Source organism: Gossypium hirsutum, chromosome A07 (genome assembly GCF_007990345.1).
Source record: "Gossypium hirsutum isolate 1008001.06 chromosome A07, Gossypium_hirsutum_v2.1, whole genome shotgun sequence".
Lineage (NCBI taxonomy): Eukaryota > Viridiplantae > Streptophyta > Magnoliopsida > Malvales > Malvaceae > Gossypium > Gossypium hirsutum.
In genome coordinates, this window is record NC_053430.1 from 16,637,187 (window position 1) to 16,780,654 (window position 143,468).

Consider the following 143,468-nt stretch of genomic DNA (forward strand, 5'->3'; position numbering starts at 1 on the left):
AACAAGATACATAAAGCATAAAACTTAATATAAACATTGTATATAAAAAAATTAGTAATATAGGCAAGTGTTTGAAATAAACAAAGTATAATTTAAAATTAGGGAATAAATGGTATACATAAATAGATTTAAAGGGAAAAATATAAACATGTTTGCAAGGGAATTCAAATAAGTAATTCAATTAAATTATGTATATATATATAATATAATAAAGAAAATAAAATAAAATAACAAAAATGAAAAATGAACAAAGGGAATACAAGAAATTAAAATCAACCTTTTTTTTGCTTTGGATTTTTGATCTCTATGTGAAAATATAATGTTTTTTTTTATCTCTCCTTCCCCTTTACATTTGGTTTTATGATGGCTTTTATAGCCTTGTTACAACATTTTTTTTATTATTTACTATATTTTCTTTTTACAAGTGGTAGACAAAAGAGGAATAGGGCGGCGCTTAGGGCGGCACATAAGGGGAAGAGGTTAGGTTTTTTTCTTTTTCTTCATTTTTTCTTTTCTTTTTTTATTTTTTATTTTGAGTTGTATTTGGGCTTGGGGTATTTTGGGTTTTAGTTGAGTTTTGATATTTGGGCTGTGATTTTATTGGGCCCCGGGCAAAATTTGGGTCTTACAAATAGCAATTAAGAAATTGAAATAGTATGATATGAGAATTGAAAGTGTTATGAATGATGCATTTATGAAATTGATTATTTGTTGAATGATTTTGTTTATGTGTGATTATATAAATAAATATTATAAATTCTTGTTTAATAAATATTCGGATTATAGAAATACCACTGAGTTTATACTCAGTGTACGGTTTGTTTCCATGTGCAGGTTAGGTAAAATCAGATTATTGAATCAGCATCCAAAGCTAATCCCGAGCTCAAAGTGGTGAATTACATTTCCTTTTTGGTAAATGGCATGTACCTAGGTTGTTTGTGTATGTCATTTTGAGAAATGGTTTTAAATGATGTTATAATATGATAATATTTTAAAATATATGAACTAATGTGTTATGTATTATTGCTATCAAATGATATGTTTTGGTTCAAATAAGTACGAATATAGAATTAGTTATTGGTATACTATTAGATTAATTAATACAGGTAGAGTATCTATGAATGTACATTAGTTAGTTTATTAGGTTGATGATTGAGCATGATTTAGGTATATTTATATATGCTTTGGGACTTGAGGGCTCATTAAAGGGACGTTATAATTAAATTGCGATATATATGCTAAATAATTATGTGATTGCCCGTATTTGTTCTGAACTTTCTGGTAATGCCTCATAACCCTGTTCCGACGACGGATAAAGGTTAGGGGGTGTTACATTAGCATTACCGTAAAAAAGTATTATGGAAAGTTGAAATCTTTATTTTAACATGATGTAAGAAAATAAAAATAAGTTAATTTAAAATTATATTCAAATTTATTAATATTACAATAGATGAAATTTAAATTTTAAATGCTCAATAAGCAATTAATTAAGTAATTAATATAAATTATTTGTAAATTGGGTAAACTATACTATAGGTCACCCAATTATGGGCCATTTTCTTTTTTTACTCACTCAACTATAATTTTTTTTTAAATTGGTCATCCAACTAATTGAGATTGTTTTTTTTTTCTTATCCATTTCCCTGAATTGCACTAACAAGAGAGTGATATGACAATTGAAAAATTAGTATAATAATAAATTTAGTCATCAACTTTTACATATTATATCAATTTAGTCATAATTTTAAAAAATTAACCCTCAAAATTTATAAATAGTCTCAATTTGATCCTACTTCTAAAAAAAATATAAAAAATATAAAAGTAAATAAATATTTTTGAAAAATATATAAAAAATTCAAATTTTATTTTAATATTTATATTGATATTAAATAATAGAAAGAAAAAAACCCTCTCCTCCCCCACCGTCCCTTTCCCTCTCTCTCCCCCTCTCTATTGTTGCTGTTGCTGCGGCAATAGAGGTTTCAAAAAAAGGGTTCTATGAAAACTAAAATGGGAAAGGAATATTCTGGTTTTCATGCATCATCTAAAGAGTAAGCTTGAAAAGTATTCATGTATTTATTTAATATTTCAAAAAATGGGGTGGAGGGTTTTTATTTAATATTAATATTAACATTAATATAATATTTAAATTTATTATTATATTCTTTGAAATTATTTATGTATTTTTATATTATATATTTTTTCAATAATCATTTTTTATTTTTTTAAATTTATTATATATTTTTAAAAATATTTATGTATTTTTATATATTTCTTAAAAAATAATTTAGAATTAGGATGGGCAAACTTTTTTTATTATATTGACTTTTCAATTGCCATGTTACCTTCCCGTTGTGTAATTAATGGAAATAAATAAAAAAAATCTCAATTAATCGGGTGAAAAAAAATTCATAATTAAATAACCAAAAAAGAAAATAACTCATAAATTAATTAGATTACTCGTGGTGTAACTTACTATTGTAAACTTTTAATTTGAATACATAAATCATATTCTAGGTATTAAAACAATCCTTGCAAATTCAAATATATAAAATGTTATATAAGCTCTGAGTTGTTAGTTACGAGACAACTTAACACTGACTAAAAATTTAAAATTTAAACAATTAAAAAATATCATTATAGGGTGTTTTTATTTTTTCTTAAATTTATATACAATTTATAAAAAAATAAATTAAATAAAAAATAAATATAGAAATAACTTAATTTTACTATTTCAACCAAAATTTTATTATTTTTTTGCATAAAATTTATTTTTCGCACATACTATGCCATACTCTAATATTTATAATAAACCAAAAAATAAATAATTATATATTCAATATAAATATTACAAAAATACATATATATTTAATATTTAAAATTCAAAGTAAATTCTTTAAGCATTTAAAAAAAAAGGAAATTTAAAAACTCTACCACCAAATTAGCTTTTATTTTTGGTTTTTTAGTATACTCCTTATCTATTTATGGTTCGTGTTTAAGGTATGTTATTGTCCCTCCTAAAAATACTGTTTTCTAAATTCAAATGTGAATTACAATTTCATCTCACAGTTAGTTCAAACTAGTTTTAAAAACAATTTAAGTTTTTTATTTGTCCATAAAATTAATTTAAGTTGAAGATAGAATTTAATGATAAAAACTAATTATTTAATATTAATTAGGTCTAATGATTTATTTGATCTTTTTAACTTTTTAAATTTAATTTTTTTGTGTCTTTTAATTTTTGAATCCGTATTATTTATTGATTTTATTGACATAGCAATACACATATATATCACGTTTATAATTAATTAAATTTGAAAAACTGAGTTTTGTATAAAAATACTTTAATTGTCAAGCTTCATATCTACGTTCTTCCCAAGTCCTAAACAAAAACGTATGGTAAAGGTAGGACGGCATTGTTTGGCTTAGGCTTAGCTATTTGCACTTTTTAACTACGTAGATACAAATAAATAAGCAAACTGGGAATTTGACTCTCAATGCTCCATATTGCGACAACTGAAATCAATATCTCCCTTTATCTTTTTCCTTCCTAACTGTTGTCTGCTGCACCCTCATTTTCAACTCTTTTCTTCTCTTCTCCGTTTCACACTTTCTCTTCTCTTTCCTATAAAATCCAAATCTACCCCTTTCTTCTCCGCTAGCTTTTACTTCCTCAGGTAAACTCACTTTCTCTCTCCTCTCCCCTCTTCATTCTCTCATTCTCTCTGTGTTTCTTGTTTGGTTTTGCAGATAGAGAAAGTTGCTTGCAATGGCGGTCAGTTCTTCCAGAGGAACAACTACAGAGTTTGGGGTTGTTTCAAGGAAATGGAAAGAGAGAGATATAAGCCCTGAAAGGCACAAAATCTGGATTGAACCCAAGTCTCACCCCACCACCACCAACAGCTCTGAAAAGAAAGTTTCTGTTGTTTACTATTTGTCTAGAAATGGTCAGCTTGAACACCCACATTTCATGGAAGTTCCTCTCTCTTCTCATCATGGCCTTTATCTCAAAGGTAAATGCATTTGGTTTCCTTTCTGGGTTCAAAATTAGCACAACTTCCTTTCATTTCAAGCATTCTCTGTTTGGTTTGTAAGAAAGTTCAAAATTTTAAATTTACTTTCACGTCCCAAGAAATGCTTTCTGCCAAATGGTCGTGCCCAGCTCCATAGCTGACAAAAGACCCAACTTTCTGTTTTCTCGTAAAGAATAAATTTGTTAAAAGAAGTGATCTTTTTTTCTGGTTCCTTGTTTTTCTAATCAAAACCTTTTCTTCTCTTTGTTTGGATGCCGAGAAAAAGCACCCGATTTTATTCTAAATTTCGAGCAAATTGAATCTAAAATTATCTCGTTTTCCTTTCATCTTTCAGATGTAATCAACCGCCTAAACCTCCTTCGAGGCAAAGGCATGGCTAGCCTTTACTCCTGGTCCTGCAAACGGTAACACTCTCATTCATTCCTAACCGTCTGATCACATCCCCTCACCCTCCGATATTTAATATTATTCAGTGTTGGTTTTCCTAAACTCAGGAGTTACAAAAACGGCTTTGTTTGGCACGACTTAGCGGAGAACGATTTTATTTACCCATCTCACGGCCAAGAATACGTTCTCAAAGGATCGGAGGTTCTGGACCATCCGATAAACACTCAATCCTTGGAAGTAAAGTCGTCTTCTTTTCGGCTAACAAAACCGTTGGAGAGTCAAAAATCCGAGAACGGTCATGATTTTCCGTCAATCAGACGGCGGAGGAATCAGTCTTGGACTTCCATTGATCTCAACGAATACAGAGTTTATAAGGCCGAGTCTAGTTCCGATTCAGCACGGAGACTCGCTGCTGATGCGTCGACTCAGACTGATGATAAGAGGAGAAGGAGAAAGGCGATGGTTAAGCAAACGGAGATTGAGGAAGTGCAAAGTGAAAGTCAAGAGTTGGAGCAGAATCAAACTTCGGAGCTGAACAGGGAAGAGATTTCACCTCCGCCGTCGGATTCGAGTCCTGAGACGCTCGAAACCTTGATGAAAGCTGATGGACGGCTGAGATTGTGCAATGGGGGTAACGATGATAACTTGAATAAGACTTCTGAGGGTTGCCAAAGTGGTAGAATAAAGGCGCCGTCTGTTTTGATGCAGTTGATATCCTGCGGTTCCATCTCGTTCAAGGATTGTGGACCAAGTTCGGAGAGGGATCAAGGGTTCTCGTTGATAGGGCACTATAAATCAAGGTTACCTCGTGGAGCAGGTGGGGATTGTAACGAGGTGGGAAAAGATGCAGGGATTGAAAGGGATATTGGGAGCTTCTCAAGGGTAAGATTGGAAGATAAAGAGTACTTCAGTGGGAGCTTGATTGAGACCAAGAAAGTTGAAGTTCCTGCCTTCAAGAGATCTTCTTCATACAATGCTGATAGGTAACTTTGTTAAAGCATTTCATTTCAGATTAATGCTTAATAGCTTTGAATTCCCAGTTAGTATGATTCAAGCTTTTGTTATGTAGAAAGGAAATAGCAGGCATAAACCAAATTCTACATCTTGATATGACTCGAAGTGGGGGATGACTCAAGCTTTGAATTTTAAGTTGAAAATGAACTGTTGTTTACCTGCAAAACAAGTAAAGTTTGTTCTCACATTTCCTGGGAATTTATGTCTGAATGAGACCCTAGTTGGCCTTTTCTGTGTCTTGCTTGTAAGATTCGTACTTGTCTTTAGCAATAAGCCAGCTAGAGCTATTCATTTTTGTTGCAGAGGTACAATCTATTGTTCATCTACTGGAAACATTAGATGAATATCTCCGTTCATTTAATGATGGATCATATAAATTCTGGCCGTCCACATTCATAATACACATATTCAAGACCAATGGTCCTATAATTGGGGTAAAACAAACAAATTCTGTTAAGATTTTAAGCTTATAATCAATTGGTGTAAAACAAATAGACTAGCATTTATTCTAGTTAGATTGTTTTTTTTTTTGTTCTTTTTTTGATTGCTTGTTCATTTGATTAATTTGGGAACTTTGGAATCATCAGGAGTTCGCAGTTGCAGTTGGAAGAAAAGGAGATGGATGGCGTGCGTGCTAAGTGCATACCAAGGAAGTCGAAAACTGTGGCAACGAAGAAAGAGGGCAATATGAATGGAGATATATGTGGCGAAAATGGAAGCAAAAAGCATGAAGTGTAGGGTCGGCATTGTGCATTGGTGATTGGATTTGGTATGTGAATTGTAGTAGTTTGGCGACAAGAAAGAGAGAGAAAGAAGTGAATGAGAATAGAGAAATATTGCAAGACAAAGTAAGCTAAGCTTGCAATGTATTGCATGGCACGGCACGGTGAAAGCCCCCACAATGAGAGGGACAATAGGGTTGGGAATCTTGTAAAGGCTCCTTTTTGTTGAAAGGGTGTAAAAATTTTGTCCATTTCAGTTTGGAAAGTTTGAGCTAAGGTCAAATTTTGGTGCCTTGATTTTTGTGGGAGCTTTTAGCTGACTGGGTTAAGCTTGTGTTAATTTCAATGTATTGGCACTAACCTCTAGTAAATTTAGGGTCTTATGACTATAAGTTGGTTTGACTTTTGAAAACATGGGAAATGGAATTTCATCCTAGATATTATCACCTGCTTTGTTATTTGGATCCCATTGTAGGGAAGTTGTGTTTTTTAATGGAGATTGGAGCTTTGAGACTTGAAACATGTACACTAAGAAAGTTCCAACATTTTGTTACAATATGTAACACAAAGTCTACTTTTTCTTCAATACTTGTGAAAATGACTACAAATCGCCTGTTAAAATATAGTTCTAATTGGTCCTCAGCTTATTGCATTTTCATAAAACGCATCACCATAACCATTTGATTTTCAAGGCTTTTGTCAACAATATTGATAAGTGGAATTATAACGAGACTCAACGTTGGAATATAAAACAACCATGAAAATGACGAGCGATAACAAATAAAAGGAAGAAAAATGTTGCAGCACCCCCATATGCCTTGCATTGCATTATTCGAAGCAAGAGCGTTGAAGTGACCCATAGGCTGCCAGCAGTTCAAGCCCGACAATGTCTACTTTTAGAGGGTTTCCAGATTTTGATGATTCCTGTTTCCTGCCTTTGACAACGCTTTCATATGTAGGGTTATTTTAAGACTATTTCTTTAAGCACACTAAAACTGAAATTATTTTTCCATAAAAAAAAGAGCCCCTAGATTTTATTGGGAAAAACGGTCAACAATATTTCAGAAGGGTCGGTGAATTTGGAAGCTTAACTATATTAATTTTCTCTGATTTTCTTGTCAATTGTTTTGTATTTTCAATGACAAGCATGAACTATATTTACTTAAATATTTAAACATGAATTATTGTAATCTTTTATTTCATTTTTTAACAAGGTTTATTAATTATTAAACGAATCAAATTAATCTATTCAATCTGTCTTTTTAATTTTAAAAAATAAAAAATATTAAAAATATTTCCTTGTTAAAATTTAATCTTTCTTTTATTTTTTATGAGATTTATGACTACTCATTCATATTGTCTCTAAATATCCTCCTTAAAAATACAACGTGCCTTATTATTGCACTAATACTGGTTGGTTACATCCTTTTTCTTTATTGATTACTAAGACTATACCTACCAAAAATACACTCACAATTTCTATTAAGTTTCTAGCCATTTGTGTAATTTACCAATCCCCCCACTCTTTGTTTGATACCGACAATTGGGATTGCTATTTTTTTTTTTCTTTTTGGGGCTGGGGTAAATAATGTTTGGGCGGGTTTTAACATTGAGCTTTTGTTATTAGGCTATTTAATTTTTTTTCTCCATTTGTCCTAGGTTAATTTAGTCTAAATATCCGGTTTTTTTTCTGATTTTTTTAGTAGTCGGTTAGTAATTCAAACAAGTTTTTAGGGTTCTTTGAGAACTATTGTACCAGCTGATCCGGTTCGATTTCGACATTATTATTTTTTAATTTATTAAATATTTTGTTTAATTTAAACCGATTGAATTTTTTTAAATTAAATTGAAATAAGTGATTCTTAAAAAAGATAATATGAGATTAGATAGGAATTAAACAATATATGATCAAGATTAGAGTCTATTCGTAAATCATCTTTCTAATGTTAATTTCCATAAGTGTTTTGGGAGTGGAGTTGCAAGGATAGATTTATATGTTATTCAGAATTATGCATAAATTACATCAAAACTTTAGATGGACTTTTCCGCACATTGAAAGAAAAATAAAGGATTACTAGATTATTGCAAGATGTCAAATAAAATTATGATACTAGATTTTTATCATATAAAAAACATAAACATTGTCTCCTTTTTTTTTAAATATTAATTTCCAGTTTACCAATTAATGGATTTAGTTTAAAATTGTAGAATTAGTTTTCATTATTGGATAAAATTTAGTGTGCGAATTTAGTAAAATTTGGGTACTAATCCTCATGAGGACAATACTTCACTTATCACTTTGTTGCGAGTTTCGAGACATACTTGTACCTTCAGCATGGAATTGATAGTCTTTTTCATATAACCATAGCGTCACCTTTCATCAACTAAGCCCACCTTTCCAACAAGGATGCCATCCTGTCCTTTTCCCACCAAAAAGCTCATACATCTCTAGTCTTGCATGGAAGTAAGGTCTCATTAGTTCATACACTGCAATTAATAACGTACAAAAACATTTACAAAACTATATATAGTAAAAACAAAGTGGAATATGTTAATTACTTATCTATGTAAATCATTATTGTTGACCTTTCTCATAAAATTAACATAATTTACAGTGAAGGCGTGAGCTTCTGTTTTGCCTTTGGTAATTTTTTTGATTCAGATTCAGGATTAAGACCAATATCGTCGGATTTGCATGTACCAATGACATTAGCAGCTACATATTATGATGATCTTCTATTTTTGTCAAGTAATGCATGTATATAAGGATCACTATCTTTTAGGATTTCCTAAATCTATTTCTCTAAAATGATAACTTGATCCTCTAATTGCACCCTTCGCCAAACTTTACCCACTTGCCAACATATTTGGTCAGCATAAATATGTCTACTTTGTGTCGAAATCATTTTAAAAAAAATAAAATAAAAATAGAGTCGCCATCAATCCTTTTTGTTTAAGTGTGATCGGGTCATCTTGTGATCGATCATTTTAATAAAGCATTTTGATTTATTAAAACAATACTTTTGGTCTACGAAATTCTAGAAAACGAGTTCGGGGGTCAGTTACGCACGAGGAAGGATTAGCACCCTCGTAACGCCCAAAATTGGTACCTTGTTGATTAATTAATATCCTAATGTTGAAAATTTGAAAAGATTTTAAAATACAATTCCTTAAAAAAAAGTTTGGATAACTCGAATTGGATATTGAGGTTCTCTTGTTCCGAAGGAATAAAATATCATATCTAGCACTTTAGGATACAACATTTCAAACCCTCGATACCAAGATCATCTCATGATTTCTAAAACTCATGCATTGAAATTTTAAAAGGATATTTGGTTGTTTGGTCAACGGAAAATCGAAACCCATCACGTTAGGGCACGATTTCTCGAATTTCCAAACACGAAATATTGCCTTGTTTTGAGAAGCTTTCAAATAAGCGATTATAAAACCGACTCAAAATATATTTATTTGGTTTACTTAAGGATAAAAGACAATCGATATTGGGCAAAAATTGAAATTGTAATCACGATGCAATAACAAGAAATAAAAGCATAATTGTAAGCATGGAATAATAATATGTGAGTACACTATTATACAAATGAATGACAATGATATAAAAATACGAATATACAAATCAAAATACACACAATGACAATAATCTTACAACATACACTGTTTACTAACATTAATATTCAAAGACCAATGAATTTAAAAAAAATATAACAATTTTAAAAAAAAATTACATAGAAAATTAATATAAATAAAATATAAAACAAATTTTTAAACGATAATGGATGAATTTAAAAACAAATAATAATGAAAAAGAAATTTGAAATCAACAATATACGAAACAATTTAAAAATAAATGATATATATATAAATTTAAAGTAGGTAATATATGTGTAAGTTTGAAATAAATAATATATGAAAAAAATGAAAATGAAAATAAGTAATATATATAAAATAATAATATATAAATGAGTTTAAAAATAAATATTATATAAGAAGGAATTTAAAACAAGTTATACACAAAACATCTTAAAAATAAACGATATATAAAATAGATAATATATATATATATAATTTGAAATTGATAATATATGAGAAAAAAAATTAAAGCAAATGATAAAACAATTTAAAATGGATAATACATAAACAAGTTTTAAAAAAAAAACAATATATAAAACAATTTAAAATATATAATGTATGAAATAATTTAAAATAATATATCTAAACAATTTAAAATTGTTTAATACAAATATATATATAATTTAAAATAAATAACCCATAAAACTTTAAATATGAATCATAAAATAAAAATGACAAATTAAAAATAAACACAATTCAATAGATTAAGGATTGAAATTGAAAAGTAAACGAACTATAGAGGGAGAAAAATCGAATAAAAGCAAAATGAGAGACAACATTGTAATGTGCGAATTAAATGGGAGGACCAAAAAGTAAATATTCCAATCCTCCAAAACGTAGCGTTTTATGCAGGACTAAGATGAAATGGTGCTCAAATTTTAGGGAAACATTAAAAAACAAAGAAAATATAAATAAGGCCTAATCAAATGACAGCGCGAAAGGGAGGGACTAATCGTGCAAATATCCCTTTAAATAAAAACACGCGGATCCTCATGGGTATCGGTTCGGAATTCAGGTCATGGCCTAAACGGCATCGTTTTGGCCATTGGTATTAGAGCCTAAAACGGAGCCGTTTCAATCCTTTTTAAAAGCCAAAATTTTCTTAAAAATTTCATTCTATACCTGGTTTTAAAAAATAAAATTTTTTGAGAGAGTTCTCTTTACTCTCTCCCCTTTTGATATACGACGATTGGACCTCCGAGGCTCCACCGTAAACGGTGGCCGGAGTGCCAAAAGTCGCACTATTTCAGCGAAAACAAAAAAGGTAAGTCTTTTCCTTATTTTTAAAGCTCTTTTCAATATATGTGTATGTATAGAATAGTTTTAAAAGAAAAAAAATACAAGAGATATGTGGATCTAAACAGTTTCAAAGAGAAGAAAAATAAAAGAATAAAATGAGACCTTAGCCCGTTTTGAAAACTTATTGATTCTTTTTCGTATTTGATTTCTGTATAATTTTTTTTTGTGTGTTCCTCTTTTTATACAATTGAAAAAGAAGATGGCTTTATAGCCGAATGAGAAAATAAAACATTTTTGTCCCTTTTCTTCGTGTGCTATTGTACTTGTCCCCCTCTTTTTGCAGGTACGGAGGCGCTAGGTGGTGTGTACGGAGGTGGTACGAGCGTGCGGGCGTGGAGGCTGCTGGTGGTAGAGCGGTGCAAGCATTAGGCTAGGGTTTCTATTTTGTTTTTTTATGTTTTTGGGCTAGGGTTTGTTTTGTTTTAGGTTAGTGTTTGGATTTTGGGTTTAAGATTGGGCTTGGTGTATTAGACTTTATTTAATGGACTGTAAAACTAGACTTTTAATTATTTATTTGGTTTGGTTTATTGGGTCTGTTGGGCTCGGGCGAATTTGGCCCATTACAGCTGCCTCTCTTTGTTTATTGTCGTGTAACGAGAATGGAGTAAAGACTTTAAAATAGGTCAGATCTGTCTAGTCTTGCAGGTTCTCGATTTCTTTGATGCTCCTCTTCTTTAAGTAGCCTTGTTCTAATCCACTGCAACTTCAAGGAAATGAGACTTGGTAATTCCAACCTGTCCCACTGCAACTTCAGGGAGATAAGGTTTGTGTATTTTTATCTTGCTCTACTGCAACTTCAGAGAGATAAGGATTGTCGCTTCGATCTGCTCCAATGTAATTTCAGGGAGAAGACATTTATAGCTTCGATCTACTCCGCTAGAACTTCAAGGAGGTAAGAATTGGTAATTTCAACCTACTCCATTGCAACTTCAAGGAGATAAGGTTTGCTATGGTCTGCTCTACTGCAACTTCAGAGAGCTAAGATCTATTTATTTAGCTTCAATCTGTTCCACTGCAACTTCAGGGAAATAAGATTTGCTATCTTCAGTTTGCTCCACTACAACTTCAGGGAGATAAGACTTTAACTTCAACCTGTTCCACTGCAACTTCAGGGAGATAAGGTTTAGTGGCTTCAATCTGCTCCACTACAACTTCAGGGAGATAAGATTTGGTAATTTCAACCTACTTCATTGCAACTTCATGGTGATAAGGTTTGTTATGATCTGCTCTATTGCAACTTCAGAGAGATAAGATCTATTTATTTAGCTTCAATCTGTTCCACTGCAACTTTAGGGAAACAAGATTTACTATCTTCAGTCTGCTCCACTACAACTTCAGGGAGATAAGGTTTAGTGGATTCAATTTGCTCTACTGCAACTTTAGGGAGATAAGATTTTCCATAATTTGTAGCTTTAATCTGTTCCACTGCAACTTTAGGGAAATAAGATTTGCTATATTCAGTCTGCTCCGCTGGAACTTCAGGGAGATAAGGCTGGTGGCTTCAATCTTCTTCACTGCAACTTCAGGGAGATAAGATTTGCCATCTTTAGTCTGTTCTACTGTAACTTCAAGGATAAGGCTTGTAATGATCAATTTTTGGCCTAGAGAAATAAAACAATAACAAAACCCAAAACAATAAAAAAGAGCCCAAAAAACAGCCCACTAATCTTAAGAATTTTCAGCAACCAACCCTAGCCCCAAGCCTCCAGCCGCCGCTCCCCACATGCTCGGGCAGCACGTTCAACGCTCGGCCACCACACCCCGCGCATGCCCTCCTCCTCAATGCGCCTGACACTCCCATAACCTGAAAACATTTGGAAAAGAGGAAAAGATGGCAACAAGAAGCACAAGCAGTAGCAGAGAATAAGACAACCAATATTTTAATATGGGAATCGGCTATAAAGCCGAAATGAAACTGATTGTAAAGGGGGATTTCGATATACAAAAATTGTATTACGCATGTTAAGCAATCAAAAACAAAATACAAGCAAAAAGGTTGAGATTAATCTCCTATTTCGTTTTCTATTGTTTTCTAGTTTCTGTTATTTCATTTATATTTATTATTATTATTTCTTATTTTCTTTTACAAATCTATTAAACAAAACGAATAAAAAGAAAAAAAGAAGAGAAGAAAGCCTCACCGGAAACGCCCGTGGCTTCACCGTCGGAGATTTCTCCTCCGTCGTCGGGGTTGAAAAGGGGTGGGGATCCTTTCTTTCGTTTCTTTTCGATTAAAAGGGCTAGGCTCATGAACTTCTTTTGGAACGCGGCCTTTCGGGTTCACCTGGAATGGGGCTAAAGAGTCCTTTTCGTGCAACGCTGGCCATTGGTCCCGACGGCGGCGCGATGGACTGCTGAGAGTTCCTTTAGCCGAATAGAGAAAATGGGGGGAAGAAGGAGTTTGTGATTTTTTTTGTCAACTAAAAGATGAACCGACAGAATGAAAAGGAAAGAAATTTTTTTGTTTTAAAGCATTCCAAATGACGTGATTTGGGGGGAGTGGGGTCTGTGCACTTTCCCTAAAAGGGAAATTAATGCGTTTAGTCCTCCTCTCTCTCAACCTCGTTCAATTAACCCTCATTTTCTATCTTCTTTTGTTTTTTAAAAATTTGGCCCTCAGATCTTGTTTGGTTTTCGTTTTGATCCCTAATTAACTATCCAATATTTATACTTTTATACCCCGAATTTTAATTTATTTTTAGCCATGTCCTAAATCTATTTAATTCATTTATTAACCCTTTTTTAAATGTTTGATTTATATGTTATTTCAAATGTTTTATATGTTGTTTATTTACATCTATTCTAACTCATTTTAATGTACTATTTATTCAAATTCTTATTATTTATTTTAACTTACTTTATGTATATATGTCACTTTAATCTATTTTATATGTATTATTTATTTCTTTATTCCTTACCCATTATATATATGTATACATATAGTCTATTTCAAGCTTTTTATATCCTTATAATGCTTCAAAAATTGTTTCGTTATATATACATTTCAAATTATTTTATATTTTAAGTTATTGTATATTATATATTTCAAATGACTCTCTTTATATTACCCTTGAACGGTTATTATTATAAAATATAATTATATTGTCTATTTTTAGTTCTTTTACGTATCATATATTTTAAACTCCTTATTAATCATTTTTAAAATTAACTTATATATTATTTATTTTAAATTATTCGTGTATGTCATTCTTTGATTTGCTTTGTGTATTATAGATTTTAAAATGCTTTATACATTATTTATTTTAAACTTGTTTTATGTATTATTCATTTTAAATTGTTTTATTGTTTACTTTAATTTCTTTCCCATATGTATTATCAATTTCAAATTTTTATATGCATTATCTATTTTTTATATACCATTTATTTTTAAAATGTTTGTATATTACTTATTTTAAATTTCTCACTACATAATATTCATTTTAAACTTATTTTCATTATTCATCTTAAATCACCTTACATATCATTTATTTTAAACCCTCTTTTACATAAGTCATTTTGAATTATTATAATATGTTAATCACTTTACATTTGCTTTTTATTTATTTATTTCAAACCCTTTTTATATATTATTTTTGAATAGTTTATTATTTTAAGTTCATATAACGTTTGTTCTTAAACTTCTTTTTGTATGGATCACTTATTTTTGAATTTCCCTATGTTTTTATCTTAAACTCTTTATACATTATTTATTCTTTATATACATATATTTATGTTAAGTTGTTTTTTTATATTACTATGTATATATTTTTCATATACGTCATGTGCACACATTTTTCATATGTATATATGTATATATTATGTATATATTTTAACATTATTAGTTATATTCTTACTATCAAACATTATATATAGTTTACATACATACTCTTAATATCATGTATCTACATTCATTATTTCCATTTCATATTTAATTCTAGTATCATATATATCTTTACTGTTTATAATATTATTATCACATTTATATTCGCTTCAATGTACCTCTAGATTTGTCTTTTATTTATTTTTTATTTATTAATTTGCTTTGCATTACTTCGAAAACCATATTCTTGTTTTCTAATTAATTTCAATAATCAAGGCAACGTACCGGTTTAACATTAAGCCATCGATGTCATCGCTATGTTGGGTGAAAATTAATCGACTCGTGTTAAAACGATATGTCCTTCTCAAAAATCAAAAGAATTGAAATTTCTCATCTTTTCAATCGGATCACGATTTAATCTTATATTGAACTCGTATTTTTGAATATCAAGACAACACGTGTTTATAAGATACCAATTTTGGGCGTCGCGAGGGTGCTAATACCTTCCTCGCGCGTAACCGACTCCCGAACCCTACTTTTTCTCTGGACTTTGATGTAGACCTAAACTCGGCCTTCCTTTTGTTAAAAAAATAAATTTATTAGGTGTCCGATCACACCTATAAAAAAGGATCGGTGGCGACTCCCCTCTTTATTTTAAAATCAAACTTTAGTTTTAAGTTTTCAATAAAATCGCCACAATTAGCGACCGAAAGCGAAAATTTTTACATCGCTACAAGGCTTGTGGCTTCAATCTGCTCCACTGCAACTTCAGGGAGATAAGATTCGCCATGATGACTTAATCTAACCTATTGCAATTTTAGAGGTATAGGATTTGTGCTTTCACTAGTCTGTTACGCCGTTCTTTGCGGAACAAGACCTGTAAAATCTATTTGATGGGCCTATGCTTATGCCAAACGATTAGGATGCTATGATCAGAATGAATCGAATGCTCCTAACTAGATGTGTATGAATGATATTTGCAAAATGTCATGAGAATTATCCCTTTTTAATATTTGGATTGTCATTACTCATTGTTCATCAAAGTTCTGTCACTGATGTATTACGTTGCCTTATTACTCAGCTGGTATATTTGATAGAAAACCTGAAGAAACAATCACATTTGCTAAGCTAGTTTGCTCCACTGCAACTTCAGGGAGATAAAATTTGGTTTTTTCCATCCATCCCACTGTAACTCAAAGGTATGAGATTTATATCATCTTCAATCTATCCCACTGCAGCTCAGGGTATAGGATTTGTATCTTCTTCAATCCATCCCACTGCAGCTCAAGGGTATATAATTTGTATCTTCTTCAATCCATCCCTCTGTAATTCAGGGATATGGAACTTGTGGCTTCTTCAATCACTTGATCTGGGTAACATGACCAGATGTGTATGCAGGAATGTAGAATGTCATTTTTTCAAAAGTGATCCCATTTTAATGCTTAGGTTACTCGTTATTTGTCGAGGTTGTATCACCGACGTGATATCTTGTCTCATCATTCAACTGATATCTTTGACAGAAAATCTGAAGAGATAGTCACAATTTATACTCCTCTTTCTCAAACATTTCCAACCCTTAAGTTTGGTGAGTTCTAAACAACAGTCCTATTTCAGGTTCTTGTACTATTTAGAAATCTCCAGAGTAATACGCATAACTTCTTTTGTAAAAGTTTTATTAGTCCATTAATTATTATTTCAATGTAAAATGCTTGAAAAAGATCATAACAAGGAAGAAAATAATTAGGAGCATAGCTCGAAACAAATAAGTTAATCAAAGATAGCAAATGCAATAAGAAGGAAATTTATTGAAAGCGTATCTTGAAATGAATAAAGTAATCAAGGATAGTAAATTCAATATGGGTAAGATGAAGACTAGGTGCCCCAAATATCGCAGCCTGAGCTTCTCTGTACGAACTTCTTAATGACCATTTTGAGCTCGACATGTGTTTAGGAGATCTAGAGTACTTTATCGATGCCCTAAGATGTAGCATACCTCTTCCTTGTTAATTCGGGTATAACAAGACTACTGCATGCCCCACTTTGATCCAAATTTGAGTCGCCCTTTTCAGGTTTTCAACTCAAATCTCCTTTGGTCTCAAGGCGCCCTTTGCAGGTTTTCTCCTTAGCCTCTCATTTTTTTTTTCTTCTTCTTCTTCTCTTTTTTTGATTATTTTTTTGATTGATTTTTTATTATTTATTATTTTTGATTTTTTTAGTCTCAATGCACCATTTACGGGTTTTCACCTTGGCCTCTCCCCTTTTAGGTAGAATACTCATTGACTAGATTTGAATTCACCGGATTGGGCAAATCATTGCCATCCATCTCGATCAATATCAAAGCTCCTCCAGAATAGGCCTTCTTTACTATATAAGGTCCTTTCCAGTTTGGCATCACTCTGAAGTCCTTTTGTATGGGAAGGATCTTCTTCAATATCAAGTTCCCATCTTGGAATTCTCTAGGATGAACCTCTTTATCGTAAGCTCACATCATTCATTTCTGGTGCATGGGACCACGACAGATAGCTTTCAACCTCCTCTCTTCAAATTCAATTGATAATATCAAGATTGTATCCTTTCTGCTTTATCCATCTTTAGCTCTGACAATACTTGGAGAAAAGGAATCTCGTCTTCAAAACCGTTTCTATCCCATAAACCAATTAGCAATGTGTTTCCCCGGTGAAGGTCCTGGTTGACGTTCGATAGAGGATAAATGGTAACTTCTTTATGCCAATCTTTACAAGTCTCGGTCGTCTTTCACTATGACATTTGTTTTGTTGTTTTTATTCTTTTTTCTCTCTTTATTTTTTTATTTTTTTGTACTTTTGTTTTTCTTTTTGGCTGCCTTTGCTGCACTATAAACTTTTGACATTGTGCAGTTATGCATTATTAGATATGATTCTTTCTGGCATTCTTTGTCGGTACCTGATCTTTTTTTTAGGTTTGATGACTGTCGACCTTGTAATATTGGCATATGAAGCTACTTTCACCCTCTTAGTGAAGTAATTGATGACGAAAAAGATGAATCAATGTCGGCCAGAAGCTTTTGACGAGATCGGCCCAATAACATCCATGCCCCACAGAGAAAATTTGTGACGAAATGAATGAAGCATATGAATCTTCTCTCCCTAAATTCGGCATTTATGGGATAATCGATGCAATCCCCTTCCATGGTGGACTAGCAATACCCGAACCTCATGATTAACTTGGCCATTGAAAAACCATATCATGTGCTTTTCAAACACCCTATAGCATCCTCACGTCTTAATAGCCTAGGCATATTTTGATGCGATCATTCGAAAACATCTTTGAATTGTGAATAACTCAATGATGTCTCACTTTGTCTTTGTGGTGAACTAGGCTTCGATCTTCACCTCTTTCTTAGGCTTGCAATGTCAACTGACCCTTTGTAGAGTAGGATCTATTTTTCATCTCGTTCTACCATTTTTAACAAATCAGGAGATAAGTTACAATCTCTGTTATCTTCAAAGTCCTAAGATCCCCTCAAAACACATATCTCACCCAAAAGGAGACTCTGAGTCAGTGACAGCGTCGCTCACGTCATTAATATTTGGGGACCTGTTGTAGGTACGAAGGCAAATTCCAAAGAATAAATGATTCTAAGAATGATTATTTGTATGGTATGATCATGAATGAAGAATAAAAGCATATTTGAAAGAGATTCTAAAGAACCAAAGAATATATAAAGAATAAAAGAATATTTGCTAAAAAAGATGCATCTTATTGAAATAAAGATTTTGAACACAAGCCTATTTCACAAAAGGATTCTTATTTCCTATAGGCTTAAAGCAACAAGCGTGTTCTGAATATTACTCTAGATTAGCTCTAAAAATACAGAGATCTCTTCCACAGTTCCATTGTTCAAAACAACCCAAAGTACGTAAGGGCAGAAGATTAGAAAAGCCTATTCCCCGGTTCCCTCTTCGGATATGTCGTTAATGTTTTGATTCCTCAACATTTCCACCGGGCCTTCGATATCTCCATAAAATTTAATTTCTTTATTGTCCATCATATCTTGTACCAGAGCCCTGAACTCAATGCATTCTTGGATTTCATTCCCCTCTTCATTATGGAACTCCTGCTACATTAGGTATGGATGGGTCGTCAAACTTCAGAATCCCTATTTTAATAAATCTTTCAATTACTTTTTGAACGCGGTGCAATTTTCGATTGAATGCTTAATGATTCCAGCATAGTATTCGCACTGAGCATTTGCGTCGTACCATTTGGGAAAAGGAGGTTGCGTCAGTTCTAGATAGAAAGGGGACTCCATGTGTGCATCAAATAGCTCCTGATACAACTCTCCATACATCATGGGTATAGGTGTGACTGTAACTTTTCTACTTGTCTCGAAGAGACCGATGGTTGGTGGTTACTATATTTGGTTGGCCTACAGTAACTGATTTGTAATACCCTTTGCTCATATTATTCACTTCATTTTCATTTCTCTTTGGGGTTGACCTCTTGGTACTTTCTCTCGCATCTATCTTCCCGCTTCTTATTGTGTTTTCAATAATTTCTCTGGTCATCACTATATCTGACAAGCTTTTAGTGGTGCTCCCCAACTTATGAGTGATCAATGGAGCCTTTAAGATATTGATGAATAGCATGGTGGTTTCTTTTTCTAGGAGAGGTGGCTGGACTTGTATGACAACTTCCCTCCACCTTTGGGCGTATTGTTGGAAACTCTCATTTGGTTTCTTTTCCATGTTCTGCAAGTTGATTTTATCAGGAGTCATACCCGTCGCGTGACTATACTGCTTCACGAAACCTTGTGCTAGATCTTTTCATGAATTGATCTGGGTATGGCTCAATTGGTTGTACCATTTAGATACTACCCCAACCAGACTTTCTTGGAAACAGTGAATCAATAATTGGTCATTATTGACATAGCCTGCCATTCGTCTATAGAACATGGTGATGTGAGCTTCGAGACAGCTAGTCCGGTTGTATTTCTCAAACTCTGGAGTTTTAAACTTAAGAGGAAGTACTAAGTTCGAAACCAAGCTCAAATCTTTAGTATCGATTTCGCAGTAATAGCCAACACTTTCCATTGCTTTGAACTTTTCCTCTAACCACTTGCATAGGTATTCCAATTGTTTCGAGAGTTCCACCTTTATTTTTTTCTGTTTCTTCTACACCATTGAGATCGGGGACAACGGGATTAGTTGGGTTATTCCCCAGATTAGAGCCTGAACCGACTTGGTAATTCATCAGCGCCAAATCATCGACCTGAAACTGTTGGGGCCTGATTATAATAGATAGCCTTTGGGTGTACACCTCGGGTTGTGTCTGAATGTTTTTCGGGGTGAAACTAGGGGGTAGAGAGGATCTTCATTGTTATCCCCAATATTGACTATAGGACCCATTCTTTTGTCTGGCCTACTGGTCAGCAGTTGTTTTAACTGGTTCATCATATTCCTTTGTGATTCCAGTATTTGGTCCCTCATATCCCGTTGGATTTTAGCCAATTACTCCTGCATTTGTGTTTGCATCTGTTTTTGCATCTCCTTCTGTATTTGTTCCAACCTTTCCAGTCTTTTATCCATCGCTTTAGTTTTTCTTCGTGTACCATAACGATGTGTACTTGGTAGGTTTTTATCGGTTTCCAGATTAACTGAAATAGTTTTTAACTAATTAGGGCCCTTTTGTGACATTCAATGCATATGATGAAATGCAATGCAGATGCATAAAATGAATGCAAAAAAAGACGTTGATTCTGATTCAATTCTATTAGAACAACTTTTCTAGATAACAAATCTCTTTACATAAAGCGGAAACATATACGGCATTTCCCTCATATTCCAGGCGTAGACATCGATCCCTTTCTTCATATCCGGATGTTAAGATCAAATCTTGTGAACTTCTCAATGGATGGCTCTACTAGCTTCTTTTTGTTTGATTCGGGTTGCGACCTATTGCTCACTCCTCCCCGTGAAGCTCGTTAGCTTCTTTAAGAAAGTTGGTGGCTCCCGAATAATTCTTGTCGGCTTGACTCCTCGGGCAGCAAAGCATAGTCGTATATTCCTCCACGGACTATCAGACTTCTCTTATTGTGCTTACTCGGACCATATTCGGACGGCCGTATTATATTTCGCTTTACCAAGAAATCTATTTTCCATGACAAGCTCTCTATTTAGCAACTAAACGTGAATCAACAACTCTTTTCTATGATGATGCAATACAATGCAATCATAAACAAAACAAAACACGTCAGTACAGAAGAAATAAACAACAAATGTAGCACCTATTCGGGTGACCTCTAGGGGTTTGGTGGTTTTACCTAGGATGGGCTCCTAAAGCTCACTATATATGGTTTGGTTTTAAAGAAAAGGGTAATCGAACCAACAGATTCCTCAATCCTTACCCATTATAGGCTCATATAGATCGAGTTCAATTCAGGGGAATACATTTCTCTATGGCCATGCGGAGATGAAAATCTCAGGAAAACATAGGTACGGATGTATCCCAGAAGCAGTCCACTAGCCCATGCGAAGGTGAAAACCTCACGAAGGCATAGTTCCTCACTCCTACTTAAAAGGTGTAACCATAGCGGTCATGCAATACAATGCAAGAGTATTCTATGAGACTCAAACCACAGCAATCATAAGGATCACAAACAAATGCAACAAAAGAATCATGATTTTCAAATCAAATTTTCAATTTTCGACGAAAGGACAGAAAATAACCAATTTTACGGCTTGACTCTCTTATTTGTCCCCAGTAGAGTCGCCAAGCTGTCGAAACCATTTTTTTCTTTTTTGAAAAACGAGGATCGACTTTAAAAACGAGAATGGAGTCGCCACTAATCCTTTTTGTTTAGGTGTGATCGGGTCACCTTGTGATTGATCATTTTAATAAATCATTTTGATTTATTAAAACAATACTTTTGGTCTACGAAATTCTAGAAACTGAGTTCGGGAGTCGGTTACGCACGAGGAAGGATTAGCACCCTCGTAACGTCCAAAATTGGTACCTTGTTGATTAATTAATGCCCTAATGTTGAAAATTTGAAAAGATTTTAAAATACAATTCCTTAAAAAAAAGTTTGGATAACTCGAATTAGATATTGAGATTCTCTAGTTCCGAAGGAATAAAATATCATATCCAGCACGTTTGGATATAACATTTCAAACCCTCGATACCAAGATCATCCCATGATTTCTAAAACTCATGCATTGAAATTTTAAAAGGATATTTGGTTGTTTGGTCAACGGAAAATCGAAACCCAGCACGTTAGGGCACGATTTCTCGAATTTCCAAACACAAAATATTACCTTGTTTTGAGAAGATTTCAAATAAGCGATTATAAAACTGACTCAAAATATATTTGTTTGGTTTACTTAAGGATAAAAGACAATCGGTATTGGGCAAAAATTGAAATTGTAATCACGATGCAATAACAAGAAATAAAAGCATAATTGCAAGCATGGAATAATAATATGTGAGTACACTATTATACAAATGAATGACAATGATATAAAAATACGAATATACAAATCAAAATACACACAATGACAATAATCTTACAACATACACTATTTACTAACATTAATATTCAAAGACCAATGAATTTAAAAAATATATAACAATTTTAAAAAAATTTACATAGCAAATTAATATAAATAAAATGTAAAACAAATTTTTAAACGATAATGGATGAATTTAAAAACAAATAATAAGGAACAAGAAATTTGAAGTCAACAATATACGAAACAATTTAAAAATAAATGATATATATATAAATTTAAAGTAGGTAATATATGTGTAAGTTTGAAATAAATAATATATGAAAAAAATAAAAATGAAAATAAGTAATATATATAAAATAATAATATATAAATGAGTTTAAAAATAAATATTATATAAGAAGGAATTTAAAACAAGTTATACACAAAACATCTTAAAAATAAATGATATATAAAATAGATAATATATATATAAAATTTGAAATTGATAATATATGAGAAAAAAAAATTAAAGCAAATGATAAAACAATTTAAAATGGATAATACATGGAACAAGTTTTAAAAAAATAATATATAAAACAATTTAAAATAAATAATGTATGAAATAATTTAAAATAATATATCTAAACAATTTAAAATCGTTTAATACAAATAATATATATAATTTAAAATAAATAACCCATAAAACTTTAAAGATGAATCATAAAATAAAAATTAAAAATTAAAAAAAATTCAACAGATTAAGGATTGAAATTGAAAAGTAAACAAACTTTAGAGGGAGAAAAATTGAATAAAAGCAAAATGAGAGACAACATAGTAATGCACGAATTAAATGGGAGGACCAAAAAGGAAATATTCTGATCCTCCAAAACGCAGCATTTTATTCAGGACTAAGATGAAATGGTGTTCAAATTTTAGGGAAAAATTAAAAAACAAAGAAAATATAAATAGGGCCTAATCAAATGACAGTGCGAAAGGGAGGGACTAATCACGCAAATATCCCTTTAAATAAAAACACGCGGATCCTCATGGGTATCGGGTCGGAATTCGGGTCATAGCCTAAACGGCGTCGTTTTGGTCATTGGAATTAAAGCCTAAAACGTTGTCGTTTCAATCCTTTATAAAAGCCAAAATTTTCTTGAAAATTTCATTCTATACCTGGTATTAATAAAAAAATTGAGAGAGTTCTCTTTACTCTCTCCCCTTTTGATATCTGACGATTGGACCTTTGGGGCTCCATCGTAGCCCCGCCGTAGACAGTGGCCGAAGTGTCAAAAGTCACACTTTTTCAGCGAAAACAAAAAAGGTAATTTTTCCCTCTTTTTAAAGCTCTTTTCAATAAATGTGTATGTATAGAATAGTTTAAAAGAAAAAAAAAACAAGAGATATGTGGATCTAAACAGTTTCAAAGAGAAGAAAAATAAAAGAATAAAATGAGACCTTAGCCCATTTTGAACAACTTGTTGATTCTTTTTCGTATTTGATTTTTGTATGTTCCTCTTTTTATACAACTGAAAAAGAAGATGGCTTTATAGTCGAATGAGAAAATACAACATTTTTGTCCCTTTTCTTCGTGTGTTGTTGTGCTTGTCCCCCTTTTTTGCAGGTACGGAGGCGCTAGGTGGCGTGTACGGAGGTGGTACGGGCGTGCGAACGTGGAGGTTGCTGGTGGTGGAGTAGCGCAAGCATTAGGCTAGAGTTTCTGTTTTGTTTTTTTATGTTTTTGGGCTAGGGTTTGTTTTGTTATGGGTTAGTGTTCGGATTTTGGGTTTAAGATTGGACTTGGTGTACTGGATTTATTTAATGGACTGTAAAACTGGACTTTTAATTATTTATTTGGTTTGGTTTATTGGGTCTGTTGGGCTCAGGCGGATTTGGCCCATTACACTTTGCAATCTGTAACTCTGATAATAACATGGAAAATGCCTTTGTGAGGGGTGATTTCAAATTCAACTTACGCCATGTCGACAATGTACAAATTTGTCTCTATACTTTAGATAAAAATTAAAATTTGCCCCTATAATTTAGTTTTGCCATCATACTTTTAAATTAATGGTAAATTTACCACTCTACTTCAACGCTATATTGAATTTTGTTGCTTAACTTTTATTTGAATAAATTTTGAAACTAAAGTTTGAATCTAGATTAAATTAACTTAACTTAAATTAAATAAAAATAATTGAAATATTTTATTTAAATGATTAAAAATAACTAATTGATTAACTTAATATTAATTATTAATAAAAATTGTTATTTATAAATAAATAAAAAAACAAAGTATTCTTTTTTATACTTTTTAAAAATTCTAAGTCTTCCTTCCATTAAATAAAATTTAATTTTTAATAATTTTATAAAGTAACTTAAAATAAAAATATTGCCAAAATAAATTAGAATTCAAAGTTTAGTGAATAAATTCAAATCACATAAAATTTCAGTAAACTTATCCATGCATATTCTTGAAGTATAATAACTAACATCAATCAAAATAAAATATAATGATAAATTTTAGTACTCACTTATAATATAGTGACAAAAATTACACCATAACCCATATATTTTGATAAAATAATTTTATGCAAAGAATGATGTATATCATATATATATATATATATAAAAGCACCAACTCTAAAATTGCAAATAGTCAACAACATATTTGCCCTTGAAAATTTTTAAAATTAATTATTTAAATGGTAATTTCACTTTTTTTTTCCAATTTTCAACTAATAAATATTAAATAAATAGTTTTTTATATTGAACTTTTAATTAAAATTAATATAATATAAAATGTTGTAATGTGAAACGATATATTATATTAAATATCATAAAAGTGCTTCTCTTTCAACTTTTAAATATTAACTTCTGTTTTGTTTTCAGATTTGAACTAACGCTTTTTTTTTCAACTATTAAATATTTAAGTAAATATTTTAAAATTAAGCTCTAAGCTTCCGTTTCATGTTATCTTTTCAATTTTTTTAAATACTAAATTATTTCGTGTTTTTATCTTTTTACAAATTTACTATTATTTTTATCATGTTTTAAAGTTTATAGATTAATTTTATTTTATAGTTGTTAACTTTTTATTTTTTAAGATATTGTAGTTATGAAATCGAAAATAATTGATTCGTTTTTTAAAAAGAAAAGTATAGAAACAACACAATCACCTTCAAAAGCGTCACAAATTAATGTACCACCTTCATCGTTTACTCCTTTAAACTATGATGCTCATCCTTCTAATATTTCTAAAGTTGAAGATGAGGCACTTGATTTATCTAACTTAAAACATTAACTTGGGTTACGTAAGCAAATATATGAGTATCTAGTTAATATGTGTGATGAAATTCGAAGAGCTTATATCAAGTTTGGAACATGTTAACCTATTCTTTTAGAATATCCTGCTTCTAATTCAAAAAAACATCATTGTTATTTTCAACATCATGGTTTAAACAATTTTCCTAATTAGAATATTCACCTTCTAAAGATGCAACATTTTGTTTGCTTTGTTTTCTTTTTAAAAGCAATTCAAGTAATTGTTTTGGAACAACTGTATTTACTCATAGTGGCTTTAATAATTGGAAAAAAGTACATGATGGATGCAATTGTGCTTTTTTGACACATAGGAAAAGATCCAACAATGCACATTGAGCTTATATAGATTTAATGAATCAAGCTTGACATATTGAAGTATCACTTGATTGACAAATAACACAGCAAATTGCAACTAATCGTCTGCGTTTGAAAACTAGTAAAGATGTTCAATGGTTGATGTTTCAAAGGTGTGCTTTTAGAGGTCATGATGAAAGCTCGGGATCAAAAAACCGTGGGAAATTTTTTGAATTGTTATCACTATTAGCATTTTATGATGAGAAAATTGAAAAAAAAATTGAAAAGTCCTTCACAAAATGCTAGTTATACTTCTTCAACAATACAAAAAAGAGATACTGCAAATTTATGCCAGTAGAATTCGTAATGTAATTAGTGAAGAAATTGGTGACAGAAAGTTCAGTATCATTGTGGATGAAATGAGAGACAAGTAAAAAAAGAAAAGAGCAAATGAAAATTGTTTTAAGATTTGTTGATAAACAAGAATTGGTAAAAGAACTATTTTTTGATATAGTCCATGATAAAGATACTGCAACATTGACTTTGAAGAATGAGATTTTGAATGTTCTCTTGCAACATAGTTTTAACATACAAAATATATGAGGTCAAGGTTATGATGGAACAAGAAATATGCATGGGGAATTTAATGACTTGTAAGCTTCAATGTTGAATGATTGTCAATATGCTTATTATGTTCACTGTTTTGCCCATTGTCTTCAGTTAGCGTTGGTTGCAACAGCTAAAGAAGTGGTTGAAGCGCATTAATTCTTTAAAGACTTATCCAATATTGTTAGTATTGCTTTTGCTTCTTCCAAACAACACAATGAATTACAAAAAGCCCAAACAACTGAAATAATCAATGAGTTAGCAACTGGAATAGGAATGAATCAGATTGACACTTTACAACATCCTGGTGAGACTGGATAGAGTTCTCATTTAAATTTAGTTACTAGTTTACTGACGATGTACAATGCTACTAGTACAGTTTTTGAAAATCTAAAAAATACCACTCCTAACTATTCTCAACAAGGAGATGCTCATAACGCATATAATAGATTGAGATCTTTTGAGTTTATTTTTATTTTGCATATGATGAAGGAAGTTTTAGGAATTATTGATAATCTTTGTCAAGCTTTGCAACATCGTTCTCAAGATATATTAAATGCCATGAGTTTAATTTTGACAATAAAAGATTCAATTCAAAAGTTGAGAGATGTTGGATGAGATAAGTGGAGAGATGATGGATGAGAAGAATTGTTGAAAAATGTCACATCTTTTTGTAAAACTTGGGAGTTGGATTTTTCAGATATGAATGTTCAATGCATTTTGGGTCGTAGTCGTAACAAGAAGGAAGATGTTATAGTGAAACATCATTATCGAGTAGATATATTTTTGCTGCAATAGATACTCAGTTGCAAGAATTGAAAAGCATATTTAACAAAAATATTGTCGTGCTTCTCACTCTTACTACAATTTTAGGTCCCAAAGAGTTTTTTAAGTTATTTGATATTGATAAAATTTGCATTCTTATAAACAAGTTCTATCCAGAAGATTTTTCTCAACAAAAGAAAGAACGTCTCCCATATGAGTTGAAGCATTATGAACTTGATGTATGTAAGCATCCTGGTTTGAAAAAAATATTAACACTTTCTGAACTTTGTAGAAGCTTAATTAAGAGTGGAAAGTCAGTCATGTACCCACTTGTTGATAGATTGATTTGTTTTATGTTGACTCTTCCAAATTCAACTGCATCTATAGAACATGCTTTTTTTTGCTATGAAGATTGTGAAGACTCGACTTCGTAGCAAGATGAAAGATGATTTTTTTGAGAAATTATTTAGTTGTGTACATTAAGACAAAAAATTGCATAAAAATTTAATGTACACGAAATAATTGATGATATTAGTGAGATCAAGGACGAATAGTGCAATTCAAATAAATTTTAAATTTTTTAACTTATTTTTATTTATTTATCATTTTTAATTAATTTCTATTTTTTAAAATATTATTATTTTTCTGTAGACACTCAATTTTGCCCGGGCCCAGAAATAAGTCCAAAAACAAAAACAATAAACCCAAAAAAAAACGAAGTCCAAGTTCAGTCCAGAATTACAAATATAATTTGGCCCGATCAGAATGGCCCATTACTTGAAAAGATTTAAGGTCCATCTACAAGCTTGACTCATATGAAAATATAATCTTCAATGATATGCAATCTTAGATATGATATGCAATCTTAGACTAATACAATCTTAGATATGATTGCAATCTTAGATTTGATATGCAATCTTAGAAGATATGATTTTGTAATCTTAGAGATTTAATTTGTAGATACCTTTTAATCTTAACTGTTAATGTAATTGATCTGTACCGTTGGATTTGAGGAGGTTCAACTATAAATAGAGGCCTCTCCCTTCATTGTAAAGACTGAAGTTTTGGGAAACAATAAAAATTTTTGAGAGCTTTCACTCAAATTTCTCTCCCTCTTACGTTCTTATTTTCTACGATTTGTTCTTATTTTATTCTCTTTCATCTTCATTTTTCAACCCTTTTTATTTTGATCTAATCCATGTTTCCCTGATTTTTTTATATATTTTAATTTTTTAATAATTTTAGTATCATATCAAACTCTTTCATTTTTTAATAATTTTTTTAGTATTACTCTTAGTAAATTATTTTTTAAATTTTACTCAAATCATTATTTTAAAAAATATATATTTCATTTAATTATCATATTTTATCCAAAAGTTTTTCTAAAATGAGGCAATGTTTTTCGTATTTAGGAATTCGGGAAATAGTGCCCTAACATGCTGGGTTGCGATTTCCCGTTTGTCTAAATACCTAAAGTATCCTTTTAAATAGATTTTGTAAATCACGAGATGATTTCAGTTACGAGAGTTTAAGAATATCATGTCCTAACATGCTGGATATGATGTTTGTATTCTTTCGGAGCTAAGGAATCTCGATTTTTCAACTTAAATAATTTCGGTTTAAAAAAAAGGATCCTATTTTTAAATCCTTTCAAATTTTTGACATTAAGACTGAAAACTATTCAATTTGGTACCAATTTTGGGCGTTGCGAGGGTGCTAATCCTTCCTTGTATGAAACCGACTCCCGAACCTGTTTTCTTAATTTTCGTATACCAAAACGTTTTATAAGGTGATTCAATCAAACCTAAAAAGGTTGGCGGCGACTCCCGTTTTCGTTTTTCAAAAGTCGATCCCTATTTTTCAAACATCCCTTTAAAAAATAGTTTTGACAGCTTGGCGACTCCACTGGGGACTTAAGAGAGTTAAGCCAAGAAATTGAGTATTTTTTGTTTTAATGTCGGAAGTTTGGAAAATTTAAAATTGGATAATTTTTACATGTGTTTGCTGCATATGTTTGTTACCTTATTGCTGTATATTGCATTTGCATGACCGTTGTGGTCACACCCTTAAGTAGGAGTGAGAAGCTACGCTTTCGTAAGGTTTTCACCTTCGTATGAGCTAGTGGATTGCTTCCGGGATTGTAACACCCCCTAACCCCAAACCGTTACCGGAACGAGGTTATGAGGTATTACCAGACATATCAGACAACTTACGAATAATTTACAATTAATATAACTTTCATAGTATAATATAATAATTAAGTCCCTATCTTGAACTCTCGAGGTTCAAACACGTATTAAAAGTAGAACGGGACTTGTTCGAGTATTCCAAATTTTTATTTTTTTTAATAAAAATTTCGGCAGCATTTCTGCTTATTTTTACCTAAACCTCCTGCAAATTCAAACCAAAACAACTAACACCAATATTTCACATTCATATAACTAATATTTATATCATTAACAAAATTTTAACTTAATAACTATCATAGCATCATTCAAAATTGATTAAAAACTTCATTCATTTAACAACTTAATGTTCATGTATCAAAATATCATGTACTTTCCTTACCATTTCATTTAACCATCTAAATTTTATAATTCATCCTTCACTACCCAAAGTAATATACATATTCAAGTGACTAAACAACACCTATGTACATGCCACCTTTACCCAAAAGAAAAATATACATCACCAAATTTGTGTTGGAGTCGGGATTGTTCTGGATGCTGAGCCGGAACACTTGACTTCTACTAACCTGCGCACGGAAACAACCGTACGCTGAGTATGGATATACTCAGTGGTATTACTATAAATCAAGACTATTTAATATTAATAAATTACAAACATCAACCATAAATTTTATAATTATTTAAACTACTTTTATATATAATTATTTTACTTCATAAATCTTAAATTCATAATTCATTTTTCTCATACTAACTCAATTCATAATTTAGTTCATACATTCTTTCTTGTACTTTTTAATAGTGCTAAAACAAATAATCTCATTTTCAAAATTTCATTTCAATTATTTACCCTATTAACAAAGCTCGGACTATGACAAATACGCGGATTCCATCCAAACACACCAGAATATCCAATCCAAACACACCCGGAATATTGTAAATCCTCCATAACACACCGGTATAATATATCCTCCCAAACACACCAATAAGGCATTAAATGCCTATTCGGATAAACCGAAGTATATAATAACAGAAACATCTTCTCGGCCGAACTACAATCTCTTCATCACATCACAAATCCAATGGCATGCCATTTGTATCGAATCTAGTCCGACAAGTTAATAGGGTATTATTTTTCTTTTTCTAATTTCAATTTCATTTACACAAAAATTTTCAATACTCATTCAATTCAAATATCTATTATCTTAATTCATATACAAATTAATTTTCACACAAGTGTATACCATCAACACTATACATTTGTCACAATTTATTTATTTTCAATCAATACACTTTTCAAATAATCACATATTCCATAATTCACTTATTCAATTCAATTTGATTCAATTTGTATCACTTTCATTTTCACTCAATATTCATATCAATTTCACATACTTACCTCAAGTCTTATTTACCATACATAACAATTAAAATTTCAGAAATCAATAATAGTTAAAATTTAAATTATAGTAATACACACCGTAATTCTCCCGTTTTAGTCCTCGATGACTTTCTCCTTTCCTTTCGATGCTGATGCTTCAGATTCTTTGTTGGCTACGAAAATAATAGTAATTTACATTATTATTTACAGCATTAATTATAATAAATAATTAAATTTCTAAACAACTCCTACCTTATTCCCAATTTAATCCTAACTAAACTTAATTATTTTCTTAATCCAATTCACTCTCTTTTTCTATTCAAATTTTGTCTAAACTTATATTTAACTATAAAATTTCCAGCATATTTCCCTAATTTCGAAATTTCTTCAATTTAGTCCCTACAACATAAAACTTATCGCCTAGTTTACAATTTAATCCCTTAATCAATTCTAACTTAGAATTCATTCAATTAAATCCCTAATTCCATAAATTTTCCAACATGAACCTTACTTGGAAACATATGAACTCTTGAACTATCAACTTAATTTCATCAAAATCTTGTTTCAAAGCTCCTAAAACATCAAAATTAACTAAAACGGACTTAATTGACTTACCAAATTAACTCCAAGCTTCAAATCCTTAGTTTTCTCTTTTATTTTTCTTTCCCTTTTTCTTTCTCTTTTTCTCCCCTGCTTCCCGTTTTCAATTCTGTTTCTATTCCCTTTTGTTTCTTTATTTCTTTAATTCTTTTATGCTTTATTATTTTATTAACATAATATAATATTAATATAATATATTAAAATATCTTTTACTTTAATATTAAGTAAATTAATAATTATATAACAAGTGTACATATTTATATTATTACAAATGTCATTATCTAATTTGCTTATTAAATAAAAATCTCATGATTTAATTAATACAATTAATAATTATAAAATATCTTTATACTTAAATTATAAGTAATTAAATATTTAAATTACAAATGTACCAATACAATTCTTACACATGTATATTTTATTACCATACAATTGTCTTCTATTTAATTTATTTATAATATATTATCAATTAAATAATCATAACAATTTAATATAAAACCATAATAATAATCATTATAATATATAAAACCTAAAAAAAATCTTTGATTTTATTTCACCAATATGCCACCTCATTTGTAGTCAATGGCTTAATTGTCATTTTAATCCTTTTTATTTTCTATTGCTTTATAATTAAACTTTTACCCTTTATTCAATTTAATCCTTTTTATTACTTACTCTAAATTAAGCTAAATTCACTTAATTAGAACCTAATTAGACACACCACTAGGCTCATAAATATTTTTAATAATTATTTTTGAACTTATTTCACTAAGACTGAGGCCCTATAGCTCACTTTTCCGGTGCCCGTGAATTTCAGGTCATTACAGGGATACTGTACCTATGTCTTCGTGAGATTTTCATCTCCGTATTGCCATAGGGAGATGTGTCCCCCTGAACTGAACTTGGTTTATATGAGCTTATAATGGGTGAAGACCAAAGAATCTGCTGGTTCAGGTACCCTGGCTTTAGAGCTAAAACTCATATAGTGAACTTTAAAGAGTTTAGAAAAGATAGTGATAGCCTTTAGTAAGCTACCCTTGTAAGTACTTGTTTATCATTTTTTTTATGATACTGACCTATTTTTATTTTGCTGTCATTGCATGTCATTTGGCATTTAAAGGTGTCGATTCACGGCTCGATTTCTAGATTAGAAAGTTTTGTAATGAGGAATAAATACCTTGATAGAGTGGAGGACAATGCTTCTGTCTGTACCTGGTCAGAGAAAACCCAGTTAGAGAAAGGAGATAGTGTCACCGAGGGATATACGTCAGAGTTATGGGACTTCACCCGTATTAATTCGACGCAGAATGAGTTTCACGAGCTGAGAAACATTTGGGCCCAATGGGATGACGAGGCTAAGCAGCTTTTCTATCAGAATTATGGAGACCTTCCCTATTTGCTAGACGTCAAAGTAGATAGGCACTTGTTTCGAGCTATGGTACAGTTCTGGAACCCTGCTTATAGTTGCTTTACATTTGATGATGTTGATCTTGCACCTACTTTGGAGGAGTATACGACTTTACTGCGTTGCCCGAGGATTCAGGGTCACAAGGCTTATGTTAAGCCTGCTAGTCTTCCAACTTTTGCAAAGAAGTTGGTGATGACTACTGGGATGAGTGGGCAGTGGGCTGTAGCTCGTATACAGCAAAAGGGTGATAGTAAGTGCGTTCCATGGGCCGTTTTAAGGGATTTGATATCGACACATCCAGACGTAAAAAAAAGGGCCGACGTCCTGGCTTTGAGTATTTACGGCATGGCGATTTTCCCAAAGGCGTTGGGGCACATAGATGAGGCAGTTGTGGATTTGTTTGATCGCGTTGGTAAGTAGAATACACCGGTACCAGCAATCGTAGTTAAGACATTTAGATCTTCGAGTGCATGTCGGAGAGCCGGCGAAGGTAGATTCATTGGATGTGCACAGTTGTTGTTGGTTTGGTTCCACAGTCATTTTTGGAAGCTTGATAAGGTTACTTGCCGAGTATTCTTTGAGGGTTATTCTCCCTTAAAAAAAGTAGTAGACATGTCGAAGGAAGATGACATTTCAGAGGAGAGGTGGATAGACATTCTTCAGAATCTTCGAGAGGAAGATGTTATGTGGAAGGCTCCTTGGTTGGTTCCTAGTGAAGTCCTTTACCGTTGTGGCAGTTTTGATTGGGTCCCTTTGCCAAGAATTTGGGGAGTTGTTGGATATGCACCATTGCTTGTTCTAAGGCAATATAGAGCGAGGCAGTTCATACCGGTTACATAGGGTCTAGCTCAAAGTGATTTCTCTTATAAAGAAGATCACTATAAGAAGAAGATGCGAGAGATTTCTGAGGCTTGGAAGAAGCCTTTCTGTATGAAGATCTTAACCGAAGGTTCGACGTCAATCCTTGAGTATAAAGGGTGGTTTAGTAGGAGAGTCAACGATAATGTCCCTAGGCCAATTTTGGGAGTGGCTCTATCATTAGAGGAGAGCTTGCGAGTGATTCCATCAGAGTTGGAGGTTATGAAGCAAGAGTTCGAGAAAAAGAATTCGAAGATTGAAAAGAGAATTGAGAAACTCGAAGAGGAAAAAATGTGCTTAAGTCTCGACGTCGATGTTCAAAAGATGGAAGTCAAGAAGGTGAAAAAGGAAAAGAGAAAGATCGAGATGATTTAAAGACGCACTACAAAAAGGCCCAGGTAATGTTGAAAAGGGTCGGATTAGGGAGATCTCCAGAGCAGTGGCAGCAAGAGATTCAAGAAGAAAGAGCCAAAGTCGAGTATTGGGAGAAGAAGTTCCAAGAGATGCAATCGCGTAATCAGGCCCTAGAGAAGGAAAATCAAGGATTAAAAACTAAGGTGGCTGAACTTAGAAGATCTCTTCATCATCACCGAAGTCGTAACCTTGCAATCGAGTTAAAGGCAAGCTTGAATAAGATCGAGGAAATGAAGCACGATATTGGAAGGTTGGAAGCAGCACTACAGTGCTGTGGGCTACGAATTAAGCAGCTCGAGGCAAGAGAAGAACAGTGGAAGGGAGAACTTTACCATCTTCAGGATCAAGTTGGAAATAGGGATTATCTCATGGGGGAAGCCTTAGTTTAGATTCGATATGTTGCTGAACACTTGCAAGATTTGGCAGTACGAGCTAGAACGCTGAGTATAATGTATGAGTCATTGTCAGACAGAGGACGAGAGTTAACATTATTATTAGATAGGGTTAAGACTCTAGGCCTACGGGCGAAAGCGTATTTGTAATCCGTTTTATGAAAAGATTTTTGTTCCTTAAATAACGTTTTCTAAAATGAAATTGAATCAGAATCGACATCTTTTTGCATTCATGCATTTGCATTTCATAGCATCTCATTATATCATATGCATTCAAGTTTATAGAAGGACCCTAATTAGTTAAAATTAATAGGGAGAAAGAGAGTAATACACGACAAAAGATCGGAGCAATGAAACCTTGAGGGCATTCGCCCTTACGAACCGGGAAGCTCTCTGAACAATTGGACTATGGAGGAACTTCCTGTAGTCTTTAATAATTTTTCAGAGTAATTCTCGAAACATTTTTGTTACTCTAGAGCCTAGGAGTAATAGGATTTCATTTGTGAAATGGGCTTACAATCATCTATTATTTTTTAATAAAGCATAACTTTTATCAATTTGAACTAGTATTGTTTCATTTTTATCAACCAATATTCCTTTAAATTTTGGCAATTCTTATTCTTTCATTCATAGCACATAAATAATCATTCTTAAATTCATTCATTCTTTGTATATTCTTTATACTTCACAAATCCCTAGATATCAATGACATGAGCATTGATATTACAAATCCTGATTTCTCTCGTGAGCAAGACATGTGTTTAGAGGAATCACGGGATTTTGAAGATGTCCAGGATTGTGATGTGTCTCTAGATCTTTTGAGGATGGTGAAACAGGAGGAGAAACAAATCATGCCACATGAGAAAGAGGCAGTAGAGAATGTAGCCCTAGAGGAAGGGAAAGAGGTGAAAATTTGTACGCATATTGCTGATGATATAAGGCAAGGACTGATTGAGTTGTTACGTGAGTTCAAGGATATCTTCGCATGGTCCTATCAAGATATGCCAGGGTTAAATACTGATATTGTGGTGCATCGTCTTCCAATAAGACAGGATTGTAAACCAGTTCAACAAAAGTTGCGAAGAATGAGACCAGATATCGTATTAAAAATAAAGGATGAAGTCAAGAAACAGTTCGATGCAGGATTCTTACAAGAGGTGAAGTATTCTGAATGGGTAGCTAACATTGTACCAGTTCCTAAGAAGGATGGGAAGGTACAAATGTGTGTTGATTACAGGGATCTGAACAAAGCTAGCCCAAAAGATAATTTCCCTCTGCCTCACATAGACACTTTGGTAGACAACACAGCGGGATATTCGTTGCTCTCCTTCATGGATGGTTTTTCAGGGTACAATCAGATAAAGATGCATCCTGAAGACATGAACAAAACCACCTTTATAACCTTATGGGGGACTTTCTGTTACAAGGTAATGCCCTTTGGACTAAAAATGCAGGGGCAACATACCAAAGGGCTATGGTGACCTTATTTCATGATATGATGCGCAAGGAAATTGAGGTGTATATTGATGATATGATAGCCAAATCTCGAACAGAGGAGGAACATATTGAGGTTTTAAATCAAATATTCTTGACATTAAGGAAGTTTCAGTTAAAACTTAATCCGGTAAAATGCACTTTCAGAGCCAGGTCGGGGAAGTTACTAGGTTTTGTGGTCAGTGAAAAAGGAATAGAAGTTGATTCAGACAAAGTTAGAGCCATACAAGATTTGCCTTCACCGCGTACTCAGAAAGAAGTTCGGGGTTTTCTTGGAAGGTTGAATTATATTGCTCGGTTTATTTCACAATTAATTGAGAAATGTGACCCTATATTTCGCCTCCTTAGAAAACACAACCAAGGTACTTGGGATAAGGAATGTCAGAGTGCTTTCGATAAGGTTAAGCAATACTTGTTAAATGTTCCTGTGTTATCTCCACCTAATCCAGGTAGACCATTAATTCTGTACTTATCAGTGTTTAGTAATTCTATGGGATATGTGCTTGACCAACATGACGAGTCGGGAAGAAATGAGAAGGTGATATACTACCTCAGCAAGAAATTCACAGAGTGTGAGATGAGATATTCGCAAATTAAGAAATTGTGTTGTGCTTTAATCTGGACGACTCGAAGGTTGAGGTAATATATGTTGTATTATACTACTTGGCTTATTTCAAAACTTGATCCTCTGAAGTATATGATGGAGTCAACAGCTTTGAATGGAAGAATAGCGAAGTGACAAATTCTGCTTTCAGAGTTTGATATAGTTTATGTGAGCCAGAAGGCTATAAAAGGAAGTGCAATAGCGGAATTTTTGGCTAGTAGAGCTCTAGAAGACTATGAGCCGTTGAATTTTGATTTCCCAAATAAGGAGTTGATGTGTGTAGCAGCTACAGAGGATTATCCTTGGAACTTGAGCTTTGATGAGGCATCCAATGCAGTGGGAAATAGAATTGGGGCAGTCTTGGTATCCCCAAATGGTGATTATTATCCATTTACGTGCAAGTTGGATTTTGATTACACAAACAATATGGCCGAGTATGAAGCGTGCATCATGGGACTCCAAGCGGCTATAGAGCGAAGAATAAGAACCTTGGAAGTTTATGGAGACTCCGCGTTGGTAATTTACCAGCTTAAAGGTGAATGGGAGACAAGGGATCCTAAATTGATCAATTATTGAAAGGTAGTTTTGGGGTTACTTGAGGAGTTCGATGACATTACTTTCAATTATATCCCACGAGACGAAAACCAGATAGCAGATTCTCTAGCAACCTTGGCTTCAATGATTAAAGTGAATAAAGAGGAAGAGATGAGACCCATTCAAATGAGTATCTTCGAGGCTCCAGCTCACTGTTGTAACATTGAGGAAGAAGAGAAGGATGATAACCCTTGGTATCAGGATATATTGCGATATGTGAGAGATCGTAAATACCCAGAACAGGCAACTGAAAATCATAAGCGAACTTTAAGGAGATTAGCCTACGACTACGTTTTGGATGGGGACATCTTGTACAAAAGAAGAAAAGACCAAGTACTGTTGAGATGTGTTGACGCCGTGGAAGCTAAGTTAATCTTGGAAGAAGTTCACGATGGTGTTTGTGGGACGCACGCTAATGGTTTCACGATGGCTAGACAAATCATGAGGTTTGGATATTATTGGTCTACTTTGGAAGGGGATTGTATCAACTACGCCAAAAAATGCCATAAATGTCAGATTTATGAAGACAAGATTCATGTACCACCTTCACATCTACACGTTATGACTTCTCCATGGCTTTTTTCTATGTGGGGCATGGATGACATTGGGCCAATATCACCAAAAGCTTCAAATGGGCATCACTTTATTTTTGTGGTCATTGATTACTTCACGAAGTGGGTAGAGGCTGCTTCTTATGCGAATGTTACTAAGTTGGCTGTAAGTCGTTTCTTGAAGAAAGAGATTATTTGTCGGTATGGGATGCCTGAAAGGATCATATCAGACAATGCACTGAACTTGAACAACAAAACGATAGTAGAAGTTTACATTCAGTTTAGGATTAAGCATCATAACTCTTTGCCGTATCGCCCAAAGATGAATGGGGCAGTGGAAGCTGCTAACAAAAACATTAAGAAGATAGTGGGGAAAATGACTGAAACCTACAGAGACTGGCATAAGAAGTTACCATTTGCACTCTTAGCTTACCGAACGTCTGTCAAAACTTCTACTAGGGCAACTCCTTTCTCGTTGGTTTATGGGATGGAAGCAGTGTTACCCATTGAAGTGGAAATACCGTCTCTTCGAGTTTTGTCAAAGATAAAGTTGAATAAAGCTGAATGGATACAATCGCGATATGATCAGTTGAACTTAATTGAGGAAAAGAGGCTAAAGGCCATTTGTCATGGTCAGATGTATCAGAAGCGAATGATGCAAGCTTACGATAAGAAAGTACGACCAAGAGAATTCCACGAGGGGGATCTTGTGCTGAAAAAGATCCTCCCTATTCAGAAGGACTTTAGAGGAAAATGGATGCCAAATTGGGAAGGGTCGTATGTCGTGAAGAAGGTCTTCTCTGGGGGTGCATTGATCTTAACGGAAATGGATGGGAAGAGTTTGCCCAATCCAGTGAATTCAGACTCAGTCAAAGAATACTTTGTCTAAAGGAGAGAATAATTCAGGATGAAAACCCACAAAGGGCACCTTGAATTTTCGAAAAAAAATAGAGAGGTCAAATCAAACGATTCGATTCTAAGAGAAGATCATCTTACAGACATTTTTGGTGGGTCATAGCATTTGAAGGATGGTACAAACCCACAGGCTGAGTAGGAATGATACTTCGAGAGAAATAAGGATAAACTTCGACGAAAGAATGAATGGTGACGTCTGGAATAGGGGTCATATTCATAAACATTTTACATTATAACAGGTTTAATTAGGAGCATTTGACTCACTTCGATGATAGCATCCTAATCATTAGGCATAAACTCATACACATTATACAAGTTATGTCCTTCAAGGGACAATGAAGATTGATGCACCTTAACCCCCTAAGCAGTAGGGTAACAGGCTAAAGCATAGCAGATTTGACCTTCAGGTGTTTACACTGAAGCGGATCCAAGATGATTTAACATCTCTGTGTTGTCAGAGAACAAATCGAAGAAACAGATTTGGCATCTCCATATTCGATGGAGAGCAGATCGAAGACATAGCAGATCTAACCTTCGGATGTTTTCACATCGAAGTAGATCCAAGATGATTTGGCATCCTTGCGTTGACAAGGAGCAGATCGAAGACATAGCAGATTTGGCTTTCACGTGTTTACGCTGAAGCAGATCTAAGATGATTTAACATCTCTGTATTGTCAGAGAACAAATCGAAGAAACAATTTTGGCATCTCCATATTCGACAGAGAGCAGATCGAAGACATAGCAGATCTAACCTTTGAATGTCTTCACATTGAAGTAGATCCAAGATGATTTGGAATCCTTGCATTGACAAGGAGCAGATCGAAGATATAGTAGATTTGGCTTTCACGTGTTTACGCTGAAGCAGATCTAAGATGATTTGGCATCTCTGTACTGTCAGAGAACAAATCGAAGAAACAGATTTGGCATCTCCATATTCGACGGAGAGCAGATCAAAGACATAGCAAATCTGACCTTCATTGAAGCAGATCCAAGATGATTTGGCATCTCTGTATTATACGGGGAGCAGATCAAAGACACAGCAGATCTGACCTTCATTGAAGCAGATCCAAGATGATTTGGCATCTCTGTATTAGACAGGGAGCAGATCGAAGACATAACAGATTGGACCTTCATTGAAGCAGATCCAAGAAGGTTTGACACCTCTGTATTAGACGGGGAGCAGATTGAAGACATAGCAGATCTGACCTTCATGTGTTTACATCGAAGCAGATCCAAGATGACAGATTTGGCATCTCTGTATTAGACGGGGAGCAAATCGGAGATAACAGATTTGGCATCTTTGTATTAGACGGGGACCAGATTGAAGAAGCAAATTTGACGTCTCTGTATTAGACGGGGAGTAGATCGAAGATAACAGATTTGGCGTCTCTGTATTAGACGGGGAGCAGATCAAAGATAGCAGATATCGCCTTCCTGAGTTGTAGTGAAGCAGATTGAAGCCGTCAAAAGGCCATTTAACGAAGATCAAGGATCAAGAACTCAAGACTCGGCGAGCCCGAGCAAAATTGGTCCTTTTATAGTCTTTGCTCTATTCCTGTTACACAGCAATAAGCAAAGAGGGGCAGCTGTAGACACTCAATTTTGCCCGGGCCCAGAAATAAGTCCAAAAACAAAAATAATAAACCCAAAAAAAACGAAGTCCAAGTTCAATCCAGAATTACAAATATAATTTGGCCCGATCGGAATGGCCCATTACTTGAAAAGATTTAAGGTCCATCTACAAGCTTGACTCATATGGAAATATAATCTGCAATGATATGCAATCTTAGACTGATACAATCTTAGATATGATTGCAAACTTAGATATGATATACAATCTTAGAAGATATGATTTTGTAATCTTAGAGATTTAATTTGTAGATACCTTTTAATCTTAACCGTTGATGTAATTGATTTGTACCGTTGGATTTGAGGAGGTTCAACTATAAATAGAGGTCTCTCCCTTCATTGTAAAGACTGGAGTTTTGGGAAACAATAAAAATTTTTGAGAGCTTTCACTCAAATTTCTCTCCCTCTTACGTTCTTATTTTCTACGGTTTGTTCTTATTTTATTCTTTGTTCATTTTCGTTTTTCAACCCTTTTTATTTTGATTTAATCCATGTTTCCCTAATTTTTTTTATATATTTTAATTTTTTAATAATTTTAGTATCATATCAAACTCTTTCATTTTTTAATAATTTTTTTAGTATTACTCTTAGTAAATTATTTTTTAAATTTTACTCAAATCATTATTTAAAAAAATATATATTTCATTTAATTGACATATTTTATCCAAAAGTTTTTCTAAAATGAGGCAATGTTTTTTGTATTCAGGAATTCGGGAAATAGTGCCCTAACATGCTGGGTTGCGATTTATCGTTTGTCTAAATATCTAGAGTATCATTCTAAATAGATTTTGTAAATCACGAGATGATTTCAGTTACGAGAGTTTAAAAATATTGTGTCCTATCATGCTGGATGTGATGTTTGTATTCTTTCGGAGGTAAGGAATCTCGATTTTTCAACTTAAATAATTCTGGTTTTAAAAAAAGGGATCCTATTTTTAAATCCTTTCAAATTTTTGACATTAAGACAGAAAACTATTCAATTTGGTACCAATTTTGGGCGTTGCGAGGGTGCTAAATCTTCCTCGTACGTAACCGACTCCTGAACCTGTTTTCTTAATTTTCGTAGACCAAAACGTTTTATAAGGTGATCCAATCACACCTAAAAAGGTTGGTGGCGACTCCCGTTTTCATTTTTCAAAAGTCAACCCCCATTTTTCAAACATCCCTTTAAAAAATGGTTTTGACATGTTCATTATCTCGACCCTTTCTTGAAATTTTCTGGCTTCACCCTAAATGATACTTTAATTGTTTTTTTCAATTAATTTACAATTCAGTTGAAATTGCAATTAATTTAAATTAAAATATCAATTAGTTTTATTGGTTTTATTATTTCATTAATATTCCTATTAATGTTCAAATCATTCATATATATATATATATATTTAGTCATGCATTATTTCATAGTAATATATCTACTTAACGTTTCTTTTTTCTCAAGTTTTAATTAAAATTAACTTCACATTTTTTTTATTTCTATTTAATGTTTCCCAGCCTTCTTTGTTTGTTTTTCAAGATTAAATTAAAATTAATATAATCATTATTGTGATTACAAATTTTAAATATTAAATTATTTGAAATTAATATATAATTTTCACTGTTTTTCGCTTTTCAATTTTTAATTAAAACTAATTTTTTATTTCTATTTAATGTTTCACATTTTTTTTCAATTTTCAATTTTCAATTAATATAATCTTCAAGTAATTTTATTTTTGTTTTTCAAGTTTTATTTCTCAATTTTCCTATATACAAACCTTGAAGAAATTAGTTGATACAAACTTCTATATAACAAAAATATAATTTATAATATGTTATAAAATAAAGGGAGATGAAGAGAATAAAGAATAAAGAAAATATGAAAGCAATAGAGAACGTACTTTCTTGATCAAAATGGGTGATTTACAATGCTTCATCAGAGTCTCTATTTATAGGCATAAGAAGTATAAAAGAAGTAGAGATCTAATTCTAATAACTATTAGAATTTAAAGTATATTAAAACTTTATCTTGATCATGATGGACATCCACTTAATAAGATATTCATAACACAATCGACTTATTAACCCTCTTTATAATTATACTTAAATTTCAAATATAAATTTATATATTTTATTTTACTTTTTATATATAAGCATAATATTCAAATCTAGAGGAAGATCAACTCACATGAAGACATGATAAATAGTACAAACAATAAATAAAACGTTACAAATCGATATCAAAATATCATATCTGTAAAATAAACACAAAAAAGTTTATAATTTCAAATGAAAAATATAAAAAATTAAAATTTTAAATATATATATATATCGCATGCTTATAATAACACAAGAAGTTTACTTATTGTATAATATACAAAGAGTAACAAAATAAATTGAAAACATTTGATATAATATAATTGAATTATAATAAAAGGACAATAAATTATGGAATGGTGATTTGAGAGACAACTAACAAGTCCTACTATATTGCTCTTTATAAATAATTTGTCACCAAAGATCCATCAAAGATGACTCAAGAATGTTTTCCAAAGATATGGTAAAATTTTTAAATATTCATACAAAACAAGTTGATTATTAAAGGGCGCAAATTTGATAGTCAAATTCGTCAGCATTGAAGAGACAAGATCTATTGCAAACAAGTTCAAACAAGACATGAAACCAACTTGAACATGGTGATTTCAAAATCCAATGGACACTAAACCCCTATTTTTGTATGATAGAGAAAACATGACACACAAATCATTGTTAGAATCAAAGAAATTTATCGATGTTTTTGTTAATTGTAAAATTGTGCATTGACTGAAAAAAATAAAGTTTATTTGCCATTATAAGAATTTTTTTTAAAATTAGCATGTTAAGTAACAATTATAAAAAGGAAAAATTGGAATGCATCAAGAATCTCAAGAAAATAATTTCTTATTGAGTTTTGAGTGAATGGAATGAAAGAAAGGTTGCTTAAGAGAATATAAGATTAGATATTGAGCTAGCTTGAATAGGTGAAGTTAGGGACACATCTAGACTATACGAAATTCAAGTCTACCAAGGTAAAATTGACAAGACTCTTTCTTCACATTGGAATATGACAACTTTTCAAAGCATTGTTAATCCATCTTGAAAGGTGGTATTAGTTAAAGTATCACTCATGAAGTATTATATTTAGATTAAAATGACTACGAAGATTTTAACTAATCAATTAAGTGGTGTCGAGGAGGTTTTCATCCTCAATTGCCATGGTGTTTAATAGATTATTAGAATTTTAGACATCATTTGATTGTTTTTGTTTGAAAATTTATTCTAACCAATCCATATCTCTGATGCCATCAAAAACTAAATCAAGTGGTTCTATTTATTTGAGAAAAAAAGCTAAGAAAGGGAAAACAATGTTTTCATGTTAGTGGTGTAGACAAGAAAATATGGGACACATTTAATGAACTAGCTTTGGGGATTTAAATGGCGAACATAACAATGAATCAAATTAGTATAGTATTGAGTGTGACCAAATATGCATTGATTAAGAAGAAAATGCATAGGATTTACTTGATGACAGTTGTCAAGAAACGATGGAGATAAAGGAGAGCTTAATACACCAATATTCAACCATGAAAATTTATAGGCTTCTTAATTAACATCTACCCAAATTCTTTAAAGGGCAATGCAACGAATAAGGTCTTGACTGAACACTTGGAGAATGGGAATAAATATAATGGCCCTAGAATAAATGGAGCAAATAGTTATGGGACGACTTAAAATAGAATTAAAAAGGATAACGATTATTAAAAAAAAAAAAGAAAGTTCTTATATATCATATATTATGGAGCAAATATATATTTTATAACTAAATAATTTTAACACATTATTATTTATAGTTAATATTTTTGTTAGTTAATAAATTATGGATGAACCTAATATATTATAGACATTAATTAAATTATTATATTTGTATGTATCATTTTTTTTTGTATAATTGTAATTAAAACCCAAACTAATTTTAAGAAAATGAAAGCTCAATCATTTGTCTATAACTTGGGGTTCACATGTATGATTATTGTGTTCAAATTTTTATTTAAAATTTAGTCAATTAATTATTTAAAGATAAAATGTCTTTTGATTTTTTTTATTGATAGCATTTTTTTTTACTTTTTGAAATAAAGATATAATTATTTTAATGTGGAGTGATTCAAAAATTTATAAATTATTTTATTTTATTATCTTAATACCTTTGTTGTTGTATTTAGATCATAAATTCTTCACGTGCAACCCACGTGAGCTAAAGCTAGTATATTAAAAAACAGTGGAAAGAGGAGAAAGACATGAAGAAAAGAAAAAAGAAGTTGTAATGTTCAAAATTCAGCATAAAGGAAAGTCCATGACCGCAGAGGTGAATCCAAAAGGGCTTCGGCCCTTAGATAACGTGAGTTTATTGCAATTTTAGGCTCTCATGCTGTTTTGTATACAATTTAATCCTTTTAGCATCAAACTTTTAAATTTTACCCCCAATCAAAATTTCCTAACTTCATCTTGACCGGACAATCATCTTACGAAATGCCAACAACCGTCCAATTCTTGCTAGACATTGGTTTCAAAAGAGTAAAGAGCTCTTCAAATCCAATGCTAATCTACACCCCAAAATTTATAATGATTTTTACAACTTTTAAGGGTCAGTTTAGTATTATTTTTTAAAAGTACTTTTGAATTAAAAAACACTTTTACAAAGTATTTTTTTATCTTAAAAATACTTTTGAAAAATTCAAAAATATATTATTTAGTAATATTTTTTGGTCAAAAATAAATTTAAAAAACATGTTAAACTGAAGCAAAGTTATAGATATCATCACTTCATGTAATGTAGGGCCAAGGAGGAGTGTATATAAGCTAAAGGCTTACTATTTACACGATGAAAGGAAAGATAATGATAAAAAAGATGGCATCACTTTCCTTATTGCAAAGTTATGTTTTTATCTTCTTTCTTTTTCTCTTTTCCTTTTTTATAATAAATGTATTTATCAATCCAAAGTAGTATTGGAAATGTTTTTACTTTATTTTTTTTCAATTTTTTTTGTACTTCTTTATATAAAAGAAAATAAAATGCAATACCGTGGGTTGTGATTCTTAAGTAGCATGGTAAACATAGTTTTAAAAATTAGGATAAATTATATCATTAGTCGCTAAATTATGAGCAAGTTTTTATTTTGATTTTTTTATTAAAAAAACGTTACAATTTAGTCATTAAACTATTCGAAAGTTTTCATTTAAGCCACTGAACTGTTCAAAAGTTTTTATTTAAGTCGTTGGACTGTTAAGTTTTTTTATAGAAAAATCACTAATGAGCTCCAAGCAACGATTCAACAATCGGTACAATGAATCAATCCCCATCAATGAGTAGAAAAACATACCTTAGATCCAAGTCGATCAAACAGCCAGTATTGGAGATTGGAGAAAAAAACTATTTGAATTTTGATTCGCTGATTCTTGGTGTCCAAAGTTGTTTCATAAAAAAATTTTGAATTGTAGAAGAGAAGGGAAAAGAGCTTTTGATTGATGCAAGTCGTGTGAATAGAGAAAGCTATATAGCATCGATTTTAACAACTTAGTGACTTAAATGAAAACTTTTAAATAGTTCAATGACCAAATTGTAGTTTTTTTAGTGAAGTGACCAAAATGAAAACTTATTCATAGTTTAGTGACTAATGGTGTAGTTTACCCTAAAAGTAAATAACCCTAAGCACAAAAATATATGCTTAAACTATTACTTGATATATGCTAATTGAGTCTTAATTCAATGAATTCAAACACGTTAAAAGGCATTTATCTAAAAGTTATTAGTCGATTCATTAATTTAAAACTTTTTTTTAACCTCACAAACTCATTTATATCATTTATTTATATATTCAAATATGGGTAGTTTTTTTTTTTAAGGTAAAAATTTCACTATCAATGTCCATTATACTTATGTAAAGCATTTGGTATTTTCATTTAATTTGAACATGGAACTAAAATAACTAAAACAATTAAAGAACAACCTAATTTGTCATTCCTTTGCATTTATTTTTGGAAAATGATTCGTAGTAAAATAGTAAGCAAATACACTTCTTTCCATAGGTCCCTAAGTCCTTGTATTGCTAATCAAGTTCAACCAGATGACATTTAATTACAGATCCAACTCTCCCCATTCGTCTATATTTTATATATATGCTTTGTATTTATGTATAGAGTCAAGGCATGTAACATAATTTTCTCTCGATTTTGAGGGAACTTTTTACAAATACTTGCCACAAAAAACCTATCTTTTCTTCCTACGACAAATCTAGGCAATGTTTTAGCAGTTTATATATACATATACATATATATATATAGGCCAAAATTTGTATCCCACCGTGTTTCAAACAAACACTTCTAGAGTTCTTTACTTTCCTGTAGATTTCTCATCAGGTAAGCACTAAAAAACTAAATAAGCTTCTTCTTTTCTTTTCTTTTCCCTTCCTATTTCCTCAAACTTTCTCCTTTTCTGCATGCTAAACCTTAGAAAGCTAATGTATTCCTTTCATATATAGTTATTGCATGTTAATTGTCATTTATCCTTTGTCTTGTTGTTTATGATAAATATAATGGTTTATGACTAATGGGTTTTGGTCAGTTTGTTGAATTGTAAACTAATATAGTTATTACAATTTTTGTTTTGTTGGAGTTACTAAGAGGGTTTTGTTCTTGGATTCAATTGGGTGTCTATTTTTGGGGGGAGGTGATGGGTCCTGTAAGAGGATTAAAGAAAAGAAGGAAGATAGAGAAGAAACATGAAGAAAATGCTTCTGCTTCTTCAGAGAAGGAACGATCTATTGATTGGTGGGATGAACTTTCCAAGAAGATGAATGGTATATATAACTCTTGACTTTTGTTCTCTTTTTCTTTATTCTTCTTTATTTCGAACTCCTCTTTTTGCTATGGTGTATTGATATTTGCTTTAGCTGGATCATTCATGGCATTAGCTGTTTATGGGTTGAGTTCAATTTTACAAAATTTGTCCGGCTTCACCATTTACATCATATTCCAGTTATATATATGTTGAAACATAGAAAAGGCATTTGAGAATCTATAAGCAGGATCCCTAATCTGAATTACAAGGTGTGGGCACATATTAAAATCCATCCTTAGCTCTGCTGGAATATGAAAATCATTTCCATCTAATAATGCTTGAATGTTTTCAAATAGGTAATGCTGTCCAAAAACTTATTCTTATCTTACATTTGAAGGGTATAAGGGGAAAACTAATAGGGATTACGCCGCTGCGAGGGGGGGCAGTCATTGTAAATGGAGTAACTTCTTTTTTTTGGATGTATGTCATTGTAGATAACTCAAGTATATACTTTAAAATTGGTAGTATCAGCCAAGGTAGGTGGGACAAAAGATCGATTCGTGTTCGTTTCCTTCATCCTTTAGATTTATTTATCTATTTCCAGTTCATAGACATAGAAATAGAGTTGGTTCTTGTTTTTTGCTTCAGTTGGAACTTATAGGATTATTAGCATTGATTTTATTTCTGTTCACTCTGATATAATTAATGGAACTATGCAGGAGTGGAATGTGTGTAATCAATTTAAGAATGCTTTCTTCTTATTTGCTCTTTCTCTATGCAGGTCTTCAATCGCCATCTAAAGGTCTCGATAAGTTCAAATCTGTTTTCAAAATCTCTAGAAAAACCTTCAACTACATATGTTCACTTGTGAAGGAAGATATGATGGCTAAGCAAGCAAATTTTACATTTTCAAATGGTAAACCTGTGCCTTTTGAAGATCAAGTAGCAGTAGCTTTGAGAAGGCTAAGCTCCGGTCGATCACTAGTGACAGTTGGTGATTCGTTTGGGCTCCACCACTCAACTGTCTCTCAGTTGACCTGGCGCTTTGTGGAGGCTATGGAAGAAAGGGGTCTTCACCACCTGCAATGGCCTACCACTGAAGCTGAAATGACAGGAATAAAGTCGAAATTCGAAAGGATTCTAGGTCTTCCTAATTGCTGTGGTGTGATCGACGCTACTCATGTTATGATGTGTTTGCCTTCATCAGATCCTGCTAGTAAAGTGTGGCTTGACCACGAGAAGAATCACAGCATGGTTTTGCAGGCAATCGTGGACTCTGAAATGAGGTTCAGGGACATAGTAACCGGGTGGCCAGGTAAAATCGAAGACTGGTTGGTGTTTCAGAGTTCAAATTTCTACAAACTGTGTGATAAAGGAGACAGGTTGAAGGGGGAAAAGCTAGAGCTCCCGGAAGGATCGGATATAAGAGAATACATAATAGGGGATTTAGGCTATCCTTTATTACCCTATCTTGTTATACCTTACGAGGGGAAGGAACTACCGGAATTAAGAGTAGAGTTCAATAAAAGGCATTCCGCAACTCGGCTGGTGGCACACAGAGCATTGTCAAGGCTCAAAGAAATGTGGAAGATCATCCAAGGCGTGATGTGGAGACCCGACAAACATAAGTTGCCAAGGATCATCCTGGTTTGCTGTTTGCTTCATAACATTGTTATTGACTTGGAAGATGATGTGCAAGATGAATTGCCATTGTCTCATGATCACGATTCCGGCTACCACCAACAGACTTGCGGATCTGTTGACATCAATGGTGTTCACCTGAGAGATAAACTCTCTCTCTACTTATCTGGGAAATTGCCACCTTAATTGTATTCCATACACACACACATGCATTTTATTCAAGTTGGCTTACTTTAATTTAAATTAAAGTTGTAAAAGTTAACGTAATCATTGCATTTGTTTCAGTCTCGTCATCACAAGGGCTTATTTCCCAATCAAATGGAATCAAAGTCATTGTCTAAAATGGCCCTCTTGTATGAAGAGAGAAAGACCAGATAGTCCAAAACAGGATGACATGTCAGAATTCAATACAAAATTCCAAATGTCTGCTAATTGCTGGAATTTCCCCTCGTTATATAATTATAATAAAACTAGGTAAAGTTGAAAGGAAAAGGACCTATAAAGTTAATGCTTCAAAGCATATGCTTGGAAGATACTCTCCCCACAAACCACAGCATTTTCTTTTAAAGCACATTGCCCTTTCTTCCACTCCTTTTTCTCTTTGAGAAACCATCCATGGCCTCATTCTAGATTTCAAATGCTATTATCACATGATGGTATCGAGTACGTATGGCAGCTGCAGCGACAACGGTGATGACGATGAGGATGGTGATGAACATGCAAATGAACCATGATGGTTAAACTTGTAGCAGGTGTTTAATCACTTGGGCAACTAAAGACCCTTTGGCAGTTCATCTAGAATGGGGGAACATTATGCCTCAAGCATAGTAGTAAACAAGCTTAACCAGTTAAGTTATTTCTCTCTACATTCAAAGGGAACATTCATCTGTTTTCTTTCTACTTGTATGCTTGAGCTTATTGTTTTTCCCATTTTGTAGCTCTTTTTTAAAATATGTTTTGGCCTCAAAAAACATCAAAATGAGGCCGTTTCTACTGAGAGTTTTTCTATATGTTTGGCAATATGTTGTACTTCTTTTGTTCTCCATTCATTAAAATGGATTGAACCCTTAATTATATATTTATGGGTTGAAAGCATGAAAGAATGTGCAGAGTCACTTGATCATTAATTCATTGCTAGCAAAATGAGATGAGATAGTTTATGAGCTTCGAGTCTCATGATTTGGCTCTCTATGTTGCTATGTATTGCTTACCCCAATTTTCAAATATTTGGAATATTAAAATCTTACTTTAAGGAAGTTAGTTCCTCAAAAAAAAGTTTTTAAAGTGTTGTCCTCAAATATACTGATATGATCTCTCAACAATGAAAGATAAAAGTTTTACCCTCTCTCTCCTTATAGAGTCGTGTATGGTTCATAAAAGTAAATGTCTTGACTGTACATGGACAAACAGTTCCCACCAAGAGGCAACATGAATTGCCACATAAAGTGGTGTCATATACACCAATAGATGACCTATATACAATAGATCAGAGGTTCTAATCCCACAAAAAGTAAAATGCTACTATCATCTCTTGATAGGCAAATCATTTATGTTTCATATCCAACATGAATATGTCTAGTTTTATTTTAGATTTTTTTTTTCATACGTTTGGACCATTAAAACCCAACTCCATTCATGTCCATATACGAACAGATATAGATACCAAGCAATAATTTTTTATAAAAATAAATATTTATAGCATAGATTTAAACTTTCCTCCTCCTCAGAATAATTTGAAGCTTTCTAAATTTAGAGAAATTATGCATATTTTCTTTCATAAAGATATTCAGCCATGTAACCGGTAGAGTTATGATAAGGTTAAAATAGGCTCCAATCCTTGTACTTTTTATAAATTTCAAAGTTAATCCATCTTACATTTCAGATTTGTCAAGACTTTTTAACGATGCTAACAATTAAACTTACATTTTTTAAATCTGAAAACTGACTAAATTCCTTAAAAGTAGTATTCAAAAACTAGAATTTTAAAATTTAGATTTAGATTTCAAAATTGTATATATTGATGTAACATTCATAATACTTTCTTAAACCCTTGGAGACTTGGTTAGTAATGATTTTGAAATCCTGAAAAATAATTTTGGATTTGACAAATCCATGTTTTTATACATTTTTAACAAATATTAGAACTAATATATGCATTTCATTCTCACCATTTCCATATTAAAGAAAATCCAAATGCAAATTTTCAAGGAGATGTTAACCTTAATCATAAGAAGGATTTTGATTCTCAATAATTCTCCAGGATACCATTACGCCTTGAAATATAATAATCATCAACCAAATCATGAGAAAAAGAAAAAGGATAATATGCAAAGTTATATAATTTTGAAAAAAACAGGATACAGAAATTTTAATGAGCCAACTTCAAACTATCAGATAACAAAAGGCAAATGAACCAAAACCTCGTAATCCCCTAAATGTGAATTGAAATCGTACCAACAGAGGTTCTAGATGAAGAGAAACTTCAAACAAAAATGAAAAATCTAAGAAATTTGCTTCAATAGAAGAAACCAAGTACTTTTCCACCAACATTCTTTCTTCTAGCTTCTTCATGGTCCATGATGCCAGCAGATGTGGTAAGCACGATATATCCAAACTGCAATAAGAAGACACATAGATCCCATAATATTCTATCTCATTTGAACTGATTGAACCTTCCATTAATTTATGTCACCCATAAAATCTTATCTAGTGGACTATGAGAATAAATGCAAGACATGTCACTCGACCAAATCAAAGTGTGCTTCCACCCATATATGATAGCATAAATCAAAAGTGTCCAAGCTAACCTGTCTGGAAGGAAGTAGCCTAGCGGTCCAACCCTCGATCTCTTTGACACCGACATCAAAACGAGGACTAATCACCCCACACTTGTTGAGTCTCCCATTGAGTTCAACCACAATCTTGCCAGCTCTGTGATCATCAACATACTCAAACTCTCCAATGTAACCTAAAAAATGGGAATCAAAAGGTTAAATGTATCAGCATTTTCGTATCAATTATAGATTTTTTTTTTTTAAAAAAAGAAATGTCGGAGAGCAAACCATGCTTTTGCATGACCAAAAGGAATTTGATGATGACTTTTGAGGAAGGCCTGATCATAACCTGTCGTTTGCCCCTCTTTTCTGCATTATACATGCTCTTGAGTGCATCGTTCAAAACGCTGACTCTCACCATTCTTCCAAATCCAAGTTGCTGCAAAATCAGATTTAAAAAACCAAGCAGCTCATTATTGTAACTTGTAAACATTAATTTCTCACAACCACACCTCTTCCTATTCTCTTACATCATTCAAACCAAAACTCAATTTTGTTTTGCTGATATTAAAATTATTCTAACCATAAGAACATGTAGAAACAACTGATTCTTTCTCAGAAGACAACAAAAAAAAATCTTATCAGTTTGGTTTTTGGGTAGAGAAAATCAAATAAAAACCATAAAGAGATGTTGGATCTAAAGTTGGAAAGGAAAACAAAAGTTTACCTGGAACCAAAAATGGCGGCCGCGTCTCCGTGTAGTTTGAGAAGAGTGAAAAGAGTTGAAGAGAATGTATGTTTCTAGGGCTGGAAGTTGGCAGTTGAGTTTAAAGTGGAGCATGTAATCTAAACTCTATTTAGGCCCATTCAGATGTTTCAAAAACCCAAGTCCGATTATACTCCACCCCACCTACTATTTCATCTATGGATATAATCCAGCATTTCAAAAAAAAACAAAAAACAAAACAAAACTAATATATATTTTTAAAATAATATATAATAATATAATAATACTTTTATATAATAATAAAAAATCTCTCTCATTTTCGATATTTATTAGTAAACTCATCTCTCTCAGAAAAATCAAATTATCCTATGCGGTGAAGGAAAATTTATATTAATAATAAAATATCAATGTATTCGTAATTTAAATTTTAATAACTAATTTTCATGTAAGAAAATCTAAAACAAATTAGGATTTTACTATGCATTTAGGGTTCAATAAGAATGTGTCCCTTCATATTTTAAAAAAAATTAAAACACTAAATTATTTTTTCTTAATAATATCTTAACCCTAATTAAATAAATTTAACAAGTAATAATAGTAATGCAGTGGTTATGGGTTTGTTTTGTTTTCAACTAGATTTATGATTTACAATATGTTAGGGTAAAAATTTAGAATTTTAAAATTTATGATTTTATGAAAAGGGTGATGTTAGGATTTAGGGTTTAAAAGAATCAAAGATTTTAAGATCTAAGGTTTAGAGTTTTAAAATTTTATTTAAAAAATAGATTGATTTATTAGTTTTAGAGTTAAAAATAGTCATAAGAGTTAATTTAATGTTTCTTGATGTATTATATTATTCACGTACTCTAAAAAAATATGATGTTGCATGATATTATTGTATGCTTAAAAAATGATTTTTTTAGGATAATATTTATTCCATTTTCTTTCTTCTTATTCTTTTCTTTTATATCTAAAATTAATTTCAGGTTTAACCTTTCTCTCACCACCACCATAATAGGCAACTTCTCCATTCAATTTCCTTTTAAAACAATCTTTTTTTTTTCTTCCTTAATTTTCTCAACAATAAGTTAAGAACAAAAGGGGGGAAATATGGTATGGTATCAATGTGAGGATTGCGGTGACAACTTGAAGAAACCCAAGCCACCAAACTACTTTAAGAATTTGCTCTGCTTCAAAGGTTTTATTTACCGTTCTATTCCCTTTTTTTTCTATGATATATTAATTTTGACTAACCCATCTTCTAATTTTGAGCAAAAAACTATTTAGGGTCAAACATAATGTTTTGGGACTGTGTTTGAATGAAAAGAGATTCCTTTCATGGTGGTGAAACCAAAGTTAAAACTAAAAGTAATTTAAGATCTAAAAGAATAGAAGGAATAAGAAGAGAATAACTCATGTTTAGGAAAATTATTGTAACATCCCAATTTTGGGCCTAGTCAGAATAGTGGTTTCGAGACCACAAATTCGAAGTGCAAATATTTTTTTTATAATTATTTTGAAGTTTATGGCATGATTTCATGATTGTGTGAAAGTTTCATGAAGAAATTTTATGATTAAGTGCCCAATTTGAATTTTAGGACTAAATTGCAAAAGTTGCAAAATTAGAGATTCTAGAAGCTTTAAGTATGAAATGGATTTAGATTATTAATTAGAGGTCCTTAAATAGCAATTTTCCTAGTTTCTATTTTTATGGATAAAAATGGGCATGCATGGGTAAAATTTTAAAGAAAGACATTAAGAGCATTTTTGTCATTTGGTAAATAAAAGGATTAAAAGGGAAAATAAAGTGAAAATCTTGTCTATCTTCTTCAAGGGTGTGCTGAGATTTCTAAGGACCATAGCTAGGGTTTTTCTTCAACTTTTTAAGCTTGAAAGTAAGTACATCCTAGCCCCATTTTTTATATTCTTTATGTTTTTGAGATCATTGAAGCATGACCTAGCTATTTCTACCATTATTTTGAACCAGGGTTCATGTTCAGAAATTTACCCATGTGTGTCATGCATGTATTTTGGTGTTGAATGGAGGAATATGAAAGTTTGATGCATGATAAACATATTTTACTAAGTAATTTTTCATGAAAACCCCTAAAAGAACCTTGTTGTAAAAGTTGTAAAAATGAGTAGTAAAAATCTGAATTGAAGGAAAATGTGGGCTGTTTTGAGTATGTGTTAGGTTTAGTTAGGCTTAGGTAACAAAGAAAAAGAGTACATTTCATTTTATGCGCCTAGGGACTAATTTGTAAATATATAAAAGTTTAGGGGTAAAATGATAACTTTGCCAAAATATGATTTATAGGATGTTTTGAATAATGTGATAATTAAATAAGTGAAATTTGCTATCATAGATCAAGAAAAACGAAGTCTGGACCTAGACTGGGGAAAGAGCAAGATCTTGGACTAATTCGAATTAATTGTCCATATTTTGTACCGAGGTAAGTTTGTGTGTAAATAATTCAACATTATGTTATTATGTATTTAAATGCTTTAATATTGCATGAATTCTATGATTGTCTTTGTGGATTGATTAATGATGATTCGATGACGATTCGACGAATAATTGGTACCATGATATATCGGTTAAACCTTAAGAATGGTTGGGATACAAATGTCATAACATTAAGGATATGTGTGATCCCATGTAAGGCCATGTCTGGGACATGGCATTGGCATCAATATGAGATATCGTGTAAGACCATAGCTATGCTATCGGCTTCGATATGCATGATCCCATGTAAGGCCATGTCTGGGACATGGCATTGACATCGATATGTGATCCCATGTAAGACCATATCTAGGATATGGCATTGGCAGCCTATTATGTGAATATGATTTCCCGAGTATCCTTTAGTATTCTAAGTGGTTCAACGGGTAATCCCAATATTTAGTCAACAAGAGGACAATGTATGATCATGTTGAAAGGGTACAGATATGTACACCAATCTCACAAACATTGAGATTATAAAATGATGATATCCCGATAAGAAGTGGATGAATGGATTATGATAATGGGTTTTATTGTACACTACGTAAATGACATGTTCTAAAATGTACTATGATACTTAATGACATTGTGATAAGTTACATTATGTTTATGTGTATAATAATGCTTAGTTAATGTTGTTAATTATTTACATGCAACTTACTAAGCTTTATGCTTACTCCCATTTCTTTTCCATTTTTCTTATAGTATTGCCAAGCTAGCTCGGGGATTGAAAGTCGTCAGAGCTCGATTCACACTATCAAATTAATCTTTTGGGTATAGTGAATTTAAGTATTTTGAGTATGGCATGTACAGGGACTTGGTCTTTTTGTTATATGTCATATCGATTTAGCCAAATGTGTTGACTTATGTTGATATTTGATTTATTTTGTATAAAGTCATGAGATGTGGCTCATTATGAATATTGGGTTGTACGCAAATTCAATTATGCATGTATGTGCCAATGCCATTATGATATGGCCCATGGTTATTGATGGTTAAATGATGATGGTAGTTTGGTGTGTGAATAAGTTATTATGATAATGCATGCATGCAATCTAGGGAATATTGTTTATTTATATATGTATGTGTCGGTAAGATTGGTTTTCCATGATATGGAGTCTTAATCAAGTACAATGTGATGAGAAGTTGTCATGCATGAACTATGTTCATGAAGTTTTAAGTACATGAAATTTATGTCATGTGGAAGTGTTATTGGAGTCATGTTTGTGTATGTGCAATTAAGGGTGGCAATGGGCTTGGAAAATAGCCTCAATAATTGTTCACAGGGGTAGACACACAGGCATGTGTCTAGGCCGTGTGTGACACACGGTCTGCCCCATGTGCATGTGGTTTGGCTGTGTGTCCCCTGCACCCTAATTAATGCAAAACAGAATGCCCAGTAGTAAATGCACGGGCAGAGACACAACCGTCTGTTTCAGCCGTGGGCATGGGCATGTGCCTTGGCCTTGTGAAGTCTGCACTTAATTTTGAGAATTTAATTCACCACATGGCCTAAGCACACGGGCGTGTGTTGTGGCCGTGTGACCTCATTTTGCTAATGACGTCATAAACAGAGAGTTACATAGGCTGAGGACACGGGCGTGTCCCAAGCCACACAGGCATGTGTGATCACACAGCCTACCCACACGGGCGTGTGTGATCACACAGCCTATCCATACGGGCGTGTGACTCTCCAAAACATGAAAATTTTCTAAGTGTTGTAAAAGTTTCGAAGGTTCTCGGTTTAGTTCCGAATCACTTCTGATGTATGTTTTGGGCCACGTAGGCCCATAATAGGGACGATATGAATATAATGAAAAGTTTTAAATTTGGACAAAAATTCATGTCTTGGTTTTGTATGAATGCTTGTGTTTAAGTCTGGTAATGCCTTGTACCTTATTCCGGTGTCGAATACAAGTAAGGGGTGTTACAATTGTACTTTTTTTTATTTAATATATCATTTAGTACTCGAGTTTGATATTTTCAATGGGGTACTTGTGTTTCTTTGGTCCAATTTGGTATACCTAAAGGTAACTGTGTTAACTTTTGAGTGCTCAATTTCAAATTTTAAGGGAAGTTAATTGTAACACGCTTAACCCGTCTTTGTTGCCGAAATAGGGTCATGAGATATTACAACGATTTACAAATCCGATAGCAACTAAAAATAATTGAAAAATCAATTTTTTATACATAAATCAATATTCAATCATTAATCGTATCATTCGTATAAAACGAGCCTTAAATCGAGCTTACGGGACCTTAAAAATCAGTTGAAAACAAATAGGGACTAATTTGAAATAAAATAAAAAATATGAAAAAAATGAAAATAGAGGTCACACGGCCGTGTAAGCAAACTGTGTAACTCATTGTGCCCATGTGCACCAAATTCACTAAAATTTTTCAAACCACAAGAACGTGCCACTGGTCGATGTGTGACACACGACCATGTGTCAGGTGTGTGTACCTGGAAATAGGTCTTTCAAATCATGCTAATTATCTAAAAGCACATACACCATAAGCTACCATTGAACCAAATTTTAACCTCTTAAAAAATAACTCAAATCAACTCCAAAACATCAATTAAAACCATCATCCTAAGTGTCATACTTATATGCCACAAATAGGCTCCTTAATCAACAATTCAAGACTAGCTAATTTACCAAATTAATTTAGGCCAATATACCTTCATTGTTACCTCAAATTTTCACACCATACATGCACATATCTAATCCTTCAACACAACACATTTAAGTACCAACTTACCAAACATTTTCTAATATAATCTAAGCATATCCTTCACCAACCAAAACCAAGCATTAACCAAAAAAAAATGCCTAACATGCTATTTTCTTAACGAAGGAAATATTAAACACATAACCAAAGCAACTCATCAAATTATCAACCACATGACCATTTTCATCACAATTATACATATTTACACAAATCTCAAAAGACTGAGTAAATACAAAATGACCATTTTAAACCTTAAATATCCTAAGTACATGCCAAGTGTAATGGCCTAAATTCAAGGTTATCGGAACAGTGGTTTCGTAACCACAAATCCGATTTAAAGAGAAATTTATTTCAATATTTTTGCATGGAAATTGATATGATAGGAAAATCGTATGAAAATATTGATAGAAAAATTTTACCGATTTAGTGGTTAGTTAGAAAAAGAAATTATTGAAGAAATTGGGTAAAAACAAGATATCGGGACCTCTATCTTGTAAAACCGAGTCAAAAATAATTTTATAAATATTTATGAAATGTTATTAGTGTGGTATTAAAATTTCGTTAGGAAATTTTAATGTTTGGGTAGTCAATTAAATGAAAAGGACTAAATTGTAATAGGTGTAAAAGTTGCTAGAATGATTAAATAGCTTAAGAGTCTAATGAAAAAGGATTTAAAAGGCAATTAGACCCAAAAGTTATTTGGGCTGGAGGCAAGGGTATGAAATCAGCAGAAAAATTGATAAATTAAGGGTAAAATTGGAATATTGCAAAATTAACTAAATAAAGCTAGGACTAAATAGGAAATATCTAGATTTCTCTTCATTTCTCTTCAATTCCAGCAGCTAAAAACCCCATAGGAGGGTTCTCTAAGCTGTTATTTCATAATTTTTGCACCAAGTGAGTTAATCCTTGCCTTTTTCTTGTAATTTTTGCGTTTCTAAGACTTTTACAACTAGGTCCTACAATTAAATTCATTAGTTTTTGATTTCATGGATGAAATTGAAAGTCACCATGGTTGAGTGCTGTAATTTTATGATGAAATATAATGAAATTAAAGCTTTAATTTGTTTATGAGATGATTTTATTAGGTAATTTCAATAGAAATTGATTTTTAGGACCTAATTGTGAAAATGCTTGGAATTAAAGTCTATTGCTGAAATTCTTATTCCTAAAGGTTGTAAACTAGTTTAAGGTGATATAATAAAATATTAATTGAGAAAAATCAGTTCAATTGAGAGGCTAATTGAGTAGGGACGAAATTATCATTTATTAAAAGCTTAGGGGAAAAATGGTAATAAACAGCTTGCACAAAAACAGTTTAGACAGCAGCAGTAGACTAACTTTGAAAAATCACCATAAATTGTAGAAATCGAATTAGAAGATGAAAAAAATATGTAATTAAATCTTATTGAGTCTAGTTTATCATAGAAAAATAGTGTAAGCAATGGATTTGTAAATTTTGAGATATAATGAATTTTGTAAGACAATGTCAGAATGAATTCGGGTTCCCCTATTCTGACTTTGAAAAATCATAAAAAATTGAAGAAAAACAATTAGGGGCTTAAATTTATATTTATAGAATACTTAATGAGTATATTTTTAAGAGAAACAAACAAGAACATCATTTGAATTCTGTATGAAGAGATAATCAATTTTTAGTGAAGAAGGGTCAGAACTATCGACAGCAGAACAGGGGTGACTTTAAAGAATAAACTGTACTGATTGGCTAAACCAAAAATTATTAAAATTTTATAGTAAGAAGATATGTGAGTCTAGTTTCAGGGAAAATTATTGGATCCTAATTTTGAGTTCTGTATCTCAAGATAAAAATAATTTAGTGACTATGACTCAAGTAGACAGCTTTGAATGAACTATAAATAATAGTTGAATTATAGAGAATGTTGCATATGAACATGAAATGTATTAAATTGATAATTAAATTTATTTATTTAGATCCAGAAGATTCAAATACGAAGCTAGATCGAGGAAAGGAAAAAATTCGGGATTAGTAGATTTTTTTTGTTTACAAATAAGTATCAAGGTAAGTTCGTGTAACTTGAATTATATTCTTAAATGCTTGACATGCATGTTTTTGATATGAATATGATTTGAATGTTCATTATATGGAAATTTATGAAACATTGATATATTTGATAAAATGGAAAGAAATCCCGTTTGAATGAAAGGAAAATTCGATAGATCTCTGAAAAGGAATTGACGGTAAAAATGATCTACCCCGGACGGGTGATCCTATCCTGATATAGCCCTCCCGAAGAATATGTGTAAAATGGATTTAGCCCGGACGGGTAATCCGAATTAGGGTCTGAATTTAGCCTAGACTGGTAATTCAGATCCAAGCTCATTAGAGTAATTGTCGTTGCAGGGGATTTAGCCTGGACTGGTAATCCCGACAATACTCTATGAGTTTATATTGCAGGGGATTTACCCTGGACTGGTAATCCCGCTGCAAGGTTGAGGTTCGCGGGAGTGTGCTCTCTGAAATTGATATGTGCGCACATGAATATGAATTGACGGACTCGGAGTTGTACACTAAAAGTGTACCTCTGAAAAATCCATCAATCATGGTATTGATGAGCTCATGAATCATAGTATATATTATTGGTACATGAAAATTATTGTACTAACTTGAATGTTGAGTTTGTGCATATTAGGGTAATAATGAATTGAATGGATATAGGAATGTTTATTGTATTGTATTGAAAATATTAGGTAAGTATAATTCTTGTTACATGAGCTTACTAAGCACAAAGTGCTTACCCCGTTTCCTTTTTCCCTGTTTTGTAGTGTCAAGAGCTCGGAGGTCGGATTTGGTCGGAGACACATCACACTATCAACCTCAGGACTTCGGTATATAAAGAAACTTTATTTTGGAAATCAATGGCATGTATAAGCTAATAAAGTAAATGATTTTGTGAAATGAATGTAGAGTTAGCCATTGCTATGGTTAACAAACCTGGTTTTGGGTATGTGATGACGTTATTTTATAAATATGCATGAATTTATCTTGAAAATATGTTGAATTGGATTGGTTGATTTGGATTGGTCTCGATATAATATTGCAGGGAAGGTTAGATATCTGTAAAGGGATTATATTGAATTTTCCTAAAAAATAATAATAATAATAATAAATCCGTAAACTCTGGTAATACCTCGTACCCTATTCCGGCAATGAATACGGGTAGGGGGTATTACACTAAGACCAAAAAGAAACATTCACACAATTGAGTTCAGGATTGCTGATGTTGAATTGAAAATCGTATCGATAAGTACTTGACTTGCGCACAAGAAAAATAAATCGTACGCTAAGTAAAACTCAAGGGTGGTTCAATTATCCAAATAACTAACATAATTCAAAACATTCATTTACAAGATTAAAATGCAATAAGAGAAATGCAAAGAAACATATAGCTCTTCATTCTCCTTTTATAACTTCATTAATCCATTCAAACATGAGCATTTCATAATCCATCACACATTCATTTCATACATTCATTATATAAACATCCGAAGTTCACAACCATTTCTATTTCCATCATTTCACATACCATAATTCTGATTTCTATTTTTATTTTCAATTCCACCTTTTCTTTTTATTTTCCCCTATTAACACGACTCGGACTTGAATACGCGGATCCAACCAACATACCAATATTTGGCACCCAGTGCCTGATGGATAAATCCATAAAAATGAATTGTACCTTGCACTAGCTAGTAAAACCGAAAAATAGATGTGCCCAGCACTGGTTGGTATAACCGACAAATAGGGTGCTGAGCACTCCCCAACACGTAGTCGTAAAACTCTGAACTCTTCATGTCCTACGGCATACCAATTATACCTGACCCTACCCAAACAGTTAATAAGGTAACATATTTCTCGATTCAATTCATAAACTAATTATTCAATTTCATCACACAATTTCATCAATCCAATAATTAAATCACGCATATATATATGCACATAGCTACATATTTTATTTCCACATCAAAAACAATTTCGTATTTCAAATAATATTCAATTCGATACCTAGCACAAATATTCGATTCAACCACTGCAATATATCATACTAAATAAACTTGTAGCTTATCACGCAATGCAATGTACAAATACAACAATTGAAATAGTTTGGATTATAAAAACACAAATTGTATACTCCGAGCTACTCATCGAAAATCTTGTCTTTCCCTTTCTTTCTCACGGATTCTGAGTCAATGTTAGCAATTTGAGCTTGAAATCTAAAAACCTTGGTCATTCTTTTCTTCTTCTCCATGTTCTTTCTTGTTTTGAAAGAAGAAGAAAAATTGAAAAGAGAATAATCACATTCTCTTTCAATCCACTAACCCTTTTGTTTTTATTTTATTTTAATAATAACTTAAGTTTTAACATATATATAACATGTACTATAAATCTTAGTCTGCCACCATTATGACTACACATAATGGTTTATTCAGTTAATAAGTCTTGTAAATTCAACATTTTGACCCTTTTTTGATTTAGCCCCTATAATTTAATTAAAAACTATTTCATTGAAATTATTTATCCGAAATTTAATTCACTTCCAACGTAGTTTCCTAAATATTAAATAAAAATATTTACGAGTTCGATTTACGAAAATGGATCCCTGAAAATGCACTTTCTGACACCCGAGACATTACATTAATTACCAATATCATTAGGTTTGAATTTTTCATAGTCTTGTTAGTAGAATGAATTTAGTGTTAATTATGAAATTTTTTTAATCTCGTGTTTAATTTATCAAACACAATCCAATGAAGGTGATTTAATTTGGGTTTTAATGTTTATTTGATGAATGTTAATAGCTAATATTGTAACACCCTCGTCTGACCCGATCGTCGAATTTGGGCTACAAGATGCTACAATCTTTACTAGAGTAACTTCAGACAATTCGACACCATCTGACCAATCACATATGCAAACAAGTATCATTCACATTCTAAATATATATTACAATCATTTTTAAGTTTCACACAAGTTTATGAAAGCTCTTTTGTTAGACTGTAGATGAATTAGAACCAAATTGTAAAATTTTAAAAATTTAAGACCGGCGTCGCGACTTCATTATTTCTACATCGTGACGTCACCAACTCATTAAGTCACGTTGTGTCTTCATGCATTTCAACATTTCGACATCACTTACTGTCGGCCAACATTGCGACGAGGGATGTTGATCGTCGAGACATGACCCTGTTTTGGCCAAAAATACCATTTGGTTTCAATCCAAGATATGCAAAGCTGCCGTGATTGATTCTTAACATCTTATACCATTAAAACAAAGAAAAAATCATACCATTTCATGTCAAAAAGTCACCCAACCAATTCCAACTAAATCCAACTCAAACATGATCTCAATCTATTTAAAACCAATTCATAACATTACATGCATTCAAATACCAATTTTTACCTATGTCGTACCCCATTGAAACATGTCATTCCACTTCAAAAACATATAGTTATGCACATTATACTCATCAATGACTTATAGGTCTTCAACATGAACTTCAGAAACTAAGTATAAGTCACACATTTCAAAAATATTTCTAGGTATTAATTACAAATATACATCCAACTCAATCATTCATTATCCAAGCTACCCTTTTCTACCCAAATCTACATCATTCCACATACCAAACATATGTTTTTATTATATATCATCACTTATTCTAGCACAATATATATATCCAACACCATATATATGTATAAAATCACAAAGGCAACACATTATATAAAATGGTTATGTCATAATGGTCAAGTAGTAAACACTTTTATATACTAAGGCACACACCAAGACACTTATCTACATGCCACAACTCTAGATTCAAAATGATCGCATAACTATCAATTCAGTGATAGTGTAAGCTTCAAGACGATCCAACTTGACGAGTTCCATAAGATGATGATCTACAGGGGAAATGAAACAAAAAAGGTATGCATGTAGGATGCTTAGTAAATTAATAAGTATAATACAATACTTACCTAACTTTTTTACCTAATCATTATAAGCTACCTTAGCTTAGCATAACTTTAGCTAAACATGGAAATTAAAACACCAACAAGGTGAACATAAACTTACAATCAATATGATTTAATCCTACAATCACTTAAGATGCCAATTCATGTCACTTTTATGTAACTTGTCTCATAAACTCATTCAATCAAGAAATAATACAATTACATACATGTCAAAGGCATCACTTCAATCAATTTTTCATTATCAATTCATTCAATGACTTTCACGAGTTCATTTTATACCATTTCAAATTCTCAATTTCATCTAAACCATTTCGCCTGTGAACCCGAGTAAACAGACTTGGATACACATGTTATAATAGCCCATTTTTCAGTAGTGTAAAAAATGATGGTTTTAGAACCCCATTTTCGATGAGTAAGTCCGTAAGTATAATTATTTAATATTTACAAGGTTAGTACAAAGTTTAAATTAAGTTTTGTCATTTAATTTTATTAATTGGGTAGCTAATCAAAGTATAAAGATTAAATTATAAAAATGATAAAAGTTAATCACTGTAGATTTTCAATTGCTAAAGGAATAAAATAGTAATTAATTAGACAATATTGGACGGTTTGGTATGGTTTTAGTTAAAACAATGTTAAAACTATAATTAAATTATTATATGTATAATAGATAAAATAAAATAAAACAAAAAGCATCTTTTCAATTTTCCTTTATCTTCCTCACGAACTAAAATGAATAAAATATGGTTTATGCTTCAAAACATTTGGCCCTTGGATGGTAAGCTTAAATTAGTCCTTTTCGTGTAATTTTTATATTTTTGAGGTCTTGGGAGCTTGATTTAGCTAGCCCAAGTACTATTTGTAAAATTTTTAAAGTTTTAAAAGTTGCCATTGATGAATGCTTGATGAAATTTATATTAATTTGTTAGATTTTAAGCTTAGAAATGAAAAATAATTAGTTTGTAAAGTTCAATTGCTAGTTTTTTAACATAAAGACTAAAGTGTAAATATTTTGGAATTGATGTTAAAATTCTATAATTATGGATATTAGAGGGCTGTATAATGATGAAATTGAGATTGGTTTCAGAATCGAAATTCAAATTTGAAAGTTATAGCAATTTTGATTTTAGGGACTAAATTGAATAAAGTACAAAACTTTAGGGAACATTCAAAAAATGAAATTGAACTATCATATGCATAAAATAGAATGTTATGAATTATTGATAATTGATAATTAAAAGGAACTATTATTATATATCGAGATTTGAATTCCCCGAAGGTTAATCAAGGAAAATGAAGAATTGTAGATTAGTACCCGACATCTTGTTATTGCAGCTTCAGCAAAGTAAATTCATATGGTGTAATTATATGTAATAGCAATGTAAATATGTTTGAATTATGAATTTGTTTGTGTGTAATTAAAAATTTAAACTGGTTACGATTTGGTGCAAAAAGGTGAAACATGAACTAAATTGTAAAGAAATGGTAATATATGCTATATGTGTTGAGTGGATACAAAATGTTTTATGATGGGATGATACATATATGATGACATTACAATGATTTAAATGTTACAAATACAATATTAATGCCCTCATGAACTTAGTAAACGATTAAGATACGATTGGCATGTCAAAAGAGTTGTTTGCATGCTTGTATGGGTTTAGCACTTCGGTGCTCTTTGCTTAGCACTTAGATGCTATTTGTTTAGCATTCGATGCTCTTTGGTGCGGTGAAATTAATTGTGTATCCGAGTTTATTTACTAGATAGAGTTCATTAGGCCAAATGATTAATGCAAAAGAGAAATGACAAGGAAATGTTACAAGTTTGATGTTCAAAAAGGAGAGTTTATGTTTTGGTATCACAAATGGAATTGAATTGCGAATTCTATGTGAATCATGTTGAAAAATCGGGTTTGAAAAATACAACGGAAAATATGTTTTAGGGAAAATAAGAGTTTTAAAAATTCTCTAAAACAAGAACTTCGTTGTGTTATCTAAAGTAATAAACATTTAACCAAAATCATACCTTTTGATTTGTATAGGATGAATGCTTCAACCAAGTAGTTTTCTTCGCTATCTTCAAACTCATGTTTGTTGAGTACGGGCTCACTTTGAATCAGAAAATTTTCTACAAAATTACCAGTGGAGTAATTGAGTAATTTCATTAAGCTTTTGGGTCAAGTTGTAAATAAGAAAAAATATCTCTAGGAATTTTTTAAAATAATTTCTTTAGAGAATTTTCTCTCTGCAACTTTTTCTTGAATTCAAGTGCGTGAAAAATAATGACCCAAGACTCTTTTTATATAAAGAGAGTTTAGAGAGTTTAGAAAGTTTAGAGAGTTCAACTTTAATATTAAATTAATATAATATTTATTAAGATAAATATTTAATTTAATATTAAGTTAATCATTTTAATATTAAATTAAATTTAATATTAAGATAATCACTTTAATATTAAATTAATAAAATACATCAAGATATGTATTAAATTAAATTTAATATCGAATTATTAAAATAATATTAATTTCGAAATAATTAATTTGAAATCAAATTATCTGATAGAATCCCGTATGATTCCTCCTTTGTGAAATCAAATATATAGAAAAACCAAGATAATTATAATTACAATTTAATTTATAAGTATTGGTTAAATGATTTTGTGGTAAGAAAAGTTGTGCTATTTTTTAAAATTTATGCTAATTTTATTGATGAAGAGTAGAGTAATTACTTGAATAAAATTCTAAACATCTTAATTATCACTTAATTAATACTAAAAGTTATATACCAATTAAAATATAAGTTAGCTTTATAAATAACATTGAGTAGATAAGCATATTTAATCAAGTAGCTTCTAAGAAAAATTATTGGTAAAAAATAGAGAGTTTTATCATTCATAAGTTAAAATTGTATAAAAAAGAATGAATAATTAAAATAATGGTTCTTCAAAGAGGCAATATTGAGTCATATTTAAACAACAATAACACCACAAAATTTCATTGATGATGATGTAATCTAAAATTATGATATTGTTTTTTCTTTAATTTTTTCTAAAATTATGATATTGTAATCTAAAATTAGAACTAATTATCTTTTAATTATTATTAATAAATGTGTTTATTGATTTAGTTTAAATATATATACTATTTATCTTGAACTATTATTAAAATTGATACATTTATTTTGCCTATTTTTTTATTATTTTCAAATTAACATTATAATTTACTTTATTATATAGTTTCAAAATTTTATATTATTTAAAAATTAAGAAAAATTATCAATGATAAGTGATAATAATTAAAAATGCATTATTTAAAAGCTAATTAAAAATTAAACGCGTAAAATTATATCATGTAACATTAAAAATTAGTTTAAATAAATATATGAAAAAATAGTAAAATAATAATTAGATATTATTTCATTTTGAAATATAATATTAGCTTTTTTATTAAAATAATACGAAAAATTAATAATTACAAAAATAGGTTGTAAAAAATAATTATGAAAATGAGTCGTTCTCAACAGTAAAAAGTGGTGTCGCCAATATATTAAATGAGAACACCTATAAAAATAGTATTTCAATAAAATAATAAATAAATGATAGTTACAATCACCTTTTAATTTTTTATAATATTATATTTTATAGGTTTCATAATTTAATTTTATTTCAAAAAAAAAAACAGCTGAGTTGTTTTATTTTTATAGTTTTAATTTTTAAAATATTTTTAAAGTTATATTTTTTTGAATATTTAGAATAATGACCTAGTTGATAATGTGTAGTGCTGAGGGCGAAATGTATTGAATATTTTAGAAATGGAATTAACATGATAAAATATATAAAATATTAAAGGTTAAATTTGTTATTATACGAATCAAAAGAGTGCCACATCAACATTTTATTTGGTGACCAAATACATTTTAATGGTGAAAAAAATGACTTAGTCATATTATTTTCATAATTTTATAATATTTTATAATTATAAAATTTTGAATATTTAGAATAATGACCAACTTAATACATTTTTGGTAAAGTTAACATAAAAGCATAAGGGTAAACTATTTAAATAGTTACTCAAGTTTTTTAATGAGTTTTTATTTTAGTCACCAATTTTTTTTGTTAATTTTGTCACTCTCATTAAGTGAAATTTTAGTTCTAGTCACTTCACCATTAAAATGTATTTAGTCACAAAAAGAATTCTGATATAGTCTTCTTTTAATTAGTATAATAATAAATTTAGCTCATACTATTTTATATATTCTATTAAGTTAATTTTATTTTTAAAATATTCAATATATTTTACCCTCAACGTTTACCCATGATCAACTCGGCCATTATTCTAATTATTAAAGATTTAAAATTATAAAAATAAAACAACTCAATATTTTTATGAAATTAAATTAAATTATAAAACACAAAAAATTTAAAATTTTAAAAAAAAGTGAAAGGGTGATTTTAAAGGGGTTCCGCGACGTTTGGGGAGCTCCCTTTTAAATTAAATATGATTATTTATTTATTTTTATTAAAATATTATTTTTATAGATGGTGTCATCTAAAATGTTGTTGACATCGTTTTTTACTCTTTAATTTATGCTTTTAAATTTGAATTGATAGTCAAACCAATTAAATTATTAATTTATTGGTTTAATCAATTTGATTAAAATTAATAAAATTAATAAAATTAAGTTCAATTAATTCTTGAATTAATCGACTTAAAATTTTTTTGAGTTGATAGTTTAATTAATTATTGATCTAATCGATTTGATTGATTGATCCGATTCAAACATGGTTTTGCAATTATTTTTCTGTAACCCTTTTGGTAAATTCATTTCTTATTATTTTAATAAAAAACCCTACAATATTCACTCTTCTTCTTGGCTAAAATAAATAAATAAATAAATGGAGGGAATAATAATTTTCAGTTGCTTTGGGCGGTGCAACCAAAAAATTCTGAAAATAAATCTATCCCTGCTCAATCCTAGCTCATCAATCCATACCCCGTAATTATTTCCAATAAAATTTCGACACGTCTCTATGTTCTCGTAAAAACTCCTTACGGTTCTTTTGGGTCCGTGGATTGGAATTCCTAATCCAATCGTTTTTAAAACTCCACACCAGCAATCTGCGTGTCTATGAATTGTCCAATCAAACTCCTCGTTTTCATACTATAAATATCAAACCCCTATTTCCACTACCAATTAACTCCTAAGGCCATTCGCTCATCGAACTTCCGATTTGCTTTTTGAAACGCAAGAAAGAAGAGAAATCTCAATGGCGCCGAAAGCCGAGAAGAAGCCCGCTGAGAAGAAGCCTGCCGAGAAGCCAACGGAGGAGAAAAAGTCCACCGTCGGCGAGAAAGCCCCAGCGGAGAAGAAGCCAAAGGCCGGCAAGAAGCTTCCCAAGGAAGGTCCAGGGGCCGGAGATAAGAAGAAGAAGAAAGCCAAGAAGAGTGTTGAGACCTACAAGATCTACATCTTCAAGGTCCTGAAGCAAGTCCATCCAGATATCGGTATCTCAAGCAAAGCTATGGGAATCATGAACAGTTTCATCAACGACATCTTCGAGAAGCTGGCTCAAGAATCTTCAAGACTGGCAAGGTATAACAAGAAGCCCACCATCACTTCCAGGGAAATCCAGACGGCTGTTAGACTTGTTCTTCCTGGAGAACTTGCCAAACACGCCGTTTCTGAAGGCACCAAAGCCGTGACCAAATTTACTAGTTCTTGAATTTGATGGAATTTAGGGTTAGTGTTTTCCCCTCCATTTTGTCAGCGTAGTTTTGATGACTGTAAGTACTTGTGTCACTTATGGATTTGAAAAGGAAGACCCTTTTTCTTTTTGGATATATAAAATTGCTAATGTTTGCCTATATTACGACTGTCTTTATCAAGGATGTTGATAAATAACCACAGCACCATAAATATAATTAAATGAGTATGCAAAAGAATTAATGATTATTACAGTTGCTTAAAAGTGGGCTGCCTTGTATTTGGTTTTAAACCACGAATATGCCAGTCAGTGCTCGGTTATGATTAAAAACCAGACTTCAGTGGCACCACTCCTAATTTCTCGGCAATTTCTCACTGCTTTATTGTTCAAGTTGCATTTATTTATTTTTGTTATGGGGAGTTTGGCATCGTGTCTAAAACGGTGATCCCAAAGTCTGAGTCAGTCAGTCAGTCAGTCAGCGCCCTCCCCCCTTCAGGGCAAACCAAAGTCTTACGACGCCGTATTGACATTGGGTGACAACAAATTTGTTGATACATTGCTATGATGCCTCCCTTAATTTCGTCTTAGAAACTGCAACAGCAAAAAGAATTCCTCCATCATTGACCAAAAAAAAGGGGAGTTTTAACATCTCTTACATTCATAATAACATTTGTGTTGGAAAAAGTGATGAGCCGGTGGCCTCAATTACTCCGTGCTCTAACCTGGACGGTTGTGTTGACTTTAATGGTAAGCATAGCATCGTTCGTACCAGAGATGGCCTTCGTATCTGCAGTATCCCCATCATCATCCTTCTCGCGCTCCTGCAACAGTGAAGGATTTGTTAGGATTCCTTTGGACTTCCCCAGGGAGAAACTGTGTTTGCCTGCTCATACGGTGAAGAGGTCTAAGATCGATTTCTTTGTGCCCACCATCTTTGCTGCTCTTGTTGTTGCTGCTTCTGCTTGTGTTGTTCGATCTCTGGGCTTATGGGGGACTGAAACTGGTTAATTTATGTCTCTGTATGTATGTATTTGATGATTGTTTTACAGTCTTCTTTCTTTTTAAATCATGATTCCTGAAGAAATATCCAAATTCATATAGTTAATAAAAGATCAGTCCATGTTTTCTGTTCGCTGGCTGATGTTTGCTTTCATCTACTGCATCTTTGTCAAAGCTTACCCTCAACTTATTTCAACATCACCTTCATTATCAGTGAAGTTTTTCTATTATCTATATGTGCGTGCCCATCGGATTAGAATCACAAATCGGGGAGTAAACGAGATACCAGACCTCCTAAATTATAAAATTTGAACTCTTAGATTGGATAATTATCGAATTGAGTATGAGCAATATGAGTTATCCATCAAACCGAATTCAAATTTAATAATATTTTACTTAAAACGACTTTTTCATTTCCATTTTATATTATTGAATTAAGTTATTGCCTTATATATATATTATTATCTTAAATTTAATTATCAAGTTAAAGTTTGAACTTAAGACATATAAAATTAATCGACTCTAAATTCAAATAACTTAACTATATATCAAATTGAGTTCAAATTTAAAATTAAATATTTAATTTCCAAACTCGAATTTATCAATATTTAGATTCCACACTAATTGCCTACTCATACTATAAAGGTTATATATATCTCTGCAGTATCTCGCATCTTCCGCCAAAACATTGTTGTTACCCATGGTCTTTATGTTTTTTTCTTTAATAAAGCTGGATGCTGCTTGAACTTGATAATTTACCAATCAATTTATATTACTTGAACAAGTTATATTTTTCTCTAACACCATTAATAAGATTTGTTTGTTTAATTACAAGACTTTTTAAAAGCAAATCGATGTATCCGACAAGGAAAGAAATTGTCAAGTAAATATGCTAAAAAATATGGTGATTTAGTTTCAAGTGTTTGTATTTTCTTATAAAAATAAAAAAATATTAAAATAATATAATTTATTTTCTAAAATAATAACATTTTAATTATTATTTAATGAGATTGTGTTTGATTGATTCATAACATCATCTCAATTAGAGTCATAATATACATATGAGGAAGGATTCACTTACATCGGTATAAAACTACAACTTAGGTAGTTTTACACCATTACGTAACTTTTTCATGCGATCCAACCGTTGAATTTATTAATATATTTGTATTTTTCATGCATGTAAAATTTTAAATTGATATGATATCTTTATCATATCGATTTAAAATTTTGTATATATTTATATATTGTTGAGTAATACTTTTCTCGTGTCCCATTGAGGGGAATGTTAGAGGTATTTATACATGCTCCTACCGTTACTATTACAGCTCATAACTGGGCCCACTATTTTGTCTCGGCCTTAGGGCCTCCGGTACTGATATTCCCTACCTCTGGTGTTGACATTCTCTGCACGCCCCCTGGCTTGCTGGACGCGTGTCTACATAGCATGCGGTCCTTTCTAATCTTGGCAGACATCCTCATCGAGCTGCATACCTGTTGGTCACAAGTCTAGATTACTTGAGTTATCTTGGCTATGTAGACATTCTCACTTGTTGAGCTCATGCGAGATGCTTTAATCTCACTTGAATTATCTTCATAGCGTTGATTGCTTCTTGCACCAGCAACAACCCTATGACTAGTAGGAGCAGTTAACAAGTTAGCACTTCCCCTACCTCCATTCCATTGTATGAATTTAGGAAGAGCAAGAGGAAGGAGCTTCATCCCGCAATAATGGTAGAAGAAGCTCGCAGGCTCCTCCTTACGTCCCAACAATATCTGGCCTAACAGATCACATGAGTCATGAGGCCAAGTAGCCCCCGCAAGCAGCCTACCAACTGATTGAGCGGCTGCCTCATTATCGTTTGTGCTCTACCAATTAGAGCTAAATTCCTCTAGACAGAACTTGAAAACGTTCCTGACAGTGAGAATAGTCTCCAAGGCTAGAACGTGACCAATGCGAAGCCTCTGAAACTGCAACTGCATGACAGATTCATTCGTGGAGAAGCTTCTTTGAAATGCGTGCATGTCCTAGCTAGGCAAAGACCATTTGTGTTAAGGATATTAGTGTTAGTTAATTTGTTAGTTATGAGTGGCTAAGATTGTTAGCAAGTTTGTTAGCACCGTTTGTTAGCTAAGTCTGCTAAGTCTATAAATACTGTTCTCAAAATGTACAGAAACAAGATTGAAGTCTAAATTCATAAAATGAAATTCCTTCACCAATTCTATTCTGCAGTTTCTCTGTTTGAAGTTTATAGATCTAGGTTTTGGTCAAGTTACTAATATTTCTTCATGGTATCAGTCGCTTACTGATCCTTGGGGATGGCTATCACTCAACCCGCTAATCCCGATTCAGGTGAGTTTTCTGGTTCGGCGTTTCATGGTGATCATGTCGTGATATTGTTTCCTCAGCATGATGTGATCAAACTCGAAGAGGGAACGTTTCTTCAATGGCAGCAATAGGTTCAGCACATTGTTACTGGATATGATTTGGAAGGTTTTTTGGATGGCTCTTTTACTGCTCCGTAGAGATTTGTGCAAGCATTGAACGGTGTTTTTATTGCGAATCCTTCTGCCACAGTATTCAATCAACAAGATCACCTTCTTACCTCGTGGCTTCTTTCCACGATCAGCTCGTCGTATTTTTCCTCTTTCACGGATGTGCGATTGGCTTCTGACGTGTGGCTGACGGTGACAAGTTTGTTTGCGGCCAATACAGGTTCTAAACAATCCCGGATCCGTCATGAGTTACATTCTCTCAAGAAAGGAAGCCTCTCTATCCAAGGTTATGTTGCAAAAATCAAAGGTCTCTGCGCTCTCCTGGAAGACTCTTGTTCTCACATATTAGAGGCAGAAAAGATCGAAATCACGTTTGCAGGATTACCGGCTGAGTTTGATGATGTTGTATCATCCGCATCTCTCTCCTCTACTCTGTTTTCCTTTTAACGAGTAGTCGATACCCTCATTAAGTGTGAATCTCGTTAGACATTAGGGGTCCAAGAGGTGCTTTTTGCTCCCAATATGGTAGAGACTGTTTCATCGCCGGTAATGGAGGGTGCTGCTCGTGGTGGTCGACCTCTATCTCGTGGTGGTTGAGGAAGAAGTTTTCGACCATGACTACAATGTCAGATTTGTTCACGTTTTGGTCATATCGCACAAATGTGCTACTATCGGTACCACCGGGATAATTCTTTGCCTGTTGTGGCTCTGAAAACGCTTCCAGTAGCTCTGATGGCGGGGTTCTCTGGTGTGCGTGATGATTTTGGGGGAGACAACTGGTTCTCTCAACAGAACAGACGACCTAGGTTTACATCAAACCCTTGTCAAAATTATCTCGAAACTGGTCAACGGTATATCGTGGGTCAGAGAGAATTTTATGATGGTAATCGGCGTGTTAATAAGCAGGCTAATTTGGCAGCACGTGGGCCACCTCTGGGTTATGCGCCTAGGCCTCCTGTGCTTGGGCCACATGATTTTGGGCCTGGCTATGGTCTTACTAGGCTGACTGCTCCATTTTGTTCCTATTGAGCCTGTTACTAATAATGTTCAATTTGGTCCTTTTATTAATGTAGGGCCGAATGATGGTCACCCGAGTGGTGTTGCGGTTCCTTGGCGTATTAAACCTCGTGCGCGTGTTTACTCAGGGTCTGATCCTTATATTGGACTTCCTCGAGTCGGTAACGTTTACGCATCTGATTATTCTGATTCCTCTGGGTTTTATGTTAATACTGTGCAAGTTGGCTCTAATGGTGATGTCAAAGACTCGTATATTCCTATGCCAGTTGGCACCTCTTCATGGTATCCTGACTCTGGTGCTAGTAATCATGTTTGTCGAGATCGTTCAGCTTTATATGACACTAACCCGTATTCAGGTATGTTCTTCTCTCTTAATGGCTGATGGAACGCCTACTGTAATATTTTCTATTGGTCAGGGGGTGTTATCTTCGCATTCTAAAGTGCTTCGGTTATCTAATGTTTTATGTGTTCTGGCAGTATAGAAAAATTTATTGTCTGTATCTCAATTTGCCACTGAAAATGATGTGTTTTTTGAATTTCACTCCACATATTGTGTTATTAAGGACAGCGTGACCCAGGAAGTCCTACTGAAGGGTTATATCCGTGATGGTTTGTACGTTTTTTCTTTACCGGGTGCTTTTGATTCTAGTACTACAGCTCCTTTTGTTGCTCACGTTGGACTCCAGAGTCTGCCTAGTGACAGTAATATTTTTTTGTTGTGGCATAATCGCCTGGGCCATCCTTCTACGTCTGTTGTTAAGCTAAGTGTAATATCCATTTAAATAATATGTCACTTGATAGTGTTTGCATTGCTTGTAAAAAAGGCAAATTTCAAAAATTGCAATTTCTGATTCAACTACGGAATATACTGATCCTTTTGCATTGGTTGTTTCTGATATTTAGGGCCCTGCATCAGTTGTTTGTACTAATAATTGGTACTACGTGTGATATGTGTACTCGGTTTTGTTAGATTTATCTGGTTCTTCAGAAATCTCAGGCTGTGGATTATTTTCGTCAGTTTCAACATTTGGTCAAAACTCAGTTTGGTCGGATTATCAAACTGTTTCAGAGTGATTGATATGGTGAGTATAGAGCGTTTACTTTTATTCTGGCATCTCAAAGAATAGTTCATCGGTTGACCTGTCCACATACTTCAGAACAAAATGGAATGGCTGAACGCAAGCATTAGTATATTGTTGATATGGGTCTCACCCTTTTGGCCCAAGCAGGTCTCCCTATGGAGTTTTGGGCCTTTGCATTTTGTTGTGCAGTTCATCTAATAAATCGTCTTCCTACTCCGATTTTAAATGGAAAACTCCATATAAAGCTCTCTATGGACGAGATCCTACATATGATCACTTACGGGTGTTTGGGTGTTGATGCTTTCTGTACTTGCGTCCATTTCAGTGGCATAAGTTAGATTTTCAGTCACAACCCTGTGTATTTTTGGGCTACAATCCTCTGCACAAAGGATATCAGTGTCTCCTACCCGATGGTAAAATTGTTATCTCTCGTTATGTGGAGTTTGATGAACATCATTTTTTGTTTCCATCGTCTTTTCTGCAGCAGTCTAGTCCTTTGTCTGTTCCTATGTTTGTCCCATTGGTTCAGAAGGTCACGCCTCGATCTACCGTGTTTGACACTGGCTATAGTTCTTCACCTAATGTCTCTACTGTTCCATCGGTTGAGGTTCCGTTTGAACAAGCACCTTTGGTCTCTAGTCCGGTATCCATTGGTAGTGGTGATCAGTCTTCGTCTACAACCACTGTTGATGTTCCTTCTGTTCTTCTCAGACCAGAGCCCCCACCTGTGCCTATTTTGAATGCTCATTCCATGATTACTTGATCAAATACGGGTATTTTTAAACCAAAAGTCATGGCTGTTGAAGTTGTGAAGTTGTCTACGATTGAGGAAGCGCTCTCTACATCTAAGTGGCGTGCTATAGCTCAGGCTGAATATGATGCACTTATTTGCAATGCTACATGGGAGCTTGTTTCACTACCGCCGAATCGGAAGGTTATCGAGTGTAAATGGCTTTTTAAGGTCAAGAAAAATCCTAATGGCATTATTAATCGACGTAAGGCTCGGCTCGTCGCCAAAGGGTATTCTCAGGTTCCTGGGTGTAACTTCAAGGAAACATTCATTCCGGTGGTGAAACCTGCTACTATTCAGGTTATTCTGTCAATTGCTATCTCCAGAAGATGGCTCATTCATTAGTTCAATGTGAATAATGTGTTTTTAAATGGTGATCTGGACACTGAGGTGTTGATGCATCAACTTACGGGGTATGTTCAGTATGGTTCTGATGGTAAACCTCTAGTGTGTCGTCTCAAGAAAGCATTGTATGGTTTTCGTCAGGTTCATTGCGTCTGGTTTGAGAAGTTGAAGCAGTTTCTTATCTCGGTTGGCTTCGTTGGTTCGAGATCTGATGCGTCTTTGTTTATTAGGGTTCAGGATGATTCCACACTCTATGTGCTTGTGTATGTCGATGATTTTATTATCACTGGGAGCTTGTCTTCTTCCATAGATTGGTTTGTCAAGTTGTTAAATGATTAGTTCTCCTTTAAGGATATGGGTAATCTCCATTATGTTCTGGGAATTGAAGTTACACGCTCGTCCTCTAGCTATCTTCACCTGTGTCAGCAAAAATATATACGGGATCTTCTTGGCCGGGTCTCGATGACCAATGCAAAATGTGTTTACACTCTAATGGTTGGATTAATTGTTATGTCCAAAGATGATGGCGATCGTCTACTGGATCCATCTGAGTATAGGAGTCTTGCGGGAGTATTACAGTACGTTGTCCTTACTTGTCCCGACATTGCGCATGCGGTAAACAGGATTTGTCAGTTCATGCATAGTCCTACGAATGTTCATATGGTTGTTTTAAAAAGGATTTTACGTTACTTATACGGTACCCTTGATTTTGAAGTTGTTTTTTGTCCATGCGATCGTTTATCTTTAGTTGGGTATGCTGATGCCAACTGGGGGTTGGATTTTGATGATTGACGCTCCACCTCCGGATATTGCATATATTTTGGTCACACTCCTGTGTCTTGGTGCTCCAAAAAAACAAGTGGTTTCTCGTTCTACGGCTGAAGCTGAATATCGGAGTCTTGCTGCTGCCACTAGTGATGTTACTTGGGTGTTGTCCTTACTGACAGAGCTCCAAGTTATGTCTGATGAAACACCACATATTTGGTGCGATAGCTCTAGTGCAGTTGCCGTTGCGGCTAATCTGTTGTTACATTCAAAATTCAAACACGTTGAGCTCAATCTCTTTTTTGTTCGTGAAAAGGTTGCTGAGGGCTCAATTGTGGTTGGTGAGGTTCCTACGTGTGATCAGATTGTGGATGTTCTTACCAAGCCATTCTCGGGGTGTTGTTTAATCAGTTTCGGAAGTTTCTTCGGGTCTTACCTTTGGAGAAGATGGATGAATGTTAAGGATATTAGTGTTAGCTAATTTGTTAGTCAAATTATTATGAGTGGTTAAGTCTGTTAGCAAGTTTGTTAGCTCAGTTTGTTAGCTAAGTTTGCTAAGTCTATAAATACTGTTCTCAAAATGTACAAAAATAAGATTGAAGTCTAAATTCATAAAATGAAATTCTTTCACTAATTCTATTCTGTAGTTTCTCTGTTTGAAGTTTATAGATCTAGGTTTTGGTCAAGTTACCAATATTTATTCAATTTGGTGGGGAACTCGAAGTCCTCACCAAGAATACTGCGGACTAGAATATACTTCCCCCGTTTTAGGTGCAGGTTCTTGCAATAATTTCGAATGATTATTCGTACCTTCCTGCAATGAGAAAAATAATTAAACCTCACAGATTCTCCCATGTTGCTGCGCTTCAAATGGTATAGGTGTTGAAAAACGATGAGCATTGACATCTTACCATCCTGGCAACTGTTGAGAAAATAGGCTACAACTAGCCACCCGGAGAAGCCAGAAAGTTAGCCAGGAGCGAGGTGGTAGTCATTCAAGAGGCTATAGAAGAAAGGGTGCAAGGGCAGATGGAACCCAACCTCCAAAGCATGTTCCGTGTAACACCCTAACCCGTATCTGTCGACGAAACAGAGTGACAGAGCATTATCGGAACAAACAAATCAAATATAGACATTTTATAATATTTAACATTCATGCCAGCTATTATTCATAAAGTCCCTTATATGAGATTTCGAGGCCCAAAACATACATTAGAAACAAATCGGGACTAAATCGGGTACTCAGAGAATTTTTCGCGAAATTTTAAAAATTTTCCAAAGTGCAAGAGACACACGTCTGTGTGGTCAAGCAGTGTGGCTCATACGGCCAAGAGACACCCCCATGTCTCAAGCTGTATGGGCATTCAAAATGGGGCACACGACCGTGTTCTAGCCCTTGTTCGTACCCGTGTAACTCTCTAACTTGGGTCACACGGCCAAGTCACAAGCCCATGTATTAGGCCGTGCGTGGGTGCAAGGGTTACATGGCCAAGCCACACGTCTGTATGCTAGGCTATGTGATCAATTCTAAACATTCTGTTTTGAAATTTTAAAGATGCAAGGGATACATAGCCAAAACACACGCCCGTATGCTAGGCCGTGTATCACATACAGCTGAGACACACGCCTATGTCTCTATCCGCATTGACGAAATAAGCCATTTTCAAGCCTCATTTCTCACCCAAATTCTGTCATCACTCTAACTCAACCAATTTACATATCAACACTTCAAATCAATATATTCAATTCAAGCTAGGATCATATTTTAATCATGTAATATTTTTATTTTTATTCTTGTATCCAAACTTACTTATTTGATCAAATATTCATATGCAAAATCCATGCTCACCTTAACTTCAATCATTTTACCATTCGCATTAACTAGATAGAGACACAGAAATATATACATATCAAAATATATCCATCACAAGCCATTTCAAATGGCTAGTTACAACCAAACATTTATGTGCCAACATTGGCTAATTAAACTATACATGCCATTATAACCAAAATGAGTTTACTATTTATATCGAAATGAGTCGAGGGATAGTGTAATGATGCTTTGACCAACTTTCAACCTTTACGGGCTTTCAAATACTATAAAACAAAGAAAATAAACCAGAGTAAGCATATAATGCTTAGTAAGTTTGTATAACGGGTAATTAACTTACCATTCAATTATAATTAAGGCAAATATTCAAAGCATACTCAAACAATATACCTAAACACATATAACCTCAAGAAACACGTTAGTCATGTACTTTATATGAATATCAAGAAACAAAGATGAGCTCATCATGTAAAAATTTTCATATATATATGCTTTCCACATCAAATATTTATATAACATATACATTTCCATAATAATTCATCTCAAGTTCAGATTATCTCATATAAGAACTTTGCCTATTGAATTTACTTGAAATATCGATAGATACACAGGAAGTACACTTGAAGTGCACAAAACTGTAATCTATCAATTTATATTTAAGAATGCTTATACGAGCATATAAATGGGACGCTCTCTCTCGAGCCATATAACGGGAAGCTCATGTGAGCCATGTAATGGGAAGCTTATCCGGGCTGTATAACGGGAAGCTCATAAGAGCCATAATTAGGAAGCTTATGTGAGCCAATAACGAGTAGCTCCGAAGAGCCATTAATAGGAAAGCTCTAGATAGCCATATATCAGGAAGTTCAAGCGAGTCAATATCGGAAAGCTCCGGAGAGCCATATAACGAAATGCTCATAAGAACTGCAGTGTACCCATAACACATGCAAGATCACGAACGATCGGGATGCTCCGAAGAGCTATTAACAAGAAGCTCGCAAGAACCATATAACGAGAAACTCGAGAGGGCCAAATATCGGGATGCTCATGAGAGCTTATAATGGGACGATCTTTTGAGTTGTGGTGTGTCTGCAACATATGCAGGACCATAACCATTTCGGGAACCCTGTATCCATCGAATCTCATTTATCCAAACGGGACTTATTAATTATCGGGTATTATCGGATATGTGATCCATTCTTATACATGACAATTTTATACATTTCACATACATAACATTCAATTCAAACATAAAAATATACAATTTAATTACACGAACTTACCTCGATAATTGTTCGTGTACGTAAAATCTACTAATTCGACACTTTTTCTTTTCTACGATATAACTCTTTTTTTGATCTATCCAAATCTATACGAAAGAATTTAAAATCAATTCAATACAATTCACATTCAATTCAATCCAATTCACATCTTAGGTAAAATTACCATTTTGCCCCTATACTTTTTTTAATTACGATTTTGTCCCCAGGCTCGAAAAATGAAATTCATGCAATTTAATCCTTATTCCAAGCCTAACCGATTTTTAAATATTACAATAACAGTTTATATATGTCATAAAAAATTTTTTTTCCATAAATTTTACATCTTTTCAATTTAGTCCCTAAATCATAATTTCATCAAAATTTCCTTTACAAAAGTTGTTTATCTATCAACAACCTTTCATTTTCTACCATAAAACTTCATAATTCATGTATATTCATCCATGAAAAAACCCTAGTACGTTGATAACTTTGCAAATTAATCCTCGAGCTAAATTAACAATTACGATCTGGGAAACATAAAAATCATTAAAAACGAGACTTAAATCTCACCTAATTGAACCAAATAAGCTTGCTATCTTCAAACTCTTCTAACTAGGGTTTCCATATAATAATTTTTTGGGAAAGATGATAATATGATGATATTTTCATTATTTTACTTATCATTTTTAATTATTTTTACTTTCCAATTTAGTCATTGTCTTTATTTAATTTTCCATGGATGAATCATTCTACTTATCTACTAACTCCTCTTAATGGTCTATTTACCATATAAAGACCTTTAATTTTGAATTTCATAGCTATTTGATGCTTTTAGCTATTAGAACTCAACTTTTTCATTTTATGCAATTTGGTTATTTCCCTCTAATTAGACATGTAATCTATAAATTTTCTCTAAGAAATTTTCATATGATATTTCAATTATAATGCAGATCATAAAATAATATTAAAATAATTTTTTTTCCTCACTCAGATTTGTAGTCCCAAAACCACTGTTCCAATTTCACTAAAAACGGGCTATTACACAGCGATAGAAGGAAGCTATCATTCGTTGTCTCACATACTTGATGTGATCCCACAGGAATAAAGAACTCGTAGGCAAAGTGAGAGAGTTTTATTCCCTGCACGGCCAAAGCCCACTTCATTTCCTCTGGTGTGATGGTACAGACATAGAACTTTTTCGTCACGAGAATCGGAATCGGTCGAGATGGCAGGATCGAGATGATTTGATTGTGGGCTCTTCTCATCCTCGATATGGTTTGAATAAAAGGAAAACAGAAATGGAAACTAGAAAGTAGGAAGAATTCACAAAAATTACCTTGATTTTAACTTGCACAAAATGTCAAACAGTGAAGAACCTAAACCCCTAGAAACCTTTCATTTTAAAGAGGATTTCTTCAAACGGTTTGGATGGCCAAAGAGAACCAACGACCCAGATGCAAGTAGGCAGAAAACGATTCATCTCTCAACGGCCAGATGTGCGCACCCAATACTCGGCCTCACACATGACAAAGTAGCTATTATGCACTATAGCCCGCAACGTGCCCAACAAGCTGTATTCAAGTTTGACATGATAGACCTAAGGCCTGCCACTTTATAGCATCCCTTAGTCCCACTAAGAGGGGGGCTGAATTGTTATATATCTGTAACCTCCAACCTAAATGTCCTAAAAAGATTTGGGTCTCCACCCTTGACTTAGATGGACCTGACTTGGAAGAGTGGCGTTCTCCAAGATAGCTTGTAAGAAGAGTTCGCAGGCACACCTTGCTAAATGGGGTTGTGAACTGTGTTCGCAGAAAGGATTGCAAGCCATACAAGTAATCCAGACTCGTGGCCAACAGGCACGGAGCTCACTGAAGATGTCAACCCCAAGATAGAAAAGGACCACATGCTATGTTGACACACATCCAACAAGCCAAGGGGTGTGTAGAGAATGTCAACACCAGAGGCAGAGAATGTTAGTACTGGAGGCTCCAGGGCTGAGACAAAATAGTGGGCCCAGTTATGAGCTGTAATAGTAACGGTAGGAGTATGTATAAATACCCCCAACATTTCTCTCAATGGGACACGAGAAAAATATTACTCAACACATATATTTAATGATTGAAAACTTTTTATATAAAATAAATAGTTAAAAGTTTTCAATTTATACCAAACTTAACATGCATAAACTACATGAATAGAGCATGTAATATAACAATTAGATTGTTAAAATATTAATTGTGTAAAAAGTTATGAAAGAATGTAAAACCATTTAAGTTTTAAACTGGTGTAAGTGAATTATTCCCCATATATAAAAATAATAGTACGACATTTGCATTGAATGCATACTGAGTAATTGTTTTTGGTAAATTATACAAATAGTCACTTAATTATTAGTGTGCTTATGTTTTGGTCATTTAGGTTTAATTTTTTTTTATTTTAGTCTCTAACATTATTGAAATTTAATATTTTGGTCGCTCCTCCGATATTTTTTTATTGGCATAATAACAATTTTAGCACTTTAATGTTTATGATTCTATCAATTTTGTCCTAATTCTAAAAAAAATTGCCTTTAACTTTACACATTCTATCAAATTAGTCTTGATTATTAAAAATTAAAAATTAAAAAAAAACTAAAACCTAAAAAAAATTTAAAAGTTTATTTTTCGATAAAAATACATGCAAAAAATATAAAATTATATATAAATGAATGAATATCTATTTTTCTCATTTTCTAATATTACATTTATTTATCAAAATAATAATTTTATGCGTAAAGCAATTTAAGGGAAAAGAACCATAAAAAAGATTTAAGCTGATTCAACTTTTTTCGTTTTTAACATTAGCAATCACCATGTTCAGGTTGAGTCAAAAATTACAATATAAGGTCGAAAAAGGGTAAGAATCAATGTCTTTAGGTTGTTGCCCAAAACGAATTTGTTGCTTTTGAGGTTGTGCTTGAGTGTGGGTAGGTCAAAAACATATAAGTGAGTATGAGGTCTTGGAGATCTCGTAAATGGAAGGCTATGCGGTTAATTTTACAACCAAATCCTAATTCAATGGTATGACGATGGAGAATGTGAAAATTGAGGAGTTTGGAGTAAGGATTATTAATGTTAGTAATTGTGAATGAGGGCAATACTTATTACTCGAAAAATTTGGTAAGGATTAATGACAATGCTAAATGTATAATTAATAAATTATTATTTATAAAATAAAATAAAAAATGAAATATTTGAATGTAATTTAAATTTTATTTGCGGGGTTTTAAAAAAATATTTTATTTATAAAATTATTATTTTAACAAATAAAATTCTAAAGAGAAGGCACACAGAAGCCAACGAAATGGGTTACGATTGTTGTGTACAAATTTACTAGTCCTAAGTGCTATTCATTTACGTTTCATAATAGGAAATGCATCATTTTGCACTTTCACATATATAAGCTTATATAAAAATATCAAATTTAACTCAATTGAATTTTAGTTTGATAAGTATAAGCACTGTTATTAATACAAGAATATGTGAGTTTAAGTACGTCGAAACGTATTATCTTCTTATTTATGAATTAGGGAGTGATTATGAATAGTTTTAAACATTATGTAAAAAAAAATCCAAACTTATAATAAAATTATTAAAAAAATATCAAATTGAAAATTCTATATCAATGGACAGTCGAAAGATTATTCCTTCTTTGGCACTTGTCCTTTACAGACAGTTTTTTGTTTTTCTATTTTTATTTTTATCAATTTACATTTCAGGAAAAAATGGTTGAATTTTAGTTTTAGTTTTTCTATTATATTTAAATTTAATATATTAAGTTTTAATTTTTAATATAATTTGATGTCTATATTTTTTATAATGTTATCATTTAGTGTAAAAAGTTAATATTATTTATTTTTCTATTAAAATATTGTAGTGATTATATAAAAATTGAATGACGAAAGTGTCTATATTGACATGTAAGTAAATATTCATCTTTTTAGGTTTTCATTGCCTTTTTTTTTTTAACACTATAAGGCGATGGTCAAATTTTAAATTTGACTTTTAGACTATGCTTGAACTTAGATTTTTATCTAATTTAGTCTTTTTACTTTTATAATTTTATTAGTTAGTTTAAATAGTTAACATTTTTAACTATTTCAATAAAAATGATGATGTCACTTTTTCTTAAGAACACTATTCCATTAGATTTTTTTTTATCATGACAAGTTCGCTTAAGTGCTTTTTTTAAAAATCCTAATCAGTATTTTCAATGTTATTTTTATTGTTACATAACTATCAAGTAAATATATATTTTTTTTAAATTTCAAAATGTCACACCAAAGAATTTAATAGATAAATTTTAACAATGGTAATAATTGGACTTGAATTTTTAAATATGAAAAGTAGAGGGATTAAATTCCTGAAAATAAAAACATGAGACTAAATTCCAAAAGCACGAAATATATAAGGACTTAGAACATATTTTAACATCTAATTATTTATTTGTAATTTGACACAAACAAATAATTAACTTAATGCAAAGTATAAACGGAAAACTATACAAATAAATTTAATTTATGGGGCGAAAAGAAAAATAAATTTATTTTGGAACATAAAAAATTAACAAACTCATTTATGCTGTTATGTAGTTAAACTAAATGATTTTCAAGCAAAAAATGTAAAAACGCTCCAAGTATCAAAGTCTACTTTAGAGTTACAAAATAGTATGGCGTCGCCCGGACTCGAACCGGAGACCTTCAGTGTGTTAGACTGACGTGATAACCAACTACACCACGACACCCTGTCGTCTGTGGTTTAAAATTTATTTTATAAAAACGTAAACGTACGTTATAGCCTTTATATTTATCCAATGAAATTATTTATTTTATTTCTTCTCTTTGGCGAAAACCCTATCTATCCTCCTCTGAGCTTCCTTTTTCCTTTTCCCTCTTTCGAGTCCGTGCTTTTTTCTAGGGTTTGTTCTTTGATCTAACTAACGCAGATTATTAAGAAAATGTCAAGTGCTTTAGAGATGTCGCTAGACGATCTCATCAAGCGCAGCCGTAAGTCTGGATCCGGAAACTCCCGGGGTCGAGGCCGTGGATCCACGGCGGGACCCGCCCGCCGCATTCCTAACCGCCGAGCGAACCGCTCCGCACCCTATACCGCTGCTAAGGTAAATAGCTAGGGCCTCATTCCTGATTGTAACTTTTTTATAACTGTTTTCCCCCGTTTTATTCGATTTTTGTTTACTAAGTTTGTTCTCTTCGTTCAGGCGCCGGAGACGACGTGGCAGCACGATATGTATTCGGATAAGGGAGCAGCGTTGCAAGGACAAGCAGGTCGGGCCTCCGCAATAGAAACTGGGACGAAGCTTTATATCTCTAATTTAGATTATGGTGTTTCCAATGACGACATCAAGGTATTTTTTTTGAACATAAAACTTTCCGCTTTTATCTCATTTAATTTTTATATTATATTTCATGTTCTGTTATTAATACAACGGTGACATTTATTTGAATTTTCCCCTTAAGGTCTTATTTAAAATTTCTTATTAATATAATGGTGATCTGTTCTCTATAAAGTTTCTCGTGATTCTTCAGTCTTAACTCTTCAAGAATTGTTTACATATTCATTATATTTGAGATTAGTTGGGGCAAGAGAAGTCTAGCCATGCTTAGAAATACTTCTAAAATTTTCCCCTTGAGATGGTCTCCATAAACTTTGATTATTGATTCCTGAGTTTAGCTCTTTGGACTTCTTCTCTCTATTTTATTTTGTATTTTCCTGACGTTTTTGTGTTCATATATAGGAGTTATTTTCGGAGGTTGGTGACCTGAAAAGATATGGGATCCATTATGATAGAAGCGGGAGATCGAAGGTATCTAATCGAGTTTGGCATTAGCTGGTCCTTCCGATGAAATTCTTTGTATCCTGCTGTAGTTTAGAACCAAAAACTCTTTTTCTTAGGGAACGGCAGAAGTTGTCTTCTCGAGGCGAACAGATGCTATGGCTGCGGTCAAGAGATACAACAATGTTCAGCTTGATGGGAAGCCGATTAAAATCGAAATTGTGGGAACAAACATTGCCACTCCTACTGCACCTTCAGCAGCTAATGGCACCTTTGGAAGTTCAAATGGAGCCCCTAGAGGGTATGTTCTGTAATATATTGGGTTGATCCTTGTGCTTTTTCTGCTCAAAAGTTTAGATTCTATTATTTGTTACAATATCTTTTGAGATGTAATATTGCACCTAAAAGTTAGGCTGCTGAAATTATCAAACACTGCTTTAAGTCTCCATATGAAATTTCAATTGGATCAATTCATGGTAGAAACTTCCCTTTGTTTTAGCCAGAAACAGAAATTTCTCCTTAATTATCAATTTATTTGAAGTTCTTAGGTTTGGTTTTCAAAAGTATAACAGGAGTAAATGACCAAATTTTGTTGCTTTGAGGGTCTTTTTTAAGGATTCATATGCCACTCACTATGACTAATGTTCTGGTGAGCTTCTTGCCCGAAATATGTACACTGAGATATTAGCAGTCACATCAAATTACCTTGTATATCTCTGATGTGTGTTTAATGGTGATTGTTACTTCTAGTTTGCTCTTGCAATGGTACTGTTCTTTAAATAATGTAGATGTATCATATCACGTTGCCACTTGCACTGGGTGTTTCTTTGTATAATGAATGCTTCTAATTAAAGGGTTGTGCAATTATATTTATTTTTTAAGTGCCTCCTAACTTCCCTTACAGAAGAAATTGGTACCACACCAACCTTTTAATTAGTGACCTCTGAAATATTTGTGAAATATCATTTGTTTCTCTTATTAATAAATCACCCTACAAACTAATCCAATTATGTTATGGTTTGAAGTGGCCAAGGCAGGGGTGGAGGATTCGGTAGGCAACGTGGTGGTGCTGGAGGTCGTGGCTTTGGAAGAGGCCGTGGACAGGGAAAGGGCCGTGGAGAAAAGGTTTCTGCTGAAGATCTTGACGCTGATCTAGAGAAGTATCATTCTGAAGCAATGCAGACAAACTGAAGCATTTCCCATGTTCTATTGGTTGGTTTTAAGTATTTTCTACTATGGACATATTGTGCTTGGTCCTCGACTATTTTGTGTATCTCTACCAAAATCTTACTATTTAGAAGAACTAGTCTTGGAGAGAACTATTAGAGTCTTGATTTATGGAGTTTGGGCTTTTACTGGTGATTGTTCCTTTGACTTGGGTATAAAGAATGTGGGTTAGTGGAAAGCTATCATTCTGTAATATGCAATGCTTTTGGTTCCATTGAAAATGATTCATCGCTCAAAATTGGTACAAAAGCGGAAACTTTTTCTCTCGGTTTTCCATATGCAAAGGAAACTTTGGCTGCATGCTGTGGGAGGAATCTTGCTGTTGCCCAGAGCTGCATTGCCTTTTTAGTTGCTCCTGCATTGTGAAACCAGGGAGACTACTAGTGAGGTAGATTTCTTTTAAGTTCTTTCTCTTATGAATTCATTTTTTGCTGTTCTGAATTTTATCCTTTGTGTTATTGGTGATGCAAATGATTTTCCTACATAGTCTGTTATGGTGGTTAGGTTATTTCACTCTGTTATATTATTGCGAAGGGGATATTCTTTCCCCAATATCTGTCATGGCTGTTGATGTGTCTTATTGTAGTCAGTTATTGTAGAATCCCTCTGCTTCAGTTCATCCTATTGATTTCTTGGTGGAGAAAAACTGTTGGAAGGCTTAGTACAATTGGCGTATAGGAGCTTGTTGTGAAGCCTGTTTTCAATTTGAAACGGTTATAGGGATCGGTTGACGTACAGTAAGATTCTGAGGTTTGCACTTTCTTCAGATTTGGTAGAAAGTGATTTGAGGTCTCACCGTCTCAGCATATGCCTGCTTATCCTTTTGTGGCGTCAGCTGGTATTTGCATCACTGCTCTTATGCTCTTTGGTTGCTAAGGTGTTGGCTCAGGGCAATATGCTGCCCAACCTCCCAAAAGTGGTTTTTGAAGAAAATCTCTTGCTACTGGGTGTGGTTTGAACAAATCTTGAACAGTGTTATAATCCATTAGTGTTAGGGCCTGAATATATAGTTTGGTCAAGAGCTAAGATTGAAGTGGTGGTAACTTGCTTGGTGTTTTATGTCATTGTATGAGCTTCTATGCTATTGCTTGCAGCAAATGGTATATAAATTCAACAACAAAGCATCCACTACTTCCCCTGATTCAAGTTTGGGAAAATTAATATCAGGTAAGAGCAACCGCAGTATGCTATGATGTTTATTTTCTATAGTAGCGGACTATTGGTTCTGCTTATGGTTGCTGTCTCCATACGAGTAAATAGCCTTTGAAGTTAGCTCTGATACTTTGGATCATGAGGTCGGTAACACTGATGTTTCTCTTATTTCCTATTTGTCTAGTTTTTCACGTATTATTAGTGACTGCTAACCATTTCAGTCTATATGGATCATGAGTTCAGACATCAATTTGAAAAAGCAATTATTCCTATTTTATTTCTTTTTAAAGTTTTAGATTTCGGTTAATGAAAGTGGATGTTTGTTATCCATGCAAAGCAGCAGGTTCTTTCGATCTTGCTGGTCATCTGGCCCTAATAGTAGATTCATCCATGCCAACCTCCGCCACGACTAGTTTGACACAGAGGCCACACCAAGATATGCATACTTAATATGATTAAATTAGAAATAATGGGTGATAGCAATATATATTCATTGGTAAAAAACATCTAATGATCGTTTTATAGAACATAAAAGCAAGGTCAAGAGTTATGTTTGTTCATTTATGTGCTTCTGCAGCAGTGTTTATGGGTTGCTTCCTTGTGCACCTGAAGATCATATCATTAGTGGAAGTCATGGAAACCTTAATCCTGTTCATACACTCTTCCTCTTCCAGATAAACACTATTTCTGAATATCAAAACCGATGATTTCTTTTTCTTTTACAAAGTATTCATCGGAAATACCCTGGAGGACCCTAGTTTGAGAAAGACCTTTTTGAAGTTGACAAATGAAAATTTTCCCAAATGTGAGTATGCCAATTGCTGCAAAGGTATGGTAAGAAATGCGTACTAGCTGATCATGAACCAATAAATTTACCTGGTCAGCTAGTTCAATAAGAAGTATATCTGCTGGATCAACATTGCTTTAAGAAGCTTTCGAGTTTTTGAACTACATGGAATAACACATCATAAAAAGAATATGCATGTATATGGATTGTTTTCCAAAATCAAAGAACTAACCCGAGTCATACAAAAATATGAACCTAGAAAGTAATAGGTAAATATCTTGCTGTGCCTTAATATATTTAAGTTATACCGTGGGAGCAAGATTCGACTTGGTAGATAAAGTGCCCCCATGCAAACTCAATACAAGGTCAAAATGTCTGACCTGTATAAGGATTTTATTTAACCACGTCGGCTCCAATGCACCCTCATCAATGATTCTCCGAAAACGAATAATAATAATAATAATAATAATTACAAAGATGAATTAGGAAGGGTGATATTTTTCTCACAAGTTTTACTTGAAAACGAGACTGGAAGCGCCTTGTATTTGATTGGATATCAATCCTGCATTGCATATAAGTACAAAATTAACTGAACATATGCGACTTTATCACAGCATCAGTAATGCCACTTTCTACAACATGCATGACCAGCAACGGCAATACTCTCATTCAACTTTCAAAAGCAAATGGTATTTGGCATATAACATGGTTCCCACTCACGAACGCTACGCAGTATCCAGAGTTATCTACCGTGATTATAGATAATTCATACGAAAATTATATCAAATTTGAACTAAATGTTCTTATCTAGAGAAGAACACTATCATGATGATATTAGTGCTGTTCCAAGCCTAAAATACTTGAAAGTGGTAGCTTATCAACAGCAAACTTACCTTTCATGTAATAAAGGGGCAATAATATGAGATGCAGGCTCCACAGTTGGACAATCAAATCAAGGATAGGTTTTCCACTCTCATGCAGCCTAACATGACAAGCAGCATGAACATCATAAAAGCAGAATCGACAAGTAATATTATGCTCTAAAGGAGCTATTATATCTTCTTCTCTGATCAGAATTATATTTGTTTTCAGTTCCAATACAGAACAATATAATAATTACTTAAATTCTTACATAACTCGCAATTAAAAAGCAGCTGCGACTAAACTACAGTCAAATGGAAAAAAAGAAAATGAAGAAGCTTAATCATTAACTAGTTTAAAGTAATTTTAACTCGATAAATGAAGATCTCTTAGTGAGGGGAGCTCCTTTGACATCTTTTCTAACAAGGGGAGAAGAAGTGGTAGTAAATGTCTCAAACTGAGATGACTAATGTTGATGGCTGTTGCATTATGTTTTGCCAAAGGAGGAGACTTAGTGCAACAAATGGAAACATATGGTCGATGGTTTTGCTCTGATTTAACAGGAGTTTTTGTTGTTTTGATGATATTGATCTAATGGTTTATAATGGTTATAATGTTTGTTTTTTTCAGTTTGTTTATCAGGTTCTATATCTCCTTGAATGTATGTTTGAGATCTTGATTGAAAATGTGATGAACAAAGCATGAATGTCGATAGGGGAAGTGTGTGTTGGAACATGATTCAACTTCTTAGAGAGACATATTCTAATTCAGTTATTAGAAATGATTAGATTGAAAGCTAATAATTTGTTATAGGTTTTTTTTTTTGTGTCAAAATACCAAATAGAGGAATTATTGGAAACGCTGAGTACTTGTCCAATTTCCTGTTCGAACATTAATTAGACTAATAGGCTTAAAGCAGTCAAAGATTGTGATGACATATTTAACCTTTAAATATTGCGTGTTTTAATCTTGTTATGCATCAAATGAAGAAGCATCTCATGCATAATCATCTCTGCTTGTGGAACTTAGAAAAAGAAGTAGAGAGTTAAATAGTGTTGAAGATGTCATCCCTATCTTTTAAGTGTATTTGAAACTCAGAGAAAACTTAACTTATGAATAAATGTATAAGATTATCATTAAAAATAATTGAAGAGATAAATTTAGATATTATATGAATATTTCAAGCTTATCTAAATGTTGCTAAAGAGCTCTTGTTTCAATCTATAAATGTTACTTTATTGAGTTTTTTTTTTTTAAAAATTTTTTTTATTGTTTTTGTTCAACACTCCTACTCCTATATAAGTATTATTTGATTTAATTCACGATTTTTAGTAAACTTAAGGAAAAGTGATCCGGTACCTCTACAGTTTTGTTTCCCCCTTTTTAATTGTATGTTTAATGACATCGATGCCATTATGCTTAATAAGCAAAAGAGTAATAAATCCCCAAAAAGTACCTACTACCTTTACCTTAGGGTATTAAATTAAAGGCTAAATGTTAAATAAGTTGTAGTAAAATAATTAAAAAAAAATAAAGTTGTTCATAAAAACAACACCCATTTGAGTCATTTGAGTTATAATTTGCATTTGAATTCATTTCTCTGTCAATGCCTTTGATGGTGCTACCTTCCTTTCATCAACTTGTACCAATAAAAAACTGTAATATCAGCTTTTTTTATTGACTTAGAAGGAAAAATTGAAATAAAAATTCTATTAAGAAAGAAATAAAAATTACTCTTATAACAAAATCTCCCTTAGAGTATTTTATTAATAAAAGAAATCAAGTATTTATGATGGCCATTCGTAAAATTGAATAATTAAAACATTTAAATTCTTTTGACTTGAATTTTTTTTTTTAAGAATAACGAATTGTATATTTCGATATAAACAACCATGTTATTCATCACATCATAAGTATTAGAGTACAATTATGAATTTAAAAAATTTAATTGACAAGGAAAATATTTTAAGCTATTAAATATGAGCTCTATATGAATATAAAAAAAAATGAACTCTATATTTAACAAAACATGAATAGTTGTAATTAAAATAAAAACTACGCACATAACAAAGAATAAAAACAAATTAAATCTTTCAAATTTGAAGAATCAAAACATTGAAATTGTTTTAACTAGAAAAAAAGTATAACCTATTTAGAAGTTTATGTATTACAAAAGGCAGTTCCAAATATATGTTAAAGTATCTTATTTATACGTGTTTAAGTGACCTAGTTAAGGTTTCAACTCGTGCTTGGACGTCAAGAATGGAAAGGGATCAAAACGACATAAATTGGGGCTTGGTGTGCATTCCATGTAGGGCGAGGAGCCGCGGCCTCTCCTTTCGTTTTGCTCATGTTTTGCTTCTTCCTCACACTCTCATTTGCTCTCGATCTCACCCCTCAAGCTCAAATTAATTTAATTAAAACCATAAAACACTAATTAATTACTAATTACTAAAATTATATAAAATCTAAGTTAAAACAACATGTAAACTAGCTTAATATAATACATTTTACTTAAAGAATTAATCAAAATTTAAGCAAGTAACATAAATCTCTTTAGACCTAATCAAACTCTTATTATTTCTAAAATAGTAAAAGAAATTGGAATAAATAAATCCAAAAAAAAAATTACTTGATAAATATATTATTAGGTCCATACATAATCAAAATTAAATCTTAAAATTAAACTCAATACAATTTAAAAACTAAGCCAAAGTCTAAAACTTGTCATTCACATTGAAATATCATGTCCATGTAGTCTTTATTAAAATAATCATATCTTAAAATTTTGAAAATAAAATAAGGTAACTCAAAGTGTATTTCAAAGTTTAAAAAAACAACTCTTTAATTTGTCTGAAGATATTAGTGTTTTGCATAATGATATCCATTTTTATCTAATGCACACGCAATTGCTTAAAGGGTAGTTGCGGAGATGGTGCCAACTCTGGTGAAGAAGTTGGTTAAATGATTTAGGCTGGAGAAAAAACCAATAGAGGTCAAATAGATAAAAATATAAAAATTAAGGGTTAATTTTGTAATTATACTTAATTTTTAAATAGAGTTAACAGAAAAGGTTAATTTTTTTTAAAAAAAAACGAATTTTAAGTAAATAAAAATAAAATTTATTCTGCCCAAATCAATTAGTTGATGAACTCATCCTCAAAATTTAACTTAATATTTTTTAAGGTAAATTACTAAAATAGTTTTTTATTTATTTTTTAAGTTACATTTTAGTCATTATATTTGAAATGTTACGTTTTAATCACTCATATTAACGTGTTGTAATATTTTAATCACTGAGCCGTTAATTGTTGTTAACGGTGTAACATAAGTTGACGTAGCTCGTTAAATCATCATTTCAAACAAAAAATTTAGTTAAATTATACAATTAGTCCTATATTTTTTCGTTTTGAGCAATTTAATTTTTTTTCTTTTATGTTCTTTTAACTTTCTTTCTTTTCCTTTCTCTTCTGCTTCCTCCTCTATTTTCCTCCCTTCTCCATCTCTTGTAATGCAGTTTTTCTATTTTTCCATTTGTTAAAATTTTTTTTATGTTTATGAAAAAAGAAAAGGCAAAAGTTGAAACCAAAATAAAACTTCCTTTTCATATTCTCACCCCAAAATTACAAGCCTTCATCGTCCATCATTGCTTTAACGAATCAATTTGGATTTCTCAATGACCTAGCCTACAAGCTCGCCTCACTCGAAGACCTTGCCAGTCGTGACTTATGGCAATCTACCCTCAACAAAGTTTCCTAAGCTTGTTCTCTTAACCTCCTAACCAACCCCCACGACAACCTTATCTATCTTACCTACAATATTTTTGCTCTCTCAAAACTACATTGTTTCATGGATTTTTCAAATGAGCTCTACATTCTCAATTTTAGCCAAATCAGTTTGGTTCCATGCTCCCTTTCTCTCTTCGGTTCATCCATGCTCGGCTTCCAATCAAGCTTGTTTGGGAATAACCAAGAATGTTTAGATCAATTTTATTGTTTGGTTAATTTTATTCGTCAAGAAATAAAAGAAAAAGAAAGGAATGATCTACACGATTCTGTAAAAGTTTGGAAACAAAAAAGAATTGTTTTGAATATAAAGAATTCAATTTATGTTTAGATTTGATTAATGATATGGTTTTTTATATTGATTAGTTAGATCCAATTTTTGTAACGTCCCCTAACCCTATACCATCGCTGGAACAGGGTTACAAGACATTACCAGTCAGTACAGCCCAATTCCGGTTATTAATTAAAATAAATATTCACACTCACCCTAGTTTTAAGATGTCGTCCCATTAATGGGCCCTCGCGATCCAATATGAACAGTAAATTCAATTTGGAACTAATTTAGAATCATTACGATTTTTTTAATAAATTTCAAAATTCATACTATATACCGTTACCAACCATAATTTACCTATTTCATCAATACTTTTACAACCTAAATGACTCTCATTAAACATCCTAGGTACATGCCATTATCAATACTCAACATACTTTACCTCATTGAATTTGGGATCGGCCTGGGATGCTGATTCAACAGTCTAGCCTTAACTTAACTTGCGCACGGAAACAAACCGTACGCTGAGTATACACTCAATGGTATTTTTATAATCCGAACACTTAAACAATTATAAAACTTATTAATTTATATATATTGAACTATTCAAACTCAATGAGTATTCAAACATTTACTTTCCAACCATTGTTTTGGTTTACTTTAAATTTCAAATCATTTATTAATTTCAATAGCAATTAATCAATCAGTAATGTTTATTAACAATTAGAACAATTATTTATTCAGTAACAGTCAGTTATTCGGTAACAATCAATTATTCAATAATAACCAGTTATTCAGTATCGATCAATTGATCGGTTATCCAGTAACAGTCAATTATTCAGTAAAATTAGATATTCAGTAACAATTAAGTTATTCCGTAACAGTCATTCATTCAGTGACAATCAAGTTATTCAGTAATGATCAATTATTCAGTAATATTCAGTTATTCAGTAACAGTCTAATATCCAGTAACAGTCAAGTATCCGGTAACAGTCAATTATTCAGTAATAATCAGTTATTTTATACCTTTATTTACCCCTATTAACATGACTCGGACCTAAACGGATACACGGATCCAACCAACACACCAGTATGGCACATAGTGCCTCATCGGCCGAAGCCGAAACAGTAACAGTAACAGTAACAGTAGCAGTACGGTACACAGAGTACCTCATCGGAACAAATTCGAAACAGTAACAGTAACAGTACGGTACACAGAGTGCCTCATCAGAACAAATCCGAAACAGTAACAGTAATATTACGGTACACAGAGTACTTCATCGGAACAAATCCGAAACAGTAACAGTAACAGTAACAGTAACAATATCCGACACACAAAGTGACGAATCGGTAACAGTAACTGTAACAGTAATAGTAGTCGGCACATAAGTGCCTGATCAGTAAGTCGACAAAACCCGTACTCTTTCATATCCTATGGCATGCCAACTATATCCGACTAGTCCGACTAGTTAATAGGGTATTTAATTCATTTTTCAGTTTTCAATTTATTCATATTTTAATTAATTAACTATATATTTTTTTCAATTCAATATAAATCCATTCACTTTTCACTAATAAATATTCAATTTCACAATAATCACAATTTTCTATCAATTTCATCACACTTCCAACTACATATATTTTCCAATATAACAAATATTTATTATTCAATTTCCACATCAATATTCATTTCAATTCAAACATTCACATATATTCATAAATTAATTCAATATAATCAATATTCAATCCAATTCAAATAATAATCTCAAAACACCTACTACATATATATATATTAAATAATAAATCCAACAATTTAAGTATTAAGTTCAGATTATAGAAATACAAACCGTAGTTTTTAAGCTAACTTCCGTTGCCTTTGTCTTGTCCTTTCTTAGCCGAGATTTTCGGTACCACATTGACTATGAAATTAATACAATTCATAATCATTAATACATTACTAATTTATATCTTGAGTTACAGAATTCTAAATTAAGATTCGCTAATTTTTCCTGAAACTAGATTCACAAATCTTCTTACCAAAAAATTTTCAGAATTTTTCGTTTAGCCATTAATTACAGTTTATTATTTAAATTCACCCCTATTCTGCTGTCTGACTGTTTCGACCCTTCTTCACTAAAAATTAATTATCTCACAGTATAGAACTCGGATAATATTCCCGTTGATTTCTCCTGAAAATAGACTCATTAGGGATTCTAAACATATAACTTTAAGCCTCTAATTATTTTTCTCCAATTTTTTTATGATTTTCCAAAGTCAGAATAGGGGAACCTGGATTCATTCTGACCTTATCTCACAAAATTCATTATATCTCTTAATTTACAATTCAATTGCTTACACCGTTTCTTCTATAAGAAACTAGACTAATAGGCTTTAATTCCATATTTTATTCATCCTCTAATTCAATTTCTACAATTTTTGGTGATTTTTCAAACTTAGACTACTCCTGCTGTCTAAAATAGTCTTAGTGCAAAATGTTGATTTTCTACTTTTAATTTCAATTTAATCCTAACTAAATTCACTTACTTTTCTATTTTAATTCATACTTTATTTCTACTCAATTTTTAACCAAACTCATACTTAACTATTAAATTTCCAGCATATTTTCCTAATTTTTAAATTTCATCAATTTAGTCCCTACAACATAAAACTTATGAATTACTTTACAATTCAATCCTTATTTCATTTCTAACTTGAATTCCTATCAATCTAACCCCTAATTCATCTTTTTATTCAACATGAACAATATTTAGAAATCTAATAACTTTCAAAATATTCACTTAATTTCATCAAAACCTTGTCCCAAAGCTTTCAAAACATCAAAATTAAGTAAAAATGGCTAAATTGACTTACCTATTTAACTTTCAAGCCTTGAAATCCCAATTTTCCCCTTTTTCCTTCTTTCTTTTTTTCCTTCCTTCTTTCTTTCCCCTGCTCTCTGTTTCGTTTCATCCTTTCTTTCTTTTTCTATTCTTTTTCTTTTTATTCCTTTTAATATATATATTATAATAACTTAATAATAGCTATAATAAAATATCTATTTAATATCCAATATCTATTTTACATTTGTATACACATATATTATTACATTTGTCATTCTTTAATCTATTTATTATATAAATATCTTTTACTTAATAATAATATATAATTTAATAATATACTTATATAATAAGTAAATATACATGTATTTTACAAATGTATGTATATTAGTATCACACATGTCACTATACATACCATACATTCGTCAACTTTTTATTTATTTATCATATAATATTAATTTAATAATAATAAATACATTAATATTTACTTAAATAATAAGCAAATAAATATATGTATTACAAATGTGTGTATTATATTTAAAATACTTGTATTTTATTTTTGCCATACACTTGGCACTCTTTTTGGTTTATTTACTTATTTAGTCCTTTTAATTTTCTTTATTCTATAATTAAACTTTCACACTTCATTCAATTTAATCCTTTTATCCAATTATTCTTAATTAAATTAAATTCACTTAATTAAACTCTAATTAACCCCTCATTTTACTTCGTAAATATTTTTAAATAAATATTTACGAATCCACTTTTCAGAAATAAAGACCCAAAAATACACTTTTCCGGTAACAGTAAAATTTAGGTCGTTACAATTTTAGTTTCAAAATTAGGTATTCAAATCAAGATTTGATTAAGAAGGATTGATATTTGGTTTTTAATGAAATTCAATTTAGGAATTATATGAAAGAAACAAAGACTTGGTTTATTTGGTGGCAAAGATTATGTTTCTGCAATGAAGAATTCGAGAAGAGAGAAAAATAAAGGGGAAGAAGAAAAGGAAAATAAAGAAATAAAAAGAAAAAAAATTAAATTGTTAAAAAAATAAAAGTATAAGGACTAATTTTAACAAATGAAAAACATTAAAAAAAACCCATGTTAAAAGAAATGAAGAAGAAGAAGAGAATGAAAAAAAAAGAAAAAAAAGGAAAGTTCAAATAACATAAAAAAATGCTCAAAACGAAAAAAATATAGGGATCAATTGTATAATTTAACCTAAAATTTTTATTTAAAATAATGATTTAATGTGTCACGTCAACTTAATGTTATACCATTAACGATAATTAACGCTCAATAAGTAAAACGCAACGTTTTAAACATAAATGATTAAAATGTAACATGAGACAAACAAAAATGATAATTTTAATAGCTTATCCTATTTTCTATCTTTTAATACTCGAAAATTTGAAATCACAATTTAGGTTGAAACTTCAAAGTTGATAGGCTGGCCTTTTAAACATAGGCAGGCAAAGCATGCGGATATCAATATAGCTTCAACCTTTACAGTTTGCTTTTTGCCTGCAAAAACCATGGTGGAATGAATGCTTTAATAAATGTGTAAAACCAAACAAACATTCGGCAATGACTAATTTATTCGAGCATTGCAAAAAGAAAAAGAGTTAAAAAAATATTAATAAAAACAGTCGTCAATTGGCTAACTAAATATAAAAATATCGAGAGAAACTTAATCAATATTGAGTTTAGTGGTAAGAATTCCAGAGTCACGAAATTTTCCCTAGAGCCATATTACAATGGGTTTAGGGGTTTTGACCCACTGGGGAAGGCTGGTCAATCTTGCAATATTTTTATTGGGTGCAAGTACATATTCGAAGAGAAAGCTTTTTCTTAGTGTTTTGGATTATGCCCATTGTTCACTGCATCATTATTTCACCCACCTCATTTTCCACTACCATCATCAACAATGAGATCCTTCAATCTTCCAAAAGCTGTTAAAATGATTTCTTTATATTTGTGTACTTCATTCTAATATGTTTATTTAGAGTTTAGCCTATGTGACCCTTTAATCACTCCCCGGCCATTTTACTTTATGTTACATAAGACCTATTTAAACTAAACTTTGAAAATTTTGATTTATTAAAGAGAAATTTTCTTATTCGTTATGAATGGAAAGTGCCTTTAGTCTTTCTATATACATTTAGTATAAAATAAATCTCGTGACTTTCTTTTATTTCATTCGTGAAATCAGGGTATCAGTGACAAATCCTTTTATCTTTACTAGGATGCATCTACCTTTTATTTTTAACTACTTTATTCTATAAACTATTGATAATGCTTGTCACACAAATATTCACTTTATAATTCACATTACATCTAACCTTCAAACCTTAAATATCTTTTCTTGCAAAAAAAAAATGTTGATAACGATGGGAAAATATTAAAAAATTGTATTAATTTCAAAGATGTTAAATCAACATACAATAAATCAAGGTTAAAAACAGTTAAACATGATGCCTAGCTATGAATCATGGGTTAAATTAATAAAATGCGAGCTATGTTTCAATGTAGTGAAATAATGTTTCGAGACTTGATCCTTATGTCTCGAGATAATATACTATATCTCAAGATTTGGTATCTTATCTCTTGAGACATGTATCTAGAATGCATGAATTACATGAAAATGTATTCTTAAGGTCTCAAGACATGTTCTTTTTATCTCGGGACACATGCTTATAAATGTAGAAAATAATCATTACTAGTCATGCAGTGGAGTCTCTAAATGTCCCTAAGCAAAGGCAAAATTGTTGAGATCTAATGCTTTTAGTGTAAAGATATTGTCAAATGTACTTGTAATTTTTTGAACAACTTGGTTTAATAAAATTCCTTTACTTTCATTAATATCTTTTGTAAAATGTCCTTAACAATATGTAAGCTAATATTAACTTATTGATTATCTAATGTTTAACTAATATTAGATTGTATTCTATAGTTGGAACATAATGTGAGAAGACAACTTATATTAGTAAATAATCTAAATGATCCATAGTCTAATCGAGATTGATGAGCAAGTTGATTAAAAGATATTATGCCGTCTATCAAGTCCAATTAGGGGAATACCTTATCTCAGGTATCAAAACATTTAACTCCCGGATGATAGAGACATAGATGTCATTGTTTGGATTGACAACACATCGGACATGGCCTAAGTAGAATGAATTTTAGATCTGTTTATGGATTTATTCACTCGTGATATTCATAGTGTGGCTTACCTCAATCCTAAGTAAGTGACAGACTATATGTGCGTGGCTTGTATACTTTAATGTATTAAAAGTTTGAGTTCAATCGGTAATAGAGCCGAAAGCTGGTATGTTGGGTATATGGCTTCTATATGACATAGCTTCACTTACAATAGTAGAATTCATAACCTAATAAAGGGTAAACGATATCCTCTCATCAACATTACATGATAGATGGAAAACTAACGAGGCTACAAGTCATTAGTTGTTATAGCTGGTATGTGTGCGGGTTGTTTTATGATCTCTGTTTTGAATTCTCTTCCATGTTTATTGTTCCAGTGGACTTTCACTTCTTCTCTCTCCATACCGTCATAGCCGAGCTATTGTCTTTGCAAGTATCCCATGTTTAATGTCCTGACGAACTCTATTAGTTGCTATAGCCAAACTATAGTCTTACCTCCTGACCGTCTCCAGACGTACTAACTTCTAGAGTTTAAATCCTGCAACCAAACATAATCATTAGGCGGTTTCGCAAGTATACGAGTCAGATTGTAATACAAATTTATACAACGAAAGTGACGAAAAATCATATTCTATTAACGGGTTGTAATTCTAACTTCTACGTTAATAGGTCTAATTAGTAATTTAATTAAACTATATTATGATGAATCCTAAGGTGATGAAAAGTCATATTTTATAAAAATAATTAACATGCATAAAAAAATATGGGAAAATAATTTGCAGATTTTATTAATTCAAGGACAGAAGACTAACTCGCTCTGGTGGTCATAACTAAATCCTATTTCGAGTTCTATCCAATCAACTAGTCATTAACCTAACAGGATCTCTCGATTTTCCACTAACCTAATGAGTCGGCAAGAACTACTTTTCTCTCGACCTCACAGTCAAGACCGAATTGGGTAAGGTGTTCACGAACAGACAATATCAATTTTGGGTTCATTCCCATATATATGACTTCTTAGGGTCGCCAAGCCTAGGGTTTTAAGTTCTTCTTGTTTCAACCAACTGATTCTCTAAGAAACCCTACATAGAAGTTAATCACTCTCACGTCCACTCATTAATCTCTCGTTAATGGATTAGTTCCCTATGAATCTAATATACATCACAAAATTAATTAAAACGATAAACATAAAAAATATATCAAGAAAAGAGTTTAAGAAGAATCCTGATATATTGATAATAACACGAACAATAATTCACGAAGAACTGATTGTTCTACAAATTGAGTTTCGTAAAGAACGAAATAAAAACTAATATAAAATTACAATATGAAAAGAAACCTAAGTAAAAAATAAACTAAAAAGAACTAAAAATAAAACTAACTGAAAGCCATAAACTAAAACTTGAAAAAAAACCGTCTATCAAGTGTTTAATGCTATCAATTTATAGGCCTAGGGTTGGCCGTCTTCTATTCACCTAATTCGATTGACGTTTTTGCATTAAAGTTTGTTGTACAAACCAAAATTCCCTTGGTTCATTAATTCACCTCGTCACGCCGGTGTCACGACACCTTCTGATCACGACACTAATGGCAGTTTGCAAGCAAATGCTTGATTACAGGGTTGTGTCACGACATCCTCTGGCTATGTCACGACATTGAAGGCAATTTGCTCCTTTTGAGTGCTTTGTTTACTATGTTGTAACATTGTGGCCAGTCTTGTGTTCCTATGCCTCCAAATGATGTCTTGTGCATTCACCGAATAATGTAAAAATGATATCTTGTACACTCACAGTCTTGTGTTCCTATGCCACCCACATTTCGGGCGGGCCTTCGAACCAGGCCGGGTAGCCTGGCCCATGAACACCTCTAGAATCCACCCATTCATAATCATTTTGTCCCCTACTAAGGAATCAGTTGGTTCTAATCTAAACTAATCGAACCAAATTTGGTTTTCAACCATGTCCCATTTTGTTCGTAATTTTCTTGATTTTTTAGTAGAGACCGCCAGTTTGCAGTATCTCTCAATTTAACCTTTAAATGTTCTAAAATTTTGGGTTTAAAGAAATCTAGGTGTGACATGAGGAGTCAAAGCATACGATTTTGGCAGCTCCAATCTTATCGATTGTAAATACTTGGGTAGTTTTGATTATTTGGGTTGTAATGACACCAAGACTCCTTTAAATAGGCAGGGAAGGGGATTTGATGGGATATATGTTATAAAAATAAACAAGTATCTCTTTTCTTTCTTTTATTCTCTGTTTCTTCTCTTGCTTGCTTCTATCTCCTGCTTCTTTTTATTCATTCTTTTCTTTTTTTACTATTTATGTGTTGAACTACTCAAGAAAATTCGAACTAGACCTTCTCCCATCAATAGAGAATAAGTTAGAAGCTTTACATATTGAAAGGCCTGATTGGTGTTTCGATAATGATACCTTACGAAGACATGCAGGTGATTATTTCTTTACTTTATATACAGTGGATGATTAATTGATGGGGAATTTCCCTGAGCAAGGGTGTTTTCCAAAGCTAGAGGCCTATGTGTTTAGTGAATTCCTAGCCAAAGTTAGTATGAAGGAGGTTCGCCACTTTGTTTTCAGTACGAGCCTTCTTAAGGCACCTCGGTAGATGGTTTCCATGCTAAATTTTACCAAGCTAATTGAGAGTTAGTGGGGGATAATGTTTTTAAATTAGTCAACCACATATTCTCAGAAGGGTGTTTGGATCTTATAATTAACATGACCCCTCTAGTTCTCATCCCCAATATTACTAATGCAGAGACTATCAGTCAGTTTAGACTCATTAGTCTATGCAATGTCTTGTACAAAATTATTACTAAAACTATTGTCATTTGACTTCAGTAAGTTTTGCGAAATATTTTGAATAACATAATCATTGTCCAGGAAGCAATTCACACCATGAAGAATAAAAAAGGTAGAAAATGGTGGATGGTTATCAAGGTATACCTTGAAAATGCATATGATCAGATTCATTGGGATTTCCCCATAATACTTTGAAAGATGTTGGTTTGCTTGGAATACTTGTGAGTACTATCATGAAGTGTGTCTCCTCATATTTAATGCAACTGTTTTGGAACGGCTCTTTCTCGGAAGGTTTCATCTCATTAAGAGGAGTGAGGCGAGGAAATCCTTTTTCTCCCTATCTATTCGTTCTTGGAATGGAAAAAATAAGACATATAATAGAGGCAACAATTGAATAAGGGTCTTGGGAACCAATTAAGCTCTCACATCGAAGTCCGGGTATTTCCCACCTCTTTTTTACAGATGATCTTTTGTTATTTGGTACGACGACTGAGCAAGGTGTGGAATACCTTAAGCAGGTTTTGGACAGGTTTTGTTTTTTCTCTAGCCACAAAGTTAACAGACAGAAAACCTAACTGTTTTTCCCTAACAATGTGACAGAAGAGGTAGCTGCATTCCTTTATGCCAATTTGGGTTTCTCTAGACTCAATGACTTCGGGAAATATCTTGGTATGCCTTTCTTTCATCGTAAGGTTGTTATTAACACCTTCCAAATTATTCTGGATAAGGTGTGGAACCGTCTAAATGGATGGTAGGCTCGTTAAGTTATCATTTGCTAGAAGGCTCACCTTAGTGAAGTATGTTTTACTTTCAATTCCCAATTACTTCATGGCTACAACCCAAATTCCAATTACGATATGCAAGGAAATCGAGAAGATTGCTCAAGGCTTTCTAGGAGGTTCCTCTAATAAAGGTAAAAAAGTTTCTATAATAAGTTGGGAAGATTACTGTAAACCAATAATTAAGGGAGGTTTAGGAATTCGACAGTTACAAGACTAGAATAAGTTATTTCTTTTAAAACTGGGCTTCAATCTGATGACCACTACGGATGCATTGTGGGTAAAGGTACTTAGGAACAAATACAATATCCATGGGATTATTTTAGATACTTTACACCATAACAATTGTTCTTATGTATGACGATCTATTGATAATTTTTGGAGTGAGGTGAAGTAGGGTCTCATCTGGACCATTCAGGATGAAAGGATGATTAATTTCTGGAATGATGTCTGGTTGAGTGATTCAGGTCCATTAAAACTCCAGTACATTGAAAGTGGTCCTCTCGATGAAACCATCAATGTTTGAGGCTTAGTGGATGCGAAAGGAGAATGAAATTCCAATTGGCTTCTAATAGTTCTCCCTAGTAATGTAGTGGATCGAATAAAAGCTTGCATGTAACACCCCTAACCCCTATCCGCCGCTGGAACAGGGTTTCAGAGCGTTACTGGAACATTCGAAACATTTTACAATTAATTCATACAAGTCACTATTCATTAACCAAGATTATTCATAACATCCCTTAATTGGACCCTCGAGGTCCAATACGAGCATTAGAGTCGAGTCACAGGACCTCTAAGAATTTTTCGCGAATTTTGGAATTTTTTTCTGAGCTGCAGGGCTCATACGCCCATGTGGTCTAAGGGACACGCCCGTGTGACCCTGGGACACGCCTATGCTAGAGGCTATGTTCGACCTTGTGTAACTCTCTGACTTGTATACATGGTCATGCCACACGCCTGTATGCTAGGCCGTGTAGTACACACGGCTGAGATACACGCTGGTGTCTCTACCCGTGTGCTCAATTCTAAAAGCATTCTGTTTCCCAAAATTAAGGTGCAGGGGATACACGACCTAACCACATGCCCGTGTTACCAGGCCGTATGTCATGTGTCTACCCATGTGGACAAAATAAAGTCCTCCTAGCTTCATTTCTCACCCCAAACTTTTCCATAATCCTACACCACATCTTGCATTCATAACCCAACAAATCTAAGCATTTTATTCAAGTTAATTCTATCATTTAACGTGATATATCATCATATACAATTACTAATCATTTCAAGCATTCTATCAAGCATATTCTATCCATCATCATGGCATATCATTTCATGCATACATGTTTACAATCTTACCCTGGTTATGTCCTCATTTTAGACATAATTTGATCAACTATTTAACATATATGTGGCTAACATAATATGACATTACAAGTATATCAAAACAATCATTAATAGTCATTCCAATGGCTAAATTACAAGCATCACTTACGTTTACATGCCAATATGGCCAACATCTCTTATACATGCCATTACAACCTCAATTGAATTACCATACTATACCGACATGGGTCGATGGATAGTGTGAGTGATCTCTGTCAAGCTTCCAATCCAACGAGCTTTCGATTACTCTAAAACAGGGGAAAATAAAACAGAGTAAGCATAAAATGCTCAGTAAGTTTGTATAAAACGGTACTTAACTTACCATTCATCCTATTTGAGGTAATTAAGTAAGGTATAATCAACCACTTTTATCTTAAGCCCTATATATATCCTCATTGCCCTTGTTAGTCATATATTTCATAGTAATATCAAGACATGTATGGGCGTAATAATAATCAAGTTACCAAGCACATATGCTTTCTACATCATGTATTTATTCAACATACATAATTCATCTTATTATTTAGAGTATAATTTCACAATAGTTCATTTCGAGTTCAGATCTTTTCGCATCAGAACTTTACACATATTACTCAAAATATCAAAGTCACGATTTGTACACTCTAGGTTTACAAGTCTATAATCAATAATGAACATTCTCATCAAATAATTTCCATGTACAAATATCATCATCTCATATTTCGTATATTACTTGTCATGTATCATCATTTTTTTGCATTTCATGTAATATTCTTTTATGTCATATTTCCATATCATATAAACCATTCCATGTCAATTTTGTCTTAAATTTATATTTGCCTCTGTTAGAACCTTACCCATTAAATTTATTTGAATTATCGATGGATACATAAGTAGTACACTCAAAGCGTACGAATCAGGATCCGTCAATTCATTTTCATTGGTACCTATAAGGTATTATTTCAGAGAGTACACTCTCGAGCCACATATATATACTACAGGATTACCAGTCCAGGCTAAATCCTTTTTGTGACATATGCTCTAAAGAACTTGATTTGGATTACTCGTTTGGGCTAAATCCAATCCATAATATATGCTCGAGAGGACTTATATTAGGATTTCCCGTTCGGGCTAAATCCTATCTGAATTGAGGTTGAAAGATTACTCATCCAAGCTAAATCCTATCCGCAACAAATGTAGGACCTCTTTCGTTTTTGGAAATCACATATCCATCGATTTTCCATTTAATCAACCGAGATTTAAACACTTTTCAAGCATTATCATACATTTTATTATTTCATACCTCCGTGACATTTATGTAATTCGAGGAAAACAAATTTCACATTCATGTCAAGTATACAAGTAACATTTTATTCATTTACTATTTTATTGGGCATTTTCATTTATCGGACTATATCGAGTAGGTGATCATTTCATATATTTATGACATTGATAAAATTCACAAACACAACATTTAAATCAAGCAAAAAACAAGTTACATGAACTTACCCCGACAAAGGTTTGTGTATGTAAAATTTACCAATCTGACATTTTCCTTATTCCTCGTTCTAACTCCAAATTTAGTCTATCCGGATCTATACGAGTAATTTAACATCAAGTTATCATTTTTTGCATTCATGTGGACTAAATTTTCATCCAAGTAAAAATTACCATTTTGCCCTTAACTTTTTCATAAATTACCATTTTGCCCCTAGGCTCGGAAAATGAAATTCATGAAATCTGACCATCTACCCAAGCCTAGCCGAATTATACACACAACTTTTACAACACATACATTTCCAAAATTTTGGCATTTTCCATGGATTTTCACCAATTTTCATTTTAGTCCCTAAATCAATTTTTCATGAAAAATCACTGTAAAAGTTGTTTATCTATCATTAATCTTTCACTTTCTACCATAAATTTTAAATTTCCAGCATATACATCCTTGAACCAATTTTTATATATACCTTGATAACTTTTCAAATTGATCCCCCAAATAGATAGTTTAGGCTATCCTGGTTTCAAAAATATCAAAATTACTAAAAACGGGATAAGGAAACTTACCCAATTTGGCCATGAAAGTTTCTTCTCTCTCTCCTAGGGTTTTTATGTTTATTTTGAGGAAGAAGATGAGAAAATATGATTTTTATTTTCTTTTCATATTTTTAATTAATTAATATTTTCACTTCCAATTTAGTCCCTAGCCTTTTTCTCATTTTCCGTGGATAAATCATCCAAAAATATCTACATACTTTTTATTAATGGTCTAATTACCATATAAGGACCTTAATTTTTGAATTCCATAGCTATTTGATCCTTCTAGCTATTACAATTCAACTTTTGCATTTTATGCGATTTGGTCCTTCTTGTAATTAAGCACATAATCGGTAAAATTTTATTTTCAAAATTTTCACACGACATTTCTAGTATAATATGGATCATATAATAAAATAAAAATAAATTTATTTTTTGGCTCGGATTTATGGTCCCGAGACCACTGTTCCGATTCCACTGAAATTTGGCTGTTACATTGCAATCCTTTATCAAGTGGTTCAGGGAAAAATCATATTTCTTGGAAATGGATGGTTACTAGAAAGTTCTCCATCGAAGAGACTTATAAGCATCTTTGTTGTACCACCAGTCCGAATTAGTTCAGGAATAATAAAGTTATTTGGAAGATGAAGACTCCCCAAAGACTATGAACCTTTTTGTGGTTGCTTGTTTGGAATAAACTGTTGACAAATGAGGAGCGTACAATGAGAGGTCTGACTTTTTTCCTTTTTTGTGAACAATGTGGAAAGATAGTGGAATCATCAATTCATGCTATGAGAGATTGTGATTTCACTCAGTCTGTGTGGAAGTCTTTATAATACCTATGGCCAGTTGGAATGGTTTCTTTAATTTACATGTTGGGTGTTGGGTACATTAGAATATCATGAATAAAGGGAACCTAAGTATTGATAAGGGCGAATGGCCAACTTTTTTCTCAATTGTGACTTGGTTTCTTTGGAAAAGTTATAATGGATTCATTTTCAATAATGCTAGTAGAATTAGTCATGAACTCATTGCCTCGACTCTAGCTTGGGCAAAGTCTTTTGGTTTTAGTGGAAATATGGAATAGTTGGCTTATTTTTCTAAAACGAAACAAGGGTGGCAGTGTACTGATTCAGGCTAGATCAAGATTAATGTTGATGGATCGGTATCAATGAGAAATACCAAAGCAGCTATAGGAGGAGCCGTGAGAGATTCAAATGGAAATTGGTTAGCGGGTTTTGATATGGTAACAGGGGTGTTCGATGTTTTCAGATTGAGGCATGAACGGTTGTGGAAGCTTGAAGTTGGCTTGGTCAAAGGGTTTCACTCAGGTAGAGGTTAATTGTGATAATGCAATGTTAATAGATACTATTCGAAATGGATTCACATCAATTAGTAACATTGCAGAAGTCTGATTAATACATGAATGGTGCACTAAGGATTAGAAAGTGATGTTTATACTTGTTTTGAGAGAAAGTAACAAGGTAGTTGAGGCCAGTGCAGCAGTAGGGAAGTTAAATCAATTACTTGTTCTCACAAATCCACCATAGTATGTTACAAGACTGCTAGAGGAAGATGTTCATAATTCACTATATAAGGATGCCTTTATCCCCATACATTCCTAGTTTTTTAGGCATGTATTTTCTATTTATCCCTAAAACCTTAATATATTTTAATTAGGTTAGAATGATATTACTTTACATATAATTAATGAATTTAAAAATAAACACATAAAATCACATGTAACACATGTGACATTGGTAAGTAGTTCCACGTAAAAGATTTTATAGATATATAATAATTTGAATAAAAAGCACTTAGGGTGGGTTTGGATTGGCAGTGCGTTTACTTGTGATTAGTGTAAAAACAGCGGTGGCGGTGAGATTAGATATTATAGCGATACTGTAGCGTAAGACAAAAAAATAAGCTAAATGCACCGCACCACCCATCTAAACCCACACTTACAAGATGATATATATATGTAAGGATAAAAGAAAGAAGGAGGAATCCACTTATATTGATGTAAAACTAACATGGATTTATATATTTTTATAACTTATTCTACTATTGATATTCTAACAATTCAACCGTTAAATTTCATAATGTTCCATTAATGTAGATTAAGCATGTTAAGTTTGAAGCAAAGCAATTTTTACTATTTATTTTACATTAAAAAAACTTCCATTTATTAAATATATATTAATAGAGACAGTATTTTAGATCGATATAATATAGACATTAGAATAAAAGTATAATTATATTGATAAATTCAATGGTAAAAAATTATGAAAAAATTATAAAATAGTATTAATTTAGTATATAGAAAGAAAATAACTAAAATACAAAAAGTGTCTAGTTAATAATCATTAATTTTAAGAATCCATATATTTTGTGTTCACACTAACTTCAAATAGAAAACTAAAGATTTGGTTGCCTTTAAAATAGCATGCTTCAATTACAAATTCTGCAATCCCATGAATTGGATATAATCTTTTTTTATAAGGGTATAGATGTATTAGTAATTAGCATATCTTCTAAGAATAAATTATTTACTTGTTCATGGTACAATTACAATTAACTGTATTGAGCACGTATTTTGCATGAGAGTTCATGCAAGTTGACAGGGGTCGAAGGATTCTCCCACTGAACAAGTTCCCTTATTCCTTCTTCAATCATTCGGGTTTCTGCTATCAAAACTTTGATGCAATACCCCATGCAACTCAAACTTAACACCATTTGGCTCTTAATCTCCTTCTCACCTTCAATGCCAAGGATCATATCCACTGCTTCTTTCGAATGTTGAAGAAATGAACTCAAAGCCTTGTTCAGCTCATCTTCGTCCTCTTCTGAATCGGAAACCCTGAAAAAAATCGGGCATGGGGGTTTTCCCATCTCGATATCATAAGAGATGCCATCCTTTTGAAGTCCCTTGTCAAGCATAGGGATCGATGTGATATTTCCGAGGCATTTTATTAAAGACCCAACTGACCCTTTGAAGAGTTTAAGGTCACCGTCTAGTTTATTTACAGTTTCCTTCCAAGAAGTTTCGAGTTTTTGTGACTCTTGTTGGAGGAACCTTATTGCATGAGTGCCAAAAAGCAGGAGATCCGACATCTTTGACAAAGACCCAAAAAGCTTACCATGGCAAGCACTATGAAATGGCAAAAACCAAAAATCAGGTTCCACCTCAGCTTCTCCAATGAATTTCCCTAGCTGATTCACATGGAATTTCAACTTTTTGTGACTCTCTACATGATTGGCTTGGAGAGAGAGGTTGCCGATGCATTCATGCAATGTCCCCAAACTTTTAGAGAGCTCGATTTTGGCCAAAGTTGAAGCTCTTTTGGGTTGGAAAAGAAGCTCTACCCCAATCGAACAAGACAATCCAATAAATGTTTCAATGATTCTTGCAATGGCGAACTCACTTGGTGGACCAAAGTTTTTCCTTCCCAATATCAGTAGGGCTCCAATGACAGCAGATATTCCACCTGCCTGACCATACATCTTGCTTTGCCTTAGGAAACTTGTGAAGATGAACCAAGGAAGAAGAGACAAAAACCTGATTGGCAAGAACCTTTCGAAAAGAAAGCACCCTATAACTCCATACACTGTCCCCAGAACTGTCCCTTGTGCTTTAATATTTGCAACCTTAAATGTCGCCTCTCTTGCGGCAGCAAAGCTGATTGCAACCGGGAGTCCCGACCAGAATCCATTGGGCTTACTGTATTTCAGCCCAAATAGAACTGCACATCCTAAAGAAAGTGAGAACTTCAAGGCCGGCTTCACCCTTCGGCTATTAAGACCACAGCTGCTCCAAACCTCCTTGAAGGAGAACCCATTTTGTTTCGACTTCCCATTTTCCAGAACCGGTTTTTTGGTCCTTGGCTCCGGCAACGACTTACTATGCAGAAGTTTCATGCAGAATAAGAAGAAAAAAGTGGGTAAATCTTGGTGGGATTGTGGCATTGTTTGGAGAGATTGGAAGAACTTGGTAACATCTTCAGCATTTGATTCCGGAACAGTACTGGAATCACCCGGGACCAAACACTTGGACTGTCTTATGGTACAGCTAATGTGATCTTCTAGCCTGAGCAAGCCGTCTTTGAGTTCTCCATCATCCACCATTAAACTCCCTGGAAATGAAGGAATACTCTCCAAAGCAATTTCCATTCCTCTTAAAGCCATCTCCATTTCTTGCGGGTTCTCCCCTGAGTTCATGTAATAGGGTCTCAGAAACTTGAACGGGAGTTTCTCCCATTTCATGCTCCCCTATTATCCACAAGACCAACGAAAAAATAAATAAATCAACTTGGTTTAAACTATTATCAACGTATCGTACGTAGCGTCAAAACTAGATCTTACTTGGAAGCGTTTAATGCTTTGAACAAGTTTATGTGCGGCGGCGTTTAATAGCTTTGCTTGAGAAATAAAACCAGATGCCGCTGCTTTATCTTGTGCGCAAAGTGCCTTAACGAAAAGTTTCAGCCTCTCCGAGCTGTTCTCCGCCAGTTGTTTGCAGCTTTTCTTGGCCTATACAAATATTATTTCTCTCTCAAAAATCAATGTTGCATTTTACTTTTTTGTAATTATAATAAAAAAGATAAGTTTTAGTATGTAAACTAGTGGAGTTCAAACGTCATAATTTCAACACTCCGTTATGATTTTAGGATTTTCTTTGGGTACGGCATTAATGTACTAAATCCCTACTAGATTTATCTTCAATTCTCTTCGTTCTTCCAAATTTTATATTAAAATGAGGATTTACATTTGACAGAAATACTTTATATTTTTTAATTTTACCAAGTGTCATTATTTTTTTTATTTTTAAATTTTACTGTATTGAATAATTTTCTTCTTAAAATAAATCTGCCCTTTGTAATGTTAATTAAGATTCTTTTATGACATAATAATAAATCCTCATCAATTTTTTTGGTAACAAAATCCCGATAGATTTAAATTTATGTTTTAAGAATAAATCCTGATAATACTTTGTTCACTAACCTCGCAACAAGCCAATCTTGGGTAAGGAAACATTAAGGCTAAAACGCAGGCCAACACCCCGACCGCAGTGCTAGCCGCCACATGCACCGGATGCATGATTGGTTCCGTTTGGCCACCATTAATGAAACCAATAACATAGACTATAACAATTTGGCCCAACGCTATTCGCTTGGCTACCATGTGAGTTGCTTCCGGCAACACCACTATCATCCCCCCTAAAGCCACCGCAAGGGCCGTGGTTCCACTCGTTAGCTTGGTTGGTCGTATCAACCACAGGCTCAACATGGCTGGTCCAAGGCTCTGGACGGAGGCGTAAAGAGCCAGCCAGCAGCCGTGCAAAGTGTCACCCAACGTGGCGTCCGTGACCACTAGGATGACTGTCACGTAGGAAAATGCAGGGAATGCCACTTGACTTTGGACGGAAGCTGGACCGTACAAGGTGATGATGCCTACTATGGTGCAGGCTAAGGCGGTGCGGAAGGAGGAGGCTAGGCAGGTGAGCCATAACGCCCTGGCTCGGTTCGATTGCTGTTGTGCGGTTGGCATTGTGGATATGGAAAGGCAATTAAATTATGAAGAAACAAGACAAGGTTTAGCAATGTGTGTGTGTGTCTGTCCTTCGTGGCTTGTTCTACCGAATGATGATTTGGTACGGTGGGGGAAGATTGAGAGCAGGTGTTTGGGTTTTTAACGAAGGGAGAACACAACATGTGGAACTTTGAGCCACGTGGAACATCAGTTGGTCCACTTGTTTAATGCTTGGTTGAGTCATTGACACTGTTGAATGTCTAGATTATGTAATTAATAATGTTGGCTCTGCTTTTAGCCGAAATTAAATCCAAGATAATCTTATTATAAATATACAATACAATACATAATCTTATTATGCATGTAATCAATAATGTTGGCCCACACCATAATGTAAATCTTTTAATTGTTTCAAATTTTCCCTTAAAATTTTTTTTATTCATTTCTTATTTTTCAAAACATTCAATAAATATGTATGATATGGAAAAGATTCACCTTGATAGAAATGCTTTTATTCGTCAAATTTTCTATTTACATTGATTGCTAGTTAAGTTAAAACTCTGCCACTTATCTGTTACTAACAACCTATTAATTATCTTTATCAAAATTTACCCAACTTTTAGCATTGTGCATGTGATTTATATTGGTTAATATTCTCCCTACTTCTTGAATTTCATTACTTCTCACCTATCTACCATTTACATTTTGTACTTAAAAACTTATTTATTCTACAATTTTAAACTTAAAATAATAAAGATAAGTAAAAATTGTTGTAAAAAATAATATATTTTTAAAATAAATCATGGAACGAATTAATTTATTGATAACTTATACATAAAAAATAATATTTTAATAATTCAATTCATGCAAATCATGAATTATTAAATTTAGAGTAGATTAATATAATTATATGTAGAATATGTTAAATAATTAAATGTTTGATTGTGATATGGTTATTAGGATGGGGATGATTTTGAAGCTTAAGCAATTTGAAAATAAAGATGAAGGAGGACTTTAATTAACTTGATGGTGTGTGTTAAAATAAATGATTTTCAAGGCTGCCGCCGACAAGAGAGGAAAACATTAGAGTTTTTTTATTGGTTTGAATTAGAGGGTTGCACACTGATCTATACTTATCTTTTGCCAAATAGGTTTGTCGAGGGAATCATGTGTTTAATGGCAGAATCAAAGGAATGTTAGCACTTAGCAGTCAGCAGCACGGCCTTTAAGAATAAAATTCCTTTGCTTTTTTACTTAATTTAACTTATCATGAAAATATATCCATTTTTCTTTTTCACACATTCACTATAGCATTACCATTAATTATATATTTGTGTACACAAGATTTTCCTTCTGACAATATTATTCATAAAATTCCATATCCATTTTCTTTACAAGGTGATGTTTGATAGGTCGAAATTCTAAGAACTATTTGGTATATTTGTTAAAATTAATTACATGACAAATTTATGTTTTTTGATAACAGTAAATTTTTATTTTTTAAAATTATTTTAATTTTAATTTAATTTAATTATTATTTTTGATAATTTTAGATAAATATAAATGACATAATGATTCACTTGGTCCTTTAATTTTACAAAAAAGAGTTTTAATCCTCTATTAAATTTTTCGTCTTTTTAGTTCTTAAACTTGTATTTTTTGTCAAATTACTTCAAAATGGATAGAAAAGTTAGTGTTTTTTTTAATTTACTGATGTGACATATACGTGAATTTTCACATGGATGACACATCAACATTTAATTAATATTTTAAAATTAAAAAAATATAATTTTTAAAAAAATTAAAAATAATTGAAATTATTAAAAAAGTATAAAAATTATTTTTAAATTTTTAAAAAAATAATTAAATGCTGACATAAGATACATGTGGATTGATATCAAAGCCACATGGATGACATGGCAACAAAGTTACCAAATGTTAAGTTTCCTGTACAATTTCGAATAATTTGATAAAAAATACAAGTTCAAGGGCTAAAGAAGGTGAATAATTAAATTGAGGGTCAAAAAATTTATTATGCCTTAATAAAATATAATAATGTGAATATATAATTTTTAAACAAAAATAAAGAGATCAATTATTTCAAATATTATATTTTTTTAAAAAAAATAGAAGCAATTTAACATTTCTAAAATTTTAAATTAAATTAAAAATATTAATAAAATTATCAAACACAAATTAAAATTTCTTCCATTAAATTAAAAAGAGTTTTAATACTTTTTCAAACACACCCTAATTTTTAAAATTATCTTTGCTAATCAAATCCTACCTTTATCTTAGTAATATTTTCAAATCTAGAACAAAAATGTCAGAATTCATAATAAATATATTTTGCCCCTTTTTCACGTTTTGTTTATCATTAATCACATTTTACCGCATGATATTTACAATAAAATTAAAAAGAAAAAAGAGAAGAAAAAGAAAGAATACATAATAAGAAGTGATTGATGAGACACAAGAAAAACACTAAAAGGGAAAATGATTTGTATTCTAACATTATTTATAATTTATACTTTTATATTATATTTAATGCTATAAACCTATTATATGATGTTACCGATTAAAATTTTAATTAGCTATATTTATTTTTAAAATTTTTAAATAAAATATCTGTATATAATTATTTTCATCAATTAAAAGTTAATTTATTTCTAAATTATTCATACTCAGTGTTTAACAAACATACAAAATTATCGATTGAGTATTAATTCGATTGATATTAGTATTGTTGTTAAAGTAGGAGGATGTGGATTCGAGTGTGCTGAAGCACATTATATTAAGGGTTTGGGAAAGACTATTAGTTATTTTTAGGCATTATATTAAAAAAAATAGATATAATAAGAACGTATAATAAAATTAATATTTGAAAAAAAAACAAACATACAAAATTAATATGCATCTAGATACGGATCAAAATTTTGGATTATGGTTTTGTATATTTCCTTGGAAGCACGAGTAAATTGCGATTATATAACTGATCTTGATAACTAAATAAAACAAATTTGTTGATCCTTTGGTTTGAGCAAATCTTAATTGGGCTATATTATATATTATTATGTATATCCACATGGGATAAGGAGAATTAAACAAAAAAGGAAAATTAAGGATTAACCTAAATTCCCAATATGCCGAACCACTTTCGTCAGCAATATGCATATCATGACTGTTAACTTAAAAAGGGAAAGCTTTTCTTCTCTTGGAAAACCCTTCTTCTTCACGTTTGATTGTTATATTTTATATTTTTCATGTCTAAGAAACAAATAAATACGAATAGAATGTGTCACGTTAATCATATCAAACATATAGATTGTATTTATTTCATTATTTTTTAAAAAATATTAATGAGGATATCTTCATTAAATTCTATGGTCAATTAGCTAGATGGTAAACCTGATACGCTTACTATTATAGCTTGAGCCAAAGCTGACAAATCTAAATTCTAGGATGTTAAAAAGGAGATAAACTAGATATAGATTAGTTAATTATAAAATAATAAAGTTAAAGTGGGGTTTCTCTAGATTTCCACTGACCTTATTTGACTTGCTGAAGTTTACCATTATGGTGTTCTTTGAAGAGAAGGAAGGGTCAAGTGGGTCATTGCTAGCTGAATCCTCTTATCAAATTGACATTAGTGCTTTAAGTTAGTTAAAGCAAAGCAGAGCTGCTCTTCGTACACTACTATATAATTCCCTCACTAAATTTTCTTTCTTTCTTTTTATTATTATTATAATAATAAGAACGAAAACTAGAATAGATTTGGTTTTTAAATATTAAATTATAAAAGAATAGATCATACTTTTTTCTTGGCAGCTCTGATTTTATTTGCCCTAATAAGCTTACGTAGTAGAGCTCACGAGCTTTGGCTTTCATGGTTTTATATTGGAAGACATTCAATAGTAAACGCATGCCCCCCCCCCCCCCTCAAATGCACTGAGCCACTAACCCTTTTTTTTCTTCCCTCCTTTTGGTGTGGGCTGATGCCATTAAAGTTTCAAAAGGTTTTAATTTCATGGGGATCAGTAGCTGCCACCGTGTATGGTGGGATCCAATGTCAGACTGTTATATTCAATTCTTTCATCTCTTTTTATACCAGAAATATTAGTTCCCAAGGATAGTATAGTATACAGTATCGTATATAAAATGTTTTACTTAACGCACTTACGTTTTATTCATAATTTTATACTGTATTTTCTTATATTGCATTACACAAAATCTGCATATTTTCCTGCAGAAGAAGACCAATGGAAAGTCATTGTTGTCTTAACTTTCATTGGGTGTGATGATGTGATTATTCAAATGGCAATAGCTTGGTTCTAAGGTCTTGTTATATGAATTATTTTATTGTGTTTAAAGTACCATCTCTTGTGGACATAAAAACAATAGTTAATGTACCAAATGGAATCTGGGTTTGGTATGAAAATTCAATGTGGTACCAATATATATATTTTTTGTTACAATTAGGTACTTAATTTTGTTTCTGGTACCTAAGTGGAAGTTTTAAAATTTTATCCAATCAATAGTTGACAAGTGTTTTTGTTTGAACATTTTTTAAATAAGTTAAAATCTTAATATATTTTTCGTTACTTTTATTATACATAATATAATATCGATGTTAAGCTTAGGTACTACTTTATTTAATAGAAACAAAAAATTAAGTACCTAATTGGAAAAGTACCACATTGAACTTTCATACCAAACTCAGGTGCCTTGTACTAAATTAACCCTAAAAACAATGATGATCAAAATATATAAGAAAGTAACATTGAAGATATAGGGGTAAAAAAGAAAAGAAGAAGAGGGTAGCAACAAACTAGGGACTAAAATGGAAGTGCCCATCTCACATGTATCTTTATCTTGTCTTCCAGGTGATTCAGTTACGAGGAGAAGGTTATATGAAATAATAGTTTGACGTAAGACAAAGGCAAAATGAATATCCAAAAGGGAAAGAATATGAGGAAGACACATGGGAAGGTTTTGTGGTAGAGTCGAGATTGATATGTCTTTATCAAGGCCCCAAAGTCCAAACACCATTTCCATCGAACAGGCAGCACCATAAGTGGTGGGATAATTGCTTAGAAACTGTGAAATTCGATTGGTTACATTGTCCCTCACACCATCCACTAAACCCCAGTATTTTCAAGATAATAAATTACTGACAACGAGAAGACCATTACTGCAACAGAAATTTTATTACTAGGAAAATTTCAAGCTTACCCGTCATCCACATTTATCTAACATATAGGGTTTACTTTGACAGTCACCAACTCCCCACTACCTTCAACATTTACTGTTCGGATATATTTGTTTAAATGCAAAAGATCTTAGGGTTTTGTTAATGAATTTAAAAATTTGTCTATTTATAAATAGTTAAATTAAATTGGTTTAGGTTTCCCTATAACTTAACATATTATATTTTTAATGTTCATGTATTATTTATAGATTTAATCTTAAATGTTGTGTAAAATGAACCCATATTATAAAGGAATTCAATTTTTGTTTTTTGAGAAAAACTCATTTTTTGAATCTTAATCTTAAGCTCCAAAAAGAGGATGAATTTGCATGAGTACGTTAGTATATATGTTAAATGATTCCAATGCATATAATAAATCGATGAGATTCAATGGATTAATATATGTAAAGTTAAACTGTTGGAATGTCAAGGAAAGTCCGGTGTGATGAAGCAGGTGAAAAAGAAAGCAGAAAGGCAAGGAAAATGGGAAAGGTTTGGTGAGCATTTTCATTTTATATGTATATGACGAAAGGAGCAAGGCGATGCGACATTCTTTTTATAAAATAATGATAACCTATCCAATTCCAAAACCCTTCTTTTCTGTCTGCGCACGTCACTTGGTATTAGGAATCCCCAAAGGTCAAAAACACAGTCCGAGGCGTCGCGTGCCCAAAATCACAAAAGTGGGAAAATGCTGTTACTGTCCACAGAAAGTAACGTCTTGGAGTTTGGAATAAAAAATAAAAAATAAAAAATAAGAAGTTAATTTTGAAATTTAATGAGGTAGACGAGGGCGAAGTTGGTAAAATAAATTGTTTTTTAAATAATATTAAGAAATTATTGATCGATAATTATGGTTTTTAATATCATTAAAATTGAGATGGTGTTTTAAAAACAAAGTACGGTAGATGGGGTTTTCTAGGTTGTTGTATTCTTTTTTTTTAATATCATTAAATTAAGATTTTGATCGTGTTTTAAAAACAAACAAGTATATTCTAATATTAATATAAGCTGATTTAATATTGTTGTAACATCTCAAACTCAACCTAAACGTTATGATTGAATTTGAAAATGTCACATAGAATGGGTTTAGTAAATAGAGTTGTTACGTAAAGTCATCTCAGTTTATTAACTCATATACTTTATAACTATTTTCAAAAACGTTAATTAACTAGTTTATTTGGCAAAACTTATTTTACAGCGAAAGTTTAACAAGCCCGTTTCATTTTAGAAATTCAATTCGTATTTTTAGAAAACTTCTTTTTACTTAAAAACCTTCAATTTCATAAAATATTTTATCAAAGCATACAAATTATAAAAAAAAACCCAAGAATCAACCGTTAAAAACTATAAAGTCCAGAGAGTCCCAGAAATTATAAACTCTCAAATGAAAATCAAAATCATAAGTAAAGCCATTAATTGCCAGGTTTAAACTGTTTACGGTCGAGTGGTCATCGTTGAGTCTCTGCTGCACCGATCTGCTTAAGTTTGAGGATTACTTGAACAGAACAAACAAATAGATGTGAGTTTTCATAAACTCAGTGTGTAACCCAACAGAATTAGACATGCAAAACATACAGAATCATACACACAATCAGATACAATCTCAAATTCAGATAGCAAAAACAAATATGCAAAATCCTACCCCCATCCTCTACACACTAATTCCGACCATCCCATCACACCATGTGGGGTTAAAAGCCATTGCTACATACCATATCGTGCCATTACTACATACCATATCGTGCCATTACGGCACATATTAGATAATATGCAGCTAACCTGCCAGAATATAGATGATAACGCCATATAGAACACTTCATCCATATATACCAATCACACCCCAAAATAGTTACATAAATCAGATACAGAATTTATAGATTAGACATGCTCAACATGCTAATATACATATATCAAATATACATATAACTGATCAGACAAACATACTTAATAGAGTCCTACTCAGAGCATATTATCAGATTACCAATTCACTTAAACTAGGGTTTGGTTAGCCCTTACCGACCCTACGATAGGCCTATAATCGATTGAAATTACCCGTGCAACCCTAGGGAAAATTTCAGAAAAATGAGCCCCCATGCTTGTGTGGTGGGCCCACACTCCCAGATTAGCCTTGCCTATGTGGCCCATACGACTTGGCCCAAAAACCCACACACCCGTGTGGGCCTACACGCCTAACTTGGCCTAGCCTGTGTGGCTCACACAGCCACACTCAAGCCACCACACGGCCGTGTCCTGCGCACTGTCATGCCTTTGTTAATCACACGGTCGTGTCTTACGCACGGCCAACCACACGGGTGACCACATGTTCGTGTGGAGTCGACAGAACAGTTTTTCGGCTTTTGTCAAAATTCGATTTCCTGTGTTTCGGGTACATACCTGGTACGGTTTCGATGCAAAAATACTCCTGAGTCACTCAGCACTTAAAATTGTCCAACATAACACTAGATTAGTCGTTTAAAACAAGACTAAGCCAAACTACATCGAGATAAACAACCTTTTAAACTACCAAAACCTTTACCTTCGAATGAACAACGATGATTTTGCACAACTAGAGTGCCGATTAGCACTAACCAGCCCTTGAACTTTTCTTAAACCACAAAACGTGTAACACCCCATACCCGTATCCGACACTGGAACAGGGTCCGAGGCGTTACCAGACTCAAACATAAACATTCATACAAAACCGAGCCAAAAAATTTCATTCAACTTAAAACCATTCATAAACATGCATCTTGTCCCTTATACGGGCCGACGAGGCTCAAAACGTACCTCGGGTGTGGTTCGAGACTAAAACGAGAACTTTCAGAATTTTGTGACACTTAGAAAATTTTCTTATTTTGGAGGGTCACACACCCGTGTGGATAGGTCGTGTGGTCACACACGCCCGTGTGACTTGGGACACGCCCGTGTCCTCAGCCCGTGTAACTCTCTATTTATGACGTCATCAACTAAATAGGGTCACACGGCCAAGTCACATGCCTGTGTGCTTAGGCAGTGTGGCGAATTAAATTCCAAAAATCAGGTGCAGACTTTACACGGCCCAGGGCACACGCCTCTGTCTGAGGTCGTGTCCTTCACACGACTGAGAACACAGCCGTGTTTCTGCCCGAGTGTTTACTACTGGGCATTTTGTTTTACCTAATTAGGGTGCAGGGGACACACGGCCGGATCACACGTCTATAGGGCAGACTGTGTGTTACACACGGTCTAGACACATGCCCGTGTGCCTACCTGTGTGGACAACTTTGAGGCTATTTTACAAGCCTTTTTTTCACCCTTACACTTACACATCTCAATGACATCCTACATAGCATAAATGAGCACTTACACATTCACAAACATAGCTCATGCATATCGACTTCTTATCAATTTATACCTGCTTAAGACTTCATATTTTATTTAGACCAAGCTTACCAAATCACATGCAATATGAAACATCAATTTACTTCCATTTCATACATTCATGCCTTAGTTGTTATTATGCCATTTACTCACATTTCCATCATCAAACATCCATGATCATATCTACAATTCATCCATGCCAAATGAATTTAACCACAACATAAGTGACCATAGCACATGTATACATGTATGAATAAGATTACATCCCTATAATTAATATGGGTCATATCTCATGGTCATATAAAAAATGAATCATTAAATCATTATAAGCCAACACATTTGGCTACACAAATATGACATATAACAAAAAGACTAAGTCCCTATACATGCCCTATACATGCCATACTTAAAATACTTGAATTTTACTATACCCAAAAGATTAGTTTGATAGTGTGAATCGAGCTCCGATGTCCTTCGATCCCTGAGCTAGCTTGGTAATACTATAATAAAATGGAAAAGAAAGGGGAATAAGCATAAAGCTTAGTAAGTTTGCATGTAAATAATTAACAATATTAACCTTGCATTATTATACACATAACACAATAATATTTATCACAATGTCATCAAGCATCATAGGTACATTTTAAGTCATGCCATTTATATAATGTACAATAAAACTTATGATCATAATTCATTCATTCACTTCTTCCGAGGTCTCATTGATTTATAATCTCAATGTTTATGAGCTTTGTGTACGCACCTGTACCCTTTTACATGATCATACCTTGTCATCTCTTTGACATAATCGTTGGATTACTCGTTGAACCACTTGGAATACTAAAGGATACTCGGGAACTCTCATACACATGGTAGGATGTCTGTAACGCCCCAATTTTTGGGATTTTCGGGATTCCTGTAATTTCTAATGACTTTTAGAAATACTGTGTTTTGACTGTTTGTTGTGGGTCTGAGTATGTTGGCGGGCCTTTAAAAGGCCCAAGAGTAAATTTAATTCAAGGCAATTCCTGAATTTTTAATTTTAGAGAGAGTGGGTTCTGGCGATATGGGCCTTTAAAATTGAGGTGGTAAAATAAGACACAAAAAGATCTGTGGTAAAGTGGCATGTGGCGTCACCTAGGTGTTTGGGGAGTGACGTGTGGATGTTCAGGGGGAGCCAGAGTTCAAATCACAAGGTAAGCGTGTTGTTACTTTTATTTTTTTGTGTGCATGTGCCGGGCATGTAATAGAGCTTAAGTGGAAATTCGACTAGGGCTTTAGGAAGGTTGGGCCGTGGGTCTGAATGGCCATTAGGGTAAGCTTTATTTTTTTTGTTTTGCCGAATTAGGGTTAGCCACCTAGAGCCTTCCCTTTCATTCTATTTTCTTCTCAGTATTGCAAAAAGCCGAAAACACAAAGTTAGATCTCCTTAGTGCTGAATCCTTCCTTCTCTTCTCCTCTCTTCTTATATTTTCTTTTCTCCTTCTTTTCTTCTCTAGCCGAAACATTCCTACCATTATACTCATCTCCTCTTTCATTCCCATTCTTTTTTAAACCTCTATAACCGATTGCCATAAAAGCCGAAATCCCGAAAGTTGTTTCTTGTACCGATTTCTTCTAGCCAAAATCCTCCTATTTTTTTCATCTCTTTTGGCCAATTTTCACATCCTCTAAACCTCAACCCCTGACGGCAATACCACTGCAAAACCACAATACCAAATCATCTTCCTCTTCACAGTTCTAAAAGCCGAAAACACCATAGTTTTTAGGGACATATAGCCGAATCTTTAGATCTCTAAGATTCGATTTCTGCTAGTGTTTAAGGGCTGGATCTGCATCAGATCTAAGTAGAAACTAAAGTGGAACCATTTTGGTTGAAAGAACCTGTGGTAGGTACTCAGATTTATTCTTTATTTCGGGTTTTAGAAAAGCCAAAACCCCTATACGCATAGGGTGGCTATCGACTAAGGCTAAAGGGTTATTAGTTTTGTTTATTGTTCTGTTATGTATTTAGTGTGGATTTAAGGTCAAGCAATTAAGAAGCATAGAGGGTTGAAACTGTTGGAGCATCTAGATCTGGTAGTTGGAGATCAATAAAGGTAAGGGTTAAAGATATGGACTATGGCCGAATATGGTGAGGGTTTGATGTGTTAAGTTGTTATCGAGTTTTAATCTAATGTTATAGTAACTGATTGTAGGCTGCTCGTGTGTGGAACTCGTCAACGTTTCGTCGTAAAACAGGTGTGTAAACGACACCCACTAGTAGACTAGATCGGTAAAAGCCGAAATGCCGAAAAGCTGACATTTCGAGAACTTGCGAGCGTGCGAACGCTCGTGGGATTATTTGTATCGATAATTTTGGTAACTTCAACGGTAAGATTGCAAAGTGCGCAATTTCGTGCACCTCGGTGAATTTGGGCTTCGATGGGCCAAAATTGGGTAATGGGCTAACGGGCATATTTCGGTAAAAACGTCCGGTAAGTATTCTGAAGACACGTTAATAACTGTAATGAGGATGAAACCCTAAAAAGACTGATAAAATTACTGAAATACCTCTGTAAGGTAGAATTACTGTAATACCCTTAAAGGGGTAAGTTTACAATTACGCCCCTCGAGGGTAAATAACTGTTCTTAAGCTATAATCTGATTGTCTTTCTGAAGCATGCCTTGTTAATTATATATATTCTGCATACATGTCATACTGCATGGGGTTGGGTTTTGTTATGGAGGAAGAACCCGTTCTGGTGGCTGTGCCACATACTCCGATATAAGCAGCTTTGCTGCGGATTATAGTTAGTGCTGCAACCGGTGCTAACACTGTAAGTGTAGGGATGGCGTGGGTGATTTATTCCCCACAGGAAGTGTAGGGATGGATGGATGCAAGTGCAGGGTTGGATGAGGTTATCATGCATTAATCATATGAGACTGTTTTGTTATGGGCCAACTGTATTGAAATGGGCCCAACTGTGTTAATATGGGCAAGGCCCAATATATCTCGACTTGTAATAGGGCTACGGCCCAGATTGATACTGACATGGGCTAGGCCCAGTATACTCTGATACTGTAAGGGGTTATGGCCCAGATTAATATTGATATGGGCTAAGGCCCAGTTAACTCTGATATCTGAATAGGGCTTAGGCCCAGTAAAGCTTGAACTGATTTGTGCTATGGTTGGGATACTTTACACACTGAGTTTTCCAAACTCACCCTCTTTTTCCCATCTTTGCAGGTGAGCCTTAGATCGGTGGACTTGGAGCTGAAGGGATTCAGAGTGGCCATATGGACTGTTTAAAATAAGTGTTTATACCTTCACTTTTATTTTAGATTATTTCCTTTATGTTTTCGTGTTTTTAATTTGTAATAAGGCCATTTTAACTATTTTTAGTTGTTTTTAGTATATTTTGTTAGCTTAGATATGATATTGTTTCAATTGTTTGAAATTGAATAGCTCTAGGGTGCGTTTTTGAAAGAAATTACCTGATTTCAAAATATCGTGAAACAAGACAAAGCTTCCGTAACGAAAACGTTTTCAAAAATTAATAATTGCTTTCAGAGGCTTAAAACAAAATGGTTTTTCCTGAACAATCACTTAGTTAAAGTGTGGAAATGGTTGTGTGCATGTCTAGGAGTGGATCCGTGGAGAGCTTAGTACTTAAGCAGTCTAATAGACTCACCTCCTCTTTTCCGGCATCCTGCTTGGAGCATAGCTTCCATTCACTTTAATCTATAACGAAAAATACTCTTTAAACACTAAGAAAGATTTTAGATAAAACATGACTTTTATAGTAACGCTTCAATGTGACACGCCGGATTCGGTCGAATCGTCTGGGCCGGGTTTGGAGTGTTACAATGTCAATACCATATCCCAAATATGGTCTTACATGGGACCACATATCAATGCCAATGCCATATCCCAGACATGGTCTTACATAGAATCGTAGATCGATGCCAATGACATGTCCCAAACATGGTCTTACATGGGATCACATATCGATGTCAATAGCCCAGCTATGGCTTTACACGAAATTACATATTGATGCCAAAGCCATGTCCCAGACATGGTCTGACATAGGATCGCACATAACCCTAATGTCATGACATTTGTATCCTAACATTCCTAAGGTTCAACCGGGGTTTCGAGATATCAAACTTCGTCGAATTGTCATTGAGTCATCATTAATTAAATCCACAAAAACAATTACACAATTCATGCAATATTAAAGCATTAAAAACATAATAATGTAATGTTACATTATTTACACACGAACTTACCTCGAAACCAAAATATGGCTAACTATTCAATTTAGTCTACAACCTTGTTCTTTCATCGGTTTAGGTCCGGACTCCATTTTTCTTAATCTATAATAGAAAATTTCACTTATTTAATTATCAAATTGTTCAAATCAGTCCATAAATCATACTTTGGAAAAATTACAATTTTACCCCTAAACTTTCACATAATTACAAATTAGCCCCTAATCTCGTAAAATGAAATGTGTTCATTTTCTTTGTTACGCAAGCTTGGCCAAACTTATAACATGCTCATAGCAGCCCACATTTCTCATTAAATCTTACATCTTACTACTCATTTTACAAACTTTACAAATAAGTCATTTTTAGTCATTTTCACTAGAAATCACTTGGTAAAAGATGTTAAACACACCTCAAACTTTCATAATCTACCATGAAACATCAAAATACATGCATTTCATACATGGGTCAAATTTCAAACATGAACCCTACTTCAAAATATGGCTAGAAATAGGTAAATCGGGTTACGAGGGTTTCAAAAATGTAAAGAGCATTAAAAACGAGGCTAGGATGCATTTACTATTGAGCTTGAAAGTTGAAGAAACCCTAGTTATGGAACCCTTAAAGTTTTCTGCACACATGAAGAAGATGGACATAAATTTTGACTTATTTTTCCCTTTTTATTCTTTTATTAACCAAATGACAAAAATGCCCTTAATGCGCCTTTCTTTCAATTTTTTCCTATTCAAGCCTATTTTTATCCATAATTATAGAAATTGAGAAAATTGCTATTTAAAGACCTCTAATTAATAATCCATGGCAATTTCATGCTTAAAGCTTCTAGAACTCACATTTTGCAACTTTTGCAATTTAGTCCTAAATGTCAAATTGGACACTTTATCAATAGAATTTCTTCATGAAATTTTCAGACAAGCATGAAATCATATCATAGACCTCATAAGAATCATAAAATAATATTTTTACTTCAAATTTGTGGTCTCAAAACCACTGTTCCGAGTAGGCCTTAATTCGGGATGTTACAAAACGAGCTCCATCAACCAACAATTTACAAACCAAAACAATAACCACACTTACCAAACGCACCAAAAACACCTAAATATCAAGATACGAGATCACAACAGCAGACAAAAAGACAAGAAGCAGAATTGTCGGAAAGGAAAAAAGAAGAAGAAAGTGAAAGATTAGGCAAAAAATTGATGTCAGAATTCTGTTAGAAATATTGGAAGAGAGAGAAAATCTAGAAAAAGAAACATAAAATCAGATATGTTATCAGAAATCCCTCAAATTCCTCCCCATTATCCCACTAACAACCACTTCTCAGAATCCCAACTCCATCGAAACTCTATCGGTCAACAGAGCAAAAATATCATACCCACGCTCACACAAGGATTTGAACATGAAACCTCCAACACACTAATTCCTTTACCACTTGAACCAGTAGGCTCATTCTAATATATATTAATAGACAATTTTATAAAAACCCACTCAATAAGGATAAGGCTAGGATTAGAAGAATAACAAAATTGGCAAAGATGAAATTTGAACCCAAGATCTCACACACACTCTCAAAATACTTAGCCACTAAAGCAGATACATATTTATGTCAAATGTTTATAAAAACAGAAATAAATTATTCAGTGCGTTACAATTGTAGTATAAATAGATGAATTTAATTTGAATTAAGAATTAATATCTGCATCAGTTGTACGGTGGATACTAGACTTACCACGTGAGGAATGAGGAATGCATGATAACTCCACAAGATGTTGTAGTCCAACTTAGACCTTCCGTAAATGGCTTTCCAGTGTCCGGTTCAAGCTAAATACCTGTGGAGAGGCACTATCGAGAGTTGCTTGGCAGGATACTGGAAAAGGGTAATGTAAACAATTTCGAAGTTAAAATGAAATGGTAAGAGCATAATTTCGAAAGTATCCCTGAACATGCAACATTGCATGAGATTATGTATGCTGCTCAAGCATACATACTACATCTGATTGATGGAACATTGATGCCTGACAAATTTGATAGTAGGGTACATCTTATGTATCTAAAATTACTGCGAGATTTTGAAATGGTTTGGCGGTACTGTTTTAGCATTCTTGTATCAGAAAATGTGTAGGTAGACTAATCACATTACGCTAAATATTGGAGTTTGTCTAATTTTGCTTCAATCGTGAGTCTGGTACAAAATGTCATTTTTTGCTCCCGCTAGTTAGACAAATGTTGTTAATAGGTAAAAAAAAGTTGGTTTGTCATATGCAATGCTCGACTTATTATTTATTTGCCATTGATTGTATTACATTATTTTGAACAGATAGAACAGTCCTACAACTGGTTCAATTCTAGGGACAATTCTATTTGTATTTAGGCAACAGATAGAGGGTCATGATTAAACTGACCATAATTACATTTTAATAATTTCATCACTTTGAATTAGAAAAATGCATGTGAAATCTATAGAAAAATGCATGTGAAATCTAAGTTTTTGTATGTCATATTTTTCATAGTTTCGATCGATTTCATACGCTGACCCACAATCTCTAGTGTAATCCTGGCATGTTTCTATATTTGATCGAGCCTATGATAGATTAATTTGATAATTATAAATCTTGCAATTGTTGAGTGACATCACATTAATCGGGTGTTGTAACAATTCAACTTTCTACAGTGTACCAGCTCCACCAGTTGAGCTCAGTAAGGTTCACAATATTGACCTGCATGGTAAAAAAAGATAAATTTTGGCCAGCTGAACATGCTTCTTGGATTCAAATTTGGGACGAGGTACAAACGAGATTTCTAATGGTGGCAATTTTTTGATGTTGGAATAGTATCATCAGTGGTTTCTGTATAATGCGCAACCCTTTTTATATACAGGAGTAGATATTTTGGTCCTTGAAGCTCGACCAAGACGTCGCACTCTTAGGCTTGCCCCTCGTCGATCAGCAGCTGGTGCAACCAAGCCTGCGCATACACCCACTCCAGTGTATGCACCTTCACTTGCTCTTGTCCATTCACATTCTTCTGTGCGCCCATCACCACTTTGCGTGGGTAAATACCAGGTGGACTCGATGTCATTTGTTGAAACGGAGCACCATTGTGCAGAGGTAACATCATCGTCGCAACATTTTCCAGAGCAGAATATGCTTTATCATCATAAGATGCAAGATGAACAAAATATTTGACAACAACCCCAACAACGAATGTATGGGCAAAATTCGAATTTATGGAGAGGTTGTTTGGCCGTATGAGTCCCTTTTCCGTCAACTTCTTGAGGCTAATGTTTAGTGTCCCCTCCATTCTAGCATCATTGGTCGAGTACCAAGTTATGATGACTTGACGTATAGTGAGTCACCTTATTTTCATTATTCAACAATTTTTTTTAAAATATATCCAAAATTAAAACAATATTAATATCAAAATTTATTGAATTATAAATTCTAAAATTAAACGAAAATAAAATTATATTTTCATCATTTTGCACGAAGTGCTTCAAAATTAAAGTGATAGAATTTCAATATCCAATTCATGTCATTGTTTATTGCGTTGTGGGCTTGTTTCCCATGATAGGGCAATGAAAGCTGAAGGGTTTGATAGGACAATCCATGTTTGAGCCATGGGGTGGCCACGTTTTCAAAATTAGGTCCTGGGGAAGTCTATTCTTTACCAAATAAAATGAGTAGTACTTAGCTTAGCTAGGCCTATCCTTATGTATATAGGCAATATATACAGCAGACACTAAGAAAATTGAGGTAGCACAACAATATATAACTGGCCGGCAGTGACACTCTACTCAACCATAAAGGAAAATATGCAAGTACCAAAACATTTCAAAAGGGCCTGAGAGTTTTGGAGGTCTTGTCATAGCAACCTTCTCAGCAATCACTATAAAACTATAATAAACAAAGTCCTGAGTTGCTGCAAAATGGCAAACAATATCAGCCAACTATATACGCAACATAATCTCTTAAACAAGATTCAAAAGCAAACAAGTACGAGCAGTACTTGATGGAATTAGGTTTGGATTGCAAAACATTAGGAATTAGGAATATTGTAGATTGGTCATCCACGATAATGTCTCAAATATCATTTCCAATTGACGCGTGACGCGTCCAACATAATGATCACCTACTACTACTATGGCTTTTACATGCACCACAGCAAAAATTGGCATTAGTAACTTAAATTTTGCAATGGTATTTTTGTGTCACTCAAACATTTGCAATAACTTTTGTTGAATATAATTTTTAAGGTATGTAATGATAAAATAAATTGTTAGTTAATGTTATATTATTAGAAGCAATTATAAAATAACGTTAATTTTTTATTTATCATAATAACGTGAAATTAATTTCATAAGCCGGAAACATTTGCAACTCATTTAAATCTCGTTGTTGATTTTAATTTTATAATTACTAATCTTGACCAATGATAAAATTCTAGTTGCAACTTTTTATCTTTAAATGTATTTGATTATTTTTTTTAAAAAAAAAAGGAAAGGAAAAAATAAAGAGAGAGAATAAATAAAAGAAAAACTTGTCAATGTGTCATGCTAGACGAAGGTTTGTTCAATTTATGAAAAATTATATTTAAGAAATTAACTTGGAAAAAAAATGAGACTCGTAGTTCAAAAAAGGAGAACAAATATTGATTTTGATATTTAAAATAGGTCCAACTGGGCTTTATAATTTTTTTTATAAACTTATATTGGATTTATAAGTATAAAATAATACAATAACTAAAAATATTTCTATAAAAATGATAAAAAAATATTAAAAATTCTATTAAATTCTTTATGTTTTTAAATAAACATAAATTTAAATAAAAGAAACTTAAAATATTGAACAATAAATAGATATAAAGTTATAATTTGTTGTAAAGTAAATAAAATAATGATTTTTAATAGATAAAAATTAAAAATGAAAAGGCATATTTTTAAAAATATATATTTTTAAAATATTGAAAAATAAATAGATATAAAGTTATAATTTGTTGTAAAGTAAATATTAGGCTTGTAAATAATAATTTTTTTATATCTTGTAATTGTTTTGATAACAAGAAACTAACTTTAATCTCATTATAGATTTTTATTATATTGGCTACTTTTGATATAATGTCTCAAACTAAACATAATCCTTCCTCAACCCTTAAATAATATATAGGAGGATAATGCTTTTTTGCATATTCGAACTCACGTCCTCCTGCACTAGTAATAATACTGATACCAATCGAGTTAAGACTCAATCGACCATATTAATACACACTTATAGAAAACACAAGCTATAATTCAATTCGAGTTTTACATTAACCAAATTTAAAAATGTTTATTGAAAAGTAAGGTCTTATCGATAATGTTTTTAATGGTTTATTGAAGTTATAAATATATATGTAAATCAAGGTTTAAGAAATTTATCCCACATTGATAATACAGTAGCATAATGAGTTTTAGAACATGTATAAATATCCTTTATTCATAAGAAAAAGAAATACCAAACTTTTAGAAGGTTGTTTGGTTGGAAAGCACCTTAAAGTTAAGTTTGAAGAGAAAATAAAAAATGAACTTAATTAAAAAATTTCCTAAACTTTGGTTAAAAAATTAATTAAATTTCTTTACGAAAAAACATTTAAATAAGTTTTTAAAATTTTTTATCCCTTAAACTTAAAAATAATAATTTCTTAAATAGTAGAAAAAAATAAAATTTTAGTAGTAAAGAGACCAGTTAAAATGTTGGACTTCTAAACTTTATCTCGTAACTAATGCATTATTGTTAGGTAATATTTTTTATAACCAAAACCCTATAGATGTTTAAGAGGTATTAACCAATTTTGTAGTTATTGAAACATATTTTAATAATTTAATTAAGTTTTTGCCCAAAACCATTATATTTGGTAATGAAACAAAAGGGTTGAAATATATATAATTAAAACAATTTTTTTTAGAAATGATATTGTTGGAAGGGACAATCATGAATCTCGAAAGAGTCTTCATAGACTATAAAACAAATATGAATAATACAAATAATGGTATAATCACTTATTTAACTCTCTAACTTTACAAAAAAAAACTTATTTTGTAACACATTTAACCTTAAAGGCTAAATACTAAGTTTCTTGTAGTGATAAGAAGTTTATCCACCAGCCATCGCCATACATCACTTTGTTGAATATGAGATTTGTCACTTCATTTGTTTCTTTATGTTAGATTAAATTGTGAAAAAGGGGAAAATAGTAAGAGAGAAATTTTAAATCTTTTTCACAATAATAAGCTGAAATTCTAACAAGAAAACAGCTTCATGGTATGTAAAACAAAAGGCACCACTTTCATCTTCCTTAGAAATATAGAAAGAGAGCTTTCAGGTACAATCGTGCTAACAGGAGCAGGCCTATTATGTTTGCTCTCAGCATACACGTGGCCACATCTCCCATTAGACCTGATACACTGTTGTAATTTTAGGATAAAAATGTATAGTTAGTTAGAGTTAGACCTGGTGAATGAATATAAGTGATTGCCAGGTGCTAGCACTTGCATCCTGTCCACCTCAAAAACAAACGAAAGCCTTACCCCAGAAAAGGGAATAGAAAAATTCTCTAACATCAAGAGTTTTAGAACAAAAACAATGGCGTTTAAGTTTAAACCCGTGTTTGGCTACACAGTTGTTTATGTTGAGAACGTGGCTAAATCAGTAGATTTCTACGCAAAAGCCTCTGGTTACAATGTTCGTCGCTTGGACGAGTCTCACAGCTACTATAAATGCATATATTCCCTTAAAAATATAATGGGATGTGAAGGGTTTAATTTTGGTTACAGATGCGGAGAGCTGGAGAGTGGGCAGACCACTATAGCCTTCACTCCAAAATATCAACATGAGACGGATAAGCTAACTGGTGCAGTCCAAGTCCCAAGATCTGATAGCGAGCGAACCCCGATGGAACTCTGCTTCGTTTACTCACACGTCGATACTGCTTACAAGGTTTGTACGACAATCATATTTTGTTTTTGAAATGGGCGTTCTTAATTTTATCATGTTTGCTTTTGAGTTTTAATTGGTATGGGTGGTGGAGGGACAGCGAGCGGTGGCGGTGAGCCAGCCTGAGAAAAAGGAATGGGGACAAAGGGTCGATTACGTACGTGACATCGATGGCATAACTGTGAGGATGGGCAGCCATGTTCACCCACCAAAACAAGCTTGATTTGAAACCAAATAAATTATTACTGCTTTTAAAACTGAACAGTTAAATCTCTTAGTTTATCTATCAAAGTTGTCACTCCTTGTCCCCAGAGTACATGAATTATTTTTATATTTATGGCTCGAATTATAGTAATATCATTAACAGATGACTATATTTGTCTAAACTTTTAAGCATATTCAATTGTCAATTATTATATTATATATTAGCTTTCCCAGTAATAAGATAAATAAATAGCATGTAATAAAAAGACAATTTGTTCATCAAAATAAAGAGTTAAAGTCACGAATGAGACGTTATGATGATATGAGACTGCTACTCAAAACACTACTAAACAAAACCAGAACCAAAACGCTTTCGAATACAAAAGAACACTACCACTTAAAAGCAAAATAAATAAAAATAGAAAGAGATAGGGAAAGGGAAGGGGAAGGGGAAGGGGAAGGGGAAGGGGGGCTTTAAGTTTTAAGGCACTCCCTAGATTCACAAGGACTCTGCGGTGTAATCAGCCGCAACTCATCTCCCTACATGATAAAAATTAAGGCATTCCACGGGTTCATATATTCTAGAGAAGGAACAGCAGCAACAGCCATCATTGATCACAACATTTCTTGCGACCGTCGGACACAGCGACCAACCTTTCTCTTAAATTCATCTTTCCTCTCTCTCCACTCCTTCTGCCAATATAAACAAGTATTGATCATATACAAGGCACACAAAGAGAAAATTAGCATAGTGCATTGTGCCGCATGATACTACAACAGAATGAGATGCTGATGACAATGGTTGTGTGACGAGATCATACAGATAGATGATTGATAGCAAAGGGAAAGAAAACCAAGAGAATGTTAAAAGCAAAAATCTGAGAGTCATTTTAATTAATGATAAAATGAGATCGATCAAATAAGCATATTTTAAAGAAAGTTTTGTTACACTAGAAGCCTTAATACAAGGATAGACACCACGTTAGAACATCAACGGAATGCCAAACCGCAACAAAAGAGAGGAATAAATGAATCAAGAAAGTCACTTACAGCAGCTTCAACATTCGCAGGAGATTCATCATTAGGGCTTGAAAGCATTGATATGATACTCAATACAATACTTTCAACCTGCCAAATTGTAAGAATATGCATTTGTTAATCTATCATGGTGTCAAGAAAAGGAGGAAGGACGCCATAAATTAAAGTAGTTGAACTTTCAGGAATGGAACTTGAACAGGCAGGAAAAAAAGATAAAAGAATTGACACTTCACAAACATACTGTATGGACTGGCATCCAGCGCTCACTAGCAAGCTCATAGCCATTTGGATCATCACCTGGAGGATGAAGAATTGATATGCAAACGCGCCCATCAGGATAAACTGCAAAAAACATTAAAGATTAATTAGTTCTTGCATTACACAAAGGCAAAAGAATTCGAACAGGCAAAGGTATACCATTAGGATGCCAAATCTCTGATGTAAATTTCACTGTTGGAGGGCTGTTTGGATAATTGGGTGGAAAGCTCATGATGGCATTGAAAAATCCCCCTTCACTGAAGTCCGAATATTTACGTTAAAGAACATTAATAAGAAAAAACATAAAGGTAAAAGATATATCCCAAAACGAGAGATTAACCCACAGCCACAACCACTAGAAGCAGTTCCTACAGAACTCAATTCAATTTCAAGATTACTTGAGGATAACAAGCAACAGGAAGGTAAGACACGTAACAAGGAACATAAGCTACAAGCAAAGACAACTGTTGACAAGCTTTTGTGACTAAACAAATTCCAAAAGCACAAGAACAACAATTTTTGCTCGTTAGAACCAACAACCTCCTTGCAGAAGCTAAGAAACTACCACATATCATTCTCAAGAGAACCAATACTACAAGAACCAGGTCTTGATGGTAAAACTTAATGATGTATATATATAATGAAAAGAAGCATTCAGCAACCCTTATCCATGGTTATCATGTATAGTTGTCGAAAACAAACAATTTGTTTTGTTAAGATTGCTGCCTGCAATCAATTCGAGAAACCTAAACAATTGGCAATTGGCAACACAATCAATAGGTAAAACTCAAAATCATACGTTAACCTTAGAATCACCTAAAACTCAATCAAGATAATCCAATTTAGAACCCCCAAAATCCCATTCGAATTTAATAGAACACCTTAAAACCAACTATGGCATAAATCAAAGTTCAGCTAAATCAATCTAATTTAAAAAACCCTAAACCCTATTAAGCATTAATCTCCTAATCAAATGTAAACACACAAAATCCACATCAAAGAATCCATAAGAAACAACTAATTTCAATGATAATAACAAAAGAAAGAACGAAACTTTACCAAAAAAAAAGGCGGGGGGGGGGGGACTTACTAAAGAGTATCAGGTGGTCCGATAATTGTAACACTCCATTCAAAGATATTGTTTTCATCAACCAATCCGGCCGAGAACCCATCAACCGGATGCTTACAAAGATCTGACGAAAATACAACAAATCAAAACCCCCCAAGAAAAAAGAAAAAAAGTAATCGGAATCATCAAAAATGAAATCGATGAGAGAAAAGGAGTACCTTTGAGCTGTTTTTGAAGGAGGAGGCTGGCTTGAGATGCCATATAAACAAACAAAAGAAAAGAATAGTGAGGGCTCTAGAGAGAGGGAGAACTTAAAAAAGCCCTGCGATTTGAAGAGAGAAGAAAAAATTGGAGGAAACTAAAAGCCGACACTTCGTTTCTATTTATAGATATGTTAAATATTGATTTTGTTTATTTTCTGTCAAATAAATATTTAATAAAATGATTATCTAATTTCTATTTTCAGTCCATTATTTCGATTTTTAGGATCCATTAACTCAAATACTGCTTTCTGTACTTTAAATTTTATTATATTGACTACTAATATATAATTAATGATTCACAACTTTAATAGATATATGTTTTAAATATTTACAATAATTTATGAATAAGTTAAAAGAAATATTTAAAAATTTTATTATGTATATAATTATAAGAATTTGCTTTAATTATATATGTAATTATATAGAAGAATAAAATAAAATAATTTGTAAATAAATTTTAATTATATAGAAGTTTTTTTTTATTATTGTGTAAACAATGTGTTTCTACTGTATAACCATAATTTTTAATAATTATTGTAATTTTATGTGAAAGATTAAATAATTAATTATATATTAAACTTATTTATGAGTTGAATTATTTGTTCAAATTTAAAGATTTGTTTAAAATTTGAGATGAATTAAGTAAAACTATCTAAGTTATTTTTAAAATAAAAATTGAAAAAAATGAAATTAAAATTGAAATGAATGGGAACAAGTTTACAAAACATAATCGTGCATCTATTTAAAATTATCAAAAAAAAATCAATGTAATATTTGAAACTCAGAAAAAAAAAGTTATTGAATGAGAATAAAAGTTGTATAATGAAATTGAGCAATCCAAATTGATTTTAAAAAAATCCATTTTAAGATTGGCTGGTTGAATGTCAAAAGAAGTTTATGGTAGTCAAATATTTTGTTCCTTGACATCGGGAGACCAATTGCCAATTCTTCCTTCCCAAGCAAAAATCAAAAATCAAAATCGTTGAAAGAGAACAAATTTAGGTTGGAAGATATTCCTACTCATAATAAAAGATTTAATATTAAAGAAAGATTGGACAATCTTGAAATGTATAAGATTTAGCACAATCAACATTCGTCCATGGGTCAACAATCCATCACATTGCTAGTAAGAAAGAATATTTTTACATGTTCATCAATAATATAGAATAATATATATAAAAAAATTATATAAATAACAAATGAAGTTTTGGTTGAATAAGAAAGTAAAAATGTTAAAAATTATATAGACTTGAATTCAAATTTTATTATGTATATTTATATTTCTACTTTTAAAAAAAACCCTCAAATAATATAATTACTTTATAAAGTAAAAATATTTTCATCTTTACTCAATTGAATTAGTACTCAATTCACTCATGACACTAATATTAGTAAAAGTACATATTTATTTTATCTATACATAAGCAACTATTAGTTTAAATATTCCCCGCTCTCTACCAATTAGAGTGATGGTCCAATAGAAGTTTTCAATATGACTGAATGAATGCATGAAACGTAGCTGCTTGGATTAAACAAAACTAAGCTCTAATCCACAAGCATTTACAGTTGTGTTGCATATCAACTATTAGATGTACTAACGTCTAGAATGTAAATACTGCAATAAAATGGAGAATTACGAGGCGGTATCCATAAGTATACGAGTCGGGTTGTAATATAGATTTTACAACGAAGTAAGTGAGTACTCTGAGGATCGTACCCAAGGGAGGCGAATATTAAATCAATCTTAACCTAAACACTTAAAGATCTAATTAATACTTTTAAATTAGTTCTAGTACGATAGTAAAATAAGAAATATTTTTTAGGGTTTTTAAATTAATAAAATAAAATAACATAAAAGAATTAAAATTGCAAGAGAGAGAAAAATAAAGTGAATCAAATCTAAATATGGGTGATTAGCTCACTTCAACAATTCAATCAACTATCGTCTCGGGTTCTTCGTCAATCAACTAGTCGCTATCCTAGCAGGATCATCTGGTCTTCCACTAACATAACGAGTTAGCAAGAATTGTTTATCTTCCAACCTTATAGTCCAGACTGGTTTGAGGTCAAGGTGTTCACGAATGAGCAATACCAATTTGGGGTTAATTCCCACCTTGATGACTTCCCAGGGTTGTTAGGCCTAGGGTTTGTTTCACATTCTTCCTTTCCCAAACAATTGATCCGTTGAATAACCCTACAAAACATTTAAAAGATCATGCTTCCACTCATTAATATAATATCCCGTTTTTAGTCAAATCGAAACAGTGGTTTCGAGACCAAAAATCTGAGGTCAAAAAATTTATTTTATTATTATTTTAATGTCTATAGCATGATATTATGATTGTCTGAAAATTTCGTTAAGAAATTTTGTCGTTTAAATGCTTAATTTGATAAAAAGGACTAAATCGCGTAAAGTGTAAAACTTGTGATTAGCTAAAGGTGTTTAATAGCTATAGAACTTTAGAGTAGAGGTCCTTATGTGATAAATAGCCCATTAATTAGATATGGATGTTAATGGCTTGATATTATTGAAATTTTGAGTTAATAATAAGGTTAATTTTGGTATTTAGTAAATATAGTTAATTAAATTAAAACAAAACCATTTTTATCATCTATTGTCATCTCTTTCACCGATTTTTAAAGGAGAAAACCATGGGAGCATGCTAGGGCATTCGGCCAAGCTATTTATCTTGCATTGGTATGATTTTTCATCCCGTTTTTAAATATTTCTATGTTTTTGAGATCATTACAGCTTAATCTAGCTAGCCCAAGGACTAATTTGCAAAACTGTTAAAGGTTTAGGATGAGCTTTAATGGTTGATAATAGTTATACAAGTTTTGTTAAGTGTTTTTTAGTGAAAATGCAAATTAGGGATTAAATTGTGAAATGTAGAAACTTTGTGGTTAAAATGTTGAAATATTAGGGGCAAAAGTGTAAATGTGCCTTAAAGTGTATTTTGGACTAAATTGAATAGAGATATTATTGAATAAGCTAAATTTGATATTATATAGATCAAGAAAAGCGAAATACAGGCTTAAATTGGGAAAAGAATAAGGTTTTGGATTAATCAATTCGTTTTACCGTTTTTACATCCAAGGTAAGTTTGTATGTAATAAGCATTATCTTTATTATGTTTTAAATGCTTTAATATTGAATAAATTGTGAAATACGACATTGCGGATATATTTGACTGCGATTCAGCATTGGAAATCTCGGTTAAACTTCAAGAATCGATTAGGATACGAATGACATGTCATTAGGGGTAATTATTGAGATTAATTCAGCTACGTATTGGCACTTCGTATGCATTATCGAGATAGCTTCGACTATATATATTGGCACTTCAGGTGCAAGATTATTGAGATAGCTTTGGCTATATTTTTATTGGCACTTATTGTGCGAGATTCTCAGGTATCCAATATTATTCTAAATGGTTCAATAGGTATATCGAAGATATGAAATGGTGAAGATAAATACGTACCAATATAGGTATGTATGGAACTGTATATACATAGAACATATGAAAGATTTGAGCTTATGGTTATATAAATGATTGAATACATATTAACATTGTGGTTACTTAATTATGGTATGTTGTATACATGTTTTGAATGGTAAATCTTATTATTTTCATACGAGCTTACTAAGATATATAGCTTACTTTGTTTATTTTTCATGTTTTATAGTGAAATCAAAGCTAGCTCAGATTTGGGATTGTCAGAGACTTCATTACACTATCTTATTATCACTTTGGTACCTTTGAACTTAAGTATTTTGAGTATATGGCATGTATAGGAGTTTGGTTATTTTGGTACATATGTGTTAGCTATGAATTTAGTCATTTGAATTGGCTTGTAAATGTCTAAAGTTTGGTTTTGTATATAGCCATGGAAGTTGGCTTAATTTAGTTAGATTTAGTTGTTTATATAATCATGCATATGGCTTGTGTGTGAACTTGATGATGGATATATGTAACACTTGTTGATAATAGGTAATATGGATAGCAAATGGATGAGTTATAATATTGGTATGATAGTGAATCTAAACAACTGATGCATATTTGGAATTCATAATTTTGATGTTTTGGTAAAAATGAGTTTTGGTATGAAATTGATTGGTGTATTGTGGTATTAATATTTTTTGTTTTGGTTGGTGTTGAATTGGAATGAATTGTGCTTGAGTGAGGTTAATAGAATGCCTATTTTTATGCCATGAATTGTGCCTTTTGGTTTGATGTAGGTATATGCAAATTGGGTGGCAAAATAGCTTGGTAAATAGCCTATTTTTGTCCACACGGGAAGAGACACGGCGTGTGTCTCAGCCGTGTGTGACACACGTTTATGTTGCACGGTCGTGTGTCCCCTGGTGTTGAAATTAAAATCAAGTCTGTATGCTCCACACAGCCCAGCGTATGGGCGTGTGGCATAAGTTAGTATACCCTACAAGTTTGGCACGACCTAGCACACGGCCTGGCACACGAGTGTGTGTGGCCATTTCTAGGGCACACGGGCGTGTGTGTTGGCCATATGACTCAAGTCAGAGAGTTACACAGGGTAGGACATGGGCTGGAACACAGCCATGTGCTTCCATTTTGAATGTCCACACGGCTTGTGACACAGGCGTGTCTTTGGCCATGTGAGACACACGGTCGGGCCACACGGGCGTGTGTCCCCTGTATTTTGCAAAAATTTTCTAAGTGTTCCAAAAGTTTCCTGAGTTATCAGTTTAGTCCTAAACCTTCTCGAATGCATGTTTCAGGCCTCGTAGGCTTATATTAGGGATGATATGCATGTGGATGAATGATGATTATTTGAAATTTGAAAATGAATGTGAAATGTATGCGTCATTGTATTATATGTTCGATAATGCTCCGTAACCCTATTCTTGCATTGAATACGGGTGAGGGGTATTACAATTAATCCCTTATAAAAGGATTAGTTCCTCATGGATTTCATAAACAACATAGAGTAATTAATCATAATGAATGAATAGTAAAGAGTTTAAAAAAAGCCTAATCGACATTGATAATAAATGTAAATCCACAAGAGTTAATCTTTTTTACAACTCAGATCTCTTGAAAGAAAATAAAGAAAAAAATAAACGAAACTCTGAAAACATTAGAAAATGAAATAAAATCTAAAAAGAGAAATCTCAGGTAATCGAATGGTGTCTATAATGTGTGCCAAAGGTGCCTATTTATAGCCTTCAGGTAGCCATCGTCCTTAACCCTAGATTAGCTGACGTTCTCGAGCTTTAAGTTCGATTATGCAGACCAAAACACCCCTACTTTATACTTTATTCTCGTCATAGAGTCTATGTAGCCACACACCAGGACTTGTGTCGCGACATAGCAATCAACCTACTCTTCTGCAGCTGTCTTCAGGGGTATGTCGCGACACCCTTAACTTGTGTCGTGACATTGAAGGCAGTTTCTTACTTTCTTCATTCTGCTCTCTATGTTGCAACAAGTGATCTCTCATGTTGCGACACAACTTCCATGATTGGCCCAAAATGCATTCTAATGGTCTCTTGCACACTCATAAAGTCTGTTAACTCTCTCTTAGGCCTCATTCGGCCCTTAAGGTCAATAAAAGATGTGATTTGCACATTTTATTAAATGTAAGGAAAACTAAAGAAACTTAATTAAAACATAAAGAAAATGCTTGTATTCAAGCTCCTTAAATGTGAGAACTAGTTTAATCTGCTACACCGAATTCGATAGACCAAGTACAACCATAAAGGTCCAAAAGCTCAAAAAGTTAGAACAATAAGTATAAAGGTAATCAAAGCCCAACCTAGTAAAGAGCAAACATGTAACACCCCTAACTCGTATCTGTCGCTGGAATAAGGTTATAGAGCATTACCAAAGTTACTGTTCAATTATAGTTAATTCATGTCATTTACTATTCATTTCCAAAAATAAAAAATAATGTCCCTCATATGGGTCCTTGAGGCCCAAAATACATATTAGAATTAAGTCGGGACTAAACCGGGATTATAAAAAAATTTTCTCGAAATCTTAAAATTTTTCTTAAATGCAAGGGACACTCGCCTGTATGGCCGGCCGTGTGGCTCACTCAGCCATTAACACGTCCGTGTCTCAGGCCGTGTGGGCATTCGATGTGAGACACACGGCCGTGTTCCAACTTGTGTCTTTACCCGTGTAACTCTCTGACTTGGGTCACACGGCCAGCCACACGCCTGTGTGCTAGACTGTATGGATAATTTAATTTTCAAAAATTAGGTGTAGGGGTTACACAGCCAAGACACACACCTATGTGCTGGGCATGTGTCTCACACGGCTGAGACACACGCCCGTTTGTCTGCCGGTGTGGACAGAATATGGCCATTTTTCAAGCTTATTTCTCACCCATTTTATCTTGCACCTATATCAACATTTCAATATATTCACCAACCAATTCAAGGCATATAAATCAATCTAATGATCAAGTTTTATGGATGACACATTTACTCATGCTTTCAAGTATCGTCTTTACATTAAAATTATATAATTACCCAAACTTAATAGCATCTAATATATTAAACCAAACACATTCATATACTAAATATAATAAACCTCATGCTTAAATATGCGTTAAATTTACTATCATTAGCCATTCCAATGGCTAGTTACAACCAAAACATTTACATACCCTCATTTATTATCATTAGCCTATACATGCCATTACACCAAGGTAAGATTCCTATTTATACCAAAACGAGCTGGAGGATAGTGTGATGTTGCTCCGACCAATCTCCAACCTTTACGAGCTTCCGAGTACTATAAAATAGAGAAAAGAAAACCTAGTAAGCATTTTATGCTTAGTAAGTTCGTATAACAAGAATTTAACTTACTAATCATGCTCATTTAATTAAACATGTATAACATGCATCCAAACATTTTTGATCAGTTGCCTAAACACAAGCTCTCATTAAACAAGTTAGTCATATGACTCATATGTATATCAAGATAACAGAGATGAGCTCATCGTATAACAATTTCCGAGTATTTCTGGATATTCAAGAAATAAATCATGTTAATCTCATGTTTTCATTTAGCAAAAGTTTTATCCATTGAATCATTGAAATATCGAAAGATACCCAAATAGTATACTTGAGGTATACAAATCAATGATCCATTAAATCATGTTTAGGGATACCCATAAGGGCACATAATCAGGAAGCACATTCTTGAGCCATATGACAGGGTGCTCAGATGAGCCATGTAACAGGATGCTTATCCGGGCTAAACTAAAAACTCCTAAGAGTTTAGAACATGAAGCTCATTGAGCTTAACAAATAACTCCGAAGAGTTATTAACAGGAAGCTCTAGATAGCGTAACAGGGAGTTTAAGTGAACCATGTCAGGAAGGTCATAAGAGCTTATATCAGGATGCTCACAAAGAGATATGTTTGTGTCCGCAATAAATGTTGGATCACAATCGATCGAATCATGTAACAGGACGCTCACAAAGAGCTGCGGTAGTGCGCAACACATGCAAAACCACTACCGATCAAGATGATTGCAAGAACTATATAACAGGACGCTCAAGAGGGCTTATAACAGGATGCTCGTCCTAGTTATATTCTATCTGCAACATATACAAGACTGCATCCAATTCGGGAAATCCAATATCCATCGAATTCCATTATTCAAACAGGATTTAATATTTATTAGGCTTTGTCAGATATGTAATCAATTTCATGTATATGGAAATTTATATAATTCACATACACAACATTCAATTCAAGCATATAAATATACACAATTTAGTTACTCGAACTTACCTCGACACTTGTTCAGGTATGAAAATCTACTAATCCATCACCTTTTCTTTTCCTCGATCTAACTTATTATTTGATCTATCCGGATCTATATAAATGAATTTAACATCAATTTAATTCACTTTATACTCAATTGAATTCAATTCACATCTTAGGCAAAATTATCATTTTTCCCCTATACTTTTCATAAATGACAATTTCGTCCCTAAACTTGGAAAATGAAATTCATGCAATTTAATCCTTATTTCAAGCCTAACCAAATTTTACATGTTACAATAACAACACATGAATTTCACAAAAATCAGAATTTTTCCATGGGTTTTACCATTTTTTAATTTGGTCCCTAAATCATAATTTCATCAAAATTCTCTTTGTAAAAGTTGTTTATCTATCAACAACCTTTCATTTTCTATCATAAATTTCAAAATTTCAACATTTACATCCATGAAAAAATTTCTATACTTTGATATCTTTACAAATTAATCCCCAAAATAGATAGATTAAACTATTTTGATCTCGAAAATATAAAAATTATTAAAAAAGGGACAAGATTACTTTCCCAATTAAGCCAAGAGAGCTTGCTTTCTCTTTCCTAGGGTTTCCATGTATTTTTGGGGAA

The 143,468-nt window shown here is 32.6% G+C and overlaps 9 protein-coding genes, 1 long non-coding RNA gene and 1 other non-coding gene across 14 annotated transcripts; 6 read left to right on the top strand and 5 right to left on the bottom strand.

The window, feature by feature from the left end:
• The first annotated feature begins 3,401 nt into the window (after positions 1-3,401).
• On the top strand, positions 3,402-6,683 carry LOC107937007 (protein SOSEKI 2). Its single transcript, XM_016869819.2, has 5 exons — positions 3,402-3,677; positions 3,751-4,013; positions 4,369-4,438; positions 4,529-5,404; positions 6,023-6,683. The coding sequence occupies exons 2-5, from the start codon at positions 3,770-3,772 to the stop codon at positions 6,171-6,173; spliced, it is 1,341 nt and encodes a 446-aa protein (XP_016725308.1). The 5' UTR covers positions 3,402-3,677; positions 3,751-3,769; the 3' UTR covers positions 6,174-6,683.
• Positions 6,684-12,784: 6,101 nt separating this feature from the next.
• On the bottom strand, positions 12,785-13,605 carry LOC121232171 (uncharacterized). The gene is made up of 2 exons (XR_005930405.1): positions 13,246-13,605; positions 12,785-12,908 (listed from the first exon to the last, which is right to left on the bottom strand). It is a non-coding gene; the product is annotated as an uncharacterized lncRNA (long non-coding RNA).
• Positions 13,606-46,613: 33,008 nt separating this feature from the next.
• LOC107937010 (protein ALP1-like) lies at positions 46,614-49,972 on the top strand. Its single transcript, XM_016869822.2, has 3 exons — positions 46,614-46,834; positions 47,091-47,274; positions 48,037-49,972. Exons 2-3 carry the CDS (start codon positions 47,148-47,150, stop codon positions 49,080-49,082), a joined length of 1,173 nt encoding a protein of 390 aa, XP_016725311.1. The 5' UTR covers positions 46,614-46,834; positions 47,091-47,147; the 3' UTR covers positions 49,083-49,972.
• A 1,245-nt stretch (positions 49,973-51,217) lies between these two features.
• On the bottom strand, positions 51,218-52,629 carry LOC107937009 (40S ribosomal protein S15a-1). The gene is made up of 4 exons (XM_016869821.2): positions 52,398-52,629; positions 51,959-52,109; positions 51,704-51,864; positions 51,218-51,510 (listed from the first exon to the last, which is right to left on the bottom strand). Exons 1-4 carry the CDS (start codon positions 52,509-52,511, stop codon positions 51,412-51,414), a joined length of 525 nt encoding a protein of 174 aa, XP_016725310.1. The 5' UTR covers positions 52,512-52,629; the 3' UTR covers positions 51,218-51,411.
• A 16,059-nt stretch (positions 52,630-68,688) lies between these two features.
• On the top strand, positions 68,689-69,510 carry LOC107937018 (probable histone H2B.1). The gene has a single exon (XM_016869829.2). It carries the CDS (start codon positions 68,913-68,915, stop codon positions 69,366-69,368), a length of 456 nt encoding a protein of 151 aa, XP_016725318.1. The 5' UTR covers positions 68,689-68,912; the 3' UTR covers positions 69,369-69,510.
• A 382-nt stretch (positions 69,511-69,892) lies between these two features.
• On the top strand, positions 69,893-70,482 carry LOC107937019 (uncharacterized). The gene has a single exon (XM_016869830.2). The coding sequence runs from the start codon at positions 70,038-70,040 to the stop codon at positions 70,356-70,358; it is 321 nt and encodes a 106-aa protein (XP_016725319.1). The 5' UTR covers positions 69,893-70,037; the 3' UTR covers positions 70,359-70,482.
• Positions 70,483-84,648: 14,166 nt separating this feature from the next.
• On the bottom strand, positions 84,649-84,722 carry TRNAV-AAC (transfer RNA valine (anticodon AAC)). The gene has a single exon. It is a non-coding gene; the product is annotated as a tRNA-Val (tRNA).
• A 57-nt stretch (positions 84,723-84,779) lies between these two features.
• LOC107937016 (THO complex subunit 4A) lies at positions 84,780-88,423 on the top strand. Of its 4 annotated transcripts, none has more exons than XR_001694552.2 (6): positions 84,804-85,097; positions 85,197-85,343; positions 85,734-85,802; positions 85,892-86,073; positions 86,798-87,387; positions 87,590-88,423. XR_001694552.2 is itself a non-coding variant. In XM_016869828.2 (5 exons), the coding sequence occupies exons 1-5, from the start codon at positions 84,936-84,938 to the stop codon at positions 86,961-86,963; spliced, it is 726 nt and encodes a 241-aa protein (XP_016725317.1). In that variant the 5' UTR covers positions 84,780-84,935; the 3' UTR covers positions 86,964-88,423. The 4 variants fall into 4 exon arrangements, 1 of the variants encoding a protein (XP_016725317.1); XR_001694551.2 differs by having other exon boundaries at positions 84,812-85,097; positions 87,586-88,423; XR_001694553.2 differs by having other exon boundaries at positions 84,812-85,097; positions 87,599-88,423.
• Positions 88,424-109,270: 20,847 nt separating this feature from the next.
• LOC107937014 (uncharacterized) lies at positions 109,271-112,503 on the bottom strand. Its single transcript, XM_016869825.2, has 3 exons — positions 111,859-112,503; positions 111,220-111,387; positions 109,271-111,126 (listed from the first exon to the last, which is right to left on the bottom strand). The coding sequence occupies exons 1-3, from the start codon at positions 112,402-112,404 to the stop codon at positions 109,432-109,434; spliced, it is 2,409 nt and encodes an 802-aa protein (XP_016725314.1). The 5' UTR covers positions 112,405-112,503; the 3' UTR covers positions 109,271-109,431.
• A 19,244-nt stretch (positions 112,504-131,747) lies between these two features.
• LOC107937006 (uncharacterized) lies at positions 131,748-132,844 on the top strand. Its single transcript, XM_016869818.2, has 2 exons — positions 131,748-132,234; positions 132,332-132,844. Exons 1-2 carry the CDS (start codon positions 131,881-131,883, stop codon positions 132,452-132,454), a joined length of 477 nt encoding a protein of 158 aa, XP_016725307.1. The 5' UTR covers positions 131,748-131,880; the 3' UTR covers positions 132,455-132,844.
• LOC107937005 (ubiquitin-conjugating enzyme E2 7) lies at positions 132,693-135,173 on the bottom strand. The gene is made up of 6 exons (XM_016869817.2): positions 135,019-135,173; positions 134,822-134,924; positions 133,891-133,988; positions 133,715-133,815; positions 133,486-133,563; positions 132,693-133,128 (listed from the first exon to the last, which is right to left on the bottom strand). Exons 1-6 carry the CDS (start codon positions 135,059-135,061, stop codon positions 133,051-133,053), a joined length of 501 nt encoding a protein of 166 aa, XP_016725306.1. The 5' UTR covers positions 135,062-135,173; the 3' UTR covers positions 132,693-133,050.
• Positions 135,174-143,468: the final 8,295 nt, after the last annotated feature.

What these genes read in the sequence shown, in the direction of transcription:
- LOC107937007 (XM_016869819.2), top strand. Translation starts at nt 3,770, where the DNA reads ATGGCGGTCAGTTCTTCCAGAGGAACAACTACAGAGTTTGGGGTTGTT. An exon ending in TCATGGCCTTTATCTCAAAG is followed by an intron (nt 4,014 to 4,368) that starts GTAAATGCATTT and finishes TTCATCTTTCAG; the next exon opens with ATGTAATCAACCGCCTAAAC. An exon ending in TACTCCTGGTCCTGCAAACG is followed by an intron (nt 4,439 to 4,528) that starts GTAACACTCTCA and finishes TCCTAAACTCAG; the next exon opens with GAGTTACAAAAACGGCTTTG.
- LOC107937010 (XM_016869822.2), top strand. Translation starts at nt 47,148, where the DNA reads ATGGGTCCTGTAAGAGGATTAAAGAAAAGAAGGAAGATAGAGAAGAAA. An exon ending in ACTTTCCAAGAAGATGAATG is followed by an intron (nt 47,275 to 48,036) that starts GTATATATAACT and finishes TTCTCTATGCAG; the next exon opens with GTCTTCAATCGCCATCTAAA.
- LOC107937009 (XM_016869821.2), bottom strand. Translation starts at nt 52,511, where the DNA reads ATGCTCCACTTTAAACTCAACTGCCAACTTCCAGCCCTAGAAACATAC. An exon ending in TTTGGTCATGCAAAAGCATG is followed by an intron (nt 51,865 to 51,958) that starts GTTTGCTCTCCG and finishes CCCATTTTTTAG; the next exon opens with GTTACATTGGAGAGTTTGAG. An exon ending in GGCTACTTCCTTCCAGACAG is followed by an intron (nt 51,511 to 51,703) that starts GTTAGCTTGGAC and finishes TTCTTATTGCAG; the next exon opens with TTTGGATATATCGTGCTTAC.
- LOC107937018 (XM_016869829.2), top strand. Translation starts at nt 68,913, where the DNA reads ATGGCGCCGAAAGCCGAGAAGAAGCCCGCTGAGAAGAAGCCTGCCGAG.
- LOC107937019 (XM_016869830.2), top strand. Translation starts at nt 70,038, where the DNA reads ATGAGCCGGTGGCCTCAATTACTCCGTGCTCTAACCTGGACGGTTGTG.
- LOC107937016 (XM_016869828.2), top strand. Translation starts at nt 84,936, where the DNA reads ATGTCAAGTGCTTTAGAGATGTCGCTAGACGATCTCATCAAGCGCAGC. An exon ending in CACCCTATACCGCTGCTAAG is followed by an intron (nt 85,098 to 85,196) that starts GTAAATAGCTAG and finishes CTCTTCGTTCAG; the next exon opens with GCGCCGGAGACGACGTGGCA. An exon ending in TTTCCAATGACGACATCAAG is followed by an intron (nt 85,344 to 85,733) that starts GTATTTTTTTTG and finishes GTTCATATATAG; the next exon opens with GAGTTATTTTCGGAGGTTGG.
- LOC107937014 (XM_016869825.2), bottom strand. Translation starts at nt 112,404, where the DNA reads ATGCCAACCGCACAACAGCAATCGAACCGAGCCAGGGCGTTATGGCTC. An exon ending in CAAGATTGGCTTGTTGCGAG is followed by an intron (nt 111,388 to 111,858) that starts GTTAGTGAACAA and finishes ATATTTGTATAG; the next exon opens with GCCAAGAAAAGCTGCAAACA. An exon ending in AAAGCATTAAACGCTTCCAA is followed by an intron (nt 111,127 to 111,219) that starts GTAAGATCTAGT and finishes TGTGGATAATAG; the next exon opens with GGGAGCATGAAATGGGAGAA.
- LOC107937006 (XM_016869818.2), top strand. Translation starts at nt 131,881, where the DNA reads ATGGCGTTTAAGTTTAAACCCGTGTTTGGCTACACAGTTGTTTATGTT. An exon ending in ACGTCGATACTGCTTACAAG is followed by an intron (nt 132,235 to 132,331) that starts GTTTGTACGACA and finishes GTGGAGGGACAG; the next exon opens with CGAGCGGTGGCGGTGAGCCA.
- LOC107937005 (XM_016869817.2), bottom strand. Translation starts at nt 135,061, where the DNA reads ATGGCATCTCAAGCCAGCCTCCTCCTTCAAAAACAGCTCAAAG. An exon ending in CCTTCAAAAACAGCTCAAAG is followed by an intron (nt 134,925 to 135,018) that starts GTACTCCTTTTC and finishes TATTTTCGTCAG; the next exon opens with ATCTTTGTAAGCATCCGGTT. An exon ending in CTGCGAATGTTGAAGCTGCT is followed by an intron (nt 133,129 to 133,485) that starts GTAAGTGACTTT and finishes TTATATTGGCAG; the next exon opens with AAGGAGTGGAGAGAGAGGAA.